This window comes from Odocoileus virginianus, chromosome 11 (assembly GCF_023699985.2).
Source record: "Odocoileus virginianus isolate 20LAN1187 ecotype Illinois chromosome 11, Ovbor_1.2, whole genome shotgun sequence".
In the NCBI taxonomy this organism is placed as follows: domain Eukaryota; kingdom Metazoa; phylum Chordata; class Mammalia; order Artiodactyla; family Cervidae; genus Odocoileus; species Odocoileus virginianus.
The window spans coordinates 49,453,067-49,576,157 of record NC_069684.1 but is presented as its reverse complement, the minus strand read 5'-3'; the positions used below and the strand labels follow the sequence as shown (position 1 = coordinate 49,576,157).

Here is a 123,091-nt window from a genome sequence, read left to right as displayed (position 1 = left end):
GCATTGTTGGTGGACATGTACATTGGTGCAGACACTAAAGAAAACAGCATGGAGGGTCCTCAAAAACTTAAAAACAGAACTGCCGTATGATCCAGCAATTCTACTGCTAGGTATGTGTTTTAAGAAAATTAAAACACTAATTCAGAAAGATGTATGCACCCCAGTGCTCATAGCAGCATTAGTTACAATAGCCAAGATATGGAAACAACTTAAGTGTCCATCACCAGATGAATGGATAAAGAAGATACACACAGGTGCACACACACACACACACACACGAATACTATTCAAACATAAGGAACAAAAAATTTTGCAACAAAACAGATGGATCTAGAGGATATTAGGCTTAGTGAAATGCCATACAGAGAAAGACAGATACTGTATGTTGTCACTTATATGTGGAATCTAAAAAATAAAACAGATGAGTGAATATAACAAAACAGATTCACAGATACAGAGAATAAACTAGTGGTTTACTACCAGTAGAGAGGGGAGAAAAAAGCAAGGAAGGGCACGATAGGGGTAGGGGATTAAGAGATACAAACTACTGTGTATAAAATAGAAAGCTACAAGGATATACTGTACAGCATAGGGAATATAGTGATTTTAAATAGAGTATAGTCTATACAAATTTTGGATCACTATGTTGTACACTTTAAACTAGTATAATATTGTAAATCACCTATGGATGGCTAGGTACTTAGTTGTGTCCAACTCTTTACGACTCCACAGACTGTAGCCCTCCAAGCTCCTCTGTCCATGGGATTTTTCAGGCAAGAATACTGGAGTGGTTTGCCATTTCCTCCTCCAGGGGATCTTCCAGATCTGGGGAATGAACCCACATCTGCTGAACCACTGAGGAAGCCTTACCTCCATAAAAATAAATTATTTTTTAAAAAAGGAAGCAGCAAAGTTTTTTGTCACATCCTCCCTCCAGGACAAAAATCCCTTTCCCAGTGCCCTTATTTTGCTTGGGGCAGGCCAAGCAAGACAAGATTTGAAGCTGGCTTCCCAGGCAGGTATTAACCAGGTTCAACCTTGCTTATCTTTCAGTATTAGAAGACATAAGGTACAGTTAAGGTTGTTTGAATACAGGGTGAGTCTGGCCTCTTGAAAAGAGGTGCAGAGTCCCTCAAAAGAGTACCAAATCATAGGCCAGGAATGCTTATTACAACAGCACTTATAGTAGAAAAAAATTAATAGCAACCAAAGTGCCCAGCAATAAGGGACAAGCAACATACATAATGGTACATCCATTCAGTAGAGTTCTAGTAACTATTAAAAAAAATGTTCCAATATGGAAAGATCTCAAAAATATATTACTGTATTAAGAGCCACATTTATAGCATGGTTCTTTTATCTTTTTATTTTTTTATTTTTAGCATGGTTCTTTTAGATTAAAATATTCATGTGGCTAAAGAAATTGATATATATGGGATATATGAGGGAGGTTTTTAACCTTTCATTTTCTACCTTTCTGTCCTGTTTGAATGTTCTAATCTTATATGGGCTTTACTTTAAAATACCACTGAGGATCATCTGGGAAGGAAGATAATGGCTTATTTTTAAAACCTATCTGTTGTATATTCTTGTGTCAAAATACATGGCTCTTCTACTCTTACAAATAATCTATTCTTGTATATTAAAAATTAACATTTTCACATGCATATATGTTTGACTGAATCACTTTGCTGTACTGCAGAAATTAACACAACATTGTAAGTCAACTATACCTCAGTAAAATAGAATTCATAAAAATTAACATTTATTCAAAGACTATTTTAGGAATTTTTGAGGTGATAGCCATTATTGCTAGCACGACTACCACCCCTCCTTGTCCTTGGCGGATAGTAGATATTGAGTAAACTATTCATTGGATGAATACTTTCGATGAATATGTTGGAGGCATATCTTTCTGACTTTTGTTTACCTTCAGAGAACATTTCCTGGGTTAAATTCCTGCACTTATGGAGCTAAGCCCCTCAAGCTCTCCCATAGTCTCTGAAGAGCAGGTTATCTTTTTTATTTTATTCATTTTTTTTTGACAGGGAGTGCATTTCTCTCAGTGAATGGGATCTTAGTTTCCCAACCAGGAATTGAACCCATGCCCTCTGCATTGGAAGCATGGAGTCTTAACCACTGGGCCACTGGGGAAGTCCCAGAGCAAGTAATCTTAAATGTAATCTTTGCAGCCTTGGTGTTCTACCCAAAAGTACATTTCACACATTCATTTAGGAACTATTTATTGGTCACTTACTGTATGTACAAGGCAGAGCAAGGGGCTGGTGTTAGCTTCCCTCAATTACTTTGATAATTTATTATTTAGTCAACAAATATTTACTGAGGATCTATCATGTATTCTAGGCGCAGGGGCAAAACAGATGTGGTTTCTGCGCTAAAGGACTTGGAGGTCAAAGGCCACGAATCTCAACTCTATCAGACACCACGCCTTTTCTTAAAACAAATCATTTTTAGTATCCCTCTTCCTATCTGAAGGAAATCCATTGATAAAATGGCATATCTATACAGTCATTTTTTATGTCCTAAATTTAATATAAAGGAGAAATGCAGGGAAAGCAATTAATAATAAAACTGTTGTTATTTAAGCATGACTTCTAGAACAATAATGAAGTGGTCAGACACTTGCATGCATACATAGTACCACCTTGAAAACATCTGCCATAAATACAAATGGATGACATTGTTGCTGTTGGCAATAAGCTTTTTGAAATTATGAACGACTCTTGAAAAGAAATTATGCATAGATACTACCCTGGAAATTTTGGTGCAAAAATTCACTGTGATTCTTTGTGAAAGTCAGGGTCTGTGCTTGGATAAATGCAGACTGGCTTTTTGTCTCCATGACCACCCAGTGGAACGTGGGAGTTGGGTGACCTGACCAAGAGTTGAAGGATGTGGAGTGTCCCTGCCCTGCCCAGGAGTTGCCAGGTTCATTGTCTGCTTGGGTGACAAAAGCAGAAATGCTCAAGGGAAGACACTAAAAGCACCAGGTCCAGAGGCTGCCACAGGAGGGTGCAGAGAACCAGCCCAGTCACACTGCATATCTTCAAGCCGCAGGAAGTCCCGACACCCAGGAAAAATGTGGTGTGCAAGCCCCAGGGCTGGGACCCGGGTGTAGGCTTTCCAGGTGCCAGACAGCAGGATTCTGGCTGAGGCAGATGTAAAGGTGATAATCAAATAAAACCCCCATCACAAAGGGCTTTAAAATAAGTACCAAGAATATGCCAGCTACGTATGCCCTCCCCCATGTCATAGGGTTGTGTGCCAGCCTATATCTATTTATTTAAAAAAGCAAATTTTTTTAAGTTGCCTGAGAAGCAGAGTGATGATGGCAACTCTTCAGAGCCCTAGAGAACATTTCAGTGGTCAAAAAACAGACAGTGGGATCAGGCAATATTTTCTTATTATTTTTATTTCTTATGAAGTTTATGTATTAATACTTAATTATAATTTATAAACTTTAATATATGGTGCATTTTTTAAAAGATAAATGCACCATGTGCGTGTGTGCATATTCAGGCACTTCAGTCGTGTCTGACTCTTTGTGACCCATGGACTCTAGCCCACCAGGCTCCTCTGTCCATGGGATTTCCCAGGCAAGAATACTGGAGTCGGTTGCCATACTTTCCTCCAGGGGATTGCCACGACCCAGGGATCGAACCTGCATCTCCTGCGTCTCCTGCATTGCAAGCAGATTCTTTACCACTGAGCCACCAGGGAAGTCCAAATACATCATATTGCTATAATATAATCATTAAAATAATTATATAAATACCAATAGTAATTAATTCTTAAAGAAATATTCTTTATTTCTCTTGACTTCTTTCTAATATATTTACTTTTAAATTGATCACAAAATAACTCAGATTGGTGGTAAAATATATTCACACAGTACTGCAGGATATAAAGTGAAAAGTTAAATTCCCCTCTCCTACCCCTAAACTCCCCAGTCCCACCTTCTAGAGGTCAGAGTTTCTCTAGTATCCTTCCCTGAAATTTTTTTCTATGCATATGTGAATATATTCATGTATATACAGTCTAGAACCTCTTTAGAAACATAGACATGTGCTTAAAGTAGCATCGGGCTTCCCTGGTAGCTTAGAATCCTCCTGCAATGTGGGAGACCTGGGTTCGATCCCCAGGGTTGGGAAGATCCCTGGAGGAGGACATGGCAACCCACTCCAATATTCTTGACCGGAGAATCCCCATAGACAGAGGAGCCTGGTGGGCTACAGTCCATGGGGTCACAAAGAGTCGGACACGACTGCCTAAGCACAGCACACACAGCACACACAGTCTTGTTTGGCAATTTCCGTTTTTCATGTCACAGTTCTTTCCAGACAGTACATTTAGAGCTACTGGGTTGACCAAAAAGTTCATTTGGGTTTTTCCAAACCATGTTATGGGAAAACCTGAACAACCTTTTTGGCCAACTCATACAAATTCTTTCTGCTTGGGTCTAGATCGCCTTTGAACCAATGTACCCCGGTTTATTAAATCAGGGATTATAGGCACCGTCTGGAAACTTGGGCGGTGGAGGGCACAGCAAGCATGACAAGATGCACTCAGCCCTGCAGCCTCTCGGGCACACCAGGGAAGGGTGGGGCGGAGGGACCGCCTTCCAGAAGCTGGCTGTTGTGTGTCATTATCTCTTCTCTCATTGCAGGCCGGGGAGGGGTTTGAGTCCTGGAATTGCAAGGGACCTAAGACTCCAGTTCTCCTGGAGAAGAAAATGGCAACCCACTCCAGTATTCTTGCGTACGGAATCCCACAGGCATAGGAGCCTGGTGGGCTATGGGGTCACAAAAGAGTTGGACGTGATTTTTCAACTAAACACCAACAACTACAAAGAGTCCAGTGCACAGACCATATGGATGAGAAACTCGAGGGGTTATGTTGACCCAAGTCAGCACCAGCTGGTGGAAGAGCCTGAGAAGTGAAAGTGAAAGTCGCTGAGTTGTGTCTGACTCTTTGCTGCCCTATGGACTGTATAGTCCATGGAATTCTCCAGACCAGAATACTAGAGGGGGTAGCCTTTCCTTTCTCCAGAGGATCTTCCCAACCCAGGGATCAAACCAAGGTCTCCGCATTGCAGGCAGATTCTTTACCAGCTGAGCCACAAGGGAAGCCCAAGAATACTGAATGGGTAGCCTATCCCTTCTCCAGAGGATCTTCCTGATGCAGGAATCAAATTGGCGTCTCCTGCATTGCATATGGATTCTTTACCAGCTGAGCTACCAGGGAAGCCTGTACTTGACCCAAAGTTCCCCAGCGCAGCGGACCCACCACCCCTCCCTATGGATTTGATTCCCCCACCCCACACTCCACCACTCTGGCCTCTTCCTCCTCTTGGTCTGGGAAGAGCTTTGAAAACTGCTGAGAGGGGCCTTTCTGTGCCTTTCCAAGAACTAGGGGTCAGGGCAGCAAGCGGCCTTTGATGTAGCTTCTTTGGGGAATGAATCCATCTGAATGATGGATTTTTAAAATAACGGATTTATTGGAGTATTTCCCCCCATATTGAATAAGTGAATACAACCTATGATCTCATTATCTTAAAAGAAGCAGCATTAATATTTTCAAAGATGCCCCACCAGAAATTTTTCTGTGAATTTATATGTATATGTGTGCTTTTTATCTTCAGAAAATGATATATTTTCCATAGTTTTTTCACACAGCTTGTTTCTCCCCCTTTGTGGTGGAAGGGGCTATATATCATTTTCTCATGATAATAAATGTTATATCACAACACAATTTTCAATGGTTGCATCATGTTCTATATTATGAGTGTACCATAATTTATCCAGCCAACCTTCTGCTGGGGCTGGCTTGTAATCAGATCAACTGTAAAGGGGTTAAGTTATCACCCAGGCCATATTTCCTGTACCTTCTCTGAGTCCAGCATGTGCTGAGGGAAGGGCAGAATGCTGGTCACAGCTCCTGTCCTCTGGAAGCCAAACATCTGCAAACGCTGATCAAGAATGAGAGGAGGCACTTCCCCAGCAGTCCAGTGGTTAAGACTCTGCAAGCGGGGGTTCCATCCCTGGTGGGGGATCTAAGATTCTGAATGCCGCACTGTGTGGCTGGCAGGGGTGGTGTATGGGGTGGGGAGAATGACAGGAGACCATGCATCGTTTTGCTGGAGGTTATAAATGTGCCGAGTTGAGAGAGCAGAGTGATGGAGTGTTGCCATGGTGAGGAGGTTAGACTGTGGTGTCAGGCAGACCTGGGCTTGGGTCCAGGCCGGGCCACTTAAGCAGCTTGGGTAAGGAGGTCTTGAGTAAGTTATTCGGTCCTGTGCCCAACCCTCAGTCTCTTCATCCATGAAATAACTAGTGATAACCATACAATGGGATATTTCCCAGCCGTGAGAAAGGAATGTAGTGCTGATACATGCCACAACGTTAGACAAATCTCTAAAGTATTACACTGAAGTGAAAGAAGTCAAATTCAAAAGATCACATACTGAATGATTTGGCTTTTATAAAATATCCAGAATAACCAAATGCATAGAGAAAGAAAGTAGACTGATGGCTACAGAGGCTGGGGGAGGAGAGGAGGAGGAGAAACTGCTTAGTGGACACGACATCTCCCCCGGGGAGTGATGAAATCCTTTGGAAATAGAAGCAATAGTTGCATAATATTGTATATACACTAAATGCCACTGTACTGTATACTTTAAAGTGGTTAATTTTAGGTTATGTGAATTTCACTCCTTAAAATAAATGGTCACAGTAACTGTACTCACCACACAGGGAGGCTGTGAAAGTGAAGTGAGATAAAGAATAGAAAGCATTGAATGCAGAATTCAGCACAGAAAACTCAATTAGTGCCAGCTGTGGTTACAAAGCCCCTCTTCTGAACAAAGCCTTCCAGGGCTTGGGATTCCCAGGAAAAGCCAAAGTCATTACTCCATCTTTGACCTAATGTGGGCCCATCCTCTCCTTGGCCTGTTTTCCTACTATTTCCCCTGCTGCATACACTGTACTTAAGGTTCCTGCAACCCACCAGCCACACTGCCTCCCTAGGGCCTCTGCACTAGCTTTGGCCTTCCAGACACTCACAGCCATCATCTTCACTGTTTGTTTCAGGCTTCCATGACCAGTCAGCTTCACAGTGTCTTCCTTCTTAAAAAAAAAAAAAAAAATTATTTGTTTGGCTGCACCGGGTCTTAGTTGCAGCATGTGGGATCTAGTTCCCTGACCACGGATCGAACCTGAGCCACCTGCATTGGGAGCATGGTCCAGTCTTAGCCACTGGACCATCAGAGATGTCCCACCGTATGTTCCTTCCCTACTCTTTATACCAATTCTACCAAACTATGTAGTTACACCATCCCAAATTCATATCTGATCAATCACTTATTTTGCTCATTGTCTGTCTCCTCAGTTAGAACCCCATGGGGGGCAGGAGTTTTGCTGTTTGGGGCATTGCTGTGATCCAGCGCCTGGGACAGTGCTGGGCTGAAGGTAGGTACCCCTGGAACCCCTCTGACTGAGTCAGGGCGGGAGGCCAGCGTGCCTCCCCTGAAATTCGTGTCAGGGTCGGGGGCTCAGGGCCAGAAAGTATCTGAGGCTCACGAGGGACGTCAGGGGTTCAGAAATCCTAAATTTCTGGGGTGAGTGTGCTGAGAAAGAACTGCAGCTAGGGCACCCTGAGCAGAGAACAGGCTCTAGAAAAGTCGGGGAACATCTGTTTTGTCCTGAGTGGTCGTCTGAAAGAGAGGGTTGTCATCTCAAGCCTCAGTCCCTTTCGAGTTCCTGCGAGAGACCTGCTTGACACCTCGCTGTTCCTAGATGGATGAAAGAGGGCAGGGTAGCTGAGGAAGAAGGCTCTGGCTTTCCCATTGTCTCCAGAGGAGTACCAGCTACAGGATGGTGGTAGTGGGAACTGCACGGGGCTTGGAGATGTAGGCAGATCCAGCCCCACCACATACAAGCTGTGAGATCTTGGATTGGTCATCTACATTCTTGGAGCCTCGGTTTCCTCATCTGTAAAATGAGCAAAAAGGCAACAGAAAAAAAAAAAAGAAAAGAAAAATGGAAGAAAAGGCACAAAAAGTGTGGATTATTGAGGAATGGATTAAGGTAATAGATGCATGGCAGCTAGAAAAGGTCCTGGCCTAGCATGGATACTCACTCCTTCCTCCTTTCAGTGGGGCTGAAGAGGGCCTAACTGGATTGTACTGAGTCTCTGTTTCTAAGTAGATATGTATGAGAGCGAAGTCTCGTAAGAGGGTTTAATGTGGGTCTACCTGGAGTACGTAAGAGACGTGGGTTCAATCCCTGGGTCGGGAAGATCCGCTGGAGGAGGGCATGGCAACCCTGCCCTGGAGAATCTGGAGAATCCCATGGACAGCGGAGCCTGGCAGGCTACAGTCCATAGGGTCGCACAGAGTCGGACACGACTGAAGCATGCACGCATGTGAAGTACACCATTGGTCAGAGGCTATGAAAAGATTGGCAATAAAAGGCCAGTGTATTGTCTTTCATGGCTTCCCAGGTGACACAGTGGTAACGAACCTGCCTACAATGCAGGAGACTTGGTTTGATCCCTGGGTCGCGAAAACCCCTTGAAGAAGGAAATGCCAACACATTCCAGTACTCTTGCCTGGAGAATCCAAGGACAGAGGAGTCTGGCAGACTACAGTTCATGGGGTTGCAAAGAGTTGGACTGACTTAGCAACAACAATATATTGTGTCCCATGGGTTGTTATCAGCAGTCTAATGAAACCATGGCTGCATCTCCCAAGAGAAGGGTGGGGCTGAGGGCTGCTGCCTCCTCTCTGCCAGGCCTTCTGGTGGACACGATACACAACCAGGATGAGACTCAGGGACTGCTACAGAGCTTCAGACAGTGCGGTTGGGGAGTGTCTGGGTCAGCAGAGGGGGCAGGTGGTGACCCTAGCATATGAGGGACCAAGGGCCAGAGAACTTGGTACAGATGAAAAGTCCACTGGATATCTGGCCACCCTGGTCCCTGCAACTCCAAACACAGCACTAGCTCTTTGTTTGTTTCCCGTGATGTCTGGGGTGACAGCCTGCGGGCTGCTGTGAGTCCGGAGAGCCCTGCATAGTGTGCAGTCATGGGCACACCTCCGAGGTCCTTTCCCCTCTGAACAGCCTGCATGTTAAAGGAAAAAAAATGTATTCATGCTACTTGTTAAAGGTGGTAGAGTCGACTCTACTCAGGAACATCTTGATAGATATAGGGACCACAATGACCAAATTTTGCAAGGGAGGGAGAGAGATTGGTCTCAGCTCCAAATACAACTTAGGCAAGGAGCAGGATGGGAATCAGTGGACAGAAAATTACTAAGAGGTAATTACTAAAATTACATCAGGGGAAAGGGGTATTCTGGCTAATCAAGCTAACAAGATTCTTGCTGAAGACAGGCCAGGGTGACCAGATATCACCTGGGGATAGTAAAGGATGAGGAACCTGATCAGACATGGAGGGTGGGGGGGTTCCTGCTAAACTAACTTAGCAATAAGTAAGGGTTAGTCATTCAGTTGTGCCCAACTCTTTGAGACCACAAGGACTGCAGCCCACCAGGCTCCTGTGTCCATGAGATTTTTCCAGGCAAGGATACTGGAGTGGGTTGCCATTTCCTTCTCCAGGGGATCTTCCCAACACAGGGATCAAACCCGGGTCTCCTGCACTGCAGGCAGATTCTTTACTGACTAAGCTACAAGGGAAGCCCAGGGTTCTTGCTAAAACTGGATTCAGGTTCACAGATGAGCCCAGGAAAAGTTTCAGGAATCTGATTAAAGTTAGGCCAAACACAGGATCCTCGTCACCTTCAGGCACTACAGTTTTGCTCTCTGCACCCACGACCCTGGGGTAGGTCCAGAGCCCCCTCAAGGGACTCAGTGAGACCCTGAAACCAGTCCCTGCCCTGGCAAGTTTCTGCTGGGTGGGGATGGAGTCCCTGTGGCCGAGAGAGGGAGAGGAGCTGGCATCAGGTGGAAACCCCTCCTACTGGTGATGCCTGGAGAGGCTGTCATTCCTGCTCCCTCTCTCCTGGCTGCTGGCTTTTGGAGTCCATCTCACTGCTGACCGAGGTTTCTACCAAAGAGGGTCAGGAAAAATGACAGGAGATTGAAAACTCAAATAGTCTAGTGGGGTTGCAACTCTGGTTTTTAAAATTAAATTAATTAATGATTAAACCTTTTCTTTCCTTTTTTTAAACCTTTTCTTTTAAATTGTAGTTGTACAATACTATATCTTACAGAAGTACAATAGAGTGATTTACAATTTTTAAAAGATTATACTCCATTTAATTACTATAAAATATTGGCTATATCCCCCATGTTGTACAATATAACCTTGTAGCTTATTTTTATTTTTTTTTTCAAGGTCCAAAGCATGTCACTCCACTTTATTTGTTAAATTAATGTTTATTCAGTATAGTTGATTTATAGTGTTGTGTTAGTTTCTGCTGGACAGCAGAGTGAATCAGTTATATGTATACACATATCCACTCTGTTTTCAGATTCTCTTCCTATGTAGGTCATTACAGAGTATTGGGTAGGGTTCCCTGTGCTATACAGTCGGTTCTTATTAGTCATCTGGCTGTGCTATGCTTAGTTGCTCAATCATGTCTGACTCTTTGCACCCCCATGGACTATAGCCCGCCAGGCTCCCTTGTCCATGGAATTCTTCAGGCAAGAATACTGGAGTGGCTAGCCTAAACCTTCTCCAGTGGATCTTCCCGATCCAGGAACTGAACTGGGTTCTCCTGCATTGCAGGCAGATTTTTTTACCAGCTGAGCTATCAGGGAAGCCCATTGGTTATCTACTTTGTAGATATCTTTTTTTTTTTTTTGTATCTTTGAATCTATTTTACACCTGTTTGTGTTTCTCATTCCCGTACCCCTATATTGCTCCTCTCCCCTTGCAACTGTTCTTTTTCTTTTTTTGAATTTAAATTAAAAATTTTTTTGGTTACACCACAAGGCATGGGGGATCTTAGCTCCCCACCAGGGGTCAAGTCCATGCTCCCTTGCATTGGAAGCACAGAGTCTTAACCAATGGACCACCAGGTAGGTCCTCTGTTTTTTAAAAAAAGAATTTTGAGGAAGAAACCTAAACCTGACTAAAAAGAACACTAGGAAAATTTTATATTTCAGAAGTGGTTGGAAATAAATTAATAACTTGAGTTTCTGCACACAGAGAGGGCTCCAAAGACTCAGACACGTGAGTTAAATGTTCAAATCCCCCCAGAATCCCTCAGAGACTCCTTGAGTGGTGGGAAAGTTATGCTCAGCGAACCTTAGACTCCTGGAAATCCTTTATTCCAGAGCTTAAACTGGGCTGCACGTTGGAATCACCCGATGGCTTAAAGAACTTCTGATGCCAGGGTTCCACCCCAGAGGCTCAGGTTTCTTCCATCTGAAGAACAATCTGGAGTCAGGGTTTTAAAGATGTCCCCAGGAGATGACATCACAGTGTGAACACGGCCCAGTTTGGGGGCCACTTCTCTGCTCGGTTTCCTCCTTTTGCACCTTAGGAAACTGAGGCCCAGAGAGCGGAGGGCTTGCCCGAGGCTTTGCCTGTCCGGGCTTTGTCCATCTCCCTCAGCACATTGCCCCAACCCCCCTCTTCAGGGAAATGACAGGTTTTGCCCCAGATAAGGGCTCCGCTCCCTGCTGCCCTCACGCCCTAGGTGTGGCTGATTGGCATGCTAATTCTGCCCAGCATCACCTTCTGGGCGGCTTCACAAGTACCTGTCAGCTGACCACTTCCTCCAGCCGCTCCTCTCAGGCTTCAAAAACTGTGGAGAAACTTAATATGGCCCCAAGACCCTTTCATCCCATCAGTGCCTTTCATCTGAGCCTTTTAAAAGTGAAAAGTTTCAACTATCAAAGAACCCCCAGGAAGAAGGTAGGAGGCAGGTACCACTTTCCCCATTTCACTGCTGGGAAAACTGAGGCTCTGGAAGAAGCTGTCAGTTGCCCCCCTCTCCTCGTCCCCCAGCCCTCTAGTTCCTCTTGAGATAAATCAGTTGACAGAAATCTGCAGGCGCTGAAAGAAACCCCACTGAGTCTTCCAGAAAGAGCTGGTGGACTAGACAGTGGCTTTGGCTTAGACAGCCTCCCGTGTCTTCTTGTGTCTCGGCATCTGGGGTGGGTGCTGCGCCCCTTACTTTTGTACCCTCAGGAGCCGAAGGCCCCAGCCTCGTACAACCACCGCCCGTGCAGCCACGTTGGAGCTAGCCCCGGAGCTCAGCAGACACCAGGGGACCTGCCCTCTGGGAGCTCACAGGCCAGATGGGAGCCGAGATGAGAACACCTGAAAAAACACTGCAAAGCAGCATGTGGGATGTGAGCGAGCCAGCAGTGGAGGTCATGGGGGGTGGGAGGGTGCGAGGGCAGAGCCAAAGCGAGTGCACAGGGTCCCTCTGCCTCGCTCAATCTGCAGCACTACCAGAAATGTCCTAAGGACCAGCCAGAGGCTCCACGGGCAGTCTTTAGAATGTTTGTTGCCATGCCAGCCGAGGCGTGCCCATGGCCTGGGCTACCCAGTTTAAAAAGCCTTCTTGGGGGACTTCCCTGGTAGTCCAGTGGTCAAGACTCCAGGCTCCAGTGCAGGGAACCTACGTTCAATCCCTGGTCAGGGAACTAGATCCCACCTGCTGCAACTATGACCTCGGTGCAGCCAAATAAATTAATATTTTTAAAAAAAGTCTTCTTGGGAGGTGGGGAGCAGGTGATAGGGAGGGAAGGGCCTCTACTCTCCATGGGCACATTTTGCAGAGGAGAAAACCAAAGCCTGAAGACATTAAAGCCCTTGCCCAAGGTCCAATGACTAATCAAGACTAAGGTGAAAACAAAAGCAAGGATCTGCACCCTTCCAGGGCTGGTAACCTGACCCAGAGCGGGCAGGACCCCCAGGCTTGTGCAGTGTGCCAGCCCCCAAGGTGCCCTGACCTGCTAGGTGTTTATCACGATGGAAAGTGCACTGAGCCCTGCTGTGTGCTGGATACCAGGCTGGTGTTGAGGGAGTGGAGAGTAAGTCAGATCCAGCTCTGCCAGTCTCCCAGGGCAGGTGGATGTTTAGTCAGGCATCCCAGGCAACATGCAGACAGGAGTGCTGGGAGCAGGGGCTTTGGTCTTGGGCTCAGCACTTCTTTCGGGTGTTCACACCACACTTCTACCTGGGACAGAACCCAAGGCCATCTAACTCAGATTAGGAAATTTAGTGACTGTGTGGGAAGGAGGGAGCAGTCATGAAGATGGACTGCGTGCCAGAGTGTCACCCCTATCTGGCTCCAGGATGTCAAATACACTCAAGTACAGCCAGTAATATTCCTGAACTGACTCTTGCTTTGAGGAAAAGCTGGGGCTAACACAGGGAGTGACCTTTTAGATGCTCTCCAAACAGCTCAGTTAGCCCCTCCTCATCCAAGTCCCTGCAGACTCCACCCCTTCAGCCCACAGACTTAAGGAGGCTCATGGACCCCAAGAAAGAGATGCACACTCAGCCACGCTCTCTACTCACCCTCATTCCTTTCTGGTCACAGGAGAAGGAGAGGTGTGCTCACGTTTCTGACTCTCTCCTAATTTAAAGGCTTGCAGAACATCTTTGTTGTTGTTGTTGTTTAGTTGCTAAGCCCTGTGGACCTTTTATGACCCCATTAACTGCAGCATGCCAGGTTACCCTGTCCTTCACTATCTCCCAGAGCTTGCTCAAACTCACATCCATTGAGTCAGTGATGCCATTCAACCATCTCATCCTCTGTCGCCTGCTTCTCCTCTTGCCCACAATCTTACCCAGCATCAACGTCTTTTCTCTTTTCTAATAAGTCAGCTCTTTGCATCAGGTGGCCAAAGTATTGGAGCTTCAGCTTCAGCATCAGTCCTTCCAATGAATATTCAGGGTTGATCTTCTTTAGGATTGACTGGTTTGATATCTTTGCTGTCCCAGGGACTCTCAAGAGTCTTCTCCAGCACTACAATTTGAAAGCATCAATTCTTCGGCTCAGCCTTCTTTATGGTCCCACTCTCACATTCATACATGACTACTGGAAAAACTATAGCTTTGATGATATGGACCTTTGTTGGCAAAGTGATGTCTCTGCTTTTTAATACCCTGTCTAGGTTTGTCATAGCTTTTCTTACAATCAGCAAGTGTCTTAATTTCAAGGCTGAAGTTACTATCTACAGTGATTTGGGAGCCCAAGAAAATAAAATCTGACACTGTTTCCACTTTTCCCCCTTCTATTTGCCATGAAGTGATGGGATCAGATGCCATGATCTTAAGTTTCTCTAACACTGAGTTTTAAGTTATTTTTTTCACTCTCCTCTTTCACCCTCATCAAGAGGCTCATGCAGAGTCAGTATCAGATGCTTCCAAAGCAGGATTGACTCCGGTAAAGTGGAGTCATCCCAGAGCTGGGAATCTTGGGATTTCCATGGGGGCATCCATCCTTGGGCATTGCCTGAGTCCTTTCAAACCTGAGCACAGAGAAGATTACAAGAATTTGAGACTGCTTGCTGTATAACAAATACAGATACAACCGTTAAAAGTCTGTAAGGTAAAGTGTGAAAACCTCTCTCTCCCATCTAGCTCCCCTCCCCTTCCTGCAGAGATGGGCACATGCACAGGTTTTAGATTGTGATTTCTTTCCATCCCATGACAGATTTTTACAGTGTGCTAGGCATATGGAGGGGGCACAGTGATATCAAACAAAGCAATTATAGTTTGGCTAAGGAAACAAGATTCGACTGCATAAAACTATACATAAAATTATATAAATGTATGTATAAATACACACACCCACACACATGGCTACAAAGAAAAGGTTTTATATGAATGAGTTGATCATGGCTGACCTCTTATAGATTTATTTCTGGGTCTTTTCTTTTTTCTATGGTTTATATTTTACTTCTTCGGAAACCAGGATTCACAGGAATTGGCTGGAGAGCCTCACATACACAACCAAGGAACAGCGGCAGTTGGGGGAGGCGGACTGGAACCTGGTCTGGCAGTGGGTGGGGGTGGGATCTGGAACAAGTATCAGGAGGAGGACCCAAGTTACTCCAGAGACGGAGGAATAGATGAGCAGACCTGACAGGCTGTGGGGTGGGGGGACGGCCTGATGGGGAGCAGGTGGCACAGGCTCTGGATTGGGTCAGCCTGGCTCTGATTCCAATCCCCTGGGACCTCCTGGGCCTGTCCCCTTCTTGGGTCACCCTTCACCCCAGGGAGCCAAGGCTCCATGAGATCAGGTTTGCACGGCCTCCACACAGGGAGCTCCAGGCTGGGCTGCCTCTGATAAGCCCTCCGCTAGGCCCACAGGGACAACGTGGAGAACTGGCCACAGGCTGAGGCGGTCTTTCCTGTTCTAGAAAGTTCCCAGGGTGGGCTCCTGAGCTTGGCACTTCTGGGGGAGGTTCCCCATCACCCATACCCCTGCTCCTGCCCTTGGGCCCAGGCCCAAGAGTGCAGGAAGCTGAGGATCCCCAAGCAGCACGCACCCCAAGGCACACCCACCCCCAGTGTCCGAGGTCGGAGAGGGGCCATCCTGTAGTGGGCTGTTTCCTTAAGCCCTACTCAAAGACATCTTAGGACGTGGCTGCAGCTGAGGAGTCTCTTTGCAGATTTACAGTGGACCAGTCCCAAACTGCCCTCTCACTGGCTCTCTGCCACCACGGTAGGCATGACTTCCAGGAACTTCTCCTCTGGCAAAAACTTAACAACAGATGAGACAAATTCCGGGGATGCCCCAGAACTCAACTCAGAGGCCCCAGAAACTTGCACAGGATGATGGGGAAGAAAAAGGGGCCTTCTGCGTGAAGAACTGTTTGCGGAAGAAGAAGAAACTCCTCAAGAGCGGCGGAATGAGAAGCTTGATTTTCTTCCCTCTGGTGTATTAGCTCTTCTTCCAGGTCCCTGTCCCCAGGCTGATACTTGGTGGTGGGGATCCAAGCTCCCTGACAGGCCCTTGTTTATTCTTGCATTCGTACCTGGTTCATACCTTCTTTTCCCAAAGTCCTTCTTAGTTAAGTTGCTCAGTCGTGTCTGACTCTTTGCGACCCTGTGGACTGTAGCCCACCAGGCTCCTCTGTCCATGGGATTCTCCAGGCAAGAATACTGGAGTGGGTTGCCATTTCCTTCTCCAGGGGATCTTCCCAACCCAGGGATCGAAACCAGGTCTCCCGCATTGCAGGCAGACGCTTTAACCTCTGAGCCACCAGGTAAAGTCCTTCTTAGAGCCTCCCTAAAGCCTGGCAACCATCTGCGAGGCTCAGTCCAGCCACTCTTCACACAGAAACTGTTTCTGCACCACTAGGCCCGCCAAGCCCGCCTTCAGCTCTCCCCCACATCCTCTCCTCCTGCCACAGCCCTGCCAGTGTCCCTTCATTTGATGCAGTAGCGTGGCAGTATCATGGTTGTGCAGTAGGTACTGATTGCTGGCTGTGATCTGCACAGCCTGGCTTGTGGGATTCCCTAGAGGAAAGACCCAGCTACAGATCCTGCTCATCTCCAGCAGCAGCCCCCTTCCTCCAGCCCCACCTCTGAAAGCAGTGACTCTGCTCTCCTCTGTGTTCATAAAGCAAGTGCCACCTCTAGGCCAGCAGACCCTGCTGCTCCAAAGTGATACTTTTGTCCTCAGGCTTAGCATCTATCTTCCACTTCTTTCAAAAATACTGCCTAATGCATTTTAAAACTTTTTATTCTGGAAAAATCTCAAACATTTACAAAAGTAGAGACAGCAACATCATGAAAGATCATGACATAAATTCAACTGTTATCAATTCATACCCAATCCTGTTTCTGCTATATTTTCCCTCTCTTCTCCCAACCCCCAAAATACGTGACCCCCAAACATCTTATTTCATCTGCCGGTATTTCCATATATCTCTAAAAGACAATGAATCTTTAAGAAATAGAACACAAAATCACCATAATGAAAAAGATGTTAACAGCAATTCCCTAATATCTCCCATCTACTGTTTAAATGTCCTATCTTGGTTTTGAAATGAATTTTTACAGATGGTTTGTTGGCATCAGAACCCAAATGTTGCACTGGGTGGATACATCTCTTTGGTTTCGTTTAGTCTTTAGGTTTTTTCTCTCTGCAATTTATTTGATGAAGCAGCTGTCGGTTTGTCCTGCAGAATTTTCCACAATCTGGGTTTTGAGAGAGTATCCTTGTGAGACTGTGCCTGTTCCCTGTACTTCTTCTGAACCGTTAGGGAGTTCTAATAACTGGATGAGATTCTGGTTCTAAATTTTGTTGAAAACAAGTTATAGGTGGTGATGTGCATTTCTAAAGAAAGTACAGTTAGCAGCTATGATGATCACTGCTTAGGTCCACTATTTCATTAGAAGTTGCAAATGGGAATATTCTCATTTCTTCTTCATGTAATAGCAAAATACCTCTATAAGGAGAAATTTTTCATTATCAAGAGTTTGTTTCCCAGGAGGTACAGTCATACAGAAAAGATAGAATGAAGGATTTTTCCAAAATCATACAGAAAAGACAGAATGAAGGATTTTTCCTTCATTTTCCAATGAAGGAAATTCCGACGAATTTTTGTTTTTTTGTGATCATTATGAAATAAAGGATTTTAACATGCTTGATAGGTTTATTGCTATTAGTATCTGCTTTTGACTTTTGGTTTTGTTTTTGCTTTCAGGATTCTTATTGATGCTCAAACTGTCCCAGTGTTTGGCCAGCAGGAGCTTCTTCAGATTGTCTCCTGTGAGGGCTCCTTGGTCGTGCTTAATAATTTTGTCATTTTCAGATATGACTAAATATTTCAGACTTATACATTTGCTGTTCCAGGCCTAGAATGAGGCATTTTGAAAAGGAGCATTTTTTTTCCCTTTTAATAGGAAATAGTATGTAGAAGCCAAAGTCTCAGTGCTAATGAATTTAAATAACCCTAGAATAAGCAACCAAACTAAAAGCAGGGCCTACTTTTGCACTATGCACAAGTGATAAACCCAAGGCAAGCATATTTTGGGCAATAAAAGGGGAGTGGGCTGAGTCTGGGTCTACAGCTGGGGCCTCAGTGTGGTGGCTCAGTTGCATGGGGTGGGCTTCATGGGATGGCCACTGGCCCAAGAAGCCAAGCTGGAAAGCAGAAGGCCCAGGAGTAAGGACATCTTCCTCATGGTTCTGCAGCTTGGTGTCTGGAGCAGAGCTGGCCACCAAGCAAGGGAGTGCTGTCTAAAAGAACAGGAGGTCAAGTTTACTTCCTCTTCCAAAGGAGTCTGAATGCTGAGACTGTGAAAAGCTAAATGCCCAACTGTCTGAAAGAGTGGATTTGTTTATTTAAAAATCACCCTTCCTGGTACACACTAAAATGGACTAGGATCTATTTGAAAGTGCCTTGCGTGTGTGTGCATGTTTAGTCCTGTCCGACTACTTGCGACCCCATGGACTGCAGCCTGCCAGTCTATGGGATTTTTTAGGCAAGAATACTGGAGTAGGTTGCTATTTCTTCCTCCAGGGGATCTTTCCAATCCAGGGATCAAACCCACAATCTCATGTGTCTCCTGCATAGGCAGGCAGATTCTTTATCACTTAAGCTACCTGGGAAGTCCTGAAAGTGCCTTATTATATCCTATATCTGCCAAGAATCTGTGATTGATTAGACTAACTTTAGGTGGTATCTTACTTGCACAAAATTTCTCATCTGTTACAGCGTGCGTGTGTGCTAAGTCACGTCAGTTATGTCTGACTCTGTGCAACCCTATGGATTGTAGCCCACCAGGCTCCTCTGTCCATGGGGATTCTCCAGGCAAGAATACTAGAGTTGGTTGCTGTGTCCTCCACTAGGGAATTTTCTCAACCCAGGGATTGAGCCCACCTCTCTTACATCTCCTGTATTGGTAGGCAGGTTCTTCATCACTAGAATCACCCGAGAAGCCCCATCTATTACAGGCTTATAATATATCCAGTAAAAGACAATGTATTGGAAATTCAGACCCAGTACATGCTGGCTGGGATAGAGTCCAGTACTGATCTTAGAATACTTTGGGTATCTGCTAACACATAAATAAATTATTTGGGGGCAGAAAAGACAGGTATTGGCAGATTCTGTATTCTCCTAATACCTCTCTCTTTACTTGTCCTGGTTCAGTTTAACTTTGTGCAAGACATATGATATGCATTAATTCAATACCATGCCACACTCCACAAAGAATCAGGGAATTCTGAAGCTGAATTTCATTACCTACTTAGAAGAGAACAGAATGATCAAAATGAAATGGAGTTTAAGTCAAATGACAATATTGAAGAAACTCATGGTATCATAAGACTTCAATCAGCAATGCTCTATTACACTGTCACTTCGGAGAAAGACCATTCATGAATGCTACAGGAGTACTTCACATGTTGCTTAGTCAAATCTGTATGAGACTGTCTGGCTGGAAAATGTGGTAATCATTTTGATGATCCAGAGTTCTGTTTAAACAACAAAAATGAGATTCTAGAATTCAAATCTCGTGTATGATTTTGCATCAACTAAATACCTTTTGGTATCTAAATATAAAAAACTACCACCGGAGAGTTCCTTGGTTAGGTGGTTAGGATTCTGGGCTTTCACTGACACGGCCCAGGTTCAATCCCTGGTCACGGAACTGGCATCCCACAAGCGGCAAGGCACGACCAAAAAAAAAAAGAAATTTTATCATGGATCTAGAAATTATCACACTAAGTGAAGTAAATCAGAGAAAAACAAATATCATATGATATTGCTTACAGGTGAAGTCTAAACAAATTATACAAATGAACTTATTTACAAAACAGAATTAGACCCACAGACATAGAAAACAAACTTACGTTTACCAGAGGGAAAAGAGGGGGGAGGGATACATTAGAATTCGAGATTAACATGTACACATTAATATACGTACAATAGTTAACCAACAAGGTCCTGGTGTATAACACAGGGAACTATACTCAATATTTTGTAACAGCCTATAAGGGAAAAGAACCTGAAAAAGCATACATATATATTTACATATGTAACTAAGTTTAAACATACAACACTGAATCACTTTGCTGTACATCTGAAACTAACACAATATAAATCAACTATACATCAATAAAAAATATCAACTATATTTCAATTAAAAATAAATAGAATCAAAACAAAGGGGAGCACAGACAAACAGACTGTGGACAAAATACGGAAATTTTCAAAACCTAAGCTACAAAACCTAGCACTTACCAAATAAAAAACTTTATATGAAAAAAAAGATCAAAGAAGGGTGATTTGCTGGATCATATAGAGCTTAAATATAACAGCCACTAGCCGCGTGTGTCTGCTTGATTTTAAATCACTGAATGGAAATAAAATTTAAAATCCAGTTCCTTGGTGGCACCAGCTCTATTTAAAGTGCTCAGTAGGTACGTTGTAGAAAGGTCAGACAAATGTGGTGTCAGGACAAAATACTCTTATAGTTGTTTCAGTTTTTCAAGTGTGTAGACATAAACTTAGAAAATTTATGGTTTCCTTTCTCTGAGGTTGAAGTGTTCTTTTACTTCTCAGCTACGGGAATCAGGATCCTGAAAGACACCCAGGAGAGTCTTTCCTGCTCAGAGGCTTTTGGGTAAAAATTCTTGAAAGAGGAAAAGGAATCATCCTTTCAAAAAGCTCAACAGGCTAGGTTCCAAATCTGTTTTGTGTTTGTTATCTGAATTTATATGATGCTGACTCATCAACAACAAAAAAGCTTCTTAACATTTTATCACTTTCCTGGCACATTGATACCTTTGCAGGGGTGGGGGGGGTGGGTGTTGTCTTTCGATCTCTTGTAACCACTGGTTCTGAAATAAACTTCAGAAACCGAAGAGGCCTGGGCAGCCGAGGAGATGAAATCAAAGCGAGGCCAGGATCAAAGGGGCCAACAGCTCTGGGATCTCAAGGTGAAAGCAGAGCCATCGACTCCCCTCGGCTGCCTTTTCCTGGCTCTCTCTTTAATAAACACCCGGGGCTCCAGGGCCGGGTTTGAGGGCAGCGCAGAGGGGAAGAGAGTACTTAGCACTTGGAGAGGAAAGGCAGGCCTCTGTGAAGTTTGGGGGAGTCGGTGACAGGCACCGCGGTGGGAAATGTGGAGCAAGCAGAACAGGATGGTGACCCCGAATGGCTCCATCCTCCCTAGCCCTGGCTGCCTCAGAGCCAGTGTGACTCTGCAGAATAATGTTTTCTCTCTGCACACTTTTCTGTTGCATTTTTACTTGTATTTTACCAGACTTCCCTCTTGGTACAGGAAGCAGCCTTGCAAATTGTGTGCTATTTCACCTTGCCCTTCCCTGTGTATATTTCAATAGGCATTCCCGACAGGCCGAATAAAATAATGGCCCCAAATTCTCAGCACATCAAGTGGTGAGGAGCAGAGCCCAGGTGTTGGCGAGGGGGAATCAGACCCCTGATCTCAGAGATTCTCATCTTCAGCTAACCCTGAACTTGTCTGCTATTCTGAAACTGGTAAACTGACTTCCTTTGATAGAAACAAGTATTTTACAGAGCTTATTTAAAATGTACTTAAATTTCACAGATCATCTACTTTGGGAAAATCACTTGCAATAATTGTTTTTTAAGATATTGTGCCAAGGATCGAGCTCTTTCCACTTTGCATTTGGAGAACAGGTATGGGAGAAAGAATGACTATTCATTGCGTGCTTGCAGCACGGTAAGGAATCTAAAACCTGGATTTAGTGAAAACCACTCATGATTTTGAGACTTTTCTGGTGGCTCAGATGATAAAGAATCTGCCTGCAATGTGGGAGACCTGGGTTTGATCCCTCGGTCGGAAAGATCCCCTGGAGAAGGAGAAGGGAATGCTACCCAATCCAGTATTCTGCCCTGCAGAAGTCCATGGTCAGAGGAGCCTGGTGGGGTGCAGTCCACAGGGTTGCAATGAGTTGGACACGACTCAGCGACTTTCACTCACTCACTCACGATTTTATAGGTGTTTGTCAAACAAAGGAGAAGCAGAAAATAACTTTCAAGTGAATGAACACCTCAGAGCTTTGCAGCGACCCTCTAGACGCTTACAGCTTACTGATTTTAGTCAATGAAAATCCAAGAGAACTGGGAAATCCATTCTGACCATGAAGTAATGTCTCCAGATACATTCCCCTGCATTCTTTGCTTCAGTTTTTAAAAGTTTGCTAAAAAAACTTTGTTTAGTTTGCTAAAAAAATTCAATTTTACCAGTTTTTCCACTAATGTTCTTTTTTCTTTTCTAACGACCCAACTCAGAATAACATAGCACATCACAAAACTAAGTTTTAAAAATATACTTACAATGACAATACAGGCACATGATTAAAAAAATAAAAAAAACAGCACCGAAGGGTATACAATAAAGTCTCCATCTCTAATACTTGATTCCAATTTCCAACCCTGGGTTTGCAACACTGTCTCCTCACTGAAGTTATTTTGTAGGGATATACAAGCATATGACATTAAAGCTTCATTTTAGGGCAAAAGCAGGAGAGAAGGGGAAAGGCTGAAATCTTATTTCAACATCGAGGATTCTAATTCCACACAGACTCTCATAGATTCTGGGGAAAAGTCATAAGAAGATAATGCTTGTTTAGCCAGTTTGGAGGATTATCAAGCCACAAATTGAACACTGCAATTTTCTACCACTAGTTTGAAAGACAGAAGACTGTTTTAGAGGTTTAGAATCCTTCACCAGGCCGTCACCAGGCACTCCATTTGTCTCTGCAGGTCCATCTTCCCGGCCCACTGTAAAGCAGGCAGGCTCGGGGGCAGGGGCAGGGCCGTCACAGGTGAGCAGACAGCAGCGGAGGAACGAGGCCTGGGCACTGGACTAGCGGGGATTTTCACATAGGCTAGAGAATTCCGATGACTCGACCTCTGTGGAGAGTTTCTGGATTGCTGGGCCATCTGGCTGTTAGACCTCAGCAGGTAGTCAGCAGCCAAGCCAAGCTCTGCTTTCCTCGCGGGGTTGGCCTAACAGTGCCAGAGCGAAGCAATGCAAGCAGTGGATCTGGCCCTGTCACCTCCATCGCCTGTGCCTGGGAACCCAGTGGGCCCAACGGGCCTGGAAGAGAACAACCCTGAGATGGGAGAGGGCCAGGGGCTTCACCCCCCTCTGAGGGCGGCTGGGAAGATCAGCAGGGGACCCAGGGGTCATGTCTGGAGACCGGCTTAGCATGGTGGCTTTGGAGTCATCTGGGCCTCATCTAGACTGTGGAGTACTTCTTGATCTGGAAAACTGGGATAGGAATATCGACTTCACAGGTACATATGCAAAGCACAGTCTAGTACAGTGACACTTCATAAGTGGTTTTTTAATTAATGAAAGAATGAAGGCACGGAGTAAAATAAAAGGGTCTGACCTCCCATCCCATACAGCCTGTGTCTGAAAACTCCAATGACTAGGCTAAGGGATAAGAAGGAAGGAGGAGGGGGGAAGAGAAAGAGGGGTGCTGTGGGGTTGATGGAGGAGCAAGTAGGCAGTGAGAATGGTCCCAGAGCCTCTGGGACTGTGTCCCAGACCCCATCTTCCACCCCCAACCCACAGGGAGAGAATCAAGCACAGGGCTCCTATTTGCAGCAGCCCCAATAATCCTTTCTGGGGACTTCCCTGGCAGACCAGTGGTTAAGACTCCATGCTTCCATTGCTGGGGGTGGGGGTGTGTGTGTGAGGGTTCGATCCCTGGTGGAGAAAGTAAGAAGTTGCACAGGTGCAACCAAAAAGTTAAAAAAAAGAATCCTTTCTGCTTTGACACCTGGAAGGTCCACTCAGGACGAAAATACCCAAGCTCTTCCTGAGGTTGTCTCTAAGCATTCTAGAACGGATAGAGACAGGCAGGGGCTGTGGCCTAAAAGATCCTTCTAGCTCAGAGTCCCCTTGGAGCCAATGACAGTACGTGGTCCTGGTGAAATCAGGGCTCAGGTTCTGGGAACAAGAAGAGCCGGGTCTCTGTGCTCCTCTCCTGAAGACTGCACTGTGGTGGAGTGCTTCCATTCTGGACCATGAGCTTCGATAAATCAGTTCAGCGGCGTCCACCTCTACAGACCTTCACTGAGAGTCTGGCATGGTGTCTTATGCATGCAGAGCAGTAGACATACAAAGCAGATGCTCGACAGACTTGATCAAGAGAAGGGGCTCCTGACCCCTAAGCCTTTACAATCTAGGAGGGGAGGCAGGCACAGGAACCGTAACCACAGTACAAATAAGAATAAAATAGGAATCTTAAATGAGGCCCAGAGGGCAGAGGCAAGAGGGAGTGGCAACTTCGGGGTGCCCCTTTCATCTTCTCCCTTCCAGCTAAGAGGCGCCTTGAGCATTGCCGGGTATCTCCAGAGAGGCCAGATCAGGAGTCAATAAGTGAATCTAGAAAAGCACATTCGTAACTCTGCTGTGTCTAGGGTACCCTTATTCCCAGGCCCACTGGGATATTCCAGACAAAAGGTCTCCTCCCCTCCAAGGTGAGTTTACTGCCTCTCTTTGAGGTCCCTTTATCTGCACCCCCTCCTTCTGATTCAGGATTTGTTACGGAGGTCTGAGGACAGGGGCTGGGCTGTTTGACCAACCTGGTACTGGGTCTAGCACATAGCAGGGGGCGTAAATAAATACCTTTGATGACTACAGACAGGGCAACGGGCAAGGCTCTCTGCCTGGCCATGGGAGAGATAGGCGGCTGGCCCCTCGCTGCCCTGCGTGGGGCACCTGGCCCTCGAGGAGGGCGGTTCTGCCCCACTCCGCCCACCCACTCGGGCCCCTAAGGCACTGCGCTACCAGCAGATCTGCTCTGGGGGATGTTGATTGCGGTGGCGGTGGTGGGGCTGGCGGGGCAGATGGACCGGGGAGGGGGCGGAGGGGGCCCAGGCCCAAGTTCACGCCTCCCTCCCTCCATCCCACGGGCAGCGGAAGCGATTATTCCCCACCGGCGTCTGGCGGGGTGGGGGGCGGGCTCGCACCCCGAAGAGACACGGGCCTCCCCGCGTCCACCGCTTTGATCGCACCGCCACCCCGGGCCCCCGCCCTCGGCCCCGGGGCCAGTATAACTAAAGGCCGTGCCCCTCCCGGCGGTGCACTGGGGTCGGGCAGCGATGGCCACAGCGGAGTCCAGCCAGCTCCAGTTCGAGGAGATCGCCGCGCCCCCCGCCTACCTGCCCGCCCACCCCGGCGGGACGTTCCTGCCGCCCCCGAACCCCGCCACTGGCCTGCTCCTTGCGCGCCCCTCGGGCTCCGCTCCGGAGCTCGGCGCCCCGGTAGCCTTCGCCGGCTTTCTCGGGAGGGGTCCCGGGCCCGCCGCGCCGCCCCCCGCCGCCCTGGCCCCGCCTGCGCCCCCTAAAGGCGCGGCCGTCTCGTCGGCGTCGCAGCGCCGCAAGCGCACGTCGTTCAGGCCGGAGCAGCTGCAGCTGCTGGAGCTCGTCTTCCGCCGGACCATGTACCCCGACATCCACCTGCGTGAGCGCCTGGCCGCGCTCACCCTGCTCCCCGAGTCCAGGATCCAGGTGAGCGGCCCGCGGCGGGCTGGCGAGTTCGCCGGTGCCACCTACTTGACGTTGGGCAAGTTATTTCCCTCGAGCCTCAGTGTCCTAGGCTGTAAAATCAGTGTCTGTTGCCTACGGTGATCGTGAGGCTTGAATAAGTAATTCAGGCTCACGTTCAATGACTTCGAAGTCTCTCATTGCTGAGTATAAGGGCTCCTCCCGGGAGGCTAGCTGGTCTCTTGAAATGGTCAGAAAATAAATCATCAGCAGGAAGGTTAATAGGGATTATTTTCACACTTTTCCCCTTACCCAGCAAGAAGGGGCAGATGAGGTGCAGTTGGTGTTTCCCCTGCTGGCTCACCAAGGTGCCCCCCTGGGCCCCTAGGCCACTTCCGTGGCAGGTGTTGGATTTGGAATGTGGGTTGTAAAGGATGTGTCTTGGGGGTAAAGCCTGAAGCATATGGAGTTTCTTGTCACGGTTTGAAAAGTTTAGTGCAAGGTGTGTTTATTTCCTTAAGTAATTTAGACCAGAATCCTGGAGCTTGGTGGTCATAAGAAGCCTGTCTTTTTTGCCTGGTCTATAGCACCGTGGTCTGTACCTAAGAGCAGTTCTAAGTAGGAGCCCTGATTTTCACACTGGGAGAGAGTGAACTTGTTTTTCTGCAGCTTTGGTGGAATGCATCTGTCAGTTTCAACAGCTGGCACAGAAGCTTCCTAAACAGGACAGGTCCTCTGGTATTTGTAGGGAAATAGCGAGCAAAAATTTTATTCACCTAAGTGAATGAAGTCCACTGAGAAAAATGCCTCCTTAAATAATTTGACAAGGGAGCACACTTTTGAAAATTGATTCTCCAGATTCTTTTAAGGCATAGTAGCATTTTTTCCCCCTAAAACTCTAAGTGTTGCTGTGGCCTCATTTTCTCATTGCAGATGTCCCTATATAAAGTAATAAAGATGTCCCTATTTAAAGCACTAGGTATTACTGCAGTTTTGCACCTGGTAATGATGAGGTTGAGAGAGCCAGGTGCTCTTATTTTGTGAAGTGTTTTGTGAAAACCATAAGATTCCAGAGCAGGGAGCCAGGGCATGTTAACTGGAACTTATAGTGAACTATGAAGGTAAAAGTAGCACAAGGACTCCAACCAAAAGCAGTTTCTCTCTTCCCTCTTCCAGGTGTGGTTCCAGAACAGGCGGGCCAAGTCACGTCGTCAGAGCGGGAAACCCTTTCAACCCTCAGCCAGGCCAGAGCTGTTTCTCCACCACTCTGCTTGTGAAACTGAAGCAAAGTATTTGAAGCCCCAGCCGCCTCTGGAGGTAGATGTGAACTGCCTGCCCGATCCCAACAAGGTTGGAGGAGGCATTTCTGACCCTAACTCCCAGGGTCAGAATTTTGAAACCTGTTCTCCTCTCTCTGAAGACATTGGTTCAAAGCTGGACTCATGGGAGGAACACATCTTCTCTGCCTTTGGTAACTCTTGAGTCTGGGAGGATTCAGGGTGAGCTCAGAGGAACCATGACTGACAGTCAAGGGGACGCACATCGGAATACTGTCCTTTCTGGCTTCCATGTTAAGGACTTATCCATGTTAACCTTGATAATGGCCTTGAGTCATCTCTCACCTGTGAAGCCTCCTCCCCTGTTGCCCATGGCCTGTTCTTTCTTCATAGTACACACCACCTAGGAGTTCTGGCATTTATTTTTACCAACACATCTCCAAATATGCACATTCATTTTGGTCCCCTTATCTGTTCCTTCTTACCAGCCCTGTTGTAATTTTTCCGAATTAGTTTCTCAGAACTCATCATCTTCACAAGAACTCCTCAGTGTGATTCTGTTTCCCTTGTCCTTGACAGCTGCTGTCTTCATATGGCTCCCCCAAAGGCTAATAACCTTAAACTTACGCTAACCCAGCTCCTTCAACCCTCCTACCATCAAGATTTACTCCTCTTAAAATCGGGCCTCACATCTTTATGCTCCTTCATAGTTCCAATGATTCTGCATCCAGATTATTCAAGAGAGCCCTGCCTCTATTTTCTCAACTTAAAAAAAAAACTACTCTCTAAAACCTGTAGTAGCTTTCAGTTGCTGCCAAATTGTAAAGACCTTTTGGTTACCCTTCTAGGTAACTGACATTGAGAGCCTATAGGACAGTTATGCACATCTTAATTTCACCCATCCATAATATATGTCTCTGTCTCAAAGCCATTTCTTTCAGTTTTGGAAGCAAATGCATAACCTCTCTCTTTCAAAACACTCTAGACCTTCCTCTTGCTGAAGGCTATAACTTTTTCTAATCCTGATTTTGTAACCGTTACTTCAGTCACTGCAGCATTACCCTTAGCACTTGTTAACTGTACTTCTGTGCAACTTTAGTTTATTAAATGTTTTCCACAAATGTTTCATTGTTAATTCTATTTAAATGAGTTCTGTTCTTTAGATAGCTCTTAGTACAGCACTTCACTCCATAACTGCTCAGCACATATTTTGTGGCCATGAAAAACATTTCTACAAGAAGTTTCTGCAAATGTAGTTTCTAAAGCCAGTCATTGTTATATCCGGAGGCCACTGTACTAAGTTTAACTTGGTTAAAAATCTGTCCAGCTTGTTCAAAGTTTAGTAACATGAATCTTTTGGTTCCAGGAGATTTCTTGTTCCCAATTTATATGATAAGGATGTATGCAAATTATTGTTTCCAAGTTATTGTGAGATAAATTATTGTCTTGTTATTTTGAGGGTTTTTAAACTTCTAAAGGCAAAAGGAAACTCTTTGTATATGAGGTAATCACAGGTGAGGTTTTTTTGTAAATTGTGCTTTGGAGGCAGCTCATGAGAAACCAGGGCTGGGGCTTGGACTCAGGTGTTTCTTTTTTTTAAATGGAACATTTTTTTAATTTGGATATGCCTTGGCATGGGGCTTCCCAGGTGGCAGTGCAGGAGACCAGAGACGTGGGTTAGATTCCTGGGTCGGGACGATTCACTGGAGGAGGGCATGGCAACCCACACCAGTATTCTTGCCTGGAGAATCCCCATGGACAGAGGAGCCTGGTGGGCTTAGAGTCCATAGCTTTGCAAAGAGTCAGACACAACTGAAGTGACTCAGCACACATGCCTTGGCATGGCTTGTGGGATATTAGTTACCAAACCAGGGATCAAACCTGGGCCCTTGGCAGTGGAAGTGAGGGCCCACCGGGAAATTCTCCAGGACTGGATACCAGGGAATGCCACTGGACTCAGGTCCTGGTGATTACCAGGAGCCTGAGCTACACTGAAGACCTCAGGGATTATACATGCCCCTTATCCTGATTTCTATACAGCTGTTGAGTGGCCTGTACTTTTCAGAGAAGCAAATCCACTATTACAAGCAACCAGGATATAGTTCAGGATTTAGTAGCAGATGACTTCTAAACCCTTGAAAACTATATGAAACAAAAAATGATAAACATTAGGTCTTATTTTCAGTGCTTGCTTTGTATTGTACATCATGCTTGGGGCCTACTATGGGGCTGGCCAGGTCTCACAATCACAGCTTCCTTTGCATTCAGACTTGTGACAAGGCCAAATGAGATAATATAAATACATTCACAACTGAGAGGCATATCATTTAAACTTAACAGTCCATTAAGGATCACATTTAAAGGAAATCTTGTAATTAGCTTATTAATTTCATTATTGCATTTATATTATGTTCTCTTTTCTCCAGTGAACAGTTAAAAAAATCTATAAATGTTTAAGTACTGTCACAATTTTTAATATAGGATCCTTTAAGAGTGGTTTGTACTGCTCTGAAACTCTTCAGTCTTAAGAGACCCTAATTGTTGAATATATTACAGGCATTATAGATTTAATCCTTACAACTGACATGTAAGGTAGGGACTGTTGTTATTTTAAAGATTACAAAATTTAAGTAGTGGTGGACAGTCACATAGCTAATAAATGATGGCCAGGACTCAAATCTAGGACTCACTCCAGCATTTATTCACCACCATATAACACCTGTTATACTGGCCTGACCTTTTAGTTAGGACTAATGATAATGTGATAATTTAAAGGAATTGCCTGTAAAAAAAAAAAATAAAAAAAAAATAAAAAAAAAATAAAGGAATTGCCTTTAAACCTATGTACAAATCAGTATTTGTACGTCCAAGTGAGTATGTTTCATCTTTCAAAGCAGTCATCATGAAAGACCCTACTTTTATTCCAGGGACACACATGTTGTTTAGAACTCCTCTGAAACTCTTACTTGTTCATTTATTCCACAAATATTTGGTGCCTATGAAAGGCACTTTAGCAGGGCCTGGAAATAAAATGGTGAGCAAAACCAGCAACAGTCCCCCACCTAATGGACCCAAGAGGCCAGGATGGAGACAGAAGAAATACAAAATTGCAAATGTGACAAGTGCTGGATGAAGGAGGCATGTGAGGGCCTGGAGAGGAAATGCTGTGGTCAAAGATGATCTTCCTGTCTGAAGACACCTTCAGACTGATGCTGAAAGTGAAATCTGCAGGACCATCAGGAGTTACCAAAGTAAAGGGGGAGGGAACATAGAGGGCACTGAGTGGCAAAGGCCCTGGAGGCTTTAGGAGCAGGATGGAGAAACCACAGGGGAGGCCAGATCAGGCATGGCTGTGTAGGTCTTGCAGAAGAGTTCTGAACTTGTCCTGAGAGACATTAGACTTTAGTTGGGGATAACTTGGCCAGTTCTTCATTTTAAGAGCATCGCTTCGGCTGCTTCTGAGGAGAGCTGAGTGGATGCTGGGAGACAAGTTAGGAACTGACTTGTGTGTTCCAGGATAGGGATGAGGGCGCTGGGCTGACAGTACTGGTGATAGTGAAGATGGAGAAAGGGCTTAAATTCAAGGAAAAAAATTTAACAGGCAAGTTTGTTTGTAGATTCTCAATGGTAGCAAGTGAATCTGATTTTTGGGACTAACAGAAATTGAGAACCAAATCTACATAAAGCATGATGTACTTGCTTGCTTGCTCAATCTGGCTTTGATAGTTTTCTTTAGGGCTCCATAAAGGTGTTAAGCAGTGGCAGCATCATTTAAATTAATGCACAGCCAATCCCAAATGACTACTTTGAATTATATAGATTTCTTCTTCCTCAAACAAAAATAAAATTAAAATATATTCTTAGGCACAGTTCTTGTCATCAACACATGATGGCACTGAAAGATATAGATGATGCTTAATTACATAAGTGCAAAACTAGGTATAATTTAAGTGTGACAAGTCAGCCTTAAGAAATGTAGAAGAAAAAATATAAAAAATGCTTACCTAAGTCTAGGCAGAATATATTAAAAATCAACCTTTCTCTAGATCTATAGTAAGCCAAGTAACTTACATGCTCAGTGTTTTCCATAGTGATTACTTAGCCATGGGAAAAAAAATTCTAATGGTATTTTAATTCAAAATGACAGTAATAAATTTGTACTGTTCCTCCTAAAAATATAGTTTAGTGGAAAAGATAAATTTAAAAAACATTTAAAATAGAAGAAATATTTATCAACTTGTATTAATTAAATGAAAAGGAAGATCATTTAATTTTCATAGATCAATTTATTTAGAATTACAAATATTAAGAATAAAAGATTTATGCATTTCTTAATTAAACATAACAGTTTAGCTAAATATAAACTCTGCACTAAAGTTCTGCAGTGGCACAATACCAACAAAGAATATGGAAGCATTTTTAAACTATACAAAAATTTCAAATGGAAAATAATCTTGTTTCAGTTTTATTATACATTAACATATAAAAAGTCTCATTTTATGAGACATCTAAAAGAATCAAAGCCACTTCTACAGCTATATCTTAAACTCCAAATCTGAAAACAATTTATTATATTTTGACTTTATAATATTCTATATTAAAACAGAGAAAATTCCAAATACACACTTTTTACAAGATTAACATCTTAGGCAGGGTTTTCCTTAAAAAATCAAAAACCAAAAAAGCCCACAACCAAATACAAACCTTTTTTCTCCATTTTCTAGCACTGGCTATTATATTTGTTTTCCTTATAAAATTTTTTGCTTTAAAAATTGTGTAACTGTTGGATTTTAACCAGTAATCTGGTTCAAAAATTGTGCAAATAAACAAAAAAATATGAAAATAGTGTGTTATCAGTCTTTTGAAAATAAATCCCATAACAATAGCACTTTTTGCCCTGAATTGATGGGAAAAGACATGCCAAATCCATTTGCTGAAATTTAGCATCTTGCAGTAATGTTTCTTTCCTGCTCCTTCATTTTCTTTCAACAGACAAACAACAAAGGTTTCTTTTATAAATTATGATAAATTAAAATATTTATTATTATAAAATGATCTATAGAACCATGTCACATTGCAAGTATATATCACATATACTTGTAAAGTCCGTATTTCCCACCTATATTCCAGTGGCTTCCTAAAAATGAGGACTTCCCATATCTCATGATGTTATCTTTTGAAGACTGAAGTGGTGATCAACTAAATGAACTGGAATTGTAATTTTCTAGATGGAATTTCCACATTGCCATGCATAATGCACAAAAGACCATGTTTCTTCATGTTCTCCACTGCAGTAGTTGTCTGCCTGGGTTGAGTTGAATTCATGCACATTAAAAAAATGGTCAACATATTCTTCCATGAAATTATATTATGTTCAGACATTTTCAGTTTAAAAATACTTGCTAATAAACATATATAATATAAGCAGTGCTACTGCAGCTGAGTAATAAAAGAAAAATAAATATAACGCTGGTCAGCAATGCTGGTTTAAGAAGCAGTAGAGTATATTAAAATGCCTTATTTGGAGATTTAAATTTTCCTTGTTTTCCAGCAGATAGGTTATTTGGTGTTGGAAGCCTATATAAAGGAAGAGAACTTCACAAAAACAATGTCCTATGCAGTTGGGATAATTAAATCTTCTATTCAGTCTCTGTTGGTGTTATTTGCTGCAAAGGCATGTAAGTTTCCCATCTGGCTCAGGCCGCTCTGAATATGTGCAACATGAATTTCTACATTATTCTGAAAGCAACTAAAGAAAGAAGAAACATGGTTAACTACTTTATCTCACAAAATTAAGAAAAACAGTTTTTTTAAAAAGAAAAAGTTGAATTTCAGTTAGGGAATAGCTAGGATAACAACCCCATGTAAGTAATGTATCTTCCCTTTACATTAGCTATAATTCTATTTCAGCAGTAACTGAAAAGGTACGCTTGAAAGAAGCAAAGAAGCCATGGGAGTGCTGGAAAGAGAGGATGGACAAATCTCTTTGGGGAAGACTTACTTCAGAGTTAAACCTCTAATGCCAAACCCAAGTCTAAATATTATATGTCTTTTGATTCCTTTATATAAAAAAAATCCATCTGAAAATTCTGTCAATAGACTGCACATAACATGAAAGCTCATTTACAACTTACTTAGAGGATAAAAATCGTGACTACTTCATAAATATGTGCAATTCTTAAAGCTTATACTGAAAATCACTATGAATTTCATATAAAAATAGAGTACATCTAATGAATTACCTGATATTAGAAGCATCTATTGTACTCTTGATATCATTTAGTGAATCTGTAAGTGATTTAAATTCAAAGGAATTCAGGTCTCCTCCTTCTGCTAGACACTAAAGAAAAAAAAATTTCAAAATTTAATTGTACTTCGAATACAGACAAAAACTCTGCTCTAATATACAGTTTAATTTTTTAGCACCAAATTAGCACAGTTTGTTTAGGTGTCAAAATGAAGAAAGTATTCTTAATATTTTCTCCAAAAGGTTCTCCAAAATTTACCTTAATTTGTAATAAAATAGCTGTAAGCCTGGAGATTAAGTCTGTCAGATTTTCATTTTCAACACAGGGCTGTCCTGTTGAGGAATTTGCATGCCGAACAATTTCCTGTGCTTCTTCCTCACACCTTCGTCTCATGTCTGTCGGCTGATCTGCAGGCTGGAGCCCTTGGTCTGGAGCAAGCTAAATATAGATGATTAAAACATAAGACATACATTCAGAAATGATAATTCACTAACTGCTTATCGTTTACTGTGTTTGACTTAACATTTGATCTTTGTCTGTATATAATTTTTTTTCTCTTAACTATTTGAGAATAAGTTGCAAGCACTCTGCCTCTTTACTTCTAAATACTTAATAACCACAGAACAATGATCTGATCACAATCAGGAAGTTTAGCACAGACATAATACCATTTTCTAACAGTGTATATTCATATTTCATCAACTGTCCCAATACCTAGCTATTTTTCCCTCTGAATACATCTGGTTGTCCTGTCTCTCTAGACTCCTTTACTCTGGAACAGTTTCCTCAGTCTTTCATAACCTTGATGGCTTTGAAGATTATCAGCCAAGTATTTTGCATAATATCCCTCAATGTGGACTTGTCTGTTTCCTTTTGATGTTTATCTGTCCCACTACTGCTTATGTTATCTTTGATCACTCGGTTAAGGAAGCTATGTGCCTCCATTAGCACAGAGAGCTTCCTCCATCGTTCTTATAGCAGCACACCGCTCCACTGTGGTATGTGCCATAAGTTATTCAGCCAATTCTGTGTGTATGGGCATTTAGGTTACTTCTAATATTTTGTGACTGTCAGTAACACTGCAATGAATAATCTTGTCTTCTAACATTTAACATTTTTTTAAACTGAAGTATACATAAATATATAATACTCCAAGGGTAGCCACCATCCTGACTTTTATATATATAACACAATACAGAGCTATATATTATTTATTATATGTATTAGTTTTTGCTGGCTTTTGAGCTTTACATAATATGAAATTATGCATTATATATTCCTTTGTGTCTGACTTTATCTGTTCAATATTTGCATGTTCTATATGAACAAATATGTTCACACATTCATTCTTATTGCTAAGAATTCCATTGTATATTATATGATAATTTACTGATTAATTTTAGTATTGATGGGTATTTGGGTAATTTCTAATTTTTGGCTATAATGAACAGTGATGCTATGTGTGTTCTAGTGTCTATCTTTTGGTAAATACATGTTTATATATCTTTGATATATACACAGAAGTGGAATTGCTTGTTCTTACTTTAAAATCAATATTGTACTTCCATAAGAGCTTTGTGAAAATTAAATTTACTCCATTAGGAAATGAGTCTATCACATATGACCTTGTGTACACAATGAGATACAAAAAAGACATCCACTTCTGCATGTCTTGTTATATATCATCTTGGACTGCTTGGTTTGCACCTCTTGTGGATGGTTGCTAGTCCAGGGGGAGAACTCTATTTGCTAGGACAACATATATTGCAATGTAGGTAAATGACAATTATCAGGAAAATAAAAATAATAATGGATGGCTAAAGGAATGAGCAAAATAGACACAGAATTTAGTTAAAGGTAATCACAGTTCACTTCTCCAGGGGGTCTTCCAGCCCAGGGACAGAACCTCTCACATTGCAGGTGGATTCTTTCCCGTCTGAGCCACCAGGGAAGCCCTAACCCTGTGACTTGTGGTCAGTCCACAGCAAAGAGGCACAAAGGCACAGACACATAGCGGGAGAAGGGTGGCAGTCTCTTCAGTAGACGGTGCTGGGAAAGCTGGACAGCTATATGTAAAATACGGAAATAGAACGTTCTCTAATACCATACAAAAAAATAAACTCGAGAATGAAATAATGCCATCTATAGCAACATGGATGGACCTTGAGATTATCATACTAAGTGGAGTAAGTCAGAGAAAGGCAAATATTATGATAACATTTATTTGTAGAATTTAAAAGCATGGTACCAAAGAAAGGATCAAAGAGTGATACAAATAAAATTTTTTACAAAACCATAATGGACCCTCAGACATAGAAAAGAGGACATAGTGGAAAAGGGGTGGGGAAAGATAAATTAGGAATTTTGGATTAACAGATACACAATACCATATATAAAACAAGGTCCTACTGTATAGTATAGGGAACTATATTCAGTAATAATCTGTAATGGAAAAGAATGTGGAAAAGAATATATGTCTCTGAATTACTTTGCGTCCACTTCAAATACTGTAAATCAACTAGTCTACAAATAGTAAGTGCTGGAGAGGGTATGGAGAAAAGGAACCCTCCTCCTACACTGATGGTAGGAATGTAAATTGGCACAGTCAGTAAGGAAAACAGTATGGAGGTTCCTTAAAACTAAAAACAGAGTTACCATTATGATCTAGTAATCCCACTCATGGAAAAGATGAAAACTAATTCAAAAAGATACTTTTGGAATGCTAATTCAAAAAACTCTACTTCAAAAAAAAAAAGATTGATTTTACTGGCAATATACAACCTCTAAGAATGCAAATGCTGGAGCATACTAAACTCATCACAATCATTTCATTCTTACTTTGTAAGAAACTCAAATTTTAGGTGAAACTGGTGAAACACCTTCATACATATGTGCATAACAATAATGATAATTTACAAATAATCCTATAATGTATGTGACTGCAGTTCAAGAATCCATAGTTCTAATGTAAAGTTTATTTAAAAAAATTTTTTTTTTTTTTTTTTGACTGTGCCTCACAGGCTGTGGGATTTTAGTTCCCCAAGCAGACACTGAACATAGGCCCTTGGCAGTGAAAATACCGAGTCCTAACCATTGGACCACCAGGGGAATCCCCAAATGTAAAGTTTAAAAAGGAGTAAACAAAACTGTATACACAGCATGATTATAACTTTGTGAGAAAAAGCATGTACGGTAAAAAAAACCAAACAGTAGGAAATAAACAAAAATACAGTTTTTATGGTAGTAGAATTAAGAGTAATTATTTTTCTGGATGTTTCTAAATTTTTAGAGAGCTATAATCATTTGCAATTCAAACAAAAAACCAAGAGAATTGACAGGTCACTGTGTATAAAGCACTCTTCAATGCTGATGCTATAAGGAAAAAAATATATATAAAATATGGTTCTGCTAAAAGATCTTGGCTTAGTTTGGGTTTTCTAAAATGGGATGGTAACAGTATCAGTTTCAAGTAAGACAGGTGGTCACAGACCCCTCAAGGGAACTTCACACAAACTACCTACCTCATAGCAGTACTGTTGAACTTTATGCAAAACTTTGTTTAGGTCCTTGTTCAGTTGTTCAAGCTCTAAAACAATCGTTGCATATCTCCGTTGAAATTCAATGCCAATGGGCATGGAATATGATTTCTGAGAAGGAAAAAAAGTCAGATTTTAATAAGGTTTTTTTAACAATGCAATTTCAACAATCTAATAGGACATTGGACTTATTCAAAATAGACAAACAGGTTATTAAAACAGACTATGCTCAATGTTATACTACTTATATGTGATAATGGTATTATTGTTATTTAGGTGATTTGTCTTTGTTCTTAGGAGTGTCATGATGTCTGTCATTGACTTTTTTAAAAATGGAGATTGTACAGAGAGAGTGTGTGTATATGTGCAAGACAGATTAAATGAAGCAAAATTGTTGAATCTATGTATGTTTCTTATAGAAATCTTTCAACTTTTTAATAACTTTATCATTTTCAAAAATAAAAAGTTGGCAAAAAACTATATATATTCATTTGAAGTGTTCTAGTTATTTAATTGATTCTCCATTTGGACTCAATTCAGTATAGCATAATGGATAAGAGTATGGGTGCTAGAATCAGATTACATATTCAAAACTCAACACTATTACATACTAGCTATGTTACTTTAAGCAAGTTCCTTAATTTCTCTGTGCCTGTTTTCTCATCTGCAAACTGGGGATAAAAGAACTTCTATTTAATGAGATTATGGCAAAAATTAAATGAAATAATATATGGTAGCATATTGCCTTCCACATAGAAAATATTCATTAAGTATTAACTGTTATCACCATTGCCATCATTTTGTATCTGCTTCCTACCAGTAAGTGTAAATGGACTTTGATTCCATTTCCTTTCCTCTCTTCATAACACCTCCAATAAATTACACTATCCATTCCACTCCAGCTACAAATGCTGCAATGAGACTTCTTTAGTCAAGCTAAATTGAACCATACTTCTTTTCACAGGATTTCCAAGAAAGCAGATCATTGTACACTGGGGAAACAAGTACAGTTAAGAAAGAAAAGCGTGCCTGGACTGGTAGGGATAAACTACTTACACTAGTAACCAATCATAGTGTCTTAACTGTTTGAGCTAACAGAAAACTGGCGATCATCTTGTTCAGCCTTGTCATTTTATACATAAGAAAACTGCGGCCCAGGAAAGTTAAATGTTTTGCTCAACAGTACACACCATTAATAATGTACTGGGTACTGTTCTAAGTGTTTAAGAGAATCTCACAGAATCCTTACAACCATCCCAAGAAGGGTACTATAATGATCCCCACATTACATATGGAGGAATCTGAGGTCCATGTACCACAGTCAATAAGTGGTAAGCATGCAGGATCTGAAGGTAGATTGCATCAGAATTCCTCCACCATGGGATCTGATGCAGTGAAAGAGGAGGAAGGGAAACAATGTCAAGGGAGACAAGGGAAGGGATAAGTCACTTAAAGATTATTTATTTCATACTTAGTTTTTAAATTGAGGTAAACTGACACACAACATTCTATTAGTTTCAGGTGTACAACACAATGATTCTATATTTGTATAAATTGCAAAATGATCACTACAAGTCTAGTTAGCATCTGTCACCATATATAATTTTTTTCCTTGCAATGAGAGCTTTTAAGATTTACTTAGCAACTTTCAAATATGCAATACAGTATTATTAACTATAGCCACCATACTGCACATTTCATCCCTATGACAGTTATTTTATAATTGTAAGCTTGTACCTTTTGATCCCCTTTACCCATTTCACCCTACCCACCCCACTCCTCCACCAAGCTCTGGCAACCAACCATCTGCTCTCTGTACTTAAGAGCTTGGTTTCTTGTTTTTTTTTTTTTTTTTAGATTCCATATATAAGTGAGATCATACATCATTGGTTGGAAAGGTAAGTTCTATAGTGGGCTTCCCAGGTGGTGCAGTGATAAGGAATCTGCCTGCCAATGCAGGAGATATAAGAGATGTGGGTTCAATCCTGGGTTGGGAAGATCCCCTAGCGTAGGAAATGGCAACCTGCTACAGTATTCTTGCCTGGAAAATCCCATGGACAGAGGAGCCTGGTGGGCTATAGTTGACGGGGCTGCAAAAAGTTGAACACGACTGAGTACACACACACAAGTTCTTACACCAGCCCAGAGTCACACCCAGTACATCCACTGGTGCTTCCTGAATTCCTGTTCCTAAGCTTTAATTTTTGTGGAGTTAAGCCCACTGTACTATTAAAAAAATCGGTATTTCCTACGCAAGGATAAACAGAACATGGTTAATTTAACTCCATTTCCCTGTTGGGCTGGACTGGGGACACGGTGTTGAGTTTAAGCATTTGGTCAAATTTTTCTTGAGTGTAAGCGTGTATTGTGGCAGACTCAGAAATAGTCAAAATTATTAGAGGGTGAGGGTATCAAAAGTGTTGATCCTCAATTTTTGTGTTCAACATATTCATGAGTTATTTAAGTAAAGACATACAAGGACTTTATCTACAGTGAAATAACAAATGAATCATTTTTGAAAAGAATCCTAAAATGAAACAGATATCATCCTCTTCAAAATTATCATCTGCTTGTATCTCCAACTTCTCAAATACTGCTGGAGACCCCTCTTTTGAAACTGCCCTCAAAGTCTTCAGCACTTCTTTCTGAATATCCTAAATGAAGACAAATAATTCCCTTATGTTTTAAAATAGTCAAATAATTAAGTACTAACACAGAAAGTAGAATAATAAATGTACAAGAATGACCAAAACCATTTTGAAAAAGGACAGATAGGGAACTGACACTGGTAGATGGTAGATTAAACTGTGGAACTGGCATGGGTAACAAATCTTCCAATGGAATAGAACAGTGGGCAGTCTTTAATATATGGTAATTCCTATATATATATGTATGCTTGTGTATTTATTCATACATAGGAATTTAGTATACAATAAAGTTGCCCTTTCAAATCGGTGGGGAAAGATAAACTATTATTAAACTGAGACTATGGCTATTTGTTTGGGGGGAAAAATAAAGGAAATCTCTCTGCAGAAGTTCCTAGAAGTGCAACCACTAAATCAAAGGGCTTGTGCATTGTGCATTTTAAATTTCAACAGATATTGACAAAATGCCCTTCATAGAAGATGTACTAATCCATTTTTAAGAACGCTTATTTCCCCATAGTCTTACCAATAATTAAAAAAATTTTTTTGGCTGTGTGGTGCTCCGTGGCTTTTCTCATTTTGGAGGCTGGGCTCTAGAACGTGCAGGCTCAGTATCACCGTAATGTTTTGTTACAACTTTTAATTTTTGCCAATTTCACTAAAAAGTAGGATCTTTTTAAACTGTTTCTTTGACCACCTTTTCACATGGGGCTTTTCAGGTGGTGCTAATGGTAAAGAATCTGCCTGTCAATATTGGAGATATAAGAGATGTTGGTTTGATCCCTGGGTTGGGAAGATTCCCTGGAGAAGGAAATGGCAACCCACTCCAGTATTCTCACCTGGGAAATCCCACGGAGAGAGGAGCATGGCAGGCTACAGTCTACAGGTTCACAAAGAATCAGACACGACTAAGCGACTGAACACACACACACATATCCCTTTTCACATATTTAAGAGTCATTTGTATTTTTTTTCCCCTATGAACTGTCTATTCACATTTATTTCATTAAAAAAATTCTTACCTCAAGATCTTAAAATTACTCTCCTAATCACCTCTAGAAGCTTTATCTGGCTATGTTATGAGATTTATCTCCCTCCCCGCATGGATATCCAGTTAATCCAGCACCATTATTTCAAAGATCTTTCTTTCCCACTGCTCTGCAGGACCACCTTTTCATAGATCAAGAGTGTGCACACATGCAAACCTATTCCTGGGCTCTCTATTCTGTTGCATGGTCTCTGTCTATTTTGGGCCAGTAGCACACAGTCTTCAGAAACTCCAGCTTTGTAATAAGTCTTGATATACAAGAGTAAATCATCCTACTTTACTGCAGTTCCACATACATTTTAGAATCAGCCTGTCAGTTTGAATGCACTTATGCATACATGCGCTCACACACACACATGCAAAATTCACTTGAGATTTCATTCAATTTATCGATAAATTTGATGAAAATGACCCCATTCAAAAAATAGCATTTGAAATCATGAGTATCTCTTTTTATTTAGGACTTCTTTAATTTCATTCAATATTTAATAGTTTTCTACATAGAAGTTTAATATATTTTATATTTATATCAAGGTATGCAGTTTTAAATGGTATTTTTTGAAATTTCATTTTTAACTGCTTATTGCTGATATATAGAAAAACTGCTTAAAAAACTGACCTTGAATCTTACAACTTTGCTAAACTCACATATTAATTCTAATAATTGCATATTCTTTTACATTTTCTAGGTACACAGCCACATCATCTGTGAATAAAAGGGTTTTATTTTTTCCTTTTCAATCTTTATAGCTCTTATTTCATTTTCTTGTTTTATTACATTGGGTAGGCCCTCTAGGGTACTACTGAATAAAAGCTGTGATTGGAGGCTCCCTTATCTTATTTCCAGTCTTAAAGAGAAAGTTTTTAACACTTCATTAGTAAGTATGATACGTGCTATAAGTTTTCTTGGTAAATATTCTCTACTAGGTTAAAGAATGTTCATTCTATTCCTAGTTCGATAAGAATGTTTGCTTTTCCACCATGAAGAGATGTTTAATTTTTAAGATGGTTTTTACGCATCCATTGAGATGATCTTGTGTTTTCTTTACTTTTTTGGGGGGCCATGCTGCACAGCTTGCGGGGTCTCTGTTCCCTGACCAGGTATTGAACATGGGTTACAGCAGCGGAAGTCTGGAATCCTAACCACTAGGCAACCAGGGAAATCCCCTTCTTTACTTTCTTACACTGCAAATTACACTTAAAAAAAATTTTTTTTAATTAGTAAGTGATTAGCTTTAAGAGTCTTACCTGTTAGTCTTTTAAACAAGTATCTAAGGCAGTTTTATAGTTCATTTAAAGGTGAATAACACACACTTTTAAAAGCTTGGCTACTTTATAAAACAGATAAAAAGGAAAACTGCATCACGCCTGTCTTTTTGGAAAATAGCCTGGCAGTTACACAAAAGATTAAGGAGAGGGTTGACATGACTCAGCAATTTTACTTTTAGATACATACTCATAGAAATGAAAATATACATCTACACAAAAATCCATACATGAACGTTCATAGTTGTCTTACTCAAAATAGCCAGAGTGGAAACAATTCAAATGTCCCTCAACTGATGAACGGACAAGTAAAATGTGATATGTCTATACAATAGAATATTATTTGGCAATAAGAAGTACTGATACATGTTACAACATGGATGAACCTTCAAAACATTATACTACTTGAAAGAATACAGTCATAAATGATTACATATCACAAGATTCCATTTACATTAAATGTCCAGAACAGCTGGAGAGAAATTAGATTATTGGTTGCCTATGTTTGGGGTGGAAATTGATTTGGGGGAAATGAGGAGTAGCTGCTAAATATATAGGGTTTCTTTTTGGGATAATGAAAATGTTCTAAAATCAACTCTGATGATGCCTGTACAATCTGTGAACTGAACCGTAAACTAAACACCACAAAATTGTCCACTTAAATGGATGAATTGTATGGTATGTGAATAATATCTCAGTAAGGCTGTTATATTAAAATCCTGCCCCTTTAAATAAGTTATTATAATTGAGCATGGCTTCCTATCCTCCTATAAAATCAACTAATGTGCTTCTAGGCTGTCACATATGGGCTGAGTGCAGCACACAAAATGGACTCTTACTTTTTTTTTTAATGTATTCTACTTTCAAATCAGTAAGCAGATTTCTGCAGACAGTCATAATTTTGAAAATAAAAAGAGGACTAACAATCATGATAAGACAATTCTGAGAACATATTTGGAAAAGAACCACCTTCGTAGTGGTGATGGAGAGAGGGAAGGAGTACAGAGAAAACAGTATCCAGAGTTTTCCAAAGCCACTAATACAGTTTTAAAAGTGGTTAAAACAGAACTGTCTAGGATAAATCCCCTTTCCTACTCGTGAATTATTGTTAATGTCCATGTATGACAAGACAAATTTCCAAAGTGGAAAAGCAATGATCAAAGACTGAGACTGATAGTGTAACATCTACTTTTATATAATGTTGAGGCAATCCAAATCTATTTTAATAAATTCCATACACTAATTAATTTGTATGTGGATGCTCTGTATATGTATTTTAAAAATGTTTTGATAGTCCAAAATAGAAAAGGTATACTGAAGTTAAAAAGCTTGGACAAACCTTCACTGACTTTAACATATTACATAATCAGGTCAAGAAAAGATAGTTCAAAACTTTAAATCTAAAAGAACTTGACAAAAATTCCTCAGATGTATGACTGAAAACTTTTTCCTCATTGTATCATAAAAGTGACTAAAGTATTTTAAAGTAATTTTCCTCCCTTTGCTTTGCAAATTGAAAGTTTGAACATTCAATTTCATATTTTGACAAGTGTGTCTTTAGTTTGCTTTTGTTGGGTAAAGTAAGAGTGAGATAAACACTTATGTATTCCAAAATTAAAGGAGACTTTATCAGACTAATGTTCCCATTTTTAATAAATTCCATCAAGAAATAAATTTTTGTGTCTCCATTAAAAAAAATCCAAAAATAATAAATGCTGGAGAGGGTGTGGAGAGAACTTGGGAACACTCCTACACTGTTGGTAGGAATGTAAATTGGTATAGACAGTATGAAGAACAGTATGGAGGTTCGTTAAAAAACTAAACTAAACCATATAATCCTACAATCCTACTCCTGTGCATATATTCAGAGAAAAACATGGTCTGAAAGAATACTTGCACCCCAATACTTGGCGCGGCACTATTCACCACAGCTAAGACATGAAAGCAACCTAAATACCAATGGACAGAAGAATGGAGAAAGAAAATATGGTGAATATATATACAATGGAATATTACTCAGCCATTAAAAAGAACAAAATAATGCCATCTGCAGCAACATGGATGGACCCAGAGATGATCATACAGAGAAACAGAAATATTGTATGATATAGCTTATGTGAGGAATCTAAAAAGAAATGATACAAATGAGCTGATTTACAAAACAGAAAGACTCACAGACTTAAGAGAATAGAACTTATGGTTACCAGAGGAGAAGGGTGAGGGGAAGGGATAGTTAGGGAGTTTGGGACTGACATATACACACTGCTATATTAAAAATGCATAACTAACAAGGGCCTACTGACCAGAGGGGACTCTGCTCAATATGATGTAACAATCTAAATGAGAAAAGAATTTGAAAAAAATAGAAACATGTATATGTATAGTTAAATCACTTTGCTATATATCTGGAACTCTCCCAACACTGTTAATCAACTATACTCCAATATAAAATAAAAAGTTAAAAAGAAAAAATATATATACTTTGGGCAAAGTAATATGTCCAGTCCTTTGAAGTGCAATATAGTGAACTACTCAGGTCATTTTGGTAAAAACAGAATAGAAATTAGCTCTCAGCTTCAAAATTAAGTTATACTGATTAAATAAAATTACGTATTTATTAGAGCAGAGACTGGGTAGGGATCAGCTCAGTCGCTCAGTCATATCCAACTCTTTTTGCGACCCCACGGACTGCAGCATGCCAGGCTTCCGAGTCCATCACCAACTCCTGGAGCTTGCCCAAATTCATGTCCCTCGAGTTGGTGATGTCATCCAACCATTTCGTCCTCTATCATCACCTTCTCCTGCCTTCAATTTTTCCCAGCATCAGGGTCTTTTTCTTCGTACGAGTCAATTCTTCGCATCAGGTGGCCAAAGTATTGGAGTTTCAGCTTTAGCATCAGTCCTTCCAATGAACATTCAGGGCTGATCTCCTTGAAGATTGACTGGTTGGATCTCCTTGCAGTCCAAGGGACTCAAGAGTCTTCTCCAACACCACAGTTCAAAAGCATCAATTCTTTGGCACTCAGCTTTCTTTATAGTCCAACTCTCACATCCATACATGACAACTGGAAAAACCATAGCTTTGACTAGACAGACCTTTGTTGGCGAAGTAATGTCTCTGCTTTTTAATAAGCTGTCTAGGTTGGTCATAGCTTTTGTTCCAAGGAGTGGAAATCATTGCAAAATCTACAGTGATTTTAGAGCCCAAGAAAAAAAAAATCTGTCACTGCTTCCATTGTTTCTCCATCTATTTGCCATGGAGTGATGGGACTGGATGCCATGATCTTTGTTTTCTGAATGTTGACTTTTAAGCCAACTTTTTCACCTCCTCTTTCACTTTCACCAAGAGGCTCTTTAGTTCCTCTTTACTTTCTGCCATAAGGGTGGTGTCATCTGCGTATCTGAGGTTATTGATACTTCTCCCCACAATCTTGATTCCAGCTTGTGCTTCATCCAGCCCAGCATTTCTCATGATGTACTCTGCACAGAAGTTAAATAGGTAGGGTGACAATATACAGCCTTGACGTACTCCTTTCCCAACTTGGAAGCAGTCTGTTGTTCCTCATCTGGTTCTAACTGTTGCTTCTTGACCTGCATACAGATTTCTCAGGAGGTGGGTAAGGTGGTCTGGTATTTCCTTTTCTTTAAGAATTTTCCACATTTTGTTGTGACCTACATAGTCAAAGGCTTTGGCGTAGTCAATAAAGCAGAAGTAGATGTTTTTCTGGAATTCTCTTGCTTTTTCTATGATCCAACGCATGTTGGCAATTTGATCTCAGGTTCCTCTGCCTTTTCTATATTTAACTTGAACATCTGGAAGTTGACGGTTCAAGTACTGTTGAATTGTAGAATTCAACAGTTGTTGGCTTGGAGAATTTTAAGCATTACTTCACTAGCGTGTGAGATGAGTGCAATTGTGCAGTAGTTTGAACATTCTTTGGCATTGCCCTTCTTTGGGACTGAAATGAAAACTGACCTTTTCCAGTCCTGTGGCCACTGCTGAATTTTCCAAATTTGCTGGCATATTGAGTGCAGCATTTTCACCGCATCATCTTTTGGGTTTGAAATCGCTCAACTGGAATTCCATCACTTCCACTCCTTTTTCTTTGCAGTGATGCTTCCTAAGGCCCACTTGACTTCGCATTCCAGGATGTCTGGCTCTAGGTGAGTGATTACACCATTGTGCTTATCTGGGTCACGAAAATCTTTTTTGTATAGCTCTTCTGTGTGTTCTTGTCACCTTTTCTTAGTATCTTGTGCTTCTGTTAGGTCCATATCATTTCTGTCCTTTATTATGCCCATCCTTGAATGAAATGTTCCCTTGGTATTTCTAATTTCCTTGAAGAGATCTCTAGTCTTTCCCATTCTATTGTCTTCCTCTGTTTCTTTGCACTGATCACTGAGGAAGGCTTTCTTATCTCTCCTTGGTATTCTTTGGAACTCTGCATTCAAATGGGTATATCTTTCCTTTTCTCCTTAAAATCACTCAGTGAGAAAGTAATTTGGGTTTAACATAAACATTACATTAGTTCAATGTCACTAACCTGATGTATCACAGAAAATTAGGAAAAAATGCATATCAAGAAAATCTGTAATCCATAAAAATGAAAGAACTGTTATACCTCTGAAGGTTTTAAAAAATAACAGCTCTGGATATATTAAAAATAAAATCTCCTTACAATACCTAGGATTCTTCCTTCTGTAAAGAAGGAATTAAACTAACTGAATAATTTGTATTTGTCCCTAAAATATTCTACAAAATTTCAATTCACAAGTGATATACGAAACAGAATAAATAACAGGTATGTTACGATTAAGGGATATAATTTGATTTTTACTACCTCTATAAGGCACTATACTTATATCAATATAATAGAAATGGTACAGTCTCTGAAGATAATTCTCACATATTATTTACTTTTTAAAACTAATCTCAAATCACATATGAAGTGTTAGTCGCTCAGCCATGTCCGATTCTTTGCGACCCGTGGGACTGTAGCCCACCAGGCTTTTCTGTCCATGGGATTCTCCAAGCAAGAAAACTGGAGTGGGTTGCCTTCTCCAGGGGATCTTTCCGACCCAGGGATCAAACCTGGGTCTCCTGCATTGCAGGCGGATTCCTTACCATCTGAGCCATCATATAGCATACTATTTCCTTTTTGATGGTTCCATTTAAATTTAAGGGTGAAAGTGAAAGTGAAGTCACTCAGTTATGTCCAACTCTTTGCAACCCAGTGGACTGTGGCCTACCAGGCTCCTCTGTCCCTGGGATTCTCTAGGCAAGAATACTGGAGTGGGTTGCCATTTCCTTCTCCAAAATTTATTAAACAAAGGTTAAGACCAAACAATTATCATGCATGTTACATGTTATACACAGGAGCTACTGTGAATAGAAATCCATCCCTCTCCACCATTTGTTTTTAATGAGTACAAGGATCAAATAATCTTGAATATACTTTTTATACTACTAGCAGTTAGCAACTCTTCAAAAATCAACAGGATTTGCAATAGCATTCATTTCACCTGCTAGCTACACTGAACAATTTATTTATTAATTTATTTTTACACTGAACAATTTAAATTTCAACTCTTTTTGCCAGGCAAGCATGTGATTTATGCTTTTTTCTTTGGGGAACAGTTTTATTCTAAAGCAGTCTGATACTTCATACTTTGATCTTACCCTATAAAACTGAATTCCAGGTTTATGTTTAAATGACAGTCCTTGATATGAGAAAAGAAAAAGAGTGACATATTGTCCTCCTGTTGTCTGAAAACATCATGAGTATACATGTTATAAATATTTTATTACCAACGAATGAACATGTTATGTTTACCAGCTGGAATAACTTTATTAAATGTTTGAGTTTTTTGCACTATAATAACCAAAACAGTGAGCTAGATATCCCCTAAAATCAACTGCTATTTCTTATATAAATGCCTGTGGAAGTTTCATATTTTCTTTGGACATGATTAGATTTTCTAGTTCTTCTTTATCTTTTACCCTTTTATCTTATATTGGAATACAGCTGGTTAACAGTATATATAGTTGGCTGTGATAGTTTCCCGTGTGTAGGAAAGTGGTTCAGTTATACATATACATGTGTCTATTTTTTTGGATTGACATGTATACACTGCTATAATTAAAATAGATAACCAATAAGGACCTACTATATAGCACAGTGAACTCTGCTCAATATTATGCAACAACTTTAACAGGAAAAGAATCTGAAATAATGTTTTAAAGCTAATATGAATTCTGACATTTTGCTTAACATTTAATATGTTCTGTGAATCTGCCACCCCATTAGAAATACTCTTTTCATATTTTCTTGTAAATCTACCTAATGGAGGAGCTTCTGGATATTTAGGTCATTTTAACTTCCATGTTTTATATTCTATTTTCGTTTTTTTTTTTTTTTTTTTAGTTGAAGGCTAATTACTTCACAATATTGCAGTGGTTTTTGTCATACATTGACATGAATCAGCCATGGATATACATGTATATTCTATTTTCATAATCTGTCTGTGGAGACCATCATCATCTTCAGTGGTCGAGATTCCACTTACTTATTTCTGAATGTTAAACTATCTTTGCATTTCTGGAATAAATCTACTGGCTGGCATGATGTACCTTTTAAATATCCCCATTTGTTAATACTTTGCTTAGGATTCTTTCACCTATATTCATAAATGAGATTGGCTAGTAGTTACTCTCTTTTGTAATATCTTTGTTAGGTTTTAATATCAATTTATTCAAGAATTACAAAAAGGAATTGGAAAATGTTCCTAGTTTTTCTCCTATTCTCTAAAAAAAGTTTTTGCAAGGTGATGGTAATGGCAAATATTTAGTTGAATTCACTGGTATGGAAGAATTCATCTGGTGGTGTAGGTTCTTTGTGGTCAAGTTTTACATTATAGATTCATTTATAAGGCAGTGATGGGACTATTCAGACTTTCTTTCCATATCAGTGTTGACAAGTATTTTTCTAAGAACTTGCCTCCTTCATTTCAATTTTCAAACATATTTACAGGAAGCTGTTAATAAACTGTATTAGTCTGCTCGGGATGCTATAACAGGATACCATGACTGGGTGGCTTAAAAAATAGCAATAAATTTCTTTTGTAGTTATGAATGTTGTAAGTTCAAGATCAAGGTGCTGTCAGGGATGGTTTCTAAAGAGAACTTTAGAACTTTATCTGGCTTGCAGATAGCTGCCTTCTCATTGTATCCTCAGATGGCCTTCCTTCTGTGCATACATGGAGAGATCCCTTGGGGTCTCTTCCTCTTCGTGTAAGGACACCAGTCTTACTGATTTGGGCCCCAACCTTGTTGCCTCATTTAACCTAAATTATCTCCTTAAAGGCCCTCTCTCTAAATACAGTTACACTGTGGCTTAGGGCATCAATTTATGAATTTGAAGCACACAAAACTCAATCCCACAGTATCCTCTCAAGATCTTTTTCATGCCTGTAGGTTTTATAGCGACGTTCCCTCTTTCTTTCTTTTTATGGCTGCGCTGGACCCTCACTGCTGCGTGTGGGCTTTTCCAAGTTGGGGCTACTCTGTGTTGCAGTGCCTGGGCTTCTCACTGCGCTGCTCTCAGGCTTTGGACTGCAGGCTTTGTAGTTGTGGCGCACAGGCCAGGGACAGAACTTGTGTCTCCTGCCTTGGCAGGCTGATTCCCCACCATTGGACCACCCTCTTTCTTAATAGCAGTAATTTGTATCTTTCCTGATTAGCATTTTCAGGATTATCAATTTTATTAGGTCTTTCAAAGGGTCAAACTTTTACTCTGTTGATCATCTCTATTTTAGATTTGTTTTCTATTTCATTACTTTCCTCTCTGGATTTAATTTGTTGTTCTCATTCTAACTTATTGAGATAGATGTAACTTACTAATTTTTTTCAGTCCATCTTCAATTTAAACATGTCTTTTATTCTAAAATAGGCATGGCTGCATAACAACATTTTGATGTATGTAATTTTCAATACTACTAAATTAAAAACATTTTCTATTCTCTGATAACTCATTCTTTGGTCTATGGTTTATTTAGCATTGTATTCTTTAATTTTCAAGCATGAGTTTTATTCTTGGTATCTTTTAGTTAAGAAATGACTCATTAGAAAAGACCCTGATGCTGGGAAAGACTGAAGGCAGAAGGGGACGACAGAAGATGACATGGTTGGATGGCATCACCAAATCAATGGATATGAGTCTGAGAAAGCTCTGGGAGTTGGTGATGGACAGGGAAGCCTGGTGTGCTGCAGTCCATGGGGTCGCAAAGAGTCAGCCACGACTGAGCAACGGAACTGATCCTTTAGTTATTAAGGTCTAAGTTTATCTGTATACTGTGGTCAGAGAACTTACTTTGGAGAGTTTTAATCATTTTGCAATTTGTTGAAATCTAAGACCAGAGTATAATTAACTTTTGTAAATATTCCACGCAGGCTTGAAAATAGTAGGTATCCTACAGTTGACAGGTGTAACTGTCGCCATATGCTAATGAAATCATTTGTTAACTGTTTTTCAAGTATATATTCTGATTTTTTTTTAAATTTAATTAATTAATTAATTTAGTTTTGACCACTCTGGGTCTTCACTGCTACACAGGCTTCTTCTCTAGTGGTAAAAGAGAATTGCAGTGCATGGGCTTCTCTTGTTACAGAACACGGGCTCTAGGGCACGCAGGCAGGCTTCAGTAGTTGAGCTCCTGGGCTCCAGAGCACAGGCTTAGTTGCTCTGTGGCATGTGGGATCTTCCTGGACTAGGGATTGAACCCGTGTCTCCTGCAGTGGCAGGTGGATCCTTTACCACTGAGCCATCAGGGAAGGCCTCTAACTGATTTTTGACTACTTGTTTTATTAGTTACTAAGAGGGCTATGAAAACTGTGTTGCTTCAACAGTGGATTTGTATTTTTCCTTTGAGTTTTGCCAGTTTTTGCTTTATATATTTGGATGCTATGTTATTAAGTACATATAAATTTCAAGTTATTATTTTGAAATTATACCTTTCATCATTAAGAATCACACCTCTTTACATCCAAGTAAGATATGGTGAATTAAACTTTTCTTCGTTAGAAAGCATAACTCTCTATATCCAGTAATACCAGTAATATCTGTTGCGCTACATTTCATTATCAGATATTAATACAGTTACATGCCTTTCTATTGTTATTTTAAAATTTGTATTGCTGGGGTTTCCTTGGTGGCTCAATGGTAAAGAATCCACCTGCCAATGCAGGATACATGGATTTGATCCCTAATCTGGGATGATCCCACATGCCACTGAGCAACTAGGTCCATGTGCCATAGCTACTGAGCCCATCCACCCTAGAGCCCTGCTCTGCAACAAGAGAAGCCACTGCACTGAGAAGCCCATGCACCACAACTAGAGAAAAGCCCGCATAGTAACAAAGACCCAGCATAGCCATAAATAAGTAAATAATTGTATTGTTTATCTTTTCATACATTAACAATTTTATCCTGGATTCTTTTATATTAAATGTGTCTCTTTCAAGAATCATACAGTTGGAAAAAAAAAAGGAATCATACAGTTGGATTTTTTTTTAAAGTTGTAGTTGATTTACAACTATTTAAACTAATACATTAGTTTCAAATATACAACACAATGATTCAATATTTTTTATAGATTATACTTCATTTAAAGTTATTATAAAATAATGGCTAAATTTCCTTGTGTAGTACAAATAATTTCTTTGTGTAGTATCCTTGTTGCTTATTTGTTTTATACACTAACTCTCAATCCCCTACCTCTGTCTTGCCCATCTCCCTTACCCTTTTGCCACTGGTAACCACAAGTTCTTTTTATCTGTGAGTCTGTTTCTGTTTTGTTATATCCATGTTTATTTTCTAGATTCCATTAAGTAATAACACAGTGTAGTATTCATCTTTCTCTGACTTCTTTCACTAAGCATAATACCCTCTAGGTTGATCCATGTTATTGTAAACAGCAGCATTTCTATTTTTATGGATGAGTAATATTCCACTGTGTGTATGTGAGCATGTATGCATGCATGTGTATATATACACGTAAACACATATATACAGACTACATCTTCTTTATCCATTCATCTGTTGATGGACACTTAGGTTGCTTCTGTTATCTTGGCTACTGTAAATAATGCTGCTACGAACATTGAAATGCATGTATCTTTTTTTTTTGGCATGTATCTTTATGAATTAGTGTTTCTGTTTTCTTCAAATATATACCCAGGAGTGGAACTGCTGAATCATATGGTAGGAACTGGATTTTATTTTTCATCCGTCTGGCAATCTTTGTTTTTTATTCAAGAAATTTAGTCCACTTATACTCAATGCTATTTATCGATATGTTTAGATTTAAATCTACCATCTTACGATTTTCCTTGTATGTGTCCCACTTGTTTGGTGTCATTTTTTTCTTTCCTTTGTTTCGTTCTCTTGGATTGAGTAAACACTTAATTGTTCCATTTCCACATGCAGCTCCCCCTGATAAGCTTGGTAGTTATTAATCTTTTACCATTATTTTAATAGGTGCCTTAGAGAGTAACGGAGAAGGCAATGGCACCCCACTCCAGTACTCTTGCCTGGAAAATCCCATGGATGGAGGAGCCTGGTAGGCTGCGGTTCATGGGGTCGCTAAGAGTCGGACACGACTGAGCGACTTCACTTTCACTTTTCACTTTCATGCACTGGAGAAGGAAATGGCAACCCACTCCAGTGTTCTTGCCTGGAAAATCCAAGGGACGGGGGAGCCTGGTGGGCTGCCGTCTATGGGGTTGTACCGAGTCAGACACGACTGAAGCAACTTAGCAGCAGCAGCAGCAGAGAATAAACTGTACATTCTTCATTTTTCAAAATCTATGTGGAATACACACTCCTTACTCTAACCAACAAACAAATGTTGGACTGTATTTTTAAACCTTTGTATTTTAAATGCCACAAGATACAATTACATTATTTTATACGGTGACACCTAGACTAATGTACATATTCATTCTTTTTGTTGTTTTTCATTCCTTTTTAAAACTTTAAGTGTCTTAAACAAGTCCCCCCCTCCCCCCACTTGAACAAAACCTGTATTATTTCCTTTAGTACAGGTATTCTGGTAACAAATTCTATAACTTGCCTGCAAATGTCCTTGTATTAACTTTACCCTTATGAAGTTTTCACTGGATATAGAAATCGAGGTTGGCAGTAATTTTGTTTCAGCCCTAGAAAGATGTCATTCCATTCTCTTATGTCCTCTGTTTTCTGTGGAGTCAGCTGTCAAACAAACTGTCACTTTTTTGAAAGTACTTCCCCATCTCCATCCTATTCCGGGTACTTTAAATACCTCCTACTTTGTGTTTAGCTTTCAGCAGTTTTACTATGATGTGTTTCGGAGTCATTATCTTTTTATTTACCTTCTGATTTATGGGGGTCTTGAATTTGTAGCCTGTTGAATTTTGAGAGTTCTGAAAAATTCTCAGTTATTATCTCTCAGAAATTCTCTCTCCTTTTGTCTCATTTTTCTTTCTCTTCTTCTGCTACCCTATTAGACATGTTAGACTCCTCACTATATCCCTTATTTATCTTATTCCTCTCTTCTGTACTTTCTATTCATCTTTCCATGCTTAATTCTGGATATTTTATTCTGATCTATTCTCAACCACTAGCTATCTCTTCAGGTATTTCTAATTTGCTGTGTTATATCTACCAGTTGAATTCTTAACTTTGATTACTATAGTTTATTTCCTGAGTTTTCATTAAGTCATTTTAGTTGTTTTTTCTAGTTCTCTTCTAAAATTCTGTTTTGTCTCATCTTGTTAAATAATAAATAAAATAAACATTCAAAATCTATGTCTAAAAATAACATTCTCTTTAATCTGCCCTCTGTTCATATTTTCTTGTGTTTTTTGTTAGTGTCATCATGTCTCCTACTGTTTCTGGGATTTAAAATTGAGTATTAGGTACAGTATGTTAATAACTGTAGAAATAATTTCAGGTCTAGTATGATATTATATTCCTCTAAGAGGACTACTTACTTCTGGATGGCTGCTTGGGGCCTGTGTGTGTTAAGTCACTTTAGTTGTGTCTGACTCTTTGAGACCCAGTGGACAGTAGCCCGCCAGGCTCCTCTGTCCACGGGATTCTCCAGGCAAGAATACTGGAGTGGGTTGCCATGCCCTCCTCCAGGGGATCTTCCCGACCCAGGGATCGAACCCGCATCTCTTATGGCTCCTGCGTTGGCGGTAGAGCTCTTTACCACTAGCGCTGCCTGGGAAACTCCATCATCAACTTAGTTCAGTTTCAGAGAGAAAATCATCTGAAGCTGGGCCAATGTAGCCTTTTTGGTTTCCAATCCAGAATATGGAAGGAATTTGCCAATTTCTCTCAACCCCAGCTGGTTCTCTGGACTCTAATTTTTGTCCTCCCCACTCTTGTAAACCCTTTGAGAACTTCACTTGGTTTCTCAGCCACCTTTTCTGAAATTTGCATAAGCACCTAAGGAAAAAGGAATCCTATCTACCAGAATCCTCCTTCTGAGTTTAATTCTTTTCTTAGATCCTATCCCTAAAATTCTTAAATACCTTATTAATGCTCCAGTGTCTTCGGCTTGTTTTTACATTTTATTCCAGGGGAAATAGTTGTTCTTAACTATTTGGATTAGGAAGACTAATCCAAATTATCTAGCCTACCATTAAGTGGAAGCACATTAACTCTATCATATTTGCAACTCTTGGCCTGGAGTCTCTTCAGGGTTCCAACATGCAGCCTCTTTCAGCCAAGGTTTTAATTTCATCCAACACATCAGAAAATGTAAAAAAAAAAAAAAAAAAAAAATCCTTTCATACATTGTTAAACAATCTGTTTCCATATATTCTATTTACTTTTTTAATACTTATTTTATGTGGAAATTGTAAGGGACAAGAAGAAAACACATGTCCAGCCTACCATCTTACCCAGTCTACCATTTTAAGTTAGGAGTACAATTAAATCTTTAAAATGCTCATACATTTTGACCCTGCCACTTTCTATACAAAAAACCAAACCAAACCAAATCAAAAACCCCTTCAAAATGGTTTAAAGACCTAAATGTAAGCCCCGAAACCATAACACTCTTAGGACAGAGGCAGAATACTCTTTGACAGAAACTGGTAGCAATATTTTCTTGATCAGCCTCCTAAGGCAAAATAAATAAAAGCAAAAATAAACAAATGGGGCCTAATTAAACTTAAAACTTCTGCATAGCTAAGCAAACTATCAACAAAAGAAAAAAACTGTGAAATGGGAGAAAATATTTGCAAATGATGAGGCTGACAAGGGGTTCATATCCAAAATACATAAACAGCTCATAGAACTCTAAGAAACCAAACAAAAAATTCAATCCAAAAATGGGCAAAAAACTTGAATAGACACTGCTCCAAAAAGGACATGCAGATGGCTAAAAGGCACATGAAAAGATGCTCAACATCAGCGATTATTAGTGAAATGCAAATAAAAACCACAATTAGGTATCACATCATACCAGTCTAAATGGCTATAATCAAAAAGTCTACAGAAAACAAATGCCAGGGTGTGGAGAAAAGGGAACCCTTGTACATGGCTGGGAATGTAAATTGGTATAGTCAGTACCAAGAACAATATGGAGGTTCCTCAAAAAGCTAAAAATAGAACTACCGTATACAGGATCCAGCAATTTCACTTCTGAGTATATATCCGGAAAAAATGAAAACACTGATTCAAAAGGATACATGCATCCCAATATTCATAGCAGCACAATTTAAAATAGCTAAGACAATGGAAACAATCCAAGTGGCCAGCAACAGGTTGGTTTATGAAGACACGGCACACATGCGTGCACACACACACACACACACACAAATGACGTATTACTTAGTCATAAAAAAGAATGAAATAAAACCATTAGCAGTAATGTGGACAGACCTAGAGAATGTTATGCTTAGTGAAATAAGTCAGAGAGAGGAAGGAAAATACTGCATGATATCACTTATATGTGGAATCTAAAAAGCAATGCAAATGAATGTGTATACAGAAAGAAAGAGACTCACAGACACAGAAAACAAACCAGTGGTGAGAGGAAAATAGGGAGGGATAAACTAGGGGTATGGGATTGACTAACAGATATAAACTACTACATACAAAGTAGATAAGCAACAAGAATATACTGAATAGCACTTGGAATTATACCCGTATTTTACAACGTATCATGGAATATAATCTGACAAAAGCACTAAATCAGTATGCTGTATACCTGAAACTAAGACAATATGATAAAAACAAAACAAAATATGAAAAATATGAAAAATATGAAAAAATATGAAAAACAAAACAAAATATGAAAGTAAATGCATGGAAGAAGAAATCCATATGCTAAGCATAAAAACATATTTATACCATATACTAGTTTCACAATATTTGAATTTTTATAATGGAAATTATTTCTAATCATAAATAAAATTATAAAGTCTATCAAGAAAATTAGATTTCTGCAGAGTTCCCACACACCAAGAAGTCAAGCCAACATCAAAATAGGCCTTTATTTTAGTAGGTAACATTAATTTGGCTGAGTCAAATCTAATACTTTAAGGTGTGAACCCAGCTACAGGGAAAAGTCCTAGCTAGTGGTGTGGAAGTAAAATAATTTGATTATGCATGAAGAGGAAATGGCTTCCCGAGTGGCTCAGACGGTAAAGGATCTTCCTGAAATGCAGGAGACCCAGGTTCGATTCCTGGGTTGGTAAGATCTCCTGGAGAAGGGAATGGCAACCCACTCCAGTATTCTTGCCTGGAGAATTCTACAGACAGAGGAACCTGGTGAGCTACAGTTCATGGGGTCACAAACAGTCGGACACAACTGAGGAACTTAACACTTTTTTCAAGATAGAAAAGATGATAAGATGATCAGAGGGAATGTAGCGGGGGAACATTGAAAAACCATAGTATAAAGGGCAGAAGTAGAACTAATGGAAACCAAGATAAGAATTAGAGTCCAGTAGCAAAGAAGCAAGCACATTAATATTATTATGTTTAGGATATACAATAGCAATGTTATGGCTAATTTTTTTTGATCTTTGATAGTCTGCATATCTAACAACACTAATTTTATAACATGCCCACGTGAGTTAAACTGGGACCAAGAAGCCTGTTCTGGTATCTGTACTACTAAATAGCAGCAAAATCTTAGGTCAAAATCCCTTGACATCTTTGGTCTTCAGTTTTCAATTCCATAAAAATGATGGGTTTGAATTGGATAATTCAAAGTCATGTTCAGATTTTAAAAAATGCCTACAAGAAGACTGTTCCTCATTCAGTTCTGTATCTACTTGTCCAGCTGCTTATTCACACCTACCCCTCACACCATTCCATAAAGAGGTGATTAATGTAATGACAACTCCCTATTCTTGTACTCATGACACTCTGGTAATTAGCTAAAGCCCTTTGCCTCCAAGTCTAGTCACTGAGCTCTCCTTTTCTTTCATACTTTCTAGCAACCATTTCTAATCAGTTGGAGATGGTATTTGAGATAAAAACTATTCACCATCCTATAAAATTATAACTATGACTTTCAGTATGATTAAAAACTTTCTTAGTGAATATTTCCTACATCTTAAAAAATTCTGATAATTATCTCCTATGAATTAAATTGACTCATATTTCGTACTCATTAGATTGATAAAATAGGATATAAGTTTTGTCAAGATAACCTGAAGATACCAGCCTACATATTTCCTGATTTATTTATTCTGAACCACTTTGAATAACCTCTGCTAATATGATCTCCTTAGTCAGAAGCACCAATGCTAGGAATTCTACACTCATGCAAACTGTCTAAGAATCTAATATATATTTATTAATCCTATTCAATGACATAAAGGAGGTCTAGGGTAATGAACTGTACTGTACTGCTAATTAAGCATGTGTTCAGTATAATAAAACACAGTGCGAGTAAATCAGGATTTTAAAATAACAGTTATCTCTAGGTTTTGTCATAAAATATTTTCAACCCTTAAATATAGAAGCCCCCATCATTTGAAAATGAGACAAGTAAACAAAAAAATATCCTTACCAGTTTTTCTGCTTCTGTGTTCATTTCCCTTAATTTCTTGATATGTTCCTTTTTAATCATGAGAATTTTTGATAGTCTGGTCTACAGACAATGAAAAAGAGATGTTTTGGAATAAAGAGAGGCACTTAAATATACCAGGTAGACATCAAACTTGTAAGTTTCCACTAAGATATTTTAGCAGATGTGTTTCAATATAAATATAGCACAGACACTATTTTAGAAATCTGGCTGAGAGGAAGATATTTTAAAATCTACTGTAAGAAGGTACATCAAAACGAATAAGAAGTCAACCTGAATAAGCTTTCACTGGAACAACATGTGGACCAATCAGAATAACAACTATAATTAATTGAAGCACAAATATATTAAAATTCATGCATTCAGACTGATACTTAAACAAAATTAACCACTGTTGGAGAACACTAGTAACCAAACTCATCAACTGGAAAACAAAGTAAAAAAAATCAAGCATTTATCCTGCCTTTCCTATACAAACTATGCCATTAGGTAACCAAGTAATAGATTTGGGGAAGTTTTTCCTCTCAGAACGATTTCAGCTAATAAACAAAGAACACGAATGGCACCATTCTGCAACCCTAAGGAATGAATGGATCGAGGCACTGATATTTGTAGCAGCTAACATCATATTAAAAAAGAGATAAAAAAAATAGGGGTATCCTATCAGGGCTTTCCAGGTGGAGCTAGTGGTAAAGAAACCGCCTGCCAATGCAGGAGACACAAGAGATGTGTGTTTGATTTCTGCTTCGGGAAGATCCCCTGGAGTAGGAAATGACAACCCACTTCAAGTATTCCTGCCTGGGAAGTTCCATGGACAGAGGAGCCTGGTGGACTATAGTCCATGGGTCGCAGTCGCACATGGCTGAGCACTATTACCACACATCCTATCAGAATACAAAAGTATGCATAAAAGTAGTCATATAAAAACAACTATATCAAATAAAAAAACCCAAATCAAATCAAACCTTTATATTCAATGAGCAATTTACATGAAGTACAAAGACAAGAGTATACTCATATTATTACAAAGATTCAGTCAGCAAAATCCAAACAGTGGGAGACTATGGACAAATAATACAGTTTATGCAACAAAGAGGTTAATGGGAAAAAAGAAGAGCCAATATTTAAGAGCCAACTAGACAACTGGAATGCTGACTGGATATGTGATGATATTAAGGCATGTTTTTATTAACTTTTTAGATGTAATAATAATATTACAGTCATGTGTCTTTAAAAAAAAAGGGCCCTTACCACTTAAAGATACATAACAAAATATTTACAGATAAATGATATGATGTTTAATTTCTCAAAAGAAAAAAGAAAGAGGGTAGGAGTATATATGAAATTAGAAATGGCCAGGAGTTTTTGATAACTGCTATAGCTAGATAATGGGTTCAGAAAGATACCTTATACAATTCTGTCTGCTTTTATATGTACTAAATTTTTGATAATTAAAAAAAAAAAAAACTGACCTAAGTTGATACAGGTAGAGGGAAGGCCTGGTAAGATATGTTACATACTTGTTGACACTGACCCTTATTAGTAGGTCCAGAGCTCTGGACTGGTCTCTTTTCTTGAGTTGTTGGGTTTTATGGAAATCTGTGAGATTCTATTGAGTAAGAAACAGTAAAAGATGGATGAAGGCAACATCTTTCTCCCATTTTTGGTTTCTCTTTCAGTTCTGTTTCTTGTTAGTTTTTGATAGAAAATCATGCTGTTTCCTTTTCATTCTTTTCAAAACTTAGTCCTCTCTTAGAAAGGGTCAGTCTTTTTAGATTCCTCAAAATCCCGAACCCCGAGAAAAAAATTCATTGCGAACTATGAATTATGAAACTAGCAAAAAATGATGTTTATTTTGTCATAAGAAAAAAATAGTAACAGAAAAAGACAAAAATGTACCTTATAGCTCAACAAGAGCAAACCTGAGTTTCATAAAACTTTAGATATTACAAAAGACCAGTACATAAAAGGGCTTTTATTTTTACCTGCTAGAAAGCTTAAAATAATGAAAGCAGTGTTTCAACTAGGCATGACACATAGCTTTTGAAGTTAAAATTAAGCACTGCAATCAAAACATCTAAGCAGCAATAAAAACATCAATCCTTTAGAAGTGGTGTATTAGCATTTGGCTTCTGACTCCCTCTGCTGGCAGATCTCTTGCTCTCCACTCCTCTTCCTCTTCACCCTCCTTCCCCATCTCCCTCTACCCCTTGCCCAAATATGACATATCAGCTTTGCTTTTACTTCCGCTATTTAATAAAAGAAAGAATGTCTTTAAAAAACTAGTTGTGAAATGATAAGCCTTGGCTCTTTTCATATTTAAAAATTTTCATATAAAAATATCTACCTTTGAAAGTCAAAAGGTGTAATTCTGTATTCCAAGGATAATTAACAACATATAACTAAGGAATAAGAAATGCTATACATATACATACAAATGATAAGCCATTTCCTCAAATAACATTAATTGTAAACGGTAACACTGAATATTTTAATGGCTTATGTTATAAACATTTTTATTTATAAAGACTTTATCTATCCCAAGCCAAACAGATTTATTTTCAAAAGAGAAAAGGAAAGGAAAAGAAACAAATCAAACATCATTAGACTCTGATTCAAACTAAATAATTTATTCAACCTAATTTTCAAAACAAACTGCTCATTATATTAAGAGTCAGGCTATTCAAGAAAACTGTTTTATATAATAATTGCTATTTGTTTCACTTTAGCTTTAGATTTGTTTGTGTCTCATCATTAAGTACTTAGCAAATGAATAGCTATTTGTAGTCTCAGAAAAAAACTAAAGTTCCTGCTAACCAGAGTTGGCCAACATACCATAAGTTTTGAGGTGACTGATAATGGCAGGATTACTGAGGTTACTAAATAAAAACCTTTATATTTATACAATATATTAACAGCTAACCATTCATTTCATAGAGTGTATGCTAGAACACTTTTATACTAGAGTCCTTAACATAGCAAAATAATAAGAACCCAATCCAAGAAAGGCCCAACAAAAATACACCTCTAAGTCTTTTTTGGCTGTTGTAACTTATTTTCAAGCTTTGTTGGAAATAACAGAGTTCTTAAAACACAATGATTTAAAAAGTGTAAAAATATTTGGTCCTAGAAAAATTTTCAACTTTAATAACACAAAAGATTCTTACCACTTGGATAAGGAATTCTACTGGAAAACCACCTAACGTTTCAGTGTCAGAGCCAGAAATTTTACTTCTCCAAGGTGACTGTCCTAATAAGGGATCATTATCCTGTGGGAGTAAAAGGGGACCATTTAACCACTGACCTTTCAAAAGGAAGCATTTAAATTTTTTAAAACTTTATTTTATTTAAGTATAGTTGATTTATAATACTGTCCTAACTTCTATTATACAGCAAAGTGATTCATTTCTACACATGTTACATTTTAAAAATATTCTATTTCATTATGGTTTATCACAGGATACTGAATACAGTTCTTTGTGCTACACAGTAGGAACTCATAAAATTTTTAAATAAAGAGCAAATTCTATTATAATTAATATTGTATTAAAAATCCTATAAAAAGGAAAATATTTCCAAGCTGAAGTAACCATTTTATTTACTTTATTAGCTTTTTATTTAATATCTGACAACTCAAAATAATGTGGGCACCACCTAAAGTTATTACAATCAATGTATGTTTCGTAAGAACATAGTTTACATTCATAATAATCATTTAAATTACTGGTGATATTTAAAAAATATTACTTACTGTAATCGGTGATTGGAGAGGAGGAGTATAATGTAACCGTGGTGGAGTCATAAAAAATCGAGAAGGCCGCTGTTTTTGTCCAAAGGCAGCAATTGGCATTGTCTCATGAGGCTCATTACTCTTTGGGAAAAGAGAACAGGCCCCAAAACTTGAAGAACTTTACTAATCATTTTAGTTTTACAAAAATTCTATTTTAGCATTAAATGCACACTAGTTTATTATGATTTATCATAAAATTTATTAACTACGAAGATCAAACAGCTAGAACTTAAATCAGAATATGAATACTACTTGGCTACTAAGATGCTGAATCCACAAAACAGAAGAAAGTGATCTATGAAAGAAAGGAAAGTGATCTATGGCCACCCTTGGCTGTCTCTGTGTTAAAGACTATCTGAGTATTACCCACTGTAATTAAAGGCAATTCTTATTTGGCCAGGGAGAGATGTTTTGGTGATTCATAAAGGAAATTAACATTAATGCAACAGAAGAGTAATTTTTCCTTTTTGAAATGGGAGGTTTAAAAATTTCATCCTTTAATGAAAAAAATAAGATTGATATACCTTGCTCTATATTTAGTCCAAATTATCTTTCTCTCCTACTCCTCTCTAAAGTACATTTGATAAGGAAATTCTTACAATAAGCAGAGTCACAGTTTTTTAAAAAGTATGGAGCAGAAAAAGAGTCTTCTATTTTTATACTAAGGAGATAAAGAAATTCTGATTTTTAATTGTAAGTTCGCAATCCTTGAAAAGCAAGTTTATAACAAAGGAAGGAAGAGGCAGGGGGATTAATGCAAAGAGTTAAGTTTCCATAATACTTAGAGGCAAACAATTTTTTTTTTCAAAAAGTTTATGACTCATTAAAAAAACTATCAGAGAGTTATATTTATTCTTTATATTTTAACTAGTTAGGAAAGTATATAATTTCCATTACATTGCTAAATTAAGCATGATCATGAAATAATGGTTCAAAGTTTAATGGACTATATCAGAGGTTCAAAAGATCTGGATTCAAGACTCATCCTGGCAAGAATCCATCTTGAAAGCCTTGAATAAATTACCTAATGTACCTATGTCTCAGTTTCACCTTATGAAAAGTGGAGGTTATTAACATCCAACTTGTATATTCTGAGGATAAAATAGGAACATATAAAAAATATATATTTCAAATTACAAGATGTTACCTTCAACCTTCAAAGCTGTTTTACAAAACAACTTGTTTTTGTAAACTGAAACAACTTGTTTCAGTTGTTTTATAAAAATAGCTGAAACACAAGTGTTGTGTAGCTATTCCCCAGGTGCAAGGGTTGTGTAGCTATTTAGTCAAGAGTGATCAGTTGTGTCACACTATAATTTGATGTGGGAAAGGCAGAGGGATGTGAGACTCTGGAAAATGTAGAAGAAAATTAGAGTTCTGCTCCAGGAGTCCAGGAGGCAGGGCTGGGAATCCCCTAAGATCTCTTCCTTTGTGACTTGAAATCTTGATTCTATCATACACACAACCACTAAGAAAACTCTATAAAACATATTTTATACGCATAAACCAAATATGTACTGTGAAAATAAATACTCACAAGAACTTCATAGTCAGGGATAGTATGAGTTCCAAGCCCTGCCCTATCAAATGTTACTCTATAAGTAGCGTTAAGAGTATCCACAGCATCTATTTGTCCAGTGAAGAGACCATCATGAACACCACGTAATCGTGCTGAAAAAAGAAACAAAAAGGCATTATGGTATTTAGGATACAAAAAACTACCACATATAGAACTGCTCCCAGCATGTACTTCAAAGTGGAGAAAGTAAAGTACCGCTGTCTATTAAAGTTTCCAAAAAAGGTATTTAGGTTTAGAATAATAATTTAAAAACTTTTAAACAAACAACAAAACTATAAATGGTGATCCTTAATTTGATAAGTGAATGAAACCATATATCTACCAAACTAGGGGGAAAATACTTTTTTAAAAAGTCAACAAAAGAAACTTGGTCATTATACTCATGAATGAAGCACTAGGAATAATTCAAATGAAAAAAAGACAAGGATGCTATGCAGAAAAGAGTTACTAGGCTTCAAACTGCTATCCTTAGAAAGGGTCGCCTACAAGGTTGACTTCTGGGAGCCTGAACTTTGAGAGTGTTCCCACTGTTGCCATACTAAGAAAGGTGGTTTACTGTGCCCAGACTGTTTGTGCAAACAGTGTGGTTAGCAGATTTCCAATTCTTGCATATGCCAGGCAAAGGTGCCTAGGTAACCAGAGCCCTGTAGGAACCTTGGGCGCCGAGTACTGAGCTTCCCTGGTAGAGCTCACCTCCTCAGCGTGGTTACGACTTGCTGAAGGAGTACTGTAAGTCTTGCGTGGCACCACTGGGAGGGGACTCTTGGAAGCTCACACCTGTTTTCCTCTGGACTTTGGCCCCTTGTACTTTTCCCTTGACTCATCGAAAAAGCAAGAGAGCGCCAGAAAAACATCTACTTCTGCTTTATTGTCTATGCCAACACCTTTGACTGTATGGGTCACCATAAACTCTGGAAAATTCTTAAAGAGATGGAATACCAGACCACCTGACCTACCTCTTGAGAAATCTGTATGCAGGTCAGGAAGCAACAGGTAGAACTGGATACAGAATAACAAGATTGGTTCCAAATAGGGAAAGGAGTACGTCAAGGCTGCATACTGTCACCCTGCTTATTTAACTTATATGCAGAGTACATCATGACAAACGCAGGGCTGGACGAAGCACAAGCTGGAATCAAGATTGCTGGGAGAAATATCAATAACCTCAGATGTGCAGATGACACCACCCTTATGGCAGAAAGCAAAGAAGAACTAAAGAGCCTCTTGATGAAAGTGAAAGAGGAGAGTGAAAAAGTTGGCTTAAAGCTCAACATTCAGAAAACCAAGATCATGGCATCCGGTCCCATCACTTCATGGCAAATAGATGGGGAAACAGTGGAAACAGTGACAGACTTTATATTTTTGGGCTCCAAAATCACTGCAGATGGTGACTGCAGCCATGAAATTAAAGGACACTTGCTCTTTGGAAGAAAAGTTATATCCAATCTAGATAGCATATTAAAAAGCAGAGACATTTCTTTGCCAACAAAGGTCTGTCTAGTCAAAGCTGTGGTTTTTCCAGTGGTCATGTATGGATGTGAGAGTTGGACTATAAAGAAAGCTGAGCACTGAAGAATTGATGTTTTTGAACTGTGGTGTTGGAGAAGACTCTTGAAGAGTCCCTTGGACTGCAAGGAGATCCAACCAGTTCACCCTAAAGGATATCAGTCTTGGGTGTTCACTGGAAGGACAGATGTTGAAGCTGAAACTCCAATACTCTGGCCATTTGATGCGAAGAACTGACTCATTTGAAAAGACTCTGATGCTGGCAAAGATTGAAGGCAGGAGGAGAAGGGGACGACAGAGGATGAGATGGTTAGATGGCATCACCAACTCAATGGACGTGAGTCTGAGTAAACTCCAGGGGTTGGTGATGGACAGGGAGGCCTGGAGTGCTACAGTTCATGGGGATGCAAAGAGTCAGACACAACTGAGCCACTGAACTGAACTGACTTTTCCCTCAGTTTATTTTGCTTCGTATCCTTTTCTGTGATAAGCCATGGCCATGAACACAACTATTTGCCAAGTACTCTTGAGCTTTTCTGGGGCTTCCCTGGTGGCTCAGTGGTAAAGAATTCACCTGCCAATACAGGAGATGTGGGAGTCACAGGTTTGATATCTGGGTTAGGAAGATGCCCTGGAGGAAGAAAGGGCAACCCAACTCAGTATTCTTGCCTGGAAAATCCCATGGACAAAGGAGCCTGGTGGGCTACAGTCCATGGGGTTGCAAGGAGTCAGGTACAACTGAGCGATTGGGCACACTTGTACACACACTTGAGTCTTTCTAGTGAATCACCAAACCAAACCTAGGTGTGGTCTTGGGGATCTCTCACATAGATGAATTCTTGTGCCACTATTATTTAAATTCACAGTTTGAAGTAACATGAGGAAAATCCAAGGAAACAACAAGGATGACTGAAAAAATAAGAACATTTAAGACATTAAACTAGGCAAAATGACACATTTTGCTGTGTGCTGTGCTTAGTTGCTTAGTTATATCCAACCCTTGGACTGTAGCCTGCCACGCTCCTCTGTCCATGGTGATTCTCTATTTTTATACACATAAAAATGATATCATTTTAATAGAACACAAATGTTCAATGCAAAGCTATTTAAAAGGATCAACTGATTAAAAACTCAAGTGCAGAAGACTAAAATATCACTTTTAGTCTTTGACTGACCAATTAAGGGAAAATTAAACAGGTATATAGAAGACAGGAGCAATAAAGTTGAATAAACAGAGAATTAGAATTTCTAGTTATGGCAGTATGAAGAGGTTGCTGATTCTTCTCTGCAAAAAGACTTGTATAATCCTGTACAAGATTGTCAAAGACTACCATTTCAAGGTACTGGAAATAGAGTAAATGCAGAAAACAATTAATAAATGAGCACTGTTAGAAAATTGCTAGAACTTCAGGTAAGGATAGGTGAACTCAGTGGCCTCTTTGCAAGAGGCTATTCACATTCCACCATCACCAATAGCTTGACTGGCAAAGAGTTTTTCTAGTGTATGGTTGGTCATGGAAACAGTGCTGTTTGTTGCCAGAGGGGCAGACTGGTTGTGGACCAGTGAGCAAAATCCTGTGACTGTGTTAGCTAAGAGTGGTGAACTCAGTGAGGAAAGAATAAGAAAACTCTACAACTCTGGAAGCCTAAGATGCAGTCCTGTCTGAGTTGAGTGGCAGAATAGGCAGGAATTTAAGAGGGAGTTCCTGTAAACTAGAAAGCCATAAAAAGACTGAAATAAACTCTCCATAAATTTTTGCCTAAGTGGAAAACTATGTGATTTGGTGCGAAAGACCCAAGAGAGTCTGGTAAAGAGCAAAAACTAAAGGATGACCTGGAAACTGACATCAGCTTTGTTTGTGTTACCCAGCTACACACACAGATTATCTGAGGCCTTTCTGGATTAAGAGGTTTGAGTAAAACCTCTGCCTAAGTCACTGGATGACCATCAAGTCTGCATGACTTTATTTATTAAAAATAAATAAAAGGGCAAACAAAAACTGAGCAGAGATATCGGTGGCTGCACAAAGTGTCAGTTGCTCAGTCACGTCTGACTCTGTGACTCCATGTGTGTCCATGGAATTCTCCAGGTAACAATACTGGAACGGGTTGCCATCCCTTCTCCAGGGGATCTTCCCGACTCAGGGATTGAACCCAGGATATCCTGGACTGCAGGCAGATTCTTTACCTTCTGAGCTCCCAGGGCAAGTTACTAAAGGAAATACAACAATTCACACACACACACACACACACACACACAAACAGAAAACAGACTTATAATACATTACTTAAAATATCTAGTTTTCAACTGAAAATTATCAGACATGTAATAAAGTAAAAAAGTGTGATTCTTACCCAGAATAAAAGTATAGTAGGTAGAAACTGAAAGAGATGATATATTAGCAGAGTCTTCAAAAATAGGTTTTATAAATATGTTCAGAGAATTAAAGACAATGACTTAATAGGAATCTCACAGAAACTGTACAAAAGAACCAAACAGAAACTCTAGAGTTAAAAAGAAGATATGAAGAAAAGCATCAGGGAACATTTTAGATAATATATTGTAATAAGTTTGGATTCTACTCTATTAAGAGATCAGGATAGAGATTATCCAATCAGAAGAACACAGAGAACGAAAGACTGAAGAAAAATGAAGACAGCCTCAGAGAGCTGGAGAAAGACATCAAATGTACCAGCATATTTGTAATGAGAGATGGAAAGGGAAAGAGAGAAAGCAGCAGAAAAAGAAACTGGAACAAACTATGGCCAAAAATCTCCCATATTTAATTTTAAAATTAAATCCTACTAATCAATGAAACTCAATAAACCTCAAACAGGATAAATATAAGGAGCATCAAATCTAGACACAACACAGTGAGGTTTCTAAAATCCAAGGACAAAGAAAGAATACTGAAAGCTTCAAGAGAAAAATGAGTCATCACATGTAGGAGAATAGCAGCACAATGAACAGGTACATTTCTCACTTCTCATCAGAAACGATGAAAGTCAGAAGGCAATAGGGTGACATACTCAGGGTGCTAACAAGAAAAAACTGTCAGTCAAGAATTCTATATCCTGTGAAACTATTTTTCACAAATGCAGGAGAAATGGAAACATTTTCAGATAAACAAAACAGAATCTGCTGCTACTAGACAAGATAGGAAGAAAGACTAGAACACATCCTTTGTGATAAAAGGAAACAATACCAGACTGTAACTAAAATCCACAGCAAAAAAAGAAAAATGCCAGAAATGGTAAATATGTGGGTGCATATAAAAAACAGTGTATACAAAATACAACATTTTTTCTATTTCCTTCATTTTTAAAAAGTAAGATTATTTAAAGCAATAATTGTAATACTGTATTCTCAGATGATCACAGATATAAATCTAACACATTTGATGATGACAGTAATAAGGAAGTGGGAGAAAATGAAGCTATAGTGGAGTAAATTCACTGTATTTTATCAGAATTAATTCAGTATTAATTAGATAGTGATATGTTCAAACTTCATACTGGAAAAAAAACCTTCATATTGTATTTCCCAGAGCAACACACACACACACACACACAAAACATCTAAAAATAACAACAGAGAAATTAAAATTGTCTACTAAATTTGTACACTAATATACAAATCCTAACTATATAACTATACTAAGTAAAATTTGTATACCAAACAGGACTTAACACAAAGGAAGGCAGTAAAGGAGACACAAAGGAGCATGAGGGATGAGATACACTGTAAACAAACATGACAGGCATCAGTTCAGCTCTGTTCAGTCGCTCAGTCGTGTCTGACTCCTTGTGATCCCATGAATCGCAGCACGCCAGGCTTCCCTGTCCATCACCAACTGCTGGAGTTTACTCAAAGTCATGTCCATCCAGTCGGTGATGCCATCCAGCCATCTCATCCTCTGTCGTCCCCTTCTCCTCCTGCCCCCAATCCCTCCCAGCATCAGGGTCTTTTCCAATGAGTCAACTCTTCGCATCAGGTGGCCAAAGTATTGGAGTTTCAGTTTCAGCATCAGTCCTTCCAATGAACACCCAGGACTGATCTCCCTTAGGATGGACTGGTTGGATCTCCTTACAGTCCAAGGGACTCTCAAGAGTCTTCTCCAACATCACAGTTCAATAGCATCAATTTTTCAGTGCTCAGCTTTCTTCACAGTCCAATGCTTATATCCATACATGACCACTGGAAAAAACCACAGTCTTGACTAGACGCACCTTTGTTGGCAAAGTAATGTCTCTGCTTTTTAATATGCTATCTAGGTTGGTCATAACTTTCCTTCCAAGGAGTAAGCGTCTTTTAATTTCATGGCTGCAATCACCATCTGCAGTGATTCTGGAGCCCCCAAAAATAAAGTCTGACACTGCTTCCACTGTTTCCCCATTTATTTGCCATGAAGTGATGGGACCAGATGCCATGATCTTAGTTTTCTGAATGTTGGGCTTTAAGCCAACTTTTTCACTCTCCTCTTTCACTTTCATCAAGAGGTTTTTTAGCATAAATTCAGCCATATCAACTACTACATTAACTGTGAACAGACTAATCACTGATTAAAAAGCAGAGGGTGAAGGGGGTCAAAAGTTACAAACTTTCAATTATAAAATAACTGGATTTCCCAGGCAAGAATACTGGAGTGGGTTGCTATTCCCCTCTCCAGGGGATTTTCCCCTCCTCAGGGGTCAAACTCAGGTCTCCTGCCTTGCAAGCAGATTCTTTACTGTCTGAGCCACCACAGGGAAGGAGTAAAAAATAAGTTAATTCTATATAAAATAGATAACCAACAAGGACCTACTGTATAGCCAGGAGAACTATACTCAATATTTGGTAATAAGTTATAATGGAAAAGAATCTAAAAAAGAATATATATATACACACATGGACACATCCATACAAACATACATATATAACTGAATCATTCTGCTATACACCTGAAACCAACATACTGTAAATCAACTATATTTCCATAAAATTTTTTAAAATTGTAAACATACAAAAAGCCATGTACAAATTGTAAAACATGGTGACTATAATTAATACTGAATTATAAACCTGAAAGTTGTTTAAAAAGTAAATCTTTAAAAAGTTGTAACTTTTTTGAAACTAGGTATGGTAATCGTTATTAGCTAGAATTATTGTGATCATTTCATAATATATACAAATACTGAATCATTATATTGTACACCTGAAACTAGTTGTAGATGTCAATTACACCTCAATAAAAAATACAATTAGATAAAAATTTCTCAAATTTTTAAAAAGGCAGAGGTTTACAGACTGGCTTAAAGAGAACAAGACTCAACTATATGCTGTCTATATGATTCTACATGTGTCTGAGACACACTTTATTTTATTGTTTTTAAAATTTTTAATTAATTAATTTTAATTGGAGGCTAATTACTTTACAATATTGTGATGATTTTTGCCATACATTGACATGAATCAGTCACGGGTTATACATGTGTCCCCCCTGCCCTGAACACCCCCTCCCACCTCCATCCCCCATCCCATCCCTCTGGATTGTCCCAGTGCACCAGCTTTGAGAGCCCTGTTTCATGCATCGAGCTGGACTGGTCATGTGTTTCACATATGGTAATATACATGTTTCAGTGCTGTTCTCTCAAATCATCCCACCCTCGCCTTCTCCCGCAAAATCCAAAAGTCTGTTCTTTATACCTGTGTCTCTTTTGCTGTCTCACGTATAGAGTTGTGCTTACCATCTTTCTAAATTCCATATATATATATATGCACTAATATACTGTACTGCTGTTTTTCTGACTTAATTCACTCTATATAATAGGCTCCAGTTTCATCCACCTCATTGGAACTGACTCAAATGCATTCTTTTTAACAGATGAGTAATATTCCATTGTGTATATGAACCACAACTTTCTTATCCATTCGTCTGCCGATGGACATCTAGGCTGCTTCCATGTCCTAGCTATTGTAAACAGTGCTGCGATGAACACTGGGGTACGCGTGAGACACACTTCAGATTCACAGATACAAACAGGTTAAAAGTGAAAGAATGGAAAAACATTTACCACAATAACAACAGAATACTGGGATGGCTATATAATAAAAACTGAAGATAAGGCATGAGCTTCCCCCTCAGCGGGAAAGAATCCGCTTGCAATGCTGGAGATGTGGGTTTGATTCCTGGGTCGGGAAGATCCCCTGGAGAAGAAAATGGCAACCCACTCCATTATTCTTGCCTGAAAAATCCCGGGGACAGAAGAGCTGAGCGGGCTACAGTCCACGGAGTTGCAAAAGAGTCGGACACACACACACACACAGAGTCAGACGTGACTCAGCCACTGAACAACAGCAAAGGTAAGTGACAGCACCAGAGGAACATTTCATAGTGACAATAGAGTGTCAAAAATATGACAGATATAAATAAATATGCACCTTAACAAAGCACCAAAATACCTGAAGCAAAATCTGACAAAATAAAGTTATAGTTAGAGATTTTAATATTCACTCGGTAACTGATATAATGATAAAACAGAAAATCAGTAAGAATATGGAAGATATGAATAACACTATCAACCAATTCGACCTAACATATATGGAATGATCAACCCAACAGCAAAATACACAGTCCTTTGAAATACACATGGGACACTCTGCAAGGCAGACCAAATGACAGGCCATAAAACAAGTCTCAACAACATTAAAAGAAGTAAAACTATACAGAGTACTTTCTCCAGCCAAAACAAAAAGAAATTAGAAATTACTGAGTCTTCATCAAGCAGACTTCGTTATATAAAATAAACCGAGAGAATACTTACAACATGAATAGTGTAAGAACTCAAATATATTCTGGATTGAGGACCATCTTATGTTCTGATATATACTGTATACTTAGATACACCAAACTTTAGAGGGAGATTTATAAACCTTAGAGAAAACTCTCTTTCTACACTTCTGTGGTATTTTTGTTTTGTTTGCTTTGAGAATGAATTGCTTTTATAACTCAACAAAAAAGACATTTCCATAATTTTTTATGTGGATGTCATTATGTCCCTCTACCACAGACCTATATTTGAAATCAAGTTCTCCTATTATTATAGGAGTATCTATCAGTTTGAGTGATGACTAAATTCTAACCAGTTTTACTTAACTGGCTCAAAGATTTTTAAAAATACTTAAACGTCTTCATCTCTAAGGCAGCCCTCTCATTAACAGCCATTTCTGTACTAGATTACTGGTGCTGACAAAGCAAACCTAAAATAACAGAAGCAAAAGCAGCAATGTAAGTTAGTATATTACACATGATAACTCAGGGGTGAAAAGCACTCCTGGTCAGGAAAGTAAGAGAAAAATACTGCTGTTGTTATCAGTACTTCCTCTATCCTAAGGTTTTGAGAATACTTTACAATTAAGAAATTTCAAAAACATCAGGCAGAGTAAATCCTACTAATCCATAAATCATACTAGACAGTGTCCACTTACACTTGTTACCCTACCTCAGTTATTAACAGCACCTCCTCCCCTACTCTCGGAAGACGCTCATGTGGGCGATAATTACACGGCCACTCTACTCCTCTGACTGTTTCTAGGCTCAAATACACAATGCAACAAAAAGAGACTTAGATTATCTACATTACTTTTAGGACAGTTCCAATTCTTTAAATTTCTTAACAAGCCAATCATTTAAAAAATCTCTTCTTAAACCCTGACTTCTCTGACTACACAGAGTTCTAGAACTACTCAGAGCAAAGGACAACTGATGCAACTTCTGAAATTAATACAATGTGGCTAAAGTATGATGTCTAGACATTTCCCCAAAACTTCTCCACTATTCAAATTTTCCATCATTTTGGTGTTTGTCAAAATTCTTGTGTTCTTAATTGTGTATCTAAGACTCATGTACAGTCACTTTTTACCGGTTGCTTTTTCACTTACTGCACAATCTCAAATCAGTTCCTTTAAAAATTCCTTTTGTTGCTGTTTTTGAGGAAAAATCTGTCTACTACTTCTTCTTTACTAAGAATTTTCTCCCCAATAAGGAGTGTGAAATTTTGCTTGATTATATACTTTTTCTCTCTAGATAACATTTCTCTCTAGGTAAAACGAAAACGTAAGCATATAATTCTATAAGTTTTGACAAATGAAATCATCCATCCTTATGAAGTCATGAAATATTTTTATCCCAGAAAGATCCCCATTCCCGGGCAATCCTTTCTTCAGAAGTGACCACTTTTCTGACAATATTTTTCTACCATAAACTAATTTTGTCTGTTCTACAGCTTCATATAAATTGAACCATATAATACACATTTTTTTAGTTTTCAGCTTCTTTCACTTAGCATACTGTCTGAAGTTAATCTAAATGTCAGTAGTTTCTTTTTATTGTCAATTTATATTTTACTGTGAGACAATTCCATGTTATGTTTATCCATTTACCTACTATTGGCGTGAATCTGGGTTTTGGCTATAAAATTGGAACAAAGATGCTATGAATATTCTTGTATATAGCCTTCTGCGAATAGCACTTTTCATTTCTCTTACTTAAATACTGTGCAGCAGAACTGGTAGGTCATAGGGCAGGCATAAATCTAATTTTATTAAAAATTGTCATGCTTTTACCTAGATGTCCATCGGCAGACGAATGGATAAGAAAACTGTGGTACATATATACAATAGAATATTACTCAGCTATTGAATGCATTTGAATCAGTTCTAATGAGGTGGATGAAACTGGAGCCTATTATACAGAGTGAAGTAAGTCAGAAAGAAAAACACCATACAGTGTATTAACGATATACATGGAATTTAGAAAGAGTAACGATGACCCTATATGTGAGACAGCAAAAGAGACACAGATGTAAAGAACTTTTGGACTCTGTGGGAGAAGACGAGGGTGGGATGATTTGAGAGACGAGCACTGAAACATGTATATTACCATGTGTGAAATAGATCACCAGTCCAAGTTTGATGCATGAGACAGGGTGCTCGGGGCTGGTGCACTGGGATAACCCAGAGGGATGGGATGGGAGGGAGGTGGGAGTGGGGTTCAGGATGGGGAACACATGTACACCCATGGCTGATTCATGTCAATGTATGGCAAAAACCACTACAATATTGTAAAGTAATTAGCCTCCAATTAAAATAAATTAATTTAAAAAATTGTCATGCTTTTCTCCAAAGTGGTACACCATCCTATCAACAATGAATTACGGTAGATCCACATCTTTGTCAACATTTGATGTTACCAGCAATTTCAATTTTAGCCATTCTGGTGTGTGTAGTGGTATTTCATTATGCTTTTAATTTGCACTTCCATGATGATTAATTGATGCTGAGTGCTGTTTCATGTGCTTATTGACCATTCATATATCTTCCTCTGGGAAGCCTCTATACAAGTATTTTGTCTAATTTTTAAACTGAATTATTTATATTTCTATCACTAAATGAGTTATTTATGTTTTCTAGATGTAGTTCCTTTTCAGATATAAGATTTGGAAATATTTTTTCCTAGTATATGGCTTGCCTATTTGTTTTCTTGGTGTTGGCTTTTAGTGGGCAGAAGTTTTAAATTTAAGCCTAATGTAAAAATCACCTTTATTTTTTTGATAATTACTTTTTTGTCAGATCCAAGAAATTTCTGCCTACTTACAGATCACAAGATATTTTCCTGTGTCTACTTACTGAAGTTTTATAGTTATAGCTTTTACATTTAGTCCTTTGGCCCATTTTAAATTAAGCTTTTTGTATAGCATGAGGAAAGGTCAAGGCTCATTTCCATATAGATATCTAGTTGATCAGTCATTTATTTGTATAATTATTTTTTAATTCTTATTGCTATTTTATCTATTCTTTTTTGGCTGTGAAGCATGTGGGATCTTAGTTACCAATCAGGGATCAAACCTGCACCCCCTGCAGTGGAAGTGCAGTCTTAACCACTGGACTGCCAGGGAATTCCTGCTCATTTCACTTCAGCTTCAAATAATATTCCATGTGTGGATGTACCAGTTTATTCATCTACTGGAAGAACAGTGGTTCTTCCAATTTTGACAATTACAAATAAAGCTGCTGTAAACATCCATGTGTACTTTACTGTGCAAAAATAAGTTTTGAACTCATTTGGGTAAACAACAAGGAGTGTGACTGCTGGATTATATGGTAAGAATATATTTAACTTTGTAAAAAACTGCCAAACAGGTTTCCAAAGTGGCTGTACCGTCTTGCACTCTCACCTGTTGCTCCACATTCTAATGTTTGGTGCTGTCAAGTTCTTGATTTTGGCCACTCTAGTAGGTCTACAATGGTATTTCACTGTTCAGTGTGCGTTTCCCTGATGACGCATGACTGTCTGATGCTGATCTATTTCTTGGCACTGCATCTTCTATGTCTTCTGCCTTATTTTTGTGGCACTAATTCGGAAGCAATCATCTCCATCAAGTTGTGCTGTTAATTCCTCTGGTGTGGTATCTATTAGTTCTTGAAAATATCTGCATCTCTTCACCCCTTCACCCTCAACCTTTCCCCCCCTCACCCCATACAGCTACAATCTCTGTCATGATTTCCTTGACTGGCTCTATTAGACTTTTTCTATAATGGCAATGACATCTTCAATGATACAATCTTTCCAGATTTTCGCCATGTTTTCTCTATTTGCATTCTCTTCCACAGTGTTGACAATCCTCTCCATAGAGTACCATGTGTAACGAGCCTTAAAGGTCCTTAAGGCTAGAGGCTGAATTATAGATGTTGTATCTGTGTTCAGTGCCTTCAGGGCTGAATTTATGGGGTTCTGGGTAGCCAGGGGCATTGTTCAATATCAAAAGAACTTTAAAAGGCAGTTCCTTACTGGCAAGGTACTTCCTGACTTCAGGGACAAAGCATCAATGGAACCGATCCAGAAAAAGGGTTTTTGTCATCCAGGACTCCTTGCTGTACAACCAAAAGACTGGCAGCTCATGTTTATTTTTCCCCTCCAAGGCTCCGAGGTTAGCAGTTTTACATATAAGGGCTGCTGCTGCTACTGCTGCTAAGTCGCTTCAGTTGTGTCCGACTCTGTGTGACCCCATAGACGGCAGCCCACCAGGCTCCCCATCCCTGGGATTCTCCAGGCAAGAACGCTGGAGTGGGAGGCCATTTCCTTCTCCAATGCATGAAAGTGAAAAATGAAACTGAAGTCGCTCAGTCGTGGCCGACTCTTAGCGACCCCATGGACTGCAGCCTACCAGGCTCCTCTGTCCATGGGATTTTCCAGGCAAGAGTACTAGAGTGGGGTGCCATTGCCTTCTCCGATATATAAGGGCAGTCTTGATCATAAACCCAACTGTATCTGCAGTTGTTAGCCTATCTCTTTCTGCTTTAAATCCCAGTGCTTGCTTTTCTTCCTTACTAATAAGGCATTTTTTTTTTTAAACCCAGAATAGGACACTTGTTGGCATTAAAAACTTGTTCAGGCAGATATCCTTTCTCTTCCATGATTTCCTTAAGGGCATTTGGAACCTGTCTGTTGCCTCTTGGTTGGCAGAAGCTGCTTCTCCTATCATCTTGGTATTTATTAAACCAAACCTCTTTTTAAAATTATCAAACCATCTTTTACTGGCACTGAATTTTTCAGCTTTAGATCCTGCAATCCCTTTTACTTTGTTGTCTTATCAGAGTCCATAGGTCTGTCTTCCTTATATCAATCCTGCACTTACATAAGAGCTACATTTTCATTATGAGATAAAAAGATATTTCAAAAAATGCACGGTATTCATGCCTGCTGGCATAGCTGAAGCTATAGCTTCACAAATTTCCTATCTTTTTTTTTTTTTAAACACTGGTCCTTATGTGGATTCATTTATCTTGAAATAGTGGGCAATGACAGCTGAAGACCTCAATCTACAATACATATCAAGCAATTCAGCTTTTTCTTGTAGTGTCATAACCTTTCTCTACTTCTTGGGAGCAACTCGAGTATCACTGTGGCACTTCACATGGGCCCTATGAAATTATTCATAGTCTATGGTGTTGCACTAAACATAATGAAAAATATCTGAGAACTGTAAGAAATCACTTTTTAAGGCAATCACATGTATTTTGCTGCAGACAAACTGATCACATGGAGATGATTACTATCACACAGCATTTTAAGCAGATACTTGCAACACCTGAGCTCACTGCAATAGCAACAGAAGGTTGCTGTGGAATTTTTACAGTACTGTAGTGTATACTAAAGTTAATTTTGAGAAGTTACAGTTTAATACAGCATCTTTATGTTTGCTTCCATTACTCTCAACGGTAAATGTATAGATTATGTTTGCGGGAGTAAATTTTCATAAATTTTACTATTGTATTTTGTGGTAAGCAAATGATAAAATAGACTATGTCTACATATATCTTCTGCATTCATGACATTAACTTTTGAAATTTTTTTCAATATTTCAAGGCTAAGCAATTCATCTGCAAGTTTTTTCACACTGTCAAATCTCCCCCAAAATTGTCAATGTTTATTGAAAAAAAATCCACAAATAAATGGATTTGCACAATTCAAACATGTCAGATTGATGCTGTTCATGGTCAACTGTAGTTGAGTGTGACTTTTTAAAAAAAAAATTCAGTATGATAATCTCTACTTTTTAAGTATAGTATTCAGTTCATTGAGATTTAATATGATTTTTAAAGGGTGAGATTTAAGTTTACCATCTTGCTATTTATTTTCTACTTCTCTGTCCTTTCTTTCCTGTAATCTTTTCACTTAACTGAGAATTTGTTAGTATGTCAATTTAATTTCTTTATTGGCTTTTTAGGTATATCTCTCAACACTATAAAAAGCAATTCCTTCAACTTGGACAGCCAGATGCAAAAGATGAAACTAAACCACTATGTCACATCATACAGAAAAATCAACTCAAAATGGATTAAAGACTTGAATGCGAGACCTTAAATAATAAAACTCCTAGAAGAAAACACATGCTCTTTGACATTGATCTCAGCAATATCTTTCTGGATATGTCTCCTCAGGCAAGGGAAACAAAAGCAAAATTGAATACATGGGATCATACCAAGCTAAAAAGTTTCTGCACAACAAAGGAAGCCCATCAACAAAATGAAAAGACAACATACCAAATGGGAGAAAATATTTGCAACTCATATATACATTAATTGGCTAATATTTCAAATATGTAAAGAACTCAACAACAAAAAGACAAACAACCCAATTAAAAAATGGGCAGAAAAGCTGAACAGACATTTTTCCAAGGAAGACATAGATGGCCAACAGGCACATGAAAAAATATTCATCACTAATTGTTAGGGAAACGCAAATCAAAACCATGACGCAATTAAAAAAAAAAAACACAGAAAGCCACCAAACCACCTAATCATGAAGTGGGCAGAAGATCTAAATAGACATTTCTCCAATGAAGACACCAAGATGGCCAAAAGGCACATGAAAAGATGCTCAAAATTGTTAATTATTAGAGAAGTGCAAATCAAAACTGGAATGAAGCACCACATCACACTAGTCAGAATGGCCATCATTAAAAAGTCTACAAATAAAAAATATTGGAGGGGGTGTGGAGAAAAGGGAACCCTCATACACTATTGGTGGGAATGTAAATTGGTGTAGCCACTATGGAAAACAGTCGGTAAGTTCCTTAAAAAACAAAAAATAGAGTTATCATATGATCCATCAATCCCACTCCTGGGTATTTATCCAGGAATGAGAAAAACTCTAATCTGAAAAGATACACGCACCCCAGTGTTTATCAGCATTGCAAATAGCAGTATTATTTGCAATAGCCAAGACAGAAACAACTCAAATGCCCAGCAATAGATGACTGGTTTAAGAAGATATGAATATATATATATATATATATATATATATATCACACACACACACACACATTGGGATATTACTCAACCACAAAAAAGAATGAAACATTTGCAATAACATGGATGGACTAGAGAATATCAGTAAGTGAAGTAAGTCAGACAGAGACAAATTATATGACATCACTTGTATATGGAATCTAAAAAATAATACAAATGAATATATATACCAAACAGAAACAGATTCACAAACATAGAAAACAAACTTATAGTTACCAAAGGGGAGAGGGAGGTGAGAGGGAGTTGTAAATTAGGGGTACGGAATTAACAAACCACTATACACAAAACAGACAAGCAACAAGGACTTACTGTATGGAACAGGGAATTGTATTCACAAAATTGTTTATTAACTGTACTTCAATTAAAAAAAAAACACAACGAGATATCACCTCACATATGTTAGAATGGTTATTATCAAAAAGGCAAGAAATAACAGGGTTGGCAAGGATGTGGAGAAAAGGAAACCCTCATACACTGTTGGTGAGAATGTAAACAAGTGTAGTCACTATGGAGAAACAGTCCCCTCCAAATTAAGATTAGAACTATCACATGATCTATCGATATCTATCCCACTTGTGTATTTATCCAAAGAATACAAAAATACTAATTCAAAAAGATATATGCACCTCTATGTTCATCACAGCTTTATTTACAACAGCCAAGATATGGAAATAATCTAAGTGTCTATCAATGAATGAATGGAAAAAGATATGCTACACACAGACACACATACATACTAAATATAGCTCCACTGTAAAAAAAAAAAAAAAAGAATAGTGACTACCATAAATGGAATACCACTCAGCCATAAAACAGAGTAGTCGTTACCGGAGGGGAAGGAGTGGGATGGGGGGGTGGGGGGTAAAACAGATAAATGGGGTCACCTATATGGTGAGAGATAAGAACTACATTTTTTGTGGTGAGCATGCTACAGTGTAAGGAGAAGAAAAAATATACACATGAAACTTATGTTATAAACCAAAGTTACCTCAATAAAAATTAAATTAAAAAAAAAAAAAAGAAATTCCTTTACCAGTTCTCAAAGTACAGCCCACTCCAGCAGTGTCAACACCTGATAACTTGGAAACTTCTTAAAATGCAAATTCCCAGGCTCTATCCCTGACTCTCTGAATCAGAAACTCTAGGGTGGGGGCCAGCAATCTGTCCTTTATAAAGCTCTCCAGCTAATCTGATGTACACTAAGGTTTTTGAACCTTAATATTCTAAGGCTTACAATATCCACTCTTCACTTACTACACTCTACTAATAATTAATACGGCATGCCCTCACAACAAATTTAAGAAACTTGAAACACAACAGTTACATTTTATACATACATTTACCATTTCTGGTGTTCTTACTGTATAGTCAAGGTTCCATTTAGTATCATTTCCCCTCAACCTGAAATTTTCATTTGACGTAACATCTAGGGTTCTTTTCCCATGAGAAGTCAGTAGCTATCTGTATCACTGTTCCTCATATATATTGTTTTCCTAAGACTGCTTTCAAGATTTGCCCTAATTATGGGGTTGTGTATACATGTGGGTTGTATGACTTGGGGTTTAGAGTACTAAGGTGTGGTATGTGGTATGTGTGTGCCACTCAGTCATGCCCGACTCTGCGATTCCCATGCACGGGAGAGACTGATGGGCTACAGTATTTTTTCAGGCAAAAATACTGGGTCGGGTTGCCATTCCCTTTTCCAGGAGATCTTCCCAACCCAGGGATTGACCTCTTGCATCTTCTGCACTGGCAGGCGGATTCTTTACCACTGAGTGACCCGGAAAGCCCAGAGTATTAAAGACCCGTACTTTTTTTTTTAATTAAATTTGAGTAAAGTGGCCAAAATGGCGGAGTAGGAAGATCTTCAACTCACCTCTTTTCAGTGGCACACCAAAATTATAACTATTACAGAGCAAATATTGATGAGAAAGAGCAGAAGACAAGCAAAGATCTTCTATAACTAAAGACATAAAGGAACCATAACCAGACAAGAAGGAGGGACAGGGGTGCAGTACAGTCAATAACTATACCTCCACAAGGGTGACCCGCAAAGGGGAGGATAATCACAAGTGTAGAAGTTCTTCCCAAGGAGCAAGGGAACTCCACAAACTTCCAGTTGTGGCTCTCCAAACCGGAAGCCCTGCACCGGGAAGACAAACCCCACAATGTCTGCCCTTGAAGGCCAGCAGGGCGTACATTCAGGAGAGCCAGAGCGCTGTGGGAAATAAACTCCATTCTTAAAGGGTGCACACAAAACCTCAGACGTTCTGGGACGCAGTGCAAGAGCAGTAATTCAAGAGGAGCCTTGGTTAGACCCACCTGCTGATCTCGGAGAGCCTCCCTGCGAGGCAGGGGCCAAGTGGCGCTCATCCAGCGGAAAAAGACACTTGTGGCAGGCATTTCTGGAAGTGTGTTCAACCACGACACTGGTGCTGGCAAGCGCCATTTTTTAATCCTCCCTCTAAGGCCCCGCCCACCAGCCTGTCCACACCAGAGCTGGGACACCTCAGGCCAAGCAGCTAGCTGGGCGGGAACACAGCTCCGCCCACCAGCTGGCCAGCAGGGAGTCCCTGAGCCCAGAGCCGCTTCAGGACCTGGCCTTATCCACCAGAGGGCCCAGGACCGACCACTGACACCAACGCACCCCTAGGGCCCTGTAGCCAGGGACTTTGGGACTGGCTAAGCTCACCAGTGAGCTGGCACTAGCCCCAGGACCGAGCCTCACCCACCAGTAGGTGGACACCAGCTCCAGTATCCCAGTCCTGCAGATGGAGAATCCAGGACCCAGCTCCACCTATCAAGGGGTGGGCACCAGCCAGGGGATCTGATGCCCTGTCTCATCCTCCACTGGGTGGACACCAGCCCCAGGACCACCACAGCCCTAGGGCCTGCTATTTCAGGATGCAGCCCGCAGCAGGCCGGCACCAGCTCCAAGACCCACTGAGTCCTGGTGCTAGCCACCAGCAGGCTAATACCAGCTCTGGGACACCTTTAGCCCCTCAGCTAGCTGCGCCTGGTGGAAATGCCCCCATCCACCAGTGGTGGGACACTAGCCCAGGGAATACCAGGGGCTCTGGTCTGCCAACAGCAGGCTGATAGCTGCTACTAGATGCTCTGGACCCCTCAACCAATAGCCCCAAGATCCAGTTCCGTTGACACAAACTTTGGGATATCCAGACCACACCCCCACCCCCAGACAGCCATGCCAGGAACTGGCCCACCCACCAGCACTAGATCTGGGACCCCAGATCTAGATCTGCAACCACCCACCTCAAACCCAGCTCCACCCACCAGTGAGCCAGCATCAGTCCCCGGACTCCCCACCCCTTTCTGCAACCAGCCACCTGATGACCTAGCCCACAGACAGAAGCCCTCGACAAGGCAGAGCCTAGCAACTAACCAGGAGGAGGGTCAGCCACACCTACCAGACTGCCTATAAATAGTCCACCACAACAGAAGGATCCCGGCAGCCCACATTGGGGGCACCCCTAGAGAATATAGCTCTGGTGACCAGAGGGAAGTGAGCTGCTGGGAAGCACAGGAGTTCTTACAAAAGGTCACTTCTCTGAGGCCAGGAAATGCTGTGGGTTTAAGTTAAATCTTTATGACCTACATTTGACTCTTGTGTGTTTGTCTGTGTGTGTGTACACACGTGTGCATGTGCACATGTTCAGTTGTGTCCGACTCCTTGAGACCCCATGGACTGTAGCCCACCAGGCTTCTCTGTCCATGGAATTTTCCAGGCAAGAATACTAGAGTAGGTTGCCATTTCCTCCTCCAGGGGATCGTCCTGACCCAGGGATTGAGCCCACATCTCTTGTGTCTCCTGCACTGGCAGGCGGATTCTTTACCAACTGTGCCACCTGGGACACTATAGTACTGTATGTCAATTATATCTCAATAAAACTGGAAGAAAAAAATCAAATCTTTTGTCTTTTTACATGCCACTGTGCCCCTCTTTTTTTAAGAACACTAGTTATATATTTATCATTTGCTTAATATTGTCCCACAGGTCTCTGAGGCTCTATGAATGTTTTTTCCACTTTTTTCCTCCATGTTTTCACAATGAATCATTTATACTGATTTATTCTGAAGTTCACTGACTCTTACTTTTTGTTGTTTTCAATATGCTTTTAAGACCATTTACACTTTTAATGTTCTATTTGTTTTATATAAGTAATTACCATTTATCTACTGTGATATTCCCATTAATTATGACCACATTTACATTTAAGTTCTTGAACATGTTTTATAACATATATTTTGAAACTAATTCCAGTATCTGAGTCACCTTAGCATCTAATTCTGTTGATTGCTTTTGGTCTTAACTATAGAACCTGTTTTTCTGTTTCTTCATAGGTTTAGTAATGTTTTATCATATGCTGACACATCCCCTAGACCAAATAGAAACTTTCAAAAGCTCTAGTAGTTGATTCCTACAAACTTCTTTCATATCTTGATACATCTAGTCCCCCTATTCTGCATTGTAAAAAAGTACCTACTTACTGATCCTCTGTAAAACTTTCAGTTATTCAATAATACCACCAGTCCTTAAAATTCTGGAGCAATTAACTTTTACAGATTTCCTAACTGGATCTATGAGTCACTCTGTTCACGTCAGCACTTCTCTGATGAGCAGTTACACTGCAGACTTTGTATATGTACTTATTCATATGGGATTTTTAGAACTGACACATGTTTTCAGGAAAGCTATCTCTTCCTCACTCTATCTCCATCCTCACTCCCAGAATAATTTTGTTAAGGGAGAGATCATATACATCACCTATAACTTCTGTACATGGGGGTTATGACTACATGCATTCTTCTCTTTTCCAATTGCATTTCATATGCATGATACAGCCTTTTCCCTGTTGTCTACTTTTCCTCTTCACTACCCATTTTTACAATATAATGAAAAAATGTACCACTCTTATAACCAGGAAAAAATGATATAAACATGTAATTCAAGGATCCCTTTCTTCCAGAAAATACTCTCTGATTAATCCAATGATTTTTCAAACTTTATCTCTCTCTACTCACTGAACACCGTGCTATTGCTTGTATTACAAAAATTGTAATTTTAGATTACCAAATTATTAAGAATTAACCTAAATTTGAGATTTTAGTGGCACTTTCCCTCAATGTTGTAACTGAAGTGGTCATATAGAATCACTACCTACAAATTGACAGAATTTACATCTTTACAAAATTTTGAGCAAACTAAATTATCCAGTAGGTAGTTTAGTCATTTAGTCATTAGAAATAGAGTATTTCTAAATCCAAAGATCACAAGAACAACAGTGTTTGTGAACTAACCAGGTAAGACTGGTCAGAAAAGAAAATCAATATAATATAGAAGCAAAAACAAAATTTTAAAAATTTAAACATTACACTTAATTTTAAATTTCATCTTTGTGGCAGTTTACATTATGGAAGACACTGTTTTGAAGATGTACACTTTTATCCAACTACTTTAAAAAACAGACTTCACAGATGACCAACAGTAACCTCTACAGAATACTGCTACAGAAATATAGTTTAAGCTTTCTAAACGTAAAGGCCATTTGTCTAATAAAAGTTATCTTGGTGAAAAACCACAAGTCAAATAGTAATAAGCTTATCTTTACCTACCAGTAACTTTGGTTCCAATAACCAAGGGCAAAGGAATCTCATCTGGGAGATCTTTGAATTGTGAAACATCTGCAACTTTCCTTTGTTGTAAGAGCCTTATTTTCTGCCGTTTCTGTTTTAATGCTGATCTTTCTTCCTCAAAAAATGCAGAAGAACATCTAGAATAAATTATAAAAATCATATAAAGTGATAACTGTCCTATATAAAAACTTCCAAGTCACACCATCCATATCACTAATCCCTTTATTTCTTTCATTGAGTGCTGTATTTAAAAATGGGTTCTTAAAAATAATAATTTTCTCCTCACAGAAAATTACCTTTATGTTGTTTTAAAAACAGGACCTTGCAAGATTGAAAGATACATAAGCAGATTGCTTCTTCCTACAAAGCAGAGGGATCTATTGTTCACCATCCTCTGACAAAACTGCATCTGGATCCCAGGTCCTCTCTTAAGAACAAAGTTCAATTTCAATATTCTATTCAAAAGAACATGATAATTTTCCCTGTGACCTAGTAAGCATATCAATATAGGAATTAAAGATGAGACTTGCCACTGTGTAAACTTTTAATCGTATCTTCTGTCTTTAAATATGAATATTGAATGTACTCTTATTTTTAGGGCCCATCTTATTTCTATTTTCAAATTCTAGGATGAACCAAAGGTATTTAAACATAGCTTTCATGCCATAGAACATATATCCATAAAACTATCACTACAGTCAAGATAATGAACATATGAAGATATCAATCAGCCTGGATGGGAGGGGAATTTGGGGGAGAATGGATACATGTATATACATGGCTGGGTCCCCTTGCTGTTCATCTGAAACTATCACAACATTGTTAGTTGGTTATACCCCAAGACAAAATTAAAAGTTTAAAAAAAAAAGAAAAGAAGAATGAGCTCTAAAACCATGAAAAGACATGGAGGAGCCTGAAATGCATCCTACCAAGTAAATGAAGCCAATCTGAAAAGGTTACACTTTGTGTGATCCCAATATATGACATTCCAGAAAATGCAAAGCTACAAAGACAATGAAAAGATCCATGGTTACCAGCAATTGGTGAACTGGTAGAACTTGGAGGATTTTTAGGGCAGTGAAAATACTCTGTAAAATCCTGATATTATAATGGTGGCTATGTCACCACTTGTCAAACCCATAGAACGCACACCACCAAGAGTGAACTCTAATGTAAACTATGGACTTTGGATGATTGGTGCAGGTTCATCAACTGTCACAAATGTACCACTCTGATAGAGGATACTAACAATGAGAGGCTATGTATGTGGGGGGAGAGGCAGTAAATGGAAAATCTCTGTATCTTCCTCTCAATTTTGTTGCAAATCTAAAACTGCTCTTAAAAAAATAAGACGTAAAAAAAAGGGGGGGGGGGCGCAGAAACTGCCAGCTTTTTCAAAGTGTTTATACCATTTTATACTCCCATTAGCAGTGTATAAGAGTTCAAGTTTTCCCACAGATTCACCAACACTTGGCATGCTTAGTCGTGTAAGTTTTTAACACTGTGGTTTTAATTTGCATTTTCCTAATGATTAATTATGTTTAATATCCTCTCATTGGTTTATATGATACCTCTATATCACTGATGAGTTATCATTTCAAATTTTTTTTTACCAATTTGTTAAATGGGATGTTTGATTCTTTTTATTTTTGAGCTGCACCACGTGGCATACAGAATCTTAGTTCCCCAACCAGGGATCAAACATGTGCCCTCTGCAGTGAAAAATGTGGATCCCTCAACAGCGGACCACCAGGGAATTCCCGTTTGAGCTTTATTACTGAATTTTCAGAGTTCTTCATACATTCTGGATATAATACACACTTTTGGCAATCGAATTTTATTCAAATAGCATTTTTGCATAGTAAATACATTCATAGACTTCTAATTTAAAAGGTTCAAAAGGCACTGAAAACTCTAGGGCTTCCCTTGTGGTCAAGTGTCTGCTTTGCAGTGCAGGGGACACTGGTTTGATCCCTGGCCTGGGAAGACACCACGTGCCACAGAGAGACTAGGCCCACGCGCTGCAGCCAGTGAGCCCGCACTCCAGAGCCCGTGCCCTCAGCAAGAGAAGCCGCTGCAGCCGAGAAGCCTGCAAACTGCAAGGAAGAGCCCTCACTCACTGCAACCAGAGAAGGCCTGTGTAGCGATGGAAGATCCAGCATAGCCAAAAATAACTAACTAAATGAGATTAAAAAAGAAAACTCTAATATTCTTATCCCTCGGTTTCCTAGGGTCTTCCAGATGATGACAATAAATTTTGTACATGCCCTTTATTGATATTATACTTTAGAAATATACATGCAAGAAATGCTTATGTTTCCTTCCTATTTTTCTCAAATAGTTACAATATGCTCTATTGTGTATTCTGCTTTCTTAAAGTATCTTAGCAGTACATAAGAAACTTTCTCTGATTTTAAATTAAATGATTTCAGTGTTCTCCGATATTGAGGTATCCTACTTTAATTAATCATTCCTCTATTTATGAACACTTAGGTTTTTAAAAATCTTTTGCTTCTACAAATAGCACTGTACACGTCATTTTATTCATGTATAAGTACTCATAGGAGTACTAGGTCAAAGAGCATGGGAATCCGTAAACTTGACAGGTATTACCAAACTGCCCTCCACAGAGGTTACATAAATTTATTCTCTCACCACCAACAGTGGCTTTTTCACCACGCCATTGCCAACCCAGTATATTCAAACTTTAGGAACTCTATTGTTTTGATAGCTAAAAAACAGTATCTTGGCATACTTTGATTTTGTATTTCTCATTATATGTAAAATTGAACTCTTTCATCTGTTTAGAAGAGCCACTTCTTTCTCCTTTCTTAGGTACTGTTTGTATAAACAGACATTTTAATTACAGGTTATTTGATATTTTTTTACTGATTCGTAAGGATTGAGGGTGGGAGGAGAAGGGGACGACAGAGGATGAGATGGTTGGATGGCATCACCGATTCTACTGACATGAGTTTGAGTAAACTCCGGAAGTTGGTGATGGACAGGGAGGCCTGGTGTGCTGCAGTCCATGGGGTGGCAGAGTCAGACACGACTGAGCGACTGAACTGAACTGATTTGTAGTTCTTCAAATATTTAGAAATTGGTCCTTTGTGGTAAGAATTATATATATTTCTGTCACTGTCTTTTGACTTTATGGGTTTTTTTGGGGGTGAGCAATGCAAAATGCTTTTTTTTAAACAAAATCAAATTTATCAATATTTTATTTTATGATTCCTAGCTCTGGGGACTGTTAAAAAGATCTTCCCCAATTCAAGATTAAGCAAAACTCTCCTACAGGTTCCCCTAGTAGTTTTACTCTTTCATTTAAAAAATCTGAATCTTTGATCCTTTCAAATCTTTTCTGGTGTAAGGTCTGAGGTATGAAATCAACTTGTTTTTTCTTAGATTGCTTCAGAGTGGTCTCAATATCCACTGAACAATAACCTCCTTCTCGCCTCTATGCCTGAGATGCAGTGTTATTATGTATTAAAATTTTGTGGACATCTTTGATTCAATAAAGATATTCTAACCTTACTGGAGTGTAGCTGATCTACAATGCTGTGTTAATTTCATGGACCTTTTCTCCTTTTGAATTCATCTTTTTATTCAAGTACCACTATGACATCATTTTGATTATGATCATGTTATATCAGTGCTAATATCTGGTAATACACACTACAAACATACGTATGACACTACACAATCTCCCCTCATTACTTTGTTTCTTCAGAATTTCCCTGGCTCTTCCTGTTTGATTTCTTCTCTTCATGTGAAATTTGGAACGAGTTGGTCTAGTTTTTTTTTTTTTTAAAGGCCTACTGATATTTTCACTGGGACTGATTTTAGACTGCTGAGTATTCTGCACATTTTCTGCTAATCTCTTTCCTGGATTCTTTTTTTTAGGATATTTGAAAGTGTACTATATCAATAATTTGTAATGTACATCAGCTTCCTCAAAAAAAGAAAAACTACAAACTTTTGCTGATAATAAAGACTTCATTTAAACTGTTAATCTATCTTGATGAAGTAAAGAACTCTAAGATTCAACAATGTTATGGTAACCCTATTAATAGAGGATAAACTAACAAGAGAAATAATGACAATCAAACTGCAGAATTATAACTAAATAAAATAGTGAGTAATACTTCACTCTGACAATAATTTGAAACAGTGTGGCTCCATTTACTCAAACATGTAAAGTTACAGCAAAAAGCCCTCAAATGGCCTAATTACCAAAGACCATAAATTACCTGTGTGAAGCACAGTACACATCACATTTTGATTTGTTCTTATAAATGAGGGCAATACTTAAAACAGGAGCAGTGACAGCTCTTACTACAAGGGATAAAATAGAAATAAACCAGCTCAATGAAAAGTTCTCCTTGAATTTCATTATTATCTATAGAAATCACGTAAACTAAATTCCAGGTCTATTTGTTCAAGTCACTTTATATTTCAAGTCTCCCCTAAATTTTCCTACCATTTAAAATGAAAAACTCTTAAACATGCTTTTACTAGGCTGACAGATCAAACATGAGAACTAATGATATACAGTATATTACAAAATTTCACTCAAAAGTAATATAAGATTTTCTGATATATTAAGAAAGCAAGCTAATACTAGAAAAAGCAAAGGTAGTTTCACATGAAAGGTAATTTGAAAAGTAATTCTCAAGAAGTAACATATTGGATATATTCACTTGATTCATTTTTACATAAAGTAAAACATGCATTTGTGGAAAGGATCATAAGTGGATCACTTATTATCTTGAAGTGATAAGAGTTTTTAAAAAGGTAATAATAATGTATGTATAATCTCACAGCTTCATTAAATGCTTGCGAGGCCATCCTTAAATATTTTCTGGAACATAGTGCATCAGTTTCAGTTCAGTCACTCAGTCATGTCCGACTCTTTGGGACCCCATGAACCATAGCATGCCGGCCTCTCTATCCCTCACCAACTCCCGGAGATTACCCAAACTCATGTCCATTGAGTCTGTGATGCCATCCAGCCATCTCATCCTCTGTCGTCCCCTTCTCCTCCTGCCCTCTATCTTTCCCAGCATCAGGGTCTTTCCCAAGGAGTCAGTTCTTCACATCAGGTGGCCAGAGTATTGGAGTTTGAGCTTCAGCATCAGTCCTTCCAATGAACACCCAGGACTGATCTCCTTTAGGATGGACTGGTTGGATCTCCTTGCAGTCCAAGGGACTCTCAAGAGTCTTCTCCAACACCACAGGTCAAAAGCATCAATTCTTCAGTGCTCAGCTTTCTTTACAGCTCAACTCTCACATCCATACATGACCACTGGAAAAACCATAGCTTTGACTAGACGGACCGTTGTTGGCAAAGCAATGTCTCTGCTTTTTAATATGCTATCTAGGTGGGTCATAACTTTCCTTCCAAGGAGTAAGCGTCTTTTAATTTCATGGCTGCAATCACCATCTGCAGTGACTTTGAAGCCCAGAAAAATAAAGTCAGCCACTGTTTCCACTGTTTCCCCATCTATTTGCCATGAAGTGATGGGACCAGATGCCATGATCTTAGTTTTCTGAATGTTGAGCTTTAAGCCAACCTTTTCACTTTCCTCTTTCACTTTCATCAAGAGGCTCTTTAGTTCTTCACTTTCTGCCATAAGGGTGGTATCACCTGCATATCTGAGGTTATTGATATTTCTCCCAGCAATCTTGAGTCCATATTGTGCTTCTTCCAGACCAGTGTTTCTCACGATGTACTTTGAATATAAGTTAAATAAGCAGGATGACAATATACAGCCTTGACGTACTCCTTTTCCTATTTGGAACCAGTCTGTTGTTTCATGTCCAGTTCTAACTGTTGCTTCTTGACCTGCATACAAGTTTCTCAAGAGGCAGGTCAGATGGTCTGGTATTCCCATCTCTTTCAGAATTTTCCACAGTTTATTGTGATCCACACAGTCAAAGGCTTTGGCATAGTCAATAAAGCAGAAATAGATGTTTTTCTGGAACTCACTTGCTTTTTTTGATGATCCAGCAAATGCTGGCAATTTGATCTCTGGTTCCTCTGCCTTTCTAAAACCAGCTTGAATATCTGGAAGTTCACAGTTCACATACTGCTGAAGCCTGGCTAGGAGAATTTTGAGCAGTACTTTGCTAGCGTGTGAGATGAGTGCAACTGTGCGGTAGTTTGAGCATTCTTTGGGATTGCCTTTCTTTGGGATTAGAATGAAAACTGACCTTTTCCAGTTCTGTGGCCACTGCTGAGTTTTCCAAATTTGCTGGCATATTGAGTGCAGCACTTTCACAGTATCATCTTTTAGGATTTGAAATAGCTCAACTGGAATTCCATCACCTCCACTAGCTTTGTTTGTAGTGATGCTTCCTAAGGCCCACTTGACTTCACATTTCAGGATATCTGGCTCTAGGTGAGTGATCACATCATCGTGATTATCTGGGTCGTGAAGATCTTTTTTGTATAGTTCTTCTGTGTATTCTTGCCACCTCTTCTTAGTATCTTCTGCTTCTGTTAGATCCATACCATTTCTGTCCTTATTGAGCCCATCTTTGCATGAAATGTTCCCTTGGTATCTCTGATTTTCTTTAAGAGACCTCTAGTCTTTCCCATGCTGTTGTTTTTTTCTATTTCTTTGCATTGATCGCTGAGGAAGGCTTTCTTATCTCTCCTTGCTATTCTTTGGAACTCTGCATTCAAATGGGTATATCTTTCCTTTACTCCTTTGCTTTTCACTTCTCTTCTTTTCACAGCTATTTGTAAGGCCTCCTCAGACAGCCATTTTGCTGTTTTGCATTTCTTTTTCTTGGGGATGGTCTTGATCCCTGTCTCCTGTACAGTGTCATGAACCTCCGTCCATAGTTCATCAGGCACTCTGTCTATCAGATCTAGTCCCTTAAATCTATTTGTCACTTCCAATGTATAATCATAAGGGATTTGATTTAGGTCATACCTGAATGGTCTAGTGGTTTTCCCCACTTTCTTCAATATAAGTCTGAATTTTGTGTAAGGAGTTCATGATCTGAGCCACAGTCAGCTCTTGGTCTTGTTTTTGCTGACTGTATAGAGCTTCTCCATCTTTGGCTGCAAAGAATATAATCAATCTGATTTCCATGTTGGCAATCTGGTGATGTCCATGTGTAGAGTCTTCTCTCGTGTTGTTGGAAGAGGGTGTTTGCTATGACCAGTGCGTTCTCTTGGCAAAACTCTATTAGTCTTTGCCCTGCTTCATTCTGTACTCTAAGGCCAAATCTGCCTGTTACTCCAGGTGTTTCTTGACTTCCTACTTTTGCACTCCAGTCCCCTATAATGAAAAGGACATCTTTTTTGGGTGTTAGTTCTAAAGGGTCTTGTAGGTCTTCATAGAACTGTCCAACCTCAGCTTTTTCAGTGTTATTGGTCAGGACATAGACTTGGATTACCGTGATATTGAATGGTTTGCCTTGGAAACGAAGAGAGATCATTCTGTTGTTTTTGAGATTGCATCCAAGTACTGCATTTCAGACTCTTTTGTTGACCATGATGGCTACTCCATTTCTTCTAAGGGATTCCTGTCCACAGTAGTAGATATAATGGTCATCTGAGTTAAATTCACCTATTCCAGTGTTTTAGTTTGCATTCCTAGAATGCTGACGTTCACTCTTGCCATCTCCTGTCTGACCACTTCCAATTTGCCTTGATTCATGGATCGAACATTCCAGGTTCCTATGCAATACTGCTCTTTACAGCATCAGACCTTGCTTCTATCACCAGTCACATCCACAACTGGGTATTGGTTTTGCTTTGGCTCCATCCCTTCATTCTTTCTGGAGTTATTTCTCCACTGATCTCCAGTAGCATACTGGGCACCTACTGACCTGGGAAGTTCATCTTTTAGTGTCCTATCTTTTTGCCTTTTCATACTGTTCAGAACATGGTGTTCTCGAGGCAAGAATACTGAAGTGGTTTGCCATTCCCTTCTCCAGTGGACCACATTCTGTCAGACCTCTCCACCACGACCTGACCATCTTGGGTGGCCCCACACGGCATGGCTTAGTTTCATTTAGTTAGACAAGGCTGTGGTCCATGTGAACAGATTAGCTAGGCTAAGTTTTCTGTGATTGTGATTTCAGTCTGTCTGCCCCCTGATGCCCTCTCTCAGCGCCTACCGTCTAACTTGGGTTTCTCTTAGTGAGGTATAGATAATATAAAAAAATTATGTTCAAAGCCTATGATCTGAAGAAAAATGAAATTGTGTATTTAACTACAAGTTGCCTAAGTATAAAAAGCACCTACATTAATGCTGGTCAATAGAATATATTTAACATATAACTAATTACTCTGGAAAGTCATGTTTTGGTACTAGTCTTTTAAACAAAACATTATTTTTACCTCCGTGGTTTCCCCATAAGCCTCCTGATTTTTCCCCATTCCACTCTTGTTAATTTTCTCGTTTTCAAATTAGGAAAAGATTCCTTTAGACACACACAGAAGTCATTGTCACCTTCAAAAAGCGGTCTGTAAAAGAGAAATGGTATTTTGAGTTAATATACAGTCTGAGACATAAAATTCAAAACTTGCATTCCAATTTTGAACATCAATCAATCCCAAGACACCAAACTTGCACTTCTACCCAAAATATATACAAAATGAGCACAAATTCCAAGTGTTAAAATTAAACTAAATCATTTACATTTATAAAACAAATAATGTGTAACAGGCAGATTTGGCCTTGGAGTACAGAATGAAGCAGGGCAAAGACTAATAAATACAGTTTTGCCAAGAGAACGCACTGGTCATAGCAAACATCCTCTTCCAACAACACAAGAGAAGACTCTACACATGGACATCACCAGATTGCCAACACTGAAATCAGATTGACTATATTCTTTGCAGCCAAAGATGGAGAAGCTCTATACAGTCAGCAAAAACAAGACCAGGAGCTGACTGTGGCTCAGACAAACAAGAGGTACTGTCTGTGCTTGAGATTCCAGGAGACACTAATTTTCATTAAATCTCCTATAGGAGTCTATCCTTTGGGAAGTTATTTTAGCACTATCATTGTATCTGGTGAGGATAAAGAATGTAAGCTACAAAGTATCTTTGTCCCAAAGATAATAAATACCATCACCAAGGAGTTCTCTTTGATATTAAATTAGTTTTAGGAAAGGAGGGGACTCTAAAGAGTTAGATTAGTTCTGAGGAAATGCAGAACACAGATTATACTAGGACACCCCGAGAGCTCTCTTAATTAAGATAATGAAAAAATTTGTGGACAAAAACAAGACAATTTTATTGACGAGTTTGGGAAAGGAGGAACCAGTCTTAGTAATGACACATGAATGTTTTGGGCTTAAATATGAAATGTTCATGAGACTAACAAGGTTCAGAGTAGGCAACTGGTAACAACAGAGAAAGGAAATAAAGATAAGTAGCCAGCAAAGCAAGCACCACTGACAAGCATGGATTAGATAAGATTAGATTGCAGTGTATGAGAAATCAGAACCTTTCCTCAATGAATTCTGTTGTTGAATAATTGAATTTCAGTGAAATCTCTTACTATGTTCTACTTAAACACTTACATGTAATTAAAAAGTGCATGAATATCACCCCCGAAATAGACTGTTAAAAATCTTCCTTAATCACTTTTACCATTCATAACTGTTTCTCCACTACTATACTAGCATTTACAATCTTAAGATTTATAAAACAAGTCCCATTCACTGCAAATAATGGTGCTTTGGTTTCAGGGTATCTCCACTGCATAGTCTTTGCAAATTATAATATAGAAATTATATTTTCATTTGATTTTTCACAAAAACTTATAACAACTTCTTCTCCAAAAGAGAGGAAGCAAGAAAAGCATGAAAAACGGAAACAGATCAAACTAGAATGAGTAATAGGAAAAGAAATTCAGGAAAAAAACAGAATCAAAATAGACCTCTAGAAAAAGTTGAGGCTTTTAACATGTGAAAACCTTAAACTTCTGATTCAAATGATATTCATGATATGAGCCGTGATACATACTTATCTATATTTGAGTAGAACCATTCATATATGCACCATTTATGTGCTTTGGGAAGCTTGAGTAAATTACGTAATCGAAAACCAATCTTCTGTGAGGCCTTCTTATCTGGTGTTGACATTGTTGCTGTAAATTTCTATACAATAAAAAAAAAAAAGAGATTAATTACAGTTCCATTAAGTAAAAGTGAACATCCATAACACTGACTACATTTGTAAAAAGGTAAAGATTATGGTTAAGTACTCAAAAAGATTCAACAATATACAAAATAAATTTGCCATTATTTAACAAATACACATTTTAATTATCTTACAAAGTTAAAGCCTCCAGTTTCATAACAAATTTTGACAAGGAGGGTGAAATATTTGCTCCCACCATGCTTACACTACAGTACAATTTCAATTTAGGTATGTAGGAAGAAGGTACTTACAAAAACTATTTCTGCAGTTTTTGGGCTAGAAAAGACCAGTAAGGACTTTGATACAATTATGAGAGAGATTAAGAGAAAGAACATGCAGAAAATATCACTAATTTATATGAATTTTAAAAGTGCTGGGAAAGATGTTTTGTATTCATGGATTGGGAGAATATTGTTAAAATGTCTATAATACCCAAAGCAATCTACAGATTCAATGCAATCTCTATTAAAATTTCAATGGCATTTTTCACAGAAACAGAACAAGCAATCCAAAAACTGTTATGAAACCACAAAAACACCCTGAGTAGCCAAAGTGATCTTTAGAAAAAAGGACAAAACCAGAGGCATCACACTCCCTAATCTAATAATATAGATTATATACTATATTACAAACCTATAGTAATCAAAATGTGATAGGACTAGCATAAAAACAGATAGGTTAGGCCAATGGAACAGAACTGAGCCCAGAAATAAATGCATGCAAATATGGTCAATTGATATTTGACAAGGAAACCAAGAATACTCAATTGGGGAAAAGATAGTCTCTTTGGTAAATGGTGTTGGAAATGGTTTTCACAAGCCAAAGAATAAAACTGGCTACCTGTCTTACATCACAAAAATAAACTCAAACAGATTAGAGCCTTAAATGTAAATGTAAAACCTGACACTATAAAATTCCTAGAAGAAAACATAGGGGAAAATCTCCTTGACACTGGTCTTGGTGATAATTTTTTTTGGAGATGACACCAAAAGCAAAGACAACAGAAGCAACAATCAACAAGTGGGACTACACCAAACAAAAAAGCTCCTGCACCACAAAAGAAACAATCAACAAAATGAAAAGGCAGGCTACAGAATGGGAGAAAATATTTCCAAATCATATATCTGACAAGAGGTTAATACCCAAAAAATATAAGGAACTCACACAACTCCACAACAAAAAGGCAATCTGATTTAAAATGGGCGGAGGATTTGAATAGACATTTTTCCAAAGATGACACACAAATGGCAAACGGGTACGTGAAAAGGTGCTCAACATCACTATCAAGGAAATGCCACAGTAAGATATTACTTGACATCTGTAAGAATGACTATTACCAAAATTAAAGAAATAACAAGTGTTGGAGACCACGTGGAGAAAAGAGAACCCTTGTAAACTGCTGGTAGAAATGTAAATTGGTGTGGCCAGGAGGCAAAACAGTACGGAGGTTGCTCAAAAAATTAAAAATAGATGTACCATATAATCCAGCAATTCTAATTCTGGGTGTTTATCCAAAGGAAATGAACTCACTTATCTCCAAAAGATACATGCACCCCCAAGTACATTGTAGAATTATTTACAATAGCCAAGACATGGAAGCAACTGCTGCATACACTGACAAATGAACAAATAAAGAAAATGTGGTATGTATGCAGATGGAATATTATTCAGTCATTAAAAAGAAGGAAATTTTGCCATTTGTGACAACATGGATAGGGCTTGAGGACACCATGCTAAGTGAAATAAGTCAGAGAAAGATAAACACCGTATACTTTTACTTATATGTATAACTTTAAAAAAAAAAAAAATCACTCCTCTCCCCTCAAAAAACGCAAACTCAACAGAAAACAGCTACAGAGAACCGACTGGTGGTTGTCAGAGGCAGGATAGGGGGACAGATGAAATAGATAAAAAAATGGTCAAAGGATACAAACTTTCAGTTATAAAATAAGTAAGTTATGGGTATGTAATGTACAGCATGGTGACTATCTCATACTATATATCGGAAAGTTGCTAAAAGAATAAATTTTTAAAGTTCTCATCACAAGAAAAAAAATTTTTAACTATGGGGATGGATGTTAACTAGACTAGACTTACTGTGATGATCATTTCACAAAATACACAAATAGTGAAATCATTACATTGCATACCTGAAGGTATCAATTATATTTCATTTTTAAAAAAGCTTAAAAACATCATCAGAACATCAAAAAAATACCACACAACCACGTGAAATTCATGTCAAGAATACAAGAAAGAGCCAGTATTAGAAAACTATTAGTGTAATGTGCCATTAATAAATGAATAATGAAAATCATATGATCACTTCCACTGATGCTAAAACACTTGATAAAATCCAATACCTACTAAAAAAACTCTTAGTGGAATAAAAATTGACAAAATGACTAAAAAAACACAATATGCCAAAAGTTAAGTGATACAGCTAAAGCAGTACCTGAAAGAAAAATTTAATTCATTGGGTAAATGCTTGTACTAGGAAAAAAAGGAAGGTTTCAAATATGATCTATCCTTCCACCTTAAGAAATGAGAAAAAAAAGAACAAAGAAAACTCAAAGCAACTAGAGGAAGAAAATAATAAAAATCAGAGCAAAAATAATAGAAATAAAAAACAGAAAACCAATAGAAGAAAAATCAATAAAATAAAAAATTGAAGGAAAAAAATCAACAAAATTAATAAGCCTTTAGTTATACTGACCAAGAAAATAAAAATAAATGAATACTTTCTTAACCTTCAAAACACATTTCTCGGGCTTCCCTGGTGGCTCAGTGGTAAAGAATCCACCTTCAATTCAGGAGACATGAGTTCGATCCCTGATCTGGGAAGATCCATGCCACAGAGCAAATAAACCCACGTGCTACAACCATTGAGCCTGTGCTCCAGAGCCCATGAATCCCAACTACTGAGCTCATGGGCCACAATTACTGATGCTCGTGTGCTCTGGAGCCCGTGCTCCACAACAAAAGCTACTGCAATAAGAAGCTTGTGCACAGCAACGAGGGCAGCCCCTGTTCTCCACAACTAAAGAAAAGCCCATGCATCAAGGAAGATATAGCACAGCCAAAAATAAATAAATTAACACATTTCTCCCCAATCCAATCCAAAAGTCAGGATTATATTCAACATTAAAATTCTGAACATTTCTCATTAAAGTGAGGAATATGATAAAGATGTTGATTATACTATTTTGACATTGTTTTGATGGTAGAATTAGCCAGTTGAAGAAAAGGAATAAAACTGTAAATTTGCAGGTGACATGACTTCCCCAGAAAACTAAAAAAAAAAAATCAACTTTAAGAACCTAATAAGAATAAAAATTTAATAAAGTGGGAGAAAACAAAGCTGTTATCCAAAATTCTCTATTTTTAAAAGATATTATCGTCTCCCTATATAAATGAAAACAGATTAGACAATAAAACAAGAAATATATTGTTTATTACAGCAACAATGGTGAGAACAAAGCATTAAACACCTAGGAATACACTTAAGAAATGTGCAAGATTGACATGGAAAAGAAACTTAAAGTCTGGAATCAAGACTGCCAGGAGAAATATCAACAACCTCATATAGGCAGATGACACCAACCTAATGGCAGAAGGTGAAGAGGAATTAAAGAGCCTCTTGATGAAGATGAGGAGAGTGGAAAAAGCTGGTTTAAAAACCAAACATTCAAAAAACTAAGATCATGGCATCCAGTTCCATCACTTCATGGCAAACAGATGGGGAAACAATGGAAACAGTGGCAGATTTTATTTTCTAAAGCTCCAAAATCACTGTGGATGGTGACTGCAGCCATGAAACTAAAAGACGCTTGCTCCTTGGGAGAAAAACTATGACCAACCTAGACAGCGTATTAAAAAGCAGAGATGTTACTTTGCCAACAAAGGTCCGTCTAGTCAAAACTATGGTTTTTGCAGGAGTCATGTATGGATGTGAGAGTTGGACCATAAAGAAAGCCGAGCACTGAAGAATCGATGCTTTTGAATTGTGGTGTTGGAGAAGACTCTTCAGAATCCCTTGGACTGCAAGGAGATCAAACCAGTCAATCTGAAAGGAAATCAGTACTGAATATTCATTGGAAGGACTGATGCTAAAGCTGAAAACTCCAATACTTTGGCCACCTGATGTGAAGAACTGACTCCTTGGAAAAGACCCTGATGCTGGGAAAGACTGAAGGCAGGAGAAGGTGAAAGGGGCGACAGAGGATGAGATGGTTGGATGGCATCACTGATTCAACAGACATGAGTTTGAGCAAACTCTGGGAGATAGCGAAGGACAGGGAAGCCTGGTATGCTGCAGTACATGGAGTCAAACATGACCTAGCAACTAAACGACAACAAAAAAAGGGGCAAAAAGGCTTGAATAAGTGGAACTACAGCTAGTTCTTGGAAGGGTAATCCCAATGTTACATGTCATATTCCCCAAATTAATTTATAATATTACTGCAATATCAATGAAAATCCCAACAGACTCTTTTTCCTAGTCAAGTTGATTCTAAAGCTCATATGGAAAAATAAATGTGAAAGAGTACTCAGGAAAATCTTAAAAAAGAATAAGTAATGTTATATCAGAAGCTAAAACATAATATATGCTAAGTTGCTTCAGTCGTTTCCGACTGTGCGACCCCATGGACAGCAGCCCACCAGGTTCCCCTGTCCATGGGATTCTCCAGGCAAGAATACTGGAGTGGGTTGCCATTTCCTTCTCCAAAACATAATATAAAGTCACATTAAAATAATTTGATACTAGCACATAGAGATATACTAGATATAAAGAGATAGGAAGTCTAGAAATAAACCCAAATATATAGAGAATTTAGCTTGTCATGCAGTAGCATTATAAACCAATGCAAAAAAGATGGATTATTCAGTAAATGTTACCAGGACAACTAAACAGTCCTCTGGGAAAAAAATCTGGTTGCAGTCTTACCTCATTCCTTATTCCAAAATAAATTTCAGACAGTTGAAGATTTAAAATTTTTTTTTAAAAAAATGAAATAAGAAATAGAGAACTCTAAAACTATACATTTTAGACTAGGGAAGGTTTTTCTGACCATACAACCAAAAACTCATTAAAAGGAAACAGGTATATTTGACCTATAGAATCTTTTTCAGTCCTCTATGGTGAAAAATACAGAAATAAAGCAAAAGACAAACTATTATACAAACTCTGAAAAAATTATAATATAAATAGCCAAAGGACTAATATTCTTAATATATACAAAGTTCTTACAAATTAATCAGAAATGATCAACAATTTAATTTTTAAAAATGGGAGAAAGACTTCCCTGGTGTTACAGCAGATAAGAATCCACCTGCCAATGTAGGAGACACAGGTTTGATCCCTGGTCCAGGAAGATTCCAAATGTTGTGGAGTGACTAAGCCCATGAGCTACAACTACTGAGTCCACACTCTAGAGCCTGTATTCTGCAACAACAGCAACCACTGCAATGAGAATCCCACACACAACAACAAGGAGTAGGCCCTACTTGCTTCAACTAGAGAAAGCCAATGTGCAGCAACAAAGCCCAACACAGAAAAATAAATAAATAAATAAATAAAATTAAAAATTAAAAAAAAAAGCAGAAAGTTTATAACAAAGGAAAGAAAGTTTATAAATGTATATGAAAATTATCTTACCATCACTCATAGATGACATACCAACTAAAAACAAATGAGATGCTGTTATGAGATTAGCAAAAATCCAGCTGTTTGGTTATATACTGGATTGATGAACATTAGACAAAATAGGTACTGTGATATATTATTGGCTGAAAGTATAAGCCAGTACAATTTCTTTGGAGAATAATCTGGCACTACTTTAAAAACTTTAAATGTGCATATCCTGTGATCCAGTAATTCCACATTTTAGGCATCTAAAATTTATACAAACATGCTTGGGATGTTCACCACAGCACTGTGTATAACAGTGAAAACTCAGAAACCACTTGAGTGTCAGTAAATAGAGAATTTATAAATAAATTATGGTATAAGGTTGAATACTCCAAAACAGCAGAAAGAAATGAAACACCGAAGCCTGTCTAACTAAATCAGTTGGCATGGCCAGATCTCAAAAACAAACTTTTGATTCCACTGCAGGGGGCCTAGCTTCAATCCCTGGTCAGGGAACTAAGATCTCCACAAGCCACAAGACAAAAAAAAAAAAACAAAAAAACAGACTTTTGAGTGAAAAAATAAATTACAGAATGATGACTGATACAATATCATGAAAATACTACTACAAATGTAATTTTTAAACTACATACACAAAACAATACTATATATTTTCTACGAATACATATAGAAAGGTTTAGAAGTATTAAAGAGGTCTAAAAGTGGTTGGTTATCAATGGAAGAGGGAAACAGATCTGAAGGGTAGATGAAGGTTAAAATTAACTTTTTATTTCTAAATATAAAAATTTATTTTGGAAAGACTGTAAATTTATAGAAAAGTTGCAAAGACAGTACAGAGTTCCCATATGCCCTTCATCCAGCTTTCCCTAATGTTAACATCTTATATAACCATGGTTTGTCAAAACTAAGAAATTAACACTGGTATAATACTATTAACTAAACCATAGACTTTATTTGGATTTTTTCAGTTTTTCCATTAACGTCCTTTTTCTGGCCCAGAATCCAATTCAGGATACCACATGGTACTTAGAAAGTTGACTTTTTAATATACAAAAAAAAAAAATTATATGTCATGAGTCGTTTAGCATAAATAATAACCAAATTATTATAAAATATTACTATCAGAAAGAGTGCTATTCTTATTTCTATTGAGTTATTGACCCAGATTTTAAAACAGGGTATTGGTGGCTCATTGGACATAAAACTGTATTGAAGATCCCTCTGTTGAGTATGAAGAAATACAGTCAATTTGCTAGTGGAAATACAAGTTATTACAACTTTTATAAATAGATTATTAGGTAGTATCTTCCAAAGTTTAAGTGTAAAGACCCTTGCAGTAATTACACTTCTAGGGGTTTATTCAATAAATGGAAAATGGAGTGAATACTACTGCTTTTTCTTTTTTTGAGATGATCAAAATGTCTTAAATTGGCTGTGGTAACTGTTGCACACATCTATGCGTATATTTAAAGCATACTGAATTGTCTGCTTTCTTAATTACATCTCAATAAAGCTACAACAAAAAAAGAAAGGCTCTGAAGACAGGCTGTCTGCCATTCAGTATCAGCTTTCACTTCCCAGCTTTGTGATCTTGAATAGGATAACTTCTCTGTGTCTGCTTTCTCATCTGAAAAATGCAAAATAAGTAACCTAACCATGGGGGATTTGAAGATTAAATCAAAGTATTACATACGAAGTGCTTAGAACAGGATCTGGAACATACTAAGGACTCAGTAAAAATTGGATTTTAGTAATCTTTCAGCTCTGGGTGATGCTCTTTAAACAAAAAGAATACAGCAGATTAGAGGCTGTGATTAGGAGGGTAAGAAAATAAGACATATCATATAAATGAAGACTGAAAGAACTAGGCATGTTAAGACTAGAAAAGAGAAAACTCAGAGGATATAAAAATTTTTAACATATTTGAGTAAGTCTCATATCATATCTGTCCTGTGTTATATTTGCTCTGTATTGCTCAGAAATTGAAAGGTCTTTGTAAAACAGTCCCAGAAGGAATGAAATGTGCCTGGGGAGGAGGGCTTTGGATTGACTTGGGGGAGGATGGCTTCACAGTCACAAAGACCAGAGTTCTCTGTATGTTTGAAATTTTTCCTAATAAATAGCTGAAGAGTGATTTAAAAAAAAAACTTTTATTAAACTCCATATGTTTGGAAATTTTAAAAAATCTAAGTAGAATTAAAACATCCAAATTATCCTTCCAAGGTCAACACAGCGGACTTCCCTGGCAGTCCAGTTGAGGCAGGAGGTAGATTGGGCTCCCACCCAGGGTAAAGCGATAGGAGATTCATCCCCTGTGGACAGAAACTCCAAGACAAGAATAGCAGAACAATTAAGAGAGGAGACTGGACCCTGCCCAGACCACATATTTCTCATTCTCGAAGTCAGGAGATCTCCCTGACCACATATGTGCAGAAAGGCTCCCTGGAAGTCAAAAGCAGAGTGGTGCTAACTGATGCTCTACCCACATGCCTCTTTGGTAGAATCCATCTTGGCTGAGAGATACGTGCGCACACTGGGGCGAATCCTGTAATACACCGGATATGGACTCTGAACCAGGCAAATCAAAATGACTAGCCAGAGGAGGACAGGAAGAAAAGCCCCAGGTAAGTGATCCAAACTGCTGAGGGGATGATTCTTTCTCTGAGTCTGCCCCTGTGTCTATCCACTGTACTTTTTTATCCTCCTGATAAACTCTACTTGCTTCACTATTGTCCATCTTTGTTGGAATTCTTTTTCTGCAAAGCTGAATGGCCAGGGCCCTTGTCACTGACCACTGGTCTAGTGGTCAGATTCAGTGCTCTCACCAGTGCTACCCAGCCTCAATCTCTCGCTGGAAAACCAAAGCCTCACTTCAAGCTTTTGCAGGCCGAGGCCATCCAAGATCACAGTGGTTAAGACGCTGAGCTTCCAATGCAGGTGCATGGATTTAATCCCTGGTCAGAGAACTAAGATCCCACATGCCACATGGTGTGGCCAAAATTTTTTAAATAAATAAAAATCAAAGTCAATACAAAAATAGTTGGTGACTATTCTTTTTTGTTGTTGTTATAAGCCTTTTATTTCAAAACTATACATAGTGCATAGTTTTGATAAAAAATAAAAATAACTCTTAACAAGGTAAAAAGCAGCAGGAATTTTGATGTATTACAAAGGTTAAAAACTACAGCAATGTCCATAATAATACTAATAAGTACTATACAGCAGGATAGAAAAGAAGTTAAACTACACTATTTTATTCTCAAGGCCACTGATTATCGCCCCTGCTGTTTATATGAAATTCTCTAGATAATAAAGAAACATTATCTTTTTTCCCCAAAATGATAGCTCCTGAAAAGCTCATTCAACCTTTACCAACATCTACTGAGCCAGGCTATGCATGTTGTGTATTAGTTTCAATTGCTCAAATTTTTAAGTTGAAATTTAGATGCTTATGCACACTTGTCCTTGATGTTAAAAAAAATTTCATAATTTTTGTTCATTTTACAGAGAACAATATATTTTACTTTTTGAAACAACCATAAAGGTATGTAAAAACTCTTTGGATTTTTTTTGGTAGGGCGTATTGCTGGTAATACTTCTAATTTATTTGATGCCAAATCTTTGGTTAAGAAAATTATCTCTACTATAATATATCCTACTAGAAAATCTTAAAACGCTTTTGAAAAAAATGAAAGTAGGGAATAACTATCAAAAATTTTAAGTTTCACAGAAGAAAATTACTTTATTTTTAAAGTTAATATTTCCTTTTCTAATTTTCATTCATTCCTTTAACTCTTGTATGTCTACTATCACTTTTTAAAAAAAAAAGATGCCAAAAATGAAAAAGGAAATACGATTTTTCACTATATATTTTCCTCTTCTGGATAAAGAAAGTCTTCAACATACTTCCCTTAGTGATAAAGTAAAATGATTTTTCCCCTCTGAATTCCATGCAAAATGCCAAGTTGATCCCAATTTGCCAAATTCATTTGTTTAATGTCCACTATCTCCATGCTTAAAAGGAGTGTACATGGGACTTCCCTGGTGGTCCAGTGCTTAGGATTCCGCACTTCCACTGCAGGGGGCACAGGTTGGGTCCCAGGTCAGGGAACTAAGATCCAGAATGTTGTGGGGCAGAGCCCCCTGCCCCTCAAAAAAAAAAAAAGAGTGTGCATTTTTAAGACTGAAGATTGGCTTTCTACTCTGGTTTAAAGTTCATCAATAAAATAATGCCCCCTTTCAGGTAACTGAAACAGAGCTGAGCTGAAGTAATGATTTAAAGAAAAGAACTTGTCACTCAAAATGTGATAGAATGATAAATACAAACTTTATTATGCTGAGTGATTGCTCATTTCCTTTCAATGAAACAAAATTTTAGCACACACATACCTGTGGAACCATTGCTACCCTCTGGTTTCTTTTAGGTGACCTTGTATTTATTTGTCTGTCATCTTCATCAGAAAAGAGCCGACTTCGTTTTGAATTTCTGAAAGGCTATGATAGAAATTTTTTATTTAATGAAAAGACCAAACATATCTAATTTTTGTTCCAAAGCACAATTCTACACTTGGAAAATACTGCTAGCTGAATTATCATCAGTACTGAAGAATGAAGAACGGAAAATACAAAGCATACAAATAATCTTAGATTTTATAAAGTAGAAATATACATATTTATGCAATTTGTTTAAAGATGAAACACACAGCTGATAATTAAAACTAGAACCCAAGTCTTCATATAGTATGCTGGTAGTCTTGAAAATTAAGTTCCGGAAATTCCAGTTCTCATTATGTTGGTGCTTGGATTAATACCAACCAACTAGGTGTTTCACAGGATGTGTCTGCTGTGTAGGACTGGATTGGGACAAATTAACTAGACTTTGAGAGTACATTTACCCATTTTAGAGAGTAAATCTAAAGGTATATAATATTATACTAGATCTGCTATGAAAAATTGTTGACAAATTTCCATTTAATAAAAATATGAGATAATAACAGATGCTTGATAAGTACATATGAACTAAAAACTTTTAAGTATCCAAAATACATTACACACTTAAGGATCTGTAATATGAAAAAACTTACAGTCCATCTTAGGTTCAGAGCCTTTATTAATAGAGAAGAACACCAGAAATAATATCCCGATAACACCCACACCCTTTTCAAATCCTTCTCTCATCATTCAAGACAGTTCCACGCCTACTTTGAACTGAAGCAGGGGAAGTGGGATAGCAACATATGGGAAGCATCCAATTGAAGGTATCAAACTGAAGCATCCAATTGACTCTAGAGGTATGGACCCTTGAAATTAAACCCACTGAGAGCCTTAGGAACACATAGCCCTAACAGGAAGTCCCCTTTACCCTGCCTCCCTCCCCTGTCCGTGGGCAGAGAGGAAGAAGAAAATGACAACAAGATTGATAAAGAGTATGGCCCACTGCCCAGGCTCCTGACACAGCTACTGTCTGACCCAGAGCTGTGTTTCATGACTGATCCCTAAAAGTTCCTGGGGCTAGGGGAGGAGGAAAGGCCCCCAAAATTGTTAGTTATGCCAATCATGTGCTCATCTCTACTTCCCAACTTAAATGCATTTACCCTTGACCTCCACAAGATTTAAATATCTCACCACTTATCTAGAAATCTTTTTGTAGGGTCGAGTCGTACACAATTTTTTTATTTTAAAAAAATCTACTAAATCATTAAAAATCTATTAAAAGTTAAGATTTTGGGTTGTTGAGGAGTTTTTTTGGTTTGCCTATTTAAAGCAATAATTACTTACAATTGCTTAATGATGAACAGATATCATAGATTATTTATCTAGATATGACCAAATACTGTTCAATGACACTTAAAGACACAAGTGGTTGGAAATGGGGAAAAACCTTAGAAAAAGTTTTATAGTGCTATAAGAATGTGTACATGACAATACAGACAATTTAGCGGTCATATTCTAAAGAGTAAGAAAAAATAATTCCTTACCATTTCCACACCAGAGCCTGTATTCCTGCCTTTCCAAACAGGTGTTTTTTGTAAAGAACTGTACTTTTCATTCCATGTGTTAGATAAGCTTCCCTCTGTGATAAATAATTATTATTTATGATTATTTAAGTTTAGTTCAAAGGACTTTATACTATAAATATGGCCTTTTAATAATAGCAATATATCTGAAATATTTACCAATACAGAAAAAATATACTGCCCATAATAATTTGTTTATTACAAATGAAAAAATCTCTTTTGTATTTTCTTGTCAAATTTTCTAAATAATTTGACAAGCCGATTCTACTTAAAACTATTACATTTTCATATTAAAACGTGTGGCTTATTTAATTTTGGTTTTCAATAATTCCTCTATTCTAATTTGCCAAGAACTGTCTCAGTACAGTCTGACTGAAAGCAGGCAAGGAAAAATGAGAAAAGTTTTAACTATGAACTTAGAGCATATTTCTAAACATTTTCTGCTTCAATGTGTAAAACCCTTAATATCCAAAAATGACATATGTGGTATTTTTTTTCCTTAATTCGGTGAAACGTCTTCAGAGTTGTATTCAACCAGAAAAAAATCTGATCAACTGATTAAACATATTAAACATGAAAATTGTGAAATTAAAGAAGGTGAGTTTAATTTTCATAAAAATATGTTTATTTGGAGAGAGAGAAAATTGAGATGAATATACACAGGATAGTTGTTTCTATTTCCTTCTAATTACCTGATAGCATTTTCTAATTTTCCTATAAAAATTTTATATTCCTTGTATATATTTAAAAAGAGACATGGCTTTAATATTTGAAGAAAAAAATAGTGGAGTTGTTTTTCTGACATATATGGTAATAAGTACAAAAGAGATCAGATGGGGTTGATCCTTCTAGACAAATAAATGAGGGTAATCCTGGAAGATAAGTGTTCTCAAGCCAGAAGGACTTGATCTGGTACATCACGCATCCAAGGTACAACATAGTAGCTTTAAAAACTAAAAGTACTAATGAGCCTATGAAAAGATTTAGATTGGTTCCAAATGTACTTACCCAGTAGAATCTTGCTCAAGAGATAAAATTTCAAAATTATATTAAAAGGACTGATCTAATCTACTCATACAAAGAAATAGCAAGACCAAGGAACAAGTCTAACTTTTTCTCAAAATAACACTATCACTGTTTTATTTCAAGAGACTTGCATTATTACTTAGCTCACAAAATTCTTTAAAAATAAACAACCACTGAGCCACCTGGGAAGCCCTCAAAATACAGCTTAGCCCAGTTGTTAATACATTATTTAAATCCAGTAAGAAGTGTTCAGAATGTTTAGTTACAAAGTACTTTAATCAATAATTCTAGAGGGAGAAAACCAACGGCCAAATTCCCATATGAATTTAAAGTTATCATCAGTGAAAACCAGTATTTAAAAGCTATAGTGAATCGTAACTTAGAAAGAAAAGACAAATACTATAACCAAATTAATTTAATGAATTGAATTCATAGTTTATGCCATATCTAAAGAATCAAGCTCTGATTCTTACCTTTTAAACTGACAAGTGCTTTTGCTGAAGAGCCTGCAATGAAAACAAATCAGTATTACTTTATAATCAGAGTGAGAGAAAATGAACTTGGTGATCCACTTAGTTTTAGCAATGTTGAAGTCATAGTTGAATGTGCAATTAGAAATAACTATTAGTTCAAGCTATTGACCAGAACTCAGACAACATATGGAAGAACTGGAAACATTTGGCAGTTTTGTTTGAAACTATGAGAACTGGTGAACTTTGTAAGACAGAAAAACATAGAAAGAGAGTAAAGAGGAGGAGTAGGGACAGAAGCAATTTTGGATCCTCAACCAAAAGTGTGCTGGTTCTGGAGAAGGAAAAGAGAAAGGGAACTGACATTTATTGAGACAAAGATCAAAAGTGGTAATAGAGTTTTAGAAAAGAGAAAATGGAAATGATCCAGGGACTGCCATAGCAGTCGAGAATGGAAGTCTAGAATGCAACTATGTACACTTAAAAGATACAAGTCTGACTAGGGCGTTCAGAGAAGCCAAGAAGGACTAGAGCAAAGCTGGAGGGATTCACTAACTAAAACAGGGTAAAGCAGAATAACCCGGAAGCTCCTCCTACATGTAGAACTGAAGGATTAATAAAGGCCTCCAGGGGATTCTGCTGTAGGTAACTCTCAAGCCCGTATTGAGAAACGCTGGACTACAGGTTCTAGTGTAAATAAAGGATATAGGATATTTGGGTGAGGAGCTGTAAGAGAACTGATAGGCAAAGAAGCTTTTATGAGAGAGGGAGAGCACTAAATTGAAAATCTCAGAGTTGGATATGTATACTGCAAAGAAGACAAAGTCATTTGAAAAATAATAAAGTATGATCTCTCTCACTTATATGGGACATCTAGAAAAAATAAAAAAGGGACTTCTCTGATGGTCCAGTGGTTAGAACTCTGCACTTTGACTGCTGAGGGCCGGGGTTCAATCCCCAGTCAGGGAACGAAGATCCCAGAATCCACCCAGCATGGCCAAAAAATAGTAATAAAAATTTTTTAATTTAAACAACTACAGGGAGGTGAGATCAGGATGGGGAACACATGTAAATCCATGGCTGATTCATGTCAATGTATGGCAAAAACCACTACAATATTGTAATTAGCCTCCAACTAATAAAAATAAATGGAAAAAAATATTAAAAAATAAATAAATAAATAAACAACAACAACAACAACAACAACAACCCTACCAAACTGAGAGATACAGAGAACAAGTTAGCGGTTGTCAGAGGCAGGGGTGGAGGATAGGCAAAATAGGTGAAAGGGGGTCAAAAGGTACAAACTTCCAGTTATAACATAAATAAGTCCCAAGGATGTAATATACAGCATGGTAACTAAAGTTAACAATACTGTATAATATTTCTGAAAATTGCTAAAAGAGTAGATCTTAAAAGTCTTCATCACAAGAAAAAAACTGTTATCTGTGTGGTGATGGGTGTTAACTAAACTTACTGTGGCAATTGTTTTACAATATATACAAATATCAAATCATTATACTCATACCTAAAACTAATACAATGTTACATGTTAATTATATCTCAGTAAAAGAAATAACAGGGAGGAAAAAAACCTTTCTGTGGTCCAAAATAGAAATTATTCACAGAATTATTAGTGAGCAAAATCACCCTTTTTAAACGTAAAAAACTGTTTAAAAAATAAATAAAAATAAAAAACTGTTTAGAACACCTTTTCTTTTACTATAGTCAAATTATTATTTCTTATCATTCCTCATTTTTAAATTTATTTTATTTTATTTTTTTAGCAGTTCCATCATCTTTATTTTTTTTTCTTATACATATTTTTTTTTTAATTTTTTTTCCATTTATTTTTATTAGTTGGAGGCTAATTACTTTACATCATTACAGTAGTTTTTGTCATACACTGAAATGAATTAGCCATGGATTTACATGTATTCCCCATCCCGGTCCCCCCTCCCACCTCCCTCTCCACCCGATCCCTCTGGGTCTTCCCAGTGCACCAGGCCCGAGCACTTGTCTCATGCACCCAACCTGGACTGGTGATCTGTTTCACCCTAGATAATATACATGTTTCAATGCTGTTCTCTTGAAACATCCCACCCTCGCCTTCTCCCAGAGTCCACAAGTCTGTTCTATACATCTGAGTCTCTTTTTCTGTTTTGCATATAGGGTTATCGTTACCATCTTTCTAAATTCCATATACATGTGTTAGTATACTGTAATGGTAATTTATTTTATTTTAGAACCAGCTATTTTTCACCTTAGTTACTGTGACCATCCATTTATGCTTAAAAAATATATAATGTAAGACCAGGCAGTACTGATGTTATTTGAAAGGTTAGCCATTTAATTATATTGAGAAAAGGCAGATTTCTAAGTGGTTTGTTATAAATGTCTGTTAACATCTAAAAGGAGCCAGTCCATTATGACATTACACAAAACACAAAAATAAATAAATAAATTATGATCTCAGGAGATAAAGTAGAAGATAGAAAAACATGAACTCAGTACAAAAATCAGACAGAAGCAGCAATGATTTATTTACAACTCATACAAATGGACAGCAGACTTTAAATTCAAAGTAACAGATAAAGTATCATGGTTCTGCCTATGAAACATTTTTATGCATCTCAGGTATCCAAACCTCAACAGACTTTCGAGGCAGTACGAGAGGCTTGTAGAACAGACAACCCACCAATATCAAAGCCACTCTTGCTTTGCCCCTATTCTCTTGCCTAGATGTGGAGAATGGCTAACAGGACACCTTAACAAGCTTCTGCGTGGCAAACTGAAGTTGAATGACCAAAGGCAGTAAAGTAAGGCGAAAGGCGGGGGAGAGAGGCCATGATGTCTTGCTAAGAAGGATCAAACAACACAACACAACTGGGAAGCAACATATATCCACATAGCTACCAAGAAAACCAAGGTTCATCTGAGAAAAAGCAGTAACCATTCACTCATTCAGACAGTATGACTGCATCCTGGCCCCTGCTGTAGGCACTGGGGACACTGACAACATGCAAAACAGAGGAAGTCCCTGCTCCTGATGCTCCCCTGGGAATTTACATCCTACCAAGGGGAAACAAACACATACACACATATCAAGGGAAGATAAGCACTACTGGGAAAAATAAATAAAGCAAAATGGGTGGGAGCTGGTGGAGGGAAGACTGTTTCGATAAAAGGCACTCATGATTAGCTTCTCTGAAAGGTAATATTTGAGCAGAGATCTGAAAGAAGAGATGTGAGCTGTAAGGCTATCATTTCTGCTCCATGAAGGCAGGGACTGCATCTTGCAGATTCTGACCTACTACCTTTAACCTTCTTTCTTTCTTAAGAGATAGTATAGCATAGAGGTTAAGAACACAGATGAAGACTACCTGTGTTTGAATCCTTGCTCTGCTACTCTGTGTTATCTAAAGCAAGTTACTTAACCTCTCTGTGCTACTTACTCTTCTTTCTTAAAATGGGAGATTAAATGAGTTGGTATATGTAAAACTGCTTAGAGAAAAATGTACATAGCACAAGACTAATTTTCAGACCATGTTTATTGATAGTATTATTTTGATCAATCAAAAAAAAAAGAATTAGGTTAAGAATATTTTACAGGCAGGTGAATTCACTTAAGTTAGAAGAATCCTGCTTTTCCTGGGTATGTTCATTCATTCAACATATATTCACTAAATACCTGCCCTAGGGACTAGGGTTAACTGAAGTAAAAGACAGACAAAGCCTCTGTTCTCAGGGAAGCTTACAGTGTAGCAGAAGGAGGCATACATTAAGCAAGAACATAAAATGACGACAACAATGGTGAATGCTGCTGTAAAGGAAATAAGTAGGGGATCACAGTGTGGAGAGTAACTAACTTTATATATGGTAGTTAGGGAAGGCTTCTCTGAGAAGGTAACTCTTGAAAAACACTAGTCACGAGAGAACAGAACGTGAAAGCAACAAGTCAGGGTGGTAGAAACAGCAAGTAAAAAAGCCCTGAGGTAGATCACTTAGAATACAAAGGAAGGGTAGGGGGCAATATTAAGCTTGGGGACTCACTGGCAGGAGAAGGGTGGTATGAAAAAAAGAGCAGAGAAAGAAACCAGCTGTCAAGCATGAACCTGCAAACATGAAGAAAAACAGAAATGGCACCTTCTCTGGTAGGGCTTCTAACCAAAGGTAGCAAATGTAAAGTTGCAATTTTGACAGCTGCCACTAAGAAATTACACAGTGGTATGAAAACATTTAATAAGAAGACGTATTATTTGTCAGGGAGGACCGAAGCCTAAATGGGATGTAAAGGATAAAGTAGAAGTTAACTGGAAGTGAGAGGAAGGAAGAGCCTTCCAGGTAGACAGAATAGCATGTGCAAAGGCCCTACAAAAAAGAAAGCCGAGTGATTATATGGATTGAAAAAGGTCCAGTTTAGCTCAAAGGGATAGAATGAGAAGGAAAGTGGTACAAAATAGTGCTGGAGAGATGGGGAATGGCCAGACCACAAAGGGTCTTGTAGTCAGTAGAGTTTTCAGCAATAGGATGACATATATATATATTTCGAAAGGATCTCTCTGGCTGTGTGTAGGCTGAGGGAGGGGGTTGGGGTGGTGAATTAATGGGAGGCTGAAGTGAATAATGCAGAAAGATGGTGACAACTTGGATGAGGATGAAGGTAAAAAAGTAGGTAAAACTGAGAGATATTTAAAAGATAAAAGTTACAAGATTTAGTAAAAGCTTAAATATGGGGAGTGAGGAAGGTAACTTCAGTCTAGGTTTCAGCTGATTGCAGTGGAGCCATTCATTTAACCAGAACCACTGAAAGTATCTCTGTACTGGGGTAGGATGATGAGGTAGATCTTGAACCCATGAAGTCTGAGGGGCCTCTAAGATGATGTGTGAAATAAGCAGGAGCTGTTAAGCACAGAGGCTCACTGGAAAGTTCTGGGCTGAAGATAGCCTCAACTACCTCATTAAGAGTACTTACCTCAACTGGAATGAGGATTAAATGAGCAAATGTATCCAATATGCTTTGCACAGCACCTGATACATAATTAGGACTAAATAGACAGTAGCTTTTTCACTGATAATGTTATACAAACTATTGGATAACTTACAACTAGCCCCCTTGACCAAATCTGGCAAAGAAACATATTGCTACTTCTGGTATCAAACTGAAATCACTTCTGCTCCAGTCACTAACCATGCCTCTTACCCTACATTCAATCTCATGTAAATTAAGCATATATACATATATACCTGACTTGTGGCACTGTGTGACAAACCAGGTAAAGCAATCCCTGCTTTCAACAAGCTCTGGTCAAGCTAAACAAGACACATACTGGACAAGCTAAGGTGCACGCCACACACACCCTAGTGTACCAGAGACATCACAAAGTAATATACATGACTACCTTGTACAATCTGAGAGTGCAGCTGGAATTTGAACCCTAGTGTGTCATTCTAAATGACAGTTATCAAGTGGCTGGGACTTCCAAGAGGTGATAAAAGATTATCACAAAGACAGCAAAGATTCCCAGATGATGAGTGCATTGTGGAGGCCCACCTTTATTTAGGAGCATCCTAAATCACAAAGATATTCTCCATACAAGAAATAATAATATTCATTGGTGGCCTATGGTTGTGCCTTGTCCAGTACAGTAGTCAACAGCCATATGTGATTATTCAGACTTAAATTAACAAAAATCAAATGAAATTTAAAAGTCACTGTAGCCATTTCTGAAGAGTTCCAAGAGCCAATATGGCTAGTGGCTACCCTACTGCATGTTGCAAAACAGAACAATCTCCATCACTGAGAAAGTTCCATTGGAATTCAGCACTGGTCTAGAGCAAATTTGAAACACAAACTCTCTTAATACAACTTTTTGCCGGTTTGGCAACTTGAACTTTCAACTTTATAACACATTAAGATTATATGACCACACAAGGAAAACAGAATTGGCTGTTTTCAGCTCTCATTTTCAGGGTCTTGCACAGACAGACTTAACAGTGATGGTTAAAGCACTTTTGTTTTCTTTATACTAAAACTCTCATAAATAATATGGATACATAAACTGAATAGTGAGTGTGAAACAGGTCTCTTTTGTGATTAACTAAAATATCTGCCTGTATCCTGTATACTTTATACAATATTGTAAACTACAAAATTAAGTTCTATTGTGCTTAAACTACGAATTAGTGCTTTTACTTACTAAACACAAGTGAATATCAGATAAGCAAACACGGCTAAGGGAGGCAATGTACAGGGTGAGGGTCAGGGAGAGTGCTGTCTGTGCCTGGTGTGATGGTCACATCCGTGCATAGAGATACCCCCAGGATTCCTAAGACACACACGCACAGAAGTCTGTCGGATGGGGGCTCCCTGAACACTTGTGGACCCCGTCTGCATTACCTCTGGAAAGGTCCACAGCCACCTGTGGTCCCAGGGGAAGGGGCCAGCCCTTTGACACGGAAACGCTTCTAGGGGTGGACACACCGGAGGAGGGAAGGAAGGGCAGTGATGATCACAAGTGCCCGCGGCGGCAGAAACTGTGTCAGGACAGGATCAGAGAGCCGGGCAAGAAGAAGGGCTGTGACCACCCCCTCCCCAGCCCAAGACCTTGCCGGCCCCGGACAACGAGTTACATAACCCCGTCAGGCGTCTCTCCGCGCCAGGCGAACGGTGCAGGCGGCGAGGACAGCCCCCGCGACCGGGGGCCGCTCTTCCCCCACCGCGGCCCGGGGCCCAAGCAGGGCCAGAGAAGCTGCCACTGCCTCCACCTCGCACGGGCTGGACCCCTGGGCTTTCGGTTTCCGGCCCTGGCGCTCACACACCCCAGAAACCAACACACAGACACCATAACAAAGGCGGCGACGCGGCGGCAACACCGAGGTGGAAGGACTAGGGGACCACGGCGGGGCTGGCAGTCAGCCCACTTGCTCGGCAGAGGGCACGGCCGCCCATCCCGGCCGATGCAACCCGGGGGCAAGCGGCAGGCGGAAAGAGTGGGGGTGCTTTGAGGTGCTACTCACTCTCATCAGGCAACTGGTCGAGCTCCGCCATCTTGAACGAGCCGCGCCGCTTTTTCAAAGGCTGCCCGCCGCGGTGCATTGTGGGGCGGAGACTGTCTTTGCGAGGGAGGTTCGAATGCGGAGCTCGCTGCCCGCGGCGCAGCGCGGCGTTCCTCCCGCCGCAGCCGGCTGAGGCGGGCCCGGCTCCGCCCGCTCCTGCCTGGGGAGGGTATACAGCCTAGTGGGGCCGCGTCTCGCCCCTCCACCCCCGCCCCCGGCCGGGCCGGAGGGAGGGGAGGGAGGCCGCGCGGACAGGCCCGTCTCGCGCCGCCCCTGCCCGGGCCCGGCGCCGGAGCGCGGGGGGAGCGGCGCGAGCTGCTGTGTCCCGCCCGGGCCCGCTCTCGGCCCCGCTCTCGGCCCGCGCAGCCCTCCTCCTTCGGGGCTCGCTCCCGGCGCGCGTTTCGTGTCTCTCGCTGCAGCTGCGGGAACTGCAGGCTGTTTATTCCGAGTGGGGAAAAGGAGGGAAGGTGGGGAGGAGGCCCGGGCCGGTTAAGGAACGGGGAAGGGAGGCATCACCTGTGGGCCTGGCACGGGGAGAGGCCCCAGGTTCTTGGCCGTCTTCCCCTAGGGGGTTTAACTCGAAGTAAATTTTTCACGGCTCCCCAAGCCCACGTTTCTCCCGCGTTCCCTTCCCCTCCCTTCTCCAGAGAGCTGGAGGGGAGGAGGGCTCGGACCACCTCAGCCCCACAGCTTGTCTGCCCTGGACTCGCGGTGACCATAGCCCCTCGCTAGCCGGGGCCACTCCTTCCAATTGCGTGGAGCTTGGAGGTGAGACCTTGAGAGGTCGTGAAGTTAGTCACTTGGGTCGGCAGCCGAAGAACTGTTTTGCTCAGCTTTGATCCATTTACACTAGATCATGTAGTGAGCTGGGAGAGAATTCCAGAACCAGGAAGTGGAGGCTTGGAGTGGATACAGACAAAACTCGACAGTGACACTTCAAGATGATGGAGTGTCCTGATGGAAATGTTATGAGAACACTGAATGAGAATTCATCCAATTTTGAAAGAAGCCCAGGGAAAGATTTCACAATTTCAGACTTTTTAACTGTGCAGTAACAAACCACTCTTACTTTTCAACAATTCATCTAACAATGTTATTGAGCTCCAGTCCTTTCTTTCCAGGGATATATGGGGGAGGGGCTGGGGAGGAAGATAGTTAAGGAATGTGAATAATACAACATGGGTGAATTCCAGGAACTAAAAAGTTAAAAGGTGGTAGACGGAGATAGGTGGTAGAGATGAAGACAGCAGAACACAGGCCAGCCTGGGCTAAGGAGCTGAACTTGCTAAGAGCACTGGAGCAATGGATAGGTGGGGTTTTAAAGTGTAGAACTGGCATGTTTCCATTTGTGTTGTAGAATAAAAATGTGGGAAACAGTGTGACAACTTGAGAGTTCTGGAAACCAGTCAGGAGGAAGCTTGCTGGCGCAGGCAGGCGAAGGAGAGCAGATAATCAGTACCAACCACCCTAGAGCTTCAGAGGGTGGACTCTGGAGCCCCAAGGCCTGGGATTCTGGCTGCTAGTTGTATAATCTCAGGCAAATTTGTTTCTTAATTCTCTGTGCCTCAGTTTCTCATAATAGCAGGGTGGTTTTGAGGATAAATGGCTTGATGAACATAAAGACCTCAATACTTCCTGGAACACGTTTTGGCTCAAATGTTAGCTATTGCCACCACCACTTTAGAGAGGCAACTTTGTGCCTTGGGTAACTGGGTGCTGCTGCTTGCTGAGGTAGGAGGAGGTGAAGCAGTGTGCAAGAGGAAAGGGGTGACTAATTAAATTTTACAAGTAATCCTTCTTTCATCGGTAACTTAACCCCTTCTGTGCCTTTTAATCACATTCTGATCTACCTTCTACAAAGATGAAAAACAAATTATGGCAAACAAGGTTTTAAGGCAGTATTCACACGCACACATATATACAACAGTCCAGTTAGTTCGGTTCAGTTGCTCAGTTGTGTCCGACTCTTTGCGACCCCATGAACGGCAGCACACCAGGCCTGCCTGTCCATCACCAACTCCCAGAGTTTACCCAAACTCATGTCCATTGAGTCGGTGATGCCATCCAACCATCTCACCCTCTGTTGTACCCTTTTCCTCCTCCCTTCACTCTTTCCCAGCATCAGGGTCTTTTCAAATGAGTCAGCTCTTCGCATCAGGTGGCCAAAGTATTGGAGTTTCAGCTTCAACATCAGTCCCTCCAAAGAACACCCAGGACTGATCTCTTTTAGGATGGACTGGTTGGATCTCCTTGCAGTCCAAGGGACTCTCAAGAGTCTTCTCCAACACCATAGTTCAAAAGCGTCAATTCTTAGGCACTCAGCTTTCTTTACAGTCCAACTCTCATCTATACATGACTACTAGAAAAACCATAACCTTGACTAGACGGACCTTTGTTGGCAAAGTATGTCTCTGCTTTTTAATATGCTGTCTAGGTTGGTCATCACTTTTCTTCCAAGGAGCAAGCATCTTTCAATTTCATGGCTGCAGTCACCATCTGCAGTGATTTTGGAGCCCCCCAAAAGAAAGTCAGCCACTGTTTCCCCATCTATTTGCCATGAAGTGATGGGACCGGATGCCATGATCTTAGTTTTCTGAATGTTGAGCTCTCAGCCAACTTTTTGACTCTCCTCTTTCACTTTCATCAAGAGGCTGTTTAGTTCTTCACTTTCTGCCATAAGGGTGGTGTCATCTGCATATCTGAGGTTACTGATATTTCTGGCAATCTTGATTCCAGCTTATGCTTCATTCAGCCCAGCGTTTCTCATGATGTACTCTGCATATAAGTTAAATAAGCAGAGTGACAATATACAGCCTTGACGTATTCCATTTCCACTGATAATCTGCATTTTAAACAAGAACCCTAAATGAGTCTTCTGACACTCTGAAGTCTGAAGCTGTATCCCAGCCTCAGATTTACCACTTATTAGCTTTGTGACTACAAACAAGAAACTGAACTATTTATTATTTTCAGTGAGATTCTTTACTGGATATTTATATGAGGATGTTTATAATCATTGCTTACTTGATCCTTCCAACAATCTGGTGACTTGTTCAAGGACAACATTGACTGGGTGATAGAATTAGGAATCTAGCCCACTCAGAGCCTCAGTTTCTCCCTCTATGATGTGAAGATAATACATCCATCATGATGTTGTTAAATTTCCTCCAATTGTGTATTCCAATTTAAAATGACATGATTATATAAGAGTCATTGTTTGTTTCTTATTTATTTAAAACATTTAAAAATTTATTTTTAATTGGAGGATAATTGCTTTATGATGTTTTGTTGGTTTCTGCCATACAACAATATGAATCAGACATAGTATGCATATGTCCCCTCCCTCTTGAACCTCCTTTCCACCCCCTACTCCATCCCACCCCTCGAGGTTGTCACAGAACACTGGGTTGAGCTCCTTGTGTTACACAGCAACTTCCCACTAGCTATCTGTTTTACAATATGATAATGTTTATGTTTCATATTTCAAATGTATATGTTCTGCTGAATTCATCCCACACTTTCCTTCCCCCACTGTGGTAAAGAGCCAGTCTACCAACACAGGAGACATAAGAGAAGTGAGTTCAATCCTTGGGTTGGGAAGATCCCCTGGAGGAGGATGTAGCAACCCACTCCACTATTCTTACCTGGAGAATCCCATGGACAAAGGAGCCTGGTAGGTCATAGTCCATGGGGTCACAAAGAGTCGGACATGACTGAAGTGACTTAGCATAGCATGCAATATCCTTCCCCCACTGTGTCCACAAGTCTGTTCTTTGTGTCTGCGTCTCTATTCCTGCCTTGCAAATAGGTTTATCAGTACCATTTTTCTAGATTCCATATATATGTGTTAATATAATATTTGTTTTTCTCTTTCTAGCTTACTTCACTCTGTGTGACAGTCTCTGGTTTCATCTACGACACTAGAGCTGACTCAAATTCTTTCTTTTTTTTTAATGGCTGAGAGTCACTGGGAGTCATTGTTTGCTTGAAGAAAAATAAACCTAAAATTTCACAAGGACAATAGTCATGAAAATAAATCATAAGGAAAATAAACATAGCCACATTTTAGGGATATTATTTGATCATTTCTAGTCCCATGGTTCATTTATCAAATATTGAGTTATTTTTGTATTAACTTGTGTACTTCAAGGGCTTCCCAGATGGGGATAGTGGTAAAGAACCCACCTGCCAATTTAGGAGACATGGGTTTGATCCCTGGGTCGGGAAGATCCCCTGGAAGAGGGCATGGCAACCCACTTTAGTATTCTTGCCTGGAGAATCCCTGGACAGAGGAGCCTGGCGTGCAACAGTCCATAAGGTTCTGAAGAGTCAGACATGACTGAAGTGACTTAGCACTCATGCACAGGTACTTCAAAGGACAATCAAGAAAGCAAAAAAACAGCCCTCAAAATGGGAGAAATATTTGTATATCACATGCCTAATAAGGAACTTGTGTTCAAAATATATAAAGAAATCTTACAACTTGATAATAAAAAGATAACCCAACTCAAAGATGGGCAAAGGATCCAAAGAAGATATAAGCCAATAAGCACATGAAAAGATGCTCAATATCATTAGTTATTAGGGAAATATAAATCAAAACTACAATGAGAGACTTCCCTGTTGGTCCAGTGGCTGAGACTCAAGGCTCCCAATGCAGGGAGCCCAAGTTCAATCCCTGGCCAGGGAACTAGAGCCCACATGCCACAACTAAGATCCTGGTGCAGCCAAATAAATAAATAACAAATATATATATATATAAAAAAACACAATGAGATACCACTTCATACTCACTGGGGTGGCTATGCTCAACAAGACAGATAATAGCAAGTGTTCAAGTTGTGGAAGAATTGAAATCTTTGTGTACAGATGCTAGGAATGTAAACTGGAGTAGCCACTATGGAAAATAGCATGGTGGTTCCTCAAAAAATATTGAACAACAAAATCATTTGCTCTAGTAATTCTACTACTGAGTGTTGAAAGCAATGTCTTGAAATACTTGTAGACCTATATTCATAGAAGCATTATTCACAATAGTAAAGAGGTGGAAATAACCAAGGTGTCCATCAATATTGAATGGATAAACAAAATATGGTAAATGCATAGAATGGGATATTATATTATTCCTCAGCCTCAAAAAGGAAGGAAATTTTAACATATGCACAATATAGATGAACTTTGAAGACATCATGCTAAGTAAAATAAGCCAGTCATAAAAAAAAAAAACAAAAAACAAGTATTGTATGATTCCTTTTACATGAGGTAATCAGATTTATAGAAACAGAATGCAGAATGGTGGTTGCCAGGGACTGGGAGAGGGGGAAATGGGGATTTACTGTTTAATGGTTATGGAGCTTCCATTTGGAAAGATAAGTTCTGAGATGGATGGTGGTAATGTTTGTGCAGTGTATGAATGTACTTAATGCTACTGAACTGTACACTTAAAAATAGTTAATATGGTAAGTTTTATATTATGTATATTTTACCACTATTAAAAATACACATTGTACAAATAGTACACACTATGTGATCTCATTTATAAATACACATGCAGAGACTAAAATCTAAAACAAAAGATATACAATGGTAGCTGTCTCTTGGTGGTAGGATTATGGGTGATTTTTACTCTCTTTATATCTGTATTTATCATTTTTCTACAGTAAGATTTTTGTTACTTTCATGATAAAACCGGTTATTTAAAAAAGTGGTATATAATAGCAATAGTAATAATGGGATATTACCTAGCCGTAAAAAGAAATGTACTATTGCATGCTACAACATAGGTGAACCTTGAAAACATGATAAGTGAAAAAAGCCAGTCACAAAAAGACCACATGTTGTATGATTCCATTCATATGAAATGTCCAGAATAGGCAAATCCATAGTGAGAGAGAGTAGATTAATGGTTACCTAAGGCTGGAGTTGGCAAATGTGGGAGACCTGGGTTCAGTGCCTGGGCTGGGAAGATCCCCTGGAGGAGGGCATGGCAACCCTCTCCAGTATTCCTGCCTGGAGAATCCCCATGGACAGCGAAGCCTGGCGGGCTGCAGTCCCTGGGGTTGCAGAGCCAGACACAACTGAGCGACTAAGCAGAGCACAGCGCGAGGATGGAGTTGAGGAGACAGAGGAGGGATTGGAGGTGGGGAGAATTGGGAATAACTACTCAAGGATGCAGCGCTTCTTTTCTAAATGTTCTAAAATTGACTTATTGCAGTGATGGCTGCACACCTCTGTGCATGTACTACAACCCACTGAATTGTAAGCTTTAAACAGATAAATTTCATGGTATGTGAGTTATCTCTCAATAAAGTTGTTACATAAATCTTATTTTCAGACTCTTTGGGTTTTGTCTCCATCTAAAATCTTTGGTCGTCACTTAAAAAAATAAGGCTTATTTATTTACCACTTTCTGGCTGCGCTGGGTCTTCGTTGCTGCACGCAGGCTTTCCTAGTTGTGACAAGCTGCTACTCTTCGCTGTGGCGCCCAGGCTCCTCTTGTTGGCGCCCAGGTGTCGTTGCGGTGGCTCCTCTTATTGCAGAGCACAGGCGTCAGTGGTTGTGGTTCACGGACTCTAGAGCCCTGGGTCAGTAGCTGTGACGTTTGGGCTTAGATGCTCCGAGGCCTATGGGATCTTTCCGGACCAGGGATCAGACCTGCATCCCCTGCACTGGCAGGCAGATTCTTTACCATTGAAAAGAAAGAAAGTGAAGTCCCTCAGTCGTGTCCGACTCTTTGTGACCCCATGGACTGTAGCCCACCAGTCTCCTCCATCCATGGAATTTTCTAGGCAAGAGTATTGGAGTGGGATCCTTCTCCAGGGGGTCTTCCAGACCCAGGGATCGAACTCGGGTCTCCCGCATTTCAGGGAGACGCTTTACCGTCTGAGCCACGAGGCAAATCCCCATAGTCACTTTTTGTAGAATCCTTTTCTAAATCACTCAATGAAGATGCAAAGTCAACTGTACTCTGCTGGGCAATTTTAAATGATAGATGCAAACATAAGACCCATATCAAAATGCTTTCCTGTCCACTCTGTCTTTTATGCCAAACATTCTACTTCCTATTCTGCAAACTATGCTGGAAAGAAAAGCTGCTTTTCCTGTTCAACCCAAGAGTATACAGGAAGATGCAAATTGAATTCTTGACAGATCCTATTTCTTTAGAATGACCCTTAGGAGGGTCATCCAATACCAGTTTTTCCTGACACCCAGGTAAAAGTATTATTTAGTTTAAAAACAACAACAGAGGAGGGGATCATTAAACCTATTTCCTAAGGCTGTACTGTGAATTAAATGAGATCCCTTATGTAAAACACCTGGCCCATATCCCAGCACAGAAACACCATCTCCTGCCACTCTTTCTTATGTCCTGTTTCACTAACTGTACCAAGAAGAAACTAAATGTTGGGAGTTGTATTTCTGAGAAACTGCTTCTAAAGACATTATGCTTAGCAAACTTTAGTAGCATATCCCAGTTTTGTTTTTTTTTTTTAGTGAAGATCTCTTTGTTTTTCATTCTGCAAAATGGAGTCAAGCCTAAGGAAAAACATCACTTCCTTGAAGTGATAAGTGATAGTGATTCCTTCCTTGAAGGAATAAGAGCAACCTCTTTCACCAAGTATCTTTCATAACAAACTATGGAAAAAGTTGTACTAGATTATCCCATGGGAGGGAAAGTAGAAAAACATACTCCCCACAGAAATGAACATAGTCAACCATTGTCTAGAACTTTCTAAATGGATTGGGGGAACATCAACGAGGGGGCACATGAGACTAAACTACCCAATAAGGAGTGCCGTGTCATCAGTGCCGCCCAAACCAGAAAGATGGCTTCATGAAGTGGATTTATGGATTCTAACCCAAAAAGATTGTCCCTTCAGGACATGTATATATCTATGGGATGTAAGAAAACATTACGAGTCGGATAATCATTGATTTTGTGCTCATTTCTAAACCCTTAGATTCTAAGCAATTCAAAAGGGTGAAATTATCCAGAAGTTGATCAGCAAATATTTATTAAGCACCTAGTGTGACATGCATTAGGTAGCATTCAATGTGACATAGTGCCTACCCTTACAGATTGTGTGAACTAGTGGAAGACACAGATTCTTCCACCTATTACAGTAGTGTGATGAGTGCTACCATGAGGTTGAGGACAGGATGCTATAGAAGCATAGAGGGACAAGGAGCTGGAAAGTTTTCATAGGGAAATGATGTCTGAACTGAGACCTGAAGAATGAGTAGAAGTTAGGGGAAGGAAGTGGAAGAAGAAAGTAATAGTATTAATGGCAGAGGGTCATGAGCAGAGGCCCAGAGGTGAGAAAGTAAATGACTTTCATTCCAGGATATTTAAGTAGTTCAGGATGGCTGGAGAGTTTAAGATATGGCAAGAGAGCACTTCCCTGGTAGTCCAGTGGCTAAGAGTCCACATTCCCAATGCAGGGGGCCTGGGTTTGACCCTTGCTAGCTAGGGGAAGTAGATACCACATGCCACAACTAAAACCTGGCACAGTCAAATTAATTAATTAATTAAATTTTTAAAAAAGATATGTCAAGAGGAAAAACTAGAGAAATAAACATGGGTCACACAAGAGTCAGAGGGGGCTTGAAAAACTTTTCCTGAAGTGAATTTTGCTAGCTATGGTGGTAGATGCCTCATAGATCTCCAGCTGTGAGGAATGTAGTTGGTTGACAGGTCCCCCTGCTGCACCCTAAGGTCTGCTCAGCATTTCTGCTGA

At 39.1% G+C, this 123,091-nt stretch overlaps 2 protein-coding genes and 1 non-coding gene across 6 annotated transcripts; 2 read left to right on the top strand and 1 right to left on the bottom strand.

Moving 5' to 3' along the window:
• The first annotated feature begins 25,076 nt into the window (after window positions 1–25,076).
• On the top strand, window positions 25,077–28,131 carry MIXL1 (Mix paired-like homeobox). Of its 2 annotated transcripts, none has more exons than XM_020915272.2 (2): window positions 25,077–25,484; window positions 26,637–28,131. In XM_020915272.2, the coding sequence occupies exons 1-2, from the start codon at window positions 25,077–25,079 to the stop codon at window positions 26,940–26,942; spliced, it is 714 nt and encodes a 237-aa protein (XP_020770931.2). In that variant the 3' UTR covers window positions 26,943–28,131. The 2 variants fall into 2 exon arrangements, with proteins under 2 accessions (XP_020770931.2, XP_020770930.2); XM_020915271.2 differs by having other exon boundaries at window positions 26,613–28,131.
• Window positions 28,132–31,003: 2,872 nt separating this feature from the next.
• LIN9 (lin-9 DREAM MuvB core complex component) lies at window positions 31,004–114,414 on the bottom strand. 3 transcript variants are annotated; one of them, XM_020915259.2, is made up of 16 exons: window positions 114,315–114,414; window positions 107,298–107,330; window positions 105,760–105,854; window positions 104,171–104,275; window positions 93,952–94,085; window positions 92,317–92,442; window positions 83,934–84,091; window positions 62,900–63,033; window positions 61,324–61,443; window positions 60,740–60,841; window positions 59,107–59,181; window positions 57,555–57,635; window positions 36,507–36,632; window positions 33,244–33,423; window positions 32,980–33,077; window positions 31,004–32,486 (listed from the first exon to the last, which is right to left on the bottom strand). In XM_020915259.2, the coding sequence occupies exons 1-16, from the start codon at window positions 114,391–114,393 to the stop codon at window positions 32,381–32,383; spliced, it is 1,752 nt and encodes a 583-aa protein (XP_020770918.1). In that variant the 5' UTR covers window positions 114,394–114,414; the 3' UTR covers window positions 31,004–32,380. The 3 variants fall into 3 exon arrangements, with proteins under 3 accessions (XP_020770918.1, XP_020770919.1, XP_020770920.1); XM_020915260.2 differs by lacking the exon at window positions 59,107–59,181 and having other exon boundaries at window positions 114,315–114,413; XM_020915261.2 differs by lacking the exons at window positions 57,555–57,635; window positions 59,107–59,181.
• Window positions 108,191–108,263, top strand: TRNAQ-UUG (transfer RNA glutamine (anticodon UUG)). The gene has a single exon. It is a non-coding gene; the product is annotated as a tRNA-Gln (tRNA).
• Window positions 114,415–123,091: the final 8,677 nt, after the last annotated feature.

Excerpts from the sequence above, each read along its gene's own strand:
- MIXL1 (XM_020915271.2), top strand. The coding sequence starts at position 25,077 with ATGGCCACAGCGGAGTCCAGCCAGCTCCAGTTCGAGGAGATCGCCGCG. Across the intron at positions 25,485-26,612 it reads TCCCCGAGTCCAGGATCCAG|CAGTTTCTCTCTTCCCTCTT; the intron begins GTGAGCGGCCCG and ends TCCAACCAAAAG.
- LIN9 (XM_020915259.2), bottom strand. The coding sequence starts at position 114,393 with ATGCACCGCGGCGGGCAGCCTTTGAAAAAGCGGCGCGGCTCGTTCAAG. Across the intron at positions 36,633-57,554 it reads ACACAGAAGCAGAAAAACTG|AAATCATATTCCATGCCCAT; the intron begins GTAAGGATATTT and ends TTTCCTTCTCAG. Across the intron at positions 32,487-32,979 it reads ATAGATGCTTCTAATATCAG|TTGCTTTCAGAATAATGTAG; the intron begins GTAATTCATTAG and ends TTCTTTCTTTAG.